The following is a 112,275-nucleotide window of genomic DNA, read 5'->3' on the forward strand; positions in this document are numbered from 1 at the left end:
GCTCTAATCTGCTATGTAAAAGACCCCGTTATCCAAGACTGAATTTGGCTTTATTTTCTGCACTTTTTCTTTTGAGCTGGTGGAAATCATGCGTTGACATTAGCCTCAGTTTTTCATCATATCCTATATAGCTGCCACTGTCTCGTTACATTCTGGTTGCGCATGTAGAGTATGTAAATATACATAAGTATATAAGTGTTCTCACCAGTCCAACTAAGGAGGAGAGGACCATACCCACACGGACCCTGATCCTCTCTTCAGGGCTGGATGCCGGCCGCACCTTAAGGTTGTAGTTGATAAAGAGCTGCTTCATCAGAGCCTTCTCCGGATCAGACGCACCTGTATGACAGACAGATTGTATGATTATGAGGAATCTATTGCTTATGTCATTTTCATTAAAAGTCAGGAGAGACATAAACCAAATCAGGCTGCCATTGCATCCTTCATTTATTAGTAGCTGTTCATAACCATCAGCAGACAATAATAGTAATATTGTACCTGTCTCTCTCACAGCTTAAAATTCACAAAATGAACCCTTTTAAGTTTCTGCTGGGTGCTTTGTGTGCAAAACCCATCACGCTGGTGACAAGTGAGGGCGAAGCTAACTGATTGGCAGGCGAGGTGTGTTGTGCATTCAAATATGAGAACGCCTCTAGCTCAGTGGCTCAGTCGATGCAGTGAGCGGATGCTTCCCAGAATTAGTTAATACGTCAGGATGTGTCGCCCAGCAGGAGATCGCCAGACTAGTTGTAGCCACTCGAAGTCAATGAAATCAATGGAGCATCCTGCCGATCCTTCCTAACTAGACAGATCTTCTGCCTCACCACCCACTTACATTGACTGTAAAGACAAAGCTACAGGGACACAATTCAAATGAGTGTTGGGAGAGAGAGAGAGAGCGAGAGAGAGAGAGTGGAGCGCCGGCTTATAGAGAGATTTCAGTGACTTGGTTACAGAGTAAAGTTGGGCAGTTTGACTTTTTGTAACAGAGCAATGGTGTGCTAAAGCGATCAATGGTCAAATACAACAATACAATACAAATGTGTTTTCTTAGACTACATCCACACTAATACGTTTTTGTTTTAAAACACATGACTTTGCTATGTTTATGCCTAGCGTCCACACTACTCCGGCGTTTATTGAGTCCCTTAAATGGAGACGTTTGAAAACACTGTTTTAGTTTTAAAACTCCGGGGGTTGCGTTTTAGTCTGGACGGACAGAAACGGAGACCTTCGAAAACGATGACGCAGACAACCACGTTCGCTTCTAGATTGGGTCTTATCAGTCATGACGTGTCCCTCCCTGATTCGTCACGCCCCCATCACGTGAACCTTTTCCAGAAGAAAACAAACAACATCAGCCCCGACCACCAGTGCAGTAGCAGCTGTTGTGCAGTTCAATTTTGCATTTTATAATGCTACTGCTGCCTACATGCGCAGAAGGGAAGCTATTATTCGAGCGATTTGCATCAATTCCTGTGTCCAGTGCCGCTTCCTGTTTACACCGGCACATTTATGCCCAGTGAACATGAATGGTCATGTGATTTGCGTTTTCAGGCGTGGTAATATGGACTGAGATTACTTTCGTTTTAAATGGCGTTTTAAAACAAAAACGTAGTAGTGTGGATGTAGCCTTTATGTTCTTTATCAATCAAAAAATGGAAGAATCTTTGATTATAGCCATAGATATTTTCCTTGGGGGATATGTGCCAATATCTATTTGCAGAAACATCAGTAAAAAAGTAAATATGGTAAGTTTTATTATAAAAAAAATGCAGATTCAGGATGAATATACATTAAAAAATGAAGAAATGTATCTTTTATTGACAATTAATACACCTTCCGCAAATGCATATTAACATTTTATATTTATGTATGTTAATATTTAAGCTCTATATTTTAACTTGCACTATTTTATTCTTATTTAGCTTTTACTTGTGTGATTGTTCCCTTTTTATATATACATCTTTAATGAGCATTGTTGAAGTGTACCTGAGACCCAAGGTTTTCATTGCCCACGACTGTTTGCTGTAATTGTTATGCATATGACGAATAAAGAAACTTCCTGCAACACATATGCCACATGGATGCTACATAGAAACTGTCAAAATCCATATAGTAAATACCCCTTGGACCATAATCCCTGTGTTATAGAAGTAGCAGTTATAGAAGTGTCTCACAACAGGCCTGTAAAGCTGTAAACGTATCCAAACGATTACACTACACGGCGGTTTCATACATAACTCCGGCTTCATTTCCACCCATTTCCTCCTCAGTGTTTGAAGGTTAGACACATTTATAATCAGCAGCTCTGGCGATGCAGCATTCATCACGTTTGGCATTGCTGTGGGCCCAGCAGGATCTGACCTGACAGGAATAAATGACAGCGATCACCGAGCAAGGCGTCCCCATTAGCTAGGCACGGGGAAGCGTGGCTGCTGATGGGCGAGGCTGGGAGGGAGGCGGATGTAGAAGGCTAGAATTTAGCATTTTCTTGGTCTGGACTTGGTAAATAAGCCAGATTAAAATACAACGAGATCAGATGAGGTAAAACCACGCTGAAGGCTGGTGTTCGGGCATGTGAAGGATGCTTGCAATAGGGAATGGGAATCGCAGGGCATTCTGGGGCGTACCAACACCAGTGTACGGAGTTACGGTAGACTATCATCATCTGTCACCAGAAATGTATAAAGTATGTGCAAAAGACAAACACCCATATGAAGAGAAGCTGACAGAGACAAAGGGGCGATATATTACAAAACTGAAGTTAGTTTATTATATCTATCTTTATGAATTAGGAGGATCTTGACAGCTTGTCGCCCATTACAGTCACTGATGTGTTTTGGCGTTTGTGAACATCTGTCAGCAGTTCAAAATATGTAAATCTTTGGCGGCCGATGTCCAATTTGCAAACGGGTAAGATCTACAAGCCAAATGCCAACTACACAATCATCCGGACATTGTTAAGCTGATTCTGCTGTTTTCCTACACAATGACTTCACCTAACACAAGTGAGTGCACAAGTGTCCATGGTTCTTGTAGTAATTTACTTGACGTAGATCAGGGGACAGCAACCTTTACTATCAAAAGAGCCATTTTAGGAGTATTAGGGCCACATTGAGGGAAAAAACATTTAAGATTTACAGAATAAAGTCATAACTTTACGAGAAAAAAAAGTCGTAAAAAATTACGAGAATAAAATCATAACTTAATAAGAAAAAAAGAAAATAACACGTAAAATGAATACTTTATAATATTATGACTTTATTCTCAAAAGCTCAGATTAAACTCAGATAAGTATGTATTTAAAATTGATTAAAGTAAAATTGAAGGCTTTTATGAGAACACCTATGTTGTGTTTTCAACGGCTGACGTCACAATGAGTCACCAATTAACACGGTCACTTGTTAAACCGAAACACAACCTCAGCAACATTAGCATGTCACACTGAGCATGCTGGCATTAGTTTATGACTGAACACTTTTAATCTTGTTATAATGTGTTTAATATTCTCATAGTGTGTCTGTGGTGTGTAAACTAGTGTTTACTGGAGGCTTCTAGTCAACTTAAGGTTATTTTTAAGGTTATTCAACATGTGATATTAGTGTAGTAGTGTTGACCATGTTAAGAAGTAATAGGCTAATACTAAAGTTACAGCTCAGTTAGTGTGTGTGTTAACTTACCTCCCAGTGTGTTCAGGCTGCAGAAGCAACATGCCAGCAGGAACAAGTCCATGCTTCTCATGGTGACCTCCCAACACCAACAAAAAAGCACCTCAGATTAATCCAAACTTCTTTCTTCTTCTTCTTTTCCAACTCACTGGAGCTCCTCGGTGTAAAGTTTTGGTTTGGACTGTTGTTGTCTGTCAGTCAGGCCAGCCTGAGCCTGGCCAACTGCTGCCAACTCTGCTCCAATTACACCCTTGAGGGGAGGGTTAGGGGAGGGAGAGGAGGGAGAGGAGGGTGTGTTGTATCACTGTGAGTCTTCAGATGAAGACCACGCCCTGTTCTCACCCAGTTAAACAAGTGACAGGTGTCCCCTTTAAACCCAAGTCACCCTTTTCTGCTTCCTCCTCACCGTCTTCTCTCTTAAAGGCCGTGTAAAGGAAATTCAGAGTTTTGTTTTTTAAAACACATGATAAAGAATGTGAACATTTAGACCGTTTAAAGGGACTGTTTGTAAGAATCAGAAATGCTTGTTAACAGCAACACCTGTGGCCGTTAAGTCAACGAAAGTCAGCATCAGGCTCGCGCTTGTGCTCGCTCTAAATAGACATGAACGAGCATCACTCAAAATAGTGAGCTAGACCCTCCATATTGGTTTCCCCACCCAGATTTAGGCTTCATTCCGAAATCGCACACTATGCACTTCCCAATATGTGTACTATCGTTCAACATACGTACTTTTGTGTAGTATGTATCTTTTAGGAGACACTGAGCAGTAATTTACATCGTCACTTCCCGAGAGCCTCCTTGCCAGGTAACCATGGTAACCCGTGCCAACCTCATGACGAAAACAACGGTTTGTGAGAATCAAAGTCTGAATTAATTAAAATATATATTATTGATATATTATCATTAACGTTATTGATGTTACAGAGCTGTCCATCTACGTCTGTTATGAACGTTGTTGTCAATACATTGTGGGATATTTGTGTCCAGCGTTGCATACTTTAATTTTTCACCAGAAATAGTATACAATTTGCGTACTATTGGTTTCATACTAAGGTTTCAGACATACTAAAATATCTCACATACTGTTTTAGCATACTAAATTGCATGTTAGTATTGTATTTCGGATGCAACCATTAGGCTTCATTCCGAAATCACATACTATGCACTACCCAATATGTGTACTATCATTCAACATACGTACTTTTGTGTAGTATGTATCTTTTCGGAGGCACTGAACAGTAATTTACGTCGTCACTTCCTGAGAGCCTCCTTGTCAGGTAACCATGGTACTAAATAGCATGTTAGTTTGAAATTTTTGTGTCGCAACCAGTATATCAAATGCAGTACGCCAAAAATACCAGGATGTCCTACTACATCCGGTTGCATTTTTGCAGTATGCAAGCCAGCATGCTTTTCTGACTATTCTGACCCACAATCCTCTGTGCAGCAGATATATGAGCAAGAGGGTCAAACTTCAAAGTGCAATGTTATGTTGAAGTAGTGTGTCCCAATTGTAACAGTGCAGACTTTGTAAAGGCAGCTGCAGTATGTACTAAAAGTAAAAAAGAAAAAGTATGCGATTTGGAACGCAGCCTTATGTCCAGTGCCAACGCTCTGTGCCAATACAGGAAGTACTGTAGTGCATCCTTTATGTACAAAAGTGAAAAGTGAAAAGTGAGGAGGCATTGTGCCCTCATTTATCATGTTTTACATAAATAAAACAACACAATTAGAGAGTACATATAGCAGCCTTAACAGTATATAAACTGGAATATTGCTCTTTTGGAAGTGTCATTCATTCACATTGGATAGTTTCTTAGCTTTCCATAGATATCAAGCTGATTTGTGAATATAAAGTACGTAAGGAGAGGGAGCAAGCACTCATTTTTTTTTCACATTGAGTGATAAATTGCCTGGAGCTTTCTAACAATGCTATGAAAAGCGTAACCAAGAAACTAATCCTATAGTGGCCTTGCTGCTGATGCCACGTTAATAGAGACATGTTACATATTGTCTAGTCTCTGTTCTTGTCTGTTGCCGTTGTGACATAAAATGTGTACAGTCACCCACTGTAATAATAAGTGGACGTATAGAGGTGATACATCAGCCATTATCTTCACAGTAAAACGCCAAGTTGATCAAACTGCTTTACTGTATGTCCCCGAAGGCCCTATGCAGTAAAACATCTCCATCCTCCTCTCCATGTCCCTTTACTCGTCTCTCTTCATGCCACGTCTGCTCTCACTCACATTCCACGGCCATCCACGCCACCGTAATTTATGATCCACCGTCGCTGCCATTTGGCCTGCCGCCAATTTAATTACCATAGAAGCTAACTATTAACAGCTAGCAGCTAGTGTCAAGTCGCACATCAAATCTGTGGTCATGAGGGAGTGTATATATTAAAGCCTCCGTTGGCAGTGACTCAAATTCAGGGATCTCTCTTGAGGGCAACCCTAATAGATCACTGTTTAATTCAGAAGTTAAATCAGATTGATTGCTTACCTACAGTTATTTTCACGAGTAAAAGTAGCAAATAACAAGTAACAGGATTATAGGAATCAGATTACATACGAAGTCGCTGTGAAAACAATTTAATAAGATTATACAGCTCGATGTCGGAGATGATCGTTATATTTCATTCCAACATGGTGTCAAAGTTGCCACTTTCTTTCTCACTTTAATTATATTGAAAACCCATCAGTGTAATCACGTTCTTTTTTTGTTTATCTACCTAATTACCCCACAGAGATGAACATGTGTCTTATCTGAGATTTCAAATTAAAAGTCTGCCAATTGAATTTTGTGTTCGGACATCAGTTGAAAGTAATCAAAGTACACTATTTGGGCAGAAGGTTTTGTGGACGCCTGAACAAAGCATGTAAACACCCTAATCTTATTCCAAAAACATGTAATCCTGCTGCTATAAAAGCCTCCCGCTCTTCTGGTTAAGGTTTTCATCAGACTTTGAAAGGCTGGCTGTGGGGATTTGCTCTCATTCAGCCACGAGAGTGTTTGTAAAGTTGGCAACTGATGTTGGGAGACAAGGTAATCCAATTAATCTCAAAGCTTTATGATGGGGTTCAGGGCTCTGTGCAGGCCAGTCAACTTATTCCACACCAAACTGGGAAAACCATTTCTTAATGGAGCTGTTTTTGTGCAAATGGAGCAGTGTCATGTTGAAACAGGAAAGGGTCAAATACAAACTGTTGGAAGCATACTAGTGGCTAAAGGTCCTGACACACCAAGCTGACAGTCAGTAGACAGTTTGGGGCCGTCGGTGAGCGTCTGTCGGCCTAGTTTTTGACTCTAGTCTGCCCGTGTTGGAGGGTTTTTTGGCCGATTCAGCATATTGAAAACAGCGGCGGAGCCCGTCGGTGATAGAAATCACTCTGATTGGCTGTTCAGCTTAAACGAATCAGTGCACGAGAAAAGAGGGAAGTGAGCACAGAAGGCTCTTCTCATTTGTCATCTTCATCTCATCTGATCATTCCAATATACGAATATTTTCACAACGACATGGCCATCTGGAGTGAAGCTAAGCGGTGAGTGAGAGTGGTGTGAAAATGGTCGGCAGACGTCGCTTTATTTCATGTACGTACTTGTATATCTGCCGTCTTAGGTTTTCTGGTATTACCTTTTTGAATGACGAATACAGACTACCGCCACCTGCTGGTGTGGACAGTTACTTCATCTCACGCAGGCGCAGCACGTACGTGCTAACTGGCCGTCGACTGTAGTCTTTGTAGTGTGTTCAAGTGCAACTTTTTGGGTAAGACAAAGGCGACGTGAGGTGACTCAATGGTCGGCCTTCGTCGACGTTAGTTCTTTGATGTCGGGTTGATGTTTCCGGGTCTTTAAATATAATTGCATACTGTAAAGGTGCTTTCAAAATCGGTACTAGAATGAGTATCTGCCAATGCACGTGACTTCATGTTTAATCCTCTTGGTTTTGTTTTTTAAAAGTCAGTGTGAACATGAAAGCAACTACAACTAAAGCCAACAATGTATCATCATTTCCCCCCTTGGTCCAGATCAGAGGTTTTTAAATGCGCCTCATGTTGATGGGGAGGCGCAGAGGGAGAGACGTGAGCCAGATGCTGCATGAGGGGAAAAGGACAAGTGTATGCCTGTATTCTGAAAACAACAGGAAGTTAGTTGACGGTTATCAACACAGTCAGCAGCAGCAGCAGTAGTGGCACACGGCTCATGGAGTCATTAAAACCCTTAGCGCCGTATTGCCACAGTTTGCGTCACACTTCTTCTAGGAGTCATAACTCATTCAAATCTGAAAACACAAACATAACACACATATTTTTAGATTCGGCGTGACTTACACTTTCTGGGATATCATATATCTGAAAAAATATTGCGAATAAACACTCATAAATTTGCTTAGAAATCACAGAAAAAAGACGTGCCTTATAACTCCAGATCTTGCCAGAGAATCTTCACGTGTTGCATTTGAACTACTGATCTACAGGTGTTAAAGTTACCAAAGGGACCAATTCCAAACCCTGACACATCATATGACCATATAGTGTCATCACATTGTGTTAACTCAGTTCAGTACTATCATATACTATATGATATGTAGGTTGTATGTCGTGGGAATGACATCAAAACACCCCCAAAAAAACTCTCAGCAGACCAGCGTTACAATCATACAAATATATTAGTTTGTTTTATTCAATTATATCCAATAATACGTCTCCCTTGACTTCGTGTAAGTTATTATAGAAATAAATACAGATCATATTGCAAATGCAGAGACAAGAGTTTGGGATAATAGAGTGTTGAGGATGGGGGCTTAAGGGGTTAAAGAGTAAATATTGGGTAAAGACTGTTTCTCTGAAGGTGTCCAGTAAATGATTGGCGCATGCATGCTTGTAGTCCTGCCTGTCTGTGATCCTCTACCTCAACCCAGGAGTTTCAAACACGGCTCTCTGTAGTCCTTTTCAGCTCAAGTGATCCATGGGTTTGGATGGTAGTTGTGTTATTCCACCTGGCCAGCAACAGGGGGAGTTACTGCACCCCAACCACATTTGCATGGATATATTTATATATAGAGATATATAGATATATTTTTTTGCCCCATTTTGTATACAAAAATAGTGTCATTGTGGCTTTGATAGCTGGAAGACTGAAGCACTCTTTTTGCATTTGGAAGACAGGAAGGAAAGTAAGATTATGGTGATTTCCTTAACATCTTTTCTGGAAGACTTTGTCACAATAACTTGGATCGTCCATGCAGTACAAAGAAGAGCAAAAAAAAAGTCAAAAAAATCCCTCAAGGATCGATCACACACAGGTAGAAGATGTGTTGGAGGGAGAGACGGACGGTGAATGAGCAGTCCACGTGCTGCCGGTGAGCCAATTAAAATCCCGTTAAGAGATATAAAGGTCAGAGGTCGGTCAGTCGGCCTTTGATTGACAGGGGGGTGCTGGAGGATTGTGGGGGATCGGGAGGTTTGAGACCCTGTACAGTCTCGGCGTACTTTGTTTTCCTCTAGATTGAGCTCAACATCCCACATTGTGTGACAGGAAGAACAGACACAGATATGCATTTTAAACAGCAAAATAAACACATCAAATCAACAAACACACATGGACAGACCTACAATGATTCATACCAATACTCCGAAATTCCTCATATATTTCATTTACAAGTTACTGAGAAACACCCAAATCACAATCCAACTAAAAAACACTTGAAAAAAAAGGGGTAAATAAAGACATTTTTTAGCATAGTATACAGTGTAAAGTCACCACTAAAACACTGTTGGTGCATTAGCTTGTGAGAGATGAAGTCCCTCCATGATCTGTTTGTAAAGGTCACCCCATTTAGCCACATCTGCGCTGGCTTGCTGCAGGGTGCTGTGTGTGTGCAATGCAGATGTGTCTGTGGATCGTGGGTGCGCTTTTTTAAAAATGTTTTTACATATATGTTTGTTATCAATACTATACAGGATGTGACATTGGGTGCTCTGATTTCCAGTATAAAAGCACATTTTGTGGAGCAGCTAAAAAAAAAAAAGAGAGAGAGAGAGAGAGGGAGAGAGAAAATCTGTCCGAGGACGGCGTCACTCTTTTGTCACGTGAGCCTCTCTCTCATCCTCCCTCTCTTTTTTGTGTTTTCTGCTGCATTGCAGATGTGGTGAAGGGACTCCACCTCAAAGTAACACACACACACACTTTAACAGCAACCCAGCTCACAAAAAAGGAAAAAAAGTGTTAGAAAAATAAAAGCTCTAATAAAACACGCTGTTGGTTTCTCTATCAATATTAATCCTTTTTTTTTTTTTTCTCACACCCTCCCAGATAATGTGGCTGCACCTTGTTAATGGAGTTTATTGCTTTCTGCCCAAGGACTCGTACTCATCGATTTGGCCTCTGATTTATCCTCTATTTTCCTCCCTCTCTCTCCGCCTATTCCCTCACACATATTGGACATACAAAGATATTCAATCACAGTTACAAAACGATTACACACAAAGACCAAAGCTGATGAGTGAGATCTAGAGCACACACACACACACACATATATACCAGCACACACACGCACACACACGCATACTGCCTCCAGGTTAAAGGGAAGTTGTGTTCGCAAAAGTGAAACTTCAAAGGGAGGCTGTGAGGCTGCGAGTTAGCTACACTACAATATGTGACATGCCTCTCTCTTTCTCTCGGAGTCCTTCACAACCCCGGATGACCCTCGCTGCAGTTGTAAATCGCTCAGTAAGCAGGGAGGGCCCTGACTCGGGAGAAAAGGGAGGGAGGGGAGTCCCCGGGGAGAGAAGTGTGTGAAGCTGAATCAGATATACATCATTTAACCCCCCCCGATATCCACAAACGCACATACCTCTCCCATCTTTTTTTCATATACTCAAGAGACTCCGAGCCCAAAGGCCAATATTTAACATTTAGAATCCAAAGACATTTATCAGCGAGTTAAAGGCAGTAAATTAAGCCGCTAATCAAACATGTGCTCAGGTAGACGGCGGCCCGAGATAAATGGCAATCTTTGCATCTTGTAATTCACACGGACCTGTTTGAAGTGAAGCCTGGAGGCCGCAGAGCAGACAGGCTGGAATAACAGCTGATTTCAGGCTTACAGCGGAGACAAATGGGCGAGTATGAACACTGCAAAACACACACACACATGAGTCCTTGATAAACACACATACACACTCATGCAATCATGCAAACTTTCCACACGCAATAAATGATTTTATGCAAAGAAAAAATCACTGCAAACAGAGTGGGATACACATTTCCACGCCTCCTCTTTTAACATCAATACCTCCCCACCTGCAAATATATTAATAATACTCCAATAACAGGTAACATCTAATAGGAATACAAAAGATAATATCTGTTACAGCTTCTAGATTACAGATGTGAATGAAAAAATAGGACAGTATTTGTCAGACGGCCCAAAAAAAGTATGGGGCACGAACATACAATTTCCTGTCACAAATAATTAATCTTGCTGAGTAGCATGAGGATGAGTATTCAAACAAAAGTGGAATAAAAAACTAATCTACAGCGGCAAAATGAGCAGACACTCATGCAACTATAAGTGTAATGGATTGCATTTAATCACTGAGTCCACACATAGCGTGGATATCTCAGTAAACTGAGATATGAATCCGCCACTCACTAGATGTCTGAGATCTGATGGCTCGGATTAATAAAATCTTGGCTCTTTAAAGTCACTTTAACACAAAGTCTGAGGCAGGAAATGAGATGTGATTGTAGCCCTACTAATATCTCAAAACAAAGAAAGTCTGAATCCTCTCTCGTGTAGAAATGCCACCTCATGTGCTATTATTATTATTTTTTGCATCTGTACAGGCATATATGTATCAACAGAAAATAAGGGTTAAAGGGGCTCTTGAGCAATATAGTATTGCACTTCCTTTACGTTGGGGTACTCACCAGAGGCAGGTTAAAACAAGAACGGTCAGAATTGAAGCAGCAGAAGCTGAGATATCCTGACTTATAGTGTCATGCTTGCTACAGAAAAACGCTGGATCCTACATTTCCCATAATGCAACTCATCTTTCATTAGACCCTCCTTGCCTCTTAAATGCTCACATATTTCAAATTATAGACTGTATATAAAGATGGACAACATGACAGCGCCCCAAGAGTGAAGCCAAAACATCTGGATCGCCCCCTGGTGGCTGGCTGCAGTATAGGTCATAAATCCCGCCCCCTCCATGTTAGCAGATGGGACATGAGCCAAACTGAAAAGTCAAAGCAAACGTCAAATAAAGTTGGTTTCTGTCATTTTAAGTAGTTTTTATCACGCTGATGTTCAAGTGTTCATTTTTCTGATAAGTTTGGTTTTAATTAGTTACTTAATGCTACGAAAGGGGGTGAGACGTCATGATTGACAGCCTCTCTGAGTGAAGTAGTCGCAGCCGGAGGTTCGGGAATTGTACGAGAGAGGAGATGTAACTTTAACTTTCTATAACCGTCACGAGTCTGTGTAATAGAACATGTGTCAATTTGATCATAAATGTAGTTATGGAGATATTATGGTTAGTTGTTGACGTCAACATCTCAAGATAGCAGCTCCCGTATGTAGGATATTTTGGCTTCACTTTTGGGAGGAAGTGGAGATACTTCGTCCATCTATATATACATTCTGTTTCAAACCTCCAGTGTGTAATGCAGGCTTGTGTACATGTTTGGCACATTGCTTATTGTCTATACCTCTAATCTAAACTTTATCTAAATTACAGCACTTTCTTTTCATTATTTCCATAGTCCACATTAATAGCCTGAACTAAAACATTAGCCCTTAACGCTCCTTTACAGCTTTTTTTCTTTTGATTTAAAGTCTGAAAACAACAAACATGACAAACACACAAGAAAATATTGCAACGTAGATTTCCCAGCCCTTAAAAACATACAGTAGAAGTAGTCAAAGAAGTCATGGCTTTGTCTGTTTGCTGAATTCCTCCTCTCCTCTCATCTCTCTATTTAGTCCCACACAGTCTTAATTCTCTTCTAGCAGGCAGGAGCCACATTTAATTAAACATTTGTGTAATTACTTGGCGAATAATACTCAAACATTATGTTCTGGATTTAGCGATCCACAGGGGGTGACTGGTCGGACACGCCGACCTGAGGGTCTATTTAACAGTTTAATTAAGGTCTTTAGTGTGTGAGTGAGGTTTTAACAGTAGCTTGTGTTCAATAAAGCAAAAAAGTCATGGGAATAATTCACGTTTTCTTTGCTCCTCACAAGTCCGTCCTTTAGTTTATTTGTTGAATCATCAGTAACTCTTTTCATTCTCCTTCCGTAAACTAATCTGTCGTCTTCCTCTCCCCGGGAAAACAGAAGTAACGTTTGCTTCACCTCTCAGGTAGCAGATTAATTTGCTCAGCAGCTCGCCTCTATTCTGCATGGGTTATCAGCTATTATTATTTACAACCACAGGTTACAGGGGAGCAGAGGATTATGCATGAAATGAGAAGTGCGTGTAAACGTGTGCGTGTTCGTTCAGGAAACGCCGTCCGCATTACCATAATTCCCTCTTAAAACTCTTTCTCGTCTGCTCGTCACCGTAAATTATTCCCCCCTAAAAATCTCTGTTTTCTTTTCTTTGGTCGGTCCCTCTCTCTGAGCCCCGATCATCAATCTAACCTCGCCGCTACCTCCTGCAAAACACAGGACTCCCTCGCTTCCCACAATACATAAACATTAGGCAGAAACAATTACCCTGCCGGGCATATTGTACCAAGAAAGTTTGATAGGAAAAAATGATTGCTTTTTGTGTTGAATGGAAAGAAACAAATGGAAACACACACGACAAGGTCTCCCGAACGAGTCTAGTGAAATATTCCAAGTAGTTAGTTTTCTTTACCAAGAGAGTCTATCAGACAGACACTGAAGAAAAATGTGATCAAAGTAAATATAACACATCTATCTTCACATCTTCTTTTTTAAAAATCACCATCCTTCTTATGTAGTGTACTACAGCTATCATTATTTATATATATGACTTTGGTTTCTTAAAACAAAACACATAGTAATCATAATATATGACTTGTGAAATGACAAGTAAAGAAGACTTGAATTCCTTTGCATCATAACCAAAGTCTCCAGTAGAGATGTACGGTAAATCATTTGAACACATTTAGAAACAAAAATCTCAGCAAGCAAGTGATTCATGTGGTCATGTCGGCTATGGTGTTGTTCACCCGATTAGACTGTTATCAGGCCATTAAATAGGCGTTATCAGTCGCTATAAGCCCCATAGATGTGGGTCAGTAGGGGCCTGCTACACCCACAAACCAACAATGTGTAGTTGTCTTTGTGTTCGTAGTTATTTTAACCCAAAACACTGTGTTTTTCCCTAAACTTAACCAAGTGTTTGTTTTTTTTAAGTTGTAGTTTTGATGCTTAAACCTAAAAGTTTGTGTTCATGTTCAAAACGTGACATTTCATACAGTTTCACAACATGTTAGAAAGTGTTACTTTTAAGTTTTACTTTCACTTTTACAACGTAGTAGGCGTAGTAGGCCCCTAATGACCCTCAACTATGGTGCTTATAGCGACTGATAACGCCTATTTAAAGGGGCAGTAGGCAGTATATTTTTGGGATCATTGGGCAAAAATTCCATAATAACCTTTCAGCATATCCTCATGGCTCTGTTTTCAGACTTTAGAAAATCTAGCCCGTGACGGGAGACTTTGACCAATCACAGGTCATTTCAATGAGAGAGCGTTCCTATTGGCTGTGCTCCGGTAATGTGACCAGATTTCACAATGGGGGCGGCGTCACAAACTTTCTCATTTTACAGCTAAACCGTGCACTACAATATGATTCTGAAAACATTTGAGGAGAGAAATAGGCATTAAAGTAACATAATATTGATTCATATTTGATCAGCGCGGCATAGACGGCAGCTGGACAGCAGACCTCAGATCAGCTCTTACTGCTTGTTTTCCTCTGGTCTGTGAAATCTTGCAGATGCTGTTTGGAGCACCGGAGGACACAGAGGAACATGATTTTTTTCAGGTTACCTGTTTCATGTTCTACTGTCACGATATACGATACACGCTTTATAAAAATAACTTTTTTTAAATCATATTTGCTCCAATCTCGCCTACTTCAGCTTTAATGGCCTGATAACAGTCGAAGCCAAGATCACCTGACTTTTACTCCTTACTATGTGCTTACATATACATGTAAAACGGGTGGAGTGCCCCTTTAAAAAATGGTTGTACATTGAATATTTGTGGCATGGGGACAGCGATGGGGGTAGCATGAAATCTGCAGATCATACGCACATTTTCTTTTTTCATTCATCATAAGGTGGTATCACAATTTGGATGTGATAATTAATTAAAAACACATTTTTAGTTTGTATTTTTAGACAAGAATCCCACATTGAGTGATAGAGGGTCCACAGATAATGAATGTGGGCCTCGGGGGGTTTGTGCGATGCATGGCCAGCCACAGTGAAAAAAGCTATTGCGGTGCAATCATAAGCTACAACAGTCAGGCTCCATCAGAACCCCATCTCACTGATGACATCCTCATCATCTCCCAGAACCCGCACACACACACACACTCACCAACCACGTCGGCATGTGCATTTGTGAGTGTGTTAATGCATGTCATTGTGTTAAGTGTGTTAAGTCGTGAGATCATTTTCTGCGGCCGTCTCTCATGGATATCAGGACGTTAAAGTGTGTGTGTGTATAAATGTCAGTGTAATAACGAGTGTGTGTGTGTGTGGTTATGTGGGGTGTGTCGAGGGAGCTCTTGGCCCCTCGTTTAAGGGTCGAAAGATTCTGATCAGCTCCAGACTCCATTAACAGAGCCGGAGAGGACGGGAGGGGTTTTCTTGTGCCGCCGAGTGGAAAATTGAGTCCATGTCACAAACTAATCAAATCGCGCCAAAGGTGAATGGAAGAAGAAGGGAACACACACACACACATACACACACTTACACACACAAACAGGGCTGACAAGTATCCAGGCCATCTCACAAAGTCGCTGACTCGCACAGAAGATGGTGGACTGAGCAGATGGCCGCAGAACAAAAAGTCTGCAAGGGTCTCTGTGACAGCCTCGCATTAGTATGGCTCCGTGTCAGGCTAACATTAGCATGGAACCCCTTTGGGGAAAAGAAAAAACACAACCCATTTGTACAGTATGTGCCCATTTGACCGTTGCACCCCGTTGCGGGTGAAACCAGGAAGACTTATTCTCGGATATTTGGTTGACTGGAAGGATGTCGCTGATGGCGGCTAGAGGGACGTGTGTGGGATTTCCCTTCCGGCAGGTTAAAACACGCTGTGGTGACATGCTATATGCTCGGCGACTGTTCGCCTCTTCATGGAGTTATTGCTTTTATATCCCAGGCTAATAAGAAGGTGGAGGGCTGGTGTGGATGGGGGGGTCTTTGAGGGTAAAAGGGGCTTCCCATTAGCCAGCTCCACTCTGCTCTTTTTTCCAAGTGCATTGTGGTACGCAGAGTTCTCGTGGGGTCAGTGTTGCAGATGGGGAAGGGGGGGGTAGCCCTAACAACCCCGTTCAGGTGTCCGCTGGTGCCCAGTGTCCTCCACCCCCCTCCTCTCCCACCCGTGTCTCTGAGCGCTAGGAGGTGGAGGTTTTGGTTTTGGATTGAGGGTCCTTCTTGCCGTTCTTGTGCACGGGTGAGTCACTGGAGGTCTTGGGCGTTTTTCTGGGCGGACTCTGCGACGCTGCGACGCAATGTAGAGAGGGCTCCCGGTACATGGCCACTGGGGAGGGACAAGGTTATATATAGTTCAGACTGGGTAGAAACAAGTGACAGTTTAAACAAAGAGGTAAATCAACTTCCCAGTAGGAACACTTAAAGAGCCCTCATTTCATCATTATGTCCTAAAAGTTGTTAAATTAACTAAAAAATGAATCCAGAGTTATTTTCCTCGGCATAATGAACGTGCATCAGACCCACGAGATTACACCGCCGTGCACGCTCATATGACATATCTGGTTCTGCTGGCTTCCTGCTAGTTGTATGCTGCTGTAATAATGGATATATTGGCTGTAATTCATCACTTTTGTTTTCATATAATACACCCATGGTCTGTATGCGGTCAGCCTGTACTGTGGTGGATGTATTAACGTTTCTGTTCCCAAACAACCGGCTATCGGCCAGTAGCTAGTAGTGCTAGTAGCATGACCGGGTCCCTTGACCTCTGAACTCAAGATATGTGAATGAAAATGGGTTCCATTGGTACCAACGAGTCTCCCCTTTTCAGACATGCCCACTTTATGATAATCACATGCAGTTTTGGGGGAACATTTGATGCTGACCTGTACGTTCTCTACGGCAGATGGCGACAAAATAAAAGCATCGTTCAGGATAACTCGCTGCCTCTGGAACAGCTTGTACAGTATATATATATATTAATCTGTTGTACCTTCAATGAGTTTGGGCAGGAAGTGAGCGGCTCCCTTTGTCTTCTTCACGCGGTTCCCCTTCATGACCTGTCCGTCCCGGTTGATGCCGATGTACCACGCCCGGCCCGACTGGGTCTGCCTGTACAGGATGGACGAGTAGGTGACGTAGTAGTTCTCAAACACACACTCCTTAAACTTACACTCCGGCGTGAAGTGTTCCTGAAACACACACAGAAACACACACACACACACACATCAGGTCAGAGGAGAGGAATAACACATTTGGGCGCGTCTGCCATTTTTTATCTGTTGTTCTATTATTTATATATTTGCTCTCCAATTCCACTGGACTCAGCTGGGAATGGGAGGAAATGGGTCCCATATTTTATCGTGACAGGGGTTATGGGAGCATCAACACACTGCACACACACACACACACACACATCCCAACATGCGCCTTATTTGCCACATGACCAAAGTGGTTTGTGAGCTGGGACGCCATAACTCAGCCGTTTCGGGTTTACCTGTAACAAACAATCAGCCGGATCCTTCACCCCCTCTATGGTTAAACTGTCGGCCTTCAGCCCTCACACACACACACACAAACACACACAGAGCTCTGCATTAGACTATACGTCAACACCGGGACACCCTCCTCCCTCTATCTCCCTCTCGTTACAGCTCTCACATATTCCCTCTCTATCTCATATTCCGCGTCTCCTTCTCCACTTCATTCCCCCCCCGTCCCTCCGTCATTTGGTAACCTTGTTGAGGAACAAACCAATTTGCAGGATTGATTTGGAGCCTTGATGTGACGGGTGAGCGGAAAAGGCCTGAATAAGGAGTTTGCTCTCTCTCTCATTCATTCCTCACTCACCCTTCCTCTCCTCTCTTCCTCCTCCTCCTGCTGCTCTCCGTCTTCTCTCTTCCCTGCCTGTCTGCCACCGCGGGCGCAGGAGCCTTTAACGTCTGCCTATACCCATTGTGCCGCACATAAACAAGCTAATTACATTGACTGTATCGCCCATTTCATAATTACACATCCATTCACTTAGGCAGCCATTCATTTCCTCACCCACCCATTAACTTAGCTCTAATAGCACCGAGCGGGATCCAAAAGGTCTGGAGTCTCTCGGAAGGTGTAATCAGATTGCTATCATTAAGCGTGTTTGCGCTGCAGTGTGTTGCATCTCATCTTCTCTGCACTCTGTGTGTGTATGCATGTATGTGTGTGGTACTTTAACCCTCTGAGACCCACAATAGACCCGTTTATGTCTATTTTAGGGAGGTACAGGGGGTCTTTAGGGGGAGATAGCAGGTCAAGAGTAGATGTCCCATAGAAGTGGTGTACATCATCTGAAAGCTGGGAACCTGAAGATTAATTTGAGATGCAGCTCAGCACTGTGTGCCAAGTTGTCCTTGTCATAAATCAGAAATAAATATGAATTAAGTATTCAAAATGAATTGTAATTGTAAGTACATGATGGTCATTCCCTTGCTCTATTATGTCTCTTAAGTTGTTGCTGCAATTTTGGGGTTGACACCATTTGTTACACAGATTTGATGCTAAATTTAAAAAAATTTTACCACTCGAGAATTGATAAAAATTATCAATAATCCCTCGAAAATACCACATTAAGACACCAAGACCTTGAGGAATACCATAGAAAAAGCCATGCTGTGATTTGGTTTCAAAAACTTTTGACATTTAGAGATTTCTGCAGGAATTGCATTTTTCGGCGAATTGATGACGAGCACTTCTGTTGTGTAAACTGCTCAGAAACCCCCTTATTGTCAATCTAGCTAGGAAAGCCATCCATCCTCTGAATGCTCTAGGTCTGTAGTTTGTGGCTGTAGAGTTTCATGAGGCTGTGATTATCCTAGAGGTCACCACAGGTCATTTTATACAGTGACATAAAATTATAAAAAATGGTCTCACTACAATGAAATGGCTACTATGGGGACTAACATCACCACACATGAATACAGTTGGGCTCATTGGATCCACAAGAGTCTGCAGTGTTGACAGCAAATAAACACAAAGACTTAACACTTCCCCCAGACAGGGGTTGAGCAGATTCTGTCTCATTAAACAACATTGAAGCAATAGAAATCAATGCAAAACAACATTACAAGACTTGTTGCTCTGGCTGACATTATTACTATACGCATCACATTTCAAACCCCATGTCTAAATCTTGCATGCTACGAGGTGGTAAAATATGACCTCCAGTCAGTAAACATGAGAAGGCAAGCGACAAACATCAACAAAAATCTGTTCTGTTTTCAGAGAATCATTCATTTATGATCTCCCCCTTTGTAAAATACACCTTTAATATTTCATGTATTTCAACTCAGTGTAATGCTTAGCATGGTGCTACACTGACTGAGGGAAACTGCAGCTTGTATGCATGATTGCACGAGCACACTCGCCTCTGCGGAGCACGCAGGGAGTTAATTTCATCCATTATTTGCCAGAATAATAGTCTAATATTTCATTATACTTTTGTAAATATTTGAATAACAACTGCTCCTTTATAGGATCTTTCATCCGTCACATATTAAAATATGTTTTAATTACAACAGTCCTTCTTCACTTTTGTCCATGGCCAGAAGCCAACCACATGTACTTAGTCACAAACACACACTCAGTGATAACACACTATTAAGCAGTCATTTACAGAGGGACATTACTCACACAGCAGACACACACAGGGGACAGACGCACATCTGTCTGATGAGCGTTTACTCCGACTAGACTTCAGGCTGATTTCACACTGATCTTTTCCTCTCTATCACAAAATGAGAGAGCAGCTCTTCCTCTAACAAGATACTGAGGTTCGCTAAATAAAGAGTGACACCTGAGTCCAATAACTCTCATCTGAAAAACCAAACCACACTATATTATCAACGCTGTAGTTCCTCTTGTGTTCAGCAGGGGCTGCTCCAAACACACAGGCAGTCCAGAAGGGCTGCTGTCACCGTCCCTGCTGCTGCTGTTGATGCTCCAAAATTAACTCGTGTCTACTTGCCACTCCGTAATGCTCAACTCCCCCCAAAGGGCCTCTTTTAGCACGCTAAAAAACACTTGAGTCACAGAGCAGCCACAAATCTCTCTCTGTGCTGCTATTTATGCACCAAACTCCACGTTTTTTTATTATTTTAAGCCGAACGTCCCATCGTGTTGCATTATACGACTTAGGATATAAACAATAACGCAGTATGATATCATTGCCTTGAACTCCAGAGCCTAAAAAGCTGTTTTTAACTGACTTCAGAACGATATTAAAGTCCTGATTTCACAACATTTCTTGACTTTCATTTGGCCATGATGCATAGCTACAGCTTTTCAGTGTAGGTGCAGACATCTCAGCAGTGTGCTGCTATTTATGCACCGAACTCCATGTTGTTTTTAAATATTTTAAGCTGAATTCGCTGAAACGTCGCATCAATCTACGATACAAAAACGGATATACACATTAGTGCAATATGATATCATTGCCTCGTACAACTCCAGGGCCTGGAAGCTGTTTTTAACTGACTTCAGAAAGATATTAAGGTCCTGATTTCACAACATTTCTTGACTTTCATTTGGCCATGATGCATAGCTACAGCTTTTCAGAGTAGGTGAAGACCTCCCAGCAGTGTTATATCAAAATATTTGCCAGAATAGATAAGAAAAAGAAGGAAAAAAAACAAGATCAAGTCAGGGTCAGTGAAAAGCTTACACTTTCTGACACTAAATTTAGTAAAATCCTCCGTTTTTAGAGCAGACAAGAGGATTGTGTGTGTTTATGTGTGTGTGAGGATGTGTACATCCACTCATGCGTGTCTGCTGTTGTGACAGAGAGACATGACGGATCCCTCTTACATCAGTGGGAGGCCACCCGGCGCCAGATGACATGCATACACACACACGCACACACACGCTCGCGACATCAACGGTGACGGATGGACTGGTTGCCTCCCTCATCGCTCACTCCCACAGACAGAAGAGAGGAAGAGAGGGATGGAGGGGAAGACGGGGGACGAGATGAAACAAGAGAAAACATTAAATGGGGGGGGGGGGGGGCAACATGAGAGGTGAGGATGGAGACGCAGAGAAAGTACAGTGGGATTATTCTCCAGTAATGACACACACACACTTGTCTCATTTCCATCCGTTGACACCTAAAGACATTATTCAGCCCCTGTTCATTCGCAGGCTGCCGTTAACCATTGAGCGTCCTGTTCGCTCAGCTGGGGAATTGATTCAATGTAAGACCTCTGCGAAAAGTCAATAGGCATTAGTCCAGAAAAAAACCCGGATTAGGCTTTGATTGGACGCGCGGCGCGGCGACACAACCGAGCGTGAAGAACTAAAAACGACTTACAAGCAGCGATCGGGCGACTACGGGTTAATCCAGCGGCTTTAAGTCGCAGATACTCATCGACCGCATCCCAGAGGACAAATGTATTTCACAAGCGTCGATAGAGCACACGTATGACGGGGCCTGTGTGTTTGCTCACATGTCACATGACAAATGCATGGTATGTGTTACATTTTTACAGCTTCCAGTAAATGATGTTTGCAGTTACATGTGTCAGCAACTCAAACTGATCAATACTGTCACAGTTGTACTGGGCTGGGAGCAAATGCACACTGAGAGGATGGATGGCCTCGGTCAAGCTTTTGTAGGACAGTGTCAATGTTTATGATGGATCGGATGGAAAGATATTTAGGCTGATAAGCGTCAAACTGAGCAGAGGTAGGACAATGTCTGTGTTATGAAGTCCTGAGTCCCAGTTTAGGACTGGAAAAGTCCACAGTCCAGACCAACAAGTCCCAAGTCAAGTCCAACCTTTGTTGTAAAAGTTGCCAAAAACATAAATGCATTACTTCTCCAGCATGCTCAACGTGACTGTCTGATGTGGGATTGACTCAAAGCATCTTAAGTCTTTAGGCTTCTGGAGGATATCAAGGCATTCAATCAAAGTAATCAGTGATTCTTATCAAGTCAAGTCTTTAAAACATTTTGAAATGCAAGTTCTGCAATGCAAGTTCTAATCCTGTGTCCTTGTGTTAATTGTTCAGTTAAATCTTGTTATAAGATACAAATATATGTTATTAAAGGGAAAGTGTGTAGGGTTTGGCAACATCTGGCGGTGTGGTTGCAGATTACAACTGAGTACCCCTCCGCTCACTCCTCCCTTTCCAAGACCGCGGTAACGTGAGCTGCCGAGTGCAAAACCGAGGTGACGCCGTAACACTACTTTAGGAGCAACAGAAGTCAGACGTTGGCTGGCGTTACCACGGTTTTGCACTCTGCGGCTCATGTTATCGCAGTTTCACAAGCGTGTGGGAGAACTTCGGTGGCCTTCAGGTAACGTAAAAACGTGAAAGGCTTTCTCTAGAGCCGGAGTTTGGTTTGTTCGTTCTGGGCTACTGTAGATACATTGCGACTCCATGAAGAGGACCCGCTCCCTAAGTAGATATGAAGGACTCATTCTAAGCTAACGAAAACACAACGATTCTTAGTTTCAGGTGATTATATACTAATGAAAACATATTATATTCCCTTTCTGCTAATAGATCTCCCAAAATGCTGCTCTAAAAAATGTGTTTTTATATCAAGTTCCCTCTCGTTTCATATTTACAGAGTTGTACAAGCAAGTTCTTTGTTGCATGGGGATGAGAATCATGTCATGATAAAAGGTCAAAAAGGTCAAGTTTGCCTCACAACACGTCAGTCAGCGGGCCGTCTGTCAGATCATATCTTCAGCCTCCCCGTCTCTGTCCCCGTCCCTTCTGTCTCTTCACTTCACAATCCAATAAAAAAGTAACTGTCATTAAAATATCCTACGGGGAAATTTTTTCTTTGTAAGGGATGGCTGGGGTTGTAAAAATATATTGGATTGATCATGAGCTGTTTTCTTTCATCCAAAAAAGCACTTGATTCAGTTGGTTTTTATGGTACTGGGGCTTAAATGGCCCCAGGAAGAAAGTTTGTGTATGATGCAATTATATGTAAAGCATTTTGAGTTTATCATTGGTTAATAAAGCTAGAAGCAGAGCATGAAGCAGTGGGGTAGTGGGGCTGAGGATAACAGTGAAATAAAGTGGGACGTTTTCGTCCCCGTACAGTGAATGATGAAATATTTACCTGCAGATGCAACTCTTGTCAGAAGGATAAGAATCAGCACTAAAAGCACACAGAGCAAGGTTAGCCTTTCAAAAGCTTGTTTACCAGCAATGCTGATTATTATCTGAGCAAATGAGCTGAAAAAAAAACTTTAATTGAGGACAAACAGCTGAGAAAGCATCACAGGAGCTTGCAAAAAATAATTGTCTAGAGATAGGAGTAATTATCATTTATTAATTTATGCACAACACGTAGCCCCGCTGGCATTCTGCGTAGTGTTATCATCAGCACCGCTCTCTTTCAGACGCTTTGTAGAAACCATCACTCAGCACTTAGGGAAGAAAACTCAGAAGACATCAAAACTTCCATTTCCGAGCCGGCATTGTATTCTCGGGTGGATAGCCCGGCCAGCTCAAGTGTTAAAAAACATCAGCATCTACAACCATTAAGTGAAAAACAACTTCTGTCGTTCAAAGCAACTCTGTTGAGTCCAATAGTAGCGCCGGCAAAAACAGTCTGCTCGCTTCGGTTTGGAAAGCAACATCTTTCTGGTTGACTTGCAGTACAACTTGTAAGCTGTGCTGTTAGGAAGTTTTCACAGACAAAAGATGCTTCGCTCTGAAAAAAGGGATGTGTCATCTTTGCTGTAGCTGTGTGTGAGTCTGCTGGAGGCTTATTACTTTTACCGTGGCAGAGCACGCTGCAAAAAGAATCACAAGGTTGTCGTTCATATGGAGTTCATTTTAAAGGCCCTATAGACTACTTTTCTGTTAGTAGACATGATGACGTATTTCTGTGGGCGAGGCGTAGGCAGAATAAATCTCAGAACACGTTAATGCTGGGTAGCAAGTTTTGTTATCTTGTTTTTTTAACAATGGCTGAAGAAAAAACTACAGTGTGCTCCAATCCACGTACTTCCAGAAGTACACTTCAATGTAGTCACTGTACTCACTTGAGTAGTGTGTAAATTTCAACGGGGTAGGATCGTCTCAAATCGAATACTCTGCGGCGCACTGACCGGAAATGACGATCGCAACATTTGACCGCGGCTCGCACCCTGCCAAAATATCTTCTGAAATAAAATGAAAGCCGAGTGGAAATTACGTTTCCAACGTCGTCGCCTACTCCTACGATGTGTCCTCTTGTCCGCTGAAAATGCAGCGGTATGTTTACGTATTGTATTGTTTTATTCTGTTATCTACGTATGTTTGAATAGTGGTCGTGGTCCCGCCCCTTCCGCTACGTAGCCAAGATGGCGACAGTTGAGTGTGGAAGGTTTCCAGCGTTCCACACTCAACGATCTGACCGTTTTGAGTACAACATCCGGGTACTTTGAGTGCACTGCATTTTGCCGTACTTCCCAGTGTGAACGCACTTATGCACTCAAAGTAGTAAGTGTAACTACAGAAGTACGCGGATTGGAAACACACTGCTAGTTTCTCTGATTAAGTACTCACTCTCAGGGACTCTCAGTGTTAATGTTAAGACAAACTTATCAAAAAGAGTCTTACAATATCGGCAAAGCGTATCATCATTTTCCATGTGTAACTTCAGCCCACTACTCTGAGTTGATTTGTACTTCGTGTCCAGTCTTTCCTTTGTTTTGCCTCCAGCTAACGCTGTAATCATGACGTCGGCACTAAAAGGGTCTATTAGTGTTTTCTGACTGTCTATATTGCAGGTATATTTACATATAACTGGGTTTGATGTAATGATCAAATGTTGAGGAGATAATGTTGCTGGATTAAAAACAAATTTTCGGGTAATTAAATTTCAAGATATTTTGTAGAGACAAGAAGAAATGCCTTTAATTACTCATCTTACTTTGAAATGCCTTTTATTGTCATTTATTCTTGATGAGATCATATTGGCAGATCACATGTATCTATTATACATTCATGAGAGCTTTTACTTGTTTTGTCAGATGCTGTTTCCAAGGTTGAGAATAAACTCAGTTTTTGAGCCAAGATGCTTTGCTCTCCGCAAAAACTCACGAGGGAAATATTTGGCTCTTTAGCTACTAATTCCTTCTCTATGTTCACTCACATTTGTCTGTCAGCTGTTTGGTGCTGAATACAGCATGTAGTGTATGGTGGGGTTTTTAGAGCGTAGAGACAAGTCTGCTATAAAGAAATAACAAGACCGCAGAACACTGTGATTAACCAATCAGAATCGAGTATTCAATAACTAATAATAACAGATAGTAACTGTAAATTGAGAAACGAAATGTTCAATAACAAGGGAAGAAAAAAAGTGATAATAATAAATAAAATAAATAAATAAGACACATAGAAAAATCCAAATAAAAAAAATAGAATAAATTAAAAATTCGAAATGAAAATATTAACAATAATAATAATAATAATAACAATAATAATATAAAGTAATATGTACATCTAATAACAGATAGTACCTGGAAATTAAAAAAAATAATTATTCAAAAACAAGGAAAGGAAAAGAAGTGATGATAATAATAAAAATAAGTAAATAAATAAGAAATATAAATTCCAAATAAATAAATATAATAAATTCCAAATTAAAATAATAATAACAATTATAATAATAATAATAATAATAATAATAATAATAATAATAATAATAATAATAATAATAATAATAATAATAAATAGATCATGTCTCAATGTTTTGTTACTTTTAAACACAGGATATAACGTTAGATAGATATTGTATCTAGGCTTGAAAAATAAGAAAAAAAGGTGTTCCAAATTCGACTCACAAAATGGCACAGTCCTCCTCAGGGTACACTGATTTCTGAATGATCTGACAGCTCTCCCAGTTCCCCATGAATCAAACAGACCTCACAACAACCTAACCGCTGCCTTTAAAGGTCTTTTCTCTGTCTCTTCACTTCCACCTCTCGGCCTCTCCGCGCTCTCGTGAACTCTCATGAGTGTCTATGAGTTGCTGACCGATAGAGTAGAGAACAAAGTTTTTAGCAGTCGGGACGGAGAGGGGCCCTCGTCTGCGCCAACATTCTGGCATTTACAGGGACGCCCTGAGGAGCGCTGGAGCTCGACCAGGGCTGGTTTTGCTCTGAGCGTCCGGCAAACACACTGAATGGCATCTCACACACATACACACACATACAGGCAAGCAGGGAAAAGAAACATCCCAAAACACATATGTTCATGACTGCACAAAAGGGCAAATAAACGAGACGTACGCATGAAGCAACCCCTTGACACGAACACACACGCAGACAAATGAGTGGAGGCGAAAAAGCAGACACACACACACACACACACACGCTGTAATGAGAACAGCTGGAGAGGGTGCAGGCGGGTGCACAGGGGGGAAGAAGCAGAGAGGGAGGGAGGGATGTCCTCTGCTTCTCACCTTGACTGCCAGACCCTCGCTGTGCGTTTGGGGATTTTCCAAAGGGAACCAGAGATAACTTGCCTTACCTCTACACTGCATTTTTCATCCCTTCCTTCTCTGCTTCCTCTCTTTTTTTCCCCTCATCCCCTCTTTCTCTCAGTCTTCCTCTATCCTTCACATTTCTCCCCATCTCCTTCCTCAAGGCCACGTGTGTCTGCACGCTTTTGCTGCCACATCAGAGGAGGAAGGTGTGCGTGTGTGTGTGTGTGTGACAACGGAGGTGTGGGAGGGTCGATCAGAGTGCAAAAAGACGGAGAGAAAGAGAAAGGAGAGGAAAGGAAACAAGAGTGCTGACTCAAAGAAAAAGAGACAAGCGGTTTCTGATTCGATGGGCGGGTTGAGGAAGGTCAGAGGAGAGGAGTCGGAGGCAAGAGGAGGTGTGTGTGTGTGTGTGTGTGTGCAGCTCAGTCCACTCAGGTCATACTGCAAGAAGATGCTGTTGAAAGCTTTGTTGAAGGAACTGACTAATTGCCAGTTTGCCACCTGTCAGGTGTGTCTGTTTGTGAGGGGACACTAATGTGTGTGTGTGTGTCTACAGTAATGACAGGGTGATAACTGATGACAGGCTACATTTTTGCATAAGAAGCTGCTCTGAAGCCAAACGATCAGTAAGTTATTCATGCAGATCAAACGTATGGTACTCTTACTCCTTTAAGTCCAATTTGAGCTTCCCACATTAGACATTTAAACTTCTAATTTTTACCCGTGTTTGAATTTGTCTTCTACAGGATGTAACAAAGCTGAACTTAAAGGTACCAAGTGTAGCTTTTGACTACTAACTAGTGGTGCTACAAAAACGTTACGAGGAAGGAAATGCATAAGCTAACATACTTGTTAGGCATCAAGAATGTAAGATGAGAAGCACTGAATACAAAAGTAACTTTGTTATGACATAACGATAATTTAATCTTAAAATATAAGTATTTTCGCAAACTACTATTTACAAGGGCGCTCTCCAAGGTGCTGATCCTGCTGCAGGAAGCAGCTAGGCAGCTCTCCAGGCTGATTTGTCTCTCCCTGAACTTTTTGGCCAATAACTTGTCATGTCATATTGTATCTTGAGGTCAGAGGTTAAGGAACACCTTTTAAAAATGGCCATGCCAGTTTTTCCTCACCAAAATTTAGCGCAAGTTTGGAGCTTTTTTAGCCTCCTTCGTGACACGGTACCAATGGATTCCTTAGGTTTTTCTAGTTTCATATGATGCCAACCTCCGAAAGATCGGTTGTGTTAATGCGTTAAAAACAGATTTGTGTTTACATGCTATTACCGTGTTGGTGGAGACCAAAACAGAGATAAAAGGAGAGTGAATATTGTATTTACGTTCATTAGGTGGTCACAAACAGACTCCTAAAGAGCGTGATTTTGGTGTGTCTATTATCACAAGTTAAAAGGGAAGTTAACTTCTCCAACTATATCTTCAGCCCTGCACGAATCCCATGACCTACTCTTCAGAGTAGCTCTGCAGGAAAACCAGTGAACTAAATATCATGAAGAGACACGCACACACTCTCACACACACACCTTCTCTCTGCCAGTCTCCACAGAGAAAGGAACAGCTCGCTGTTATAGAACACAGTGCGATGATGGATGTTGTAACTCTCTATATCACCAAAGACCATCCATCCCAAATAACTGGCTTTGTAAGACATGACAGCAATATGTCACAGCATGAAACGTATAAAGAACTCCACTCAGGGGAAATAATTAACAATAAAAAAGTGGACTTGAACCTTTTCTATGTTTGATATCCTATAAATTATCACATAAAATGTATCTATGCATACACCTGCATGTGTATCCTTGTCTTGTTGTGTGTATTTGACCCTGTGTGTGTGTTTTATGGATTGTTAGTAGTGATCAGGATGCAGAACGGGGCTCTACGCCCTCAGCTCACCGGGACGGCCGTAACTCTCGTCAAACTGCAGCAAGGCTACTGTGTCGGCTCTGGATGTAGCCGGCTGCAGCATTTTAAGGCGGCTACGTAATCCAGGCTGCGGTTGAAAAGTCAAAAAATGTCTTTTCATACCTATCTTTTTCCTTGACCTCGATGGGAAACGTCGTTAACGTTACTTTTGTACGGCCCTTATTAGGCGGATGTGTCCACTTCTTTCTCAACATTTTTTCTTCTTGTAAATTTCAACTAGTAGCAGGACGTGACATAATCGCAAAAGGAATACAGTTGTAGTCTTAGTGACCCTGCAAGATTCCCGGAAAACTCTGTGATTTAAAGCTGAAGTCGGCGAGATTGGGGCAAATGTGATTAAAAAAAGTTATTTTTATAAAAGGCTCACAATATCCTGACAGTAGTACATGAAACAATCATGTGCCTCTGTGTCCTCCGGTGCTCTTAACGGCATCTGCAAGATTTCACAGACTGGAGGAAAACAAGCAGTAAGAGCTGATCTGAGGTTCTGCCGTCCAGCTTCCGTCCATGAGAGCCGGCTGTCAATCACTCGTGAACTCCGAACAAACGGTCAAACTAGGCAGCGCTGATCAAATATGAATCAATATTATGTTACGTTATTGCCTATTTCTCTCCTCAAATGTTTTCAGAATCATCTTGTAGTGTACGGTTTAGCTGTAAAATGAGAATTTGTGACGCCGCTGCCATTGTGAAATCTGGTGAAGGAACTTGACCTGACCGGAGCACAGCCAATAGGAACGCTCTCTCTCTGAATGACATGTGATTGGTCAAAGTCTCCCGTCACGGGCTAGATTTTTTAAAACCTGAAAACAGAGCCATGGGGAGGTGCAGAAGTCTAGTTAGCTCTCAGAATACTTGAATTACAATATGCTGAAAGGTTATTATGGAATTTTTACCCAATGATGCCAAAAATATACTGCCTACTGCCACTTTAAGACACATTGTCACATAAAGATTTTAGTCTTTATAAAGTCTTTTCAAAGTCTCCTAGTGTACAGTAGGTATAACTTCATCACAGAAACTTCATTTTTGAACTCCTGTGTTTTACTTGCATGTAATGTTGATGATCTAGCAGGCTAATGAAAGCTCATTCTGTCTCCTTTTTAAACCTCTCTGGACAACAGTGTGCATTAAATATGGATTTTTGTTCCATATTATACATTAAAAATGTCTCCTCAGGCATCCCAACAAGCTACGGATACTGTGTTTGTCTCTCCCCTGAAATTAAATGAGAAAAAAAAAAATGCAGAAAATGGGTTTTTATCTCTGCCTCCCCTCCCTTCCACCCCACCAATGATTCTCAGTATTGGGTCGCAAGTGGAGACGTGTTTGTTTATCCTCTGAGCGCTCATCCACAATGTCATCCGGCAGAGTAAAGTTTTTACTTTGCCCAACTTTCCCCTGTTAACTGCGTCGAGTCTGGCCAGAGCTGGTCCCGCGTATCGGAGTCCGGCCCAATTATGTCTGCCTGCCTCTGTCAGATTGTTTATACCTGGCTGCACATATGTGTTTGTGGGGATGTGGAGGGTGGCTAAATTGCACTGGGGAGTGTATGTGTGTGTGTGTGTACAGGGTTTTTGCTGTGTGTGTGTGCCTTTTGGCATCATCTCAACAACCCCCACTGTCCACACATCACTCCTCCCTCCCTCTCCGCTGCCATCTCTCTACCCAGGAGGCTTTTCCAGAGCGCACGGCTAATAAAGTGGGCCAGGTCCGCGGCTGAGCACTATTTTTATCAGAAAGCAATTTTCGGGAGGTGCCCACAGGTAAGCGGGTCCCAGCGCTTCAGACAATGGAGCCGTGACAAGGAGTTTCCCCCCGCCATTAACCTCTGCTGAGCTACTCCCGAGTGCCCCGGTGCTCCAGGAGCATTGCGCAGACCCGGGTCCTTATCACCTGTATTGATATCAAGACCTCCATTCATTGTGCATGACTTCCTGGACACAAAATGGATACACGACTAGTTACCACAAATGATTATTTGCTCTTTAGTGATTTGTAGGGCGTTAGACATGATGGAAAGAGATGCAGAGGGCGGGGAATGAAAAGAATGTACGGTGACTAGATGAGTAAAGGTAATGCAGAGGTGAAGTGAGGAGATGATGAAGAGGTGTGTATTGTTAGGGAGGTGTAAAGACAGATGGGTACACACACAGCCCATCTGGCCTCTTACAGCTGGACTATCCAGCTCCGCAATGAAAAAGTTTCTGTTATCGCCTCAGAGCCAGGCTTCAGTTATTACTGATTAGGGGTGAAATGTTTGATGAATTGTGAAAAGTGAAATGAAAGATGTAGGTCACTCAGAAGGGCCGTATGTCTTTCCTGTCTCGAACTATAGCTGTCCCAGGTCAGGTCAACTTTAAAGGGATAGTTCGGGTGTTTTGAAGTGGGGTTGTATGATGGTACTTATCCATAGTCAGTGTGTTACCTACAGCAGATGGCGGTCGGTTGAAGAAACAGACGGGGGTACCATCACGGGAGTAAAGTAATGTACTGCCGTGGACGGGGGCAGCAGTACACCGTATTTTACCCACCTAAAAAAATCAATATCAGTTTAGGTGTACGCTATATTTAGAATATTTTCACCACTTTACCTCGCCGTCAGACAGCCCTTTCCGACGGGGAACTGAAGCTTTTATCTATGCTCTCTTCAAAGCCACCAGACTCCATTGACAAAAACAGTAATTTTACCTCACAGAAAAAGGGAGGTGCTGGTCTACTGCTGCCTCGATTGGTTAGTTTGTTTGTGTTTTTGTTTGACTTTGGTGTTTTAAAGGTCACACAATAACACAAACAAATTAACCGATCGAGGCAGCGATGGACCAGCAACTTAACTGTATTCTGCGAGGTAAAATTACTGTTTTTGTCAATGGAGTCTGGTGGCTTTGAAGAGAGCATAGATGGATATAACGGTTCCCTTTAAAGGTGCAGTGTGTAGGATCTGGCTGCAACCAGCTGAAACTTCTCCCGTGTGCTTAGCGTGTAGGAGAACTACGGTGGTCGACGTGAAAACTTGAAAACGCAAATGGTCCTCTCTAGAGCCAGTGTTTGGTTTGTCCGTTCTGGGCTACTGTAGAAATATGGCGGCCGGCTCCGTGAAGGGTGATTATACACTAAAGAAAACATACTTAATTGTATATTCATTTCTGCCAATAGATCCCCCTTAATGCTACACACTGTTCCTTGAAGTTAACTTTTAATATTTTAATACAGGACATTTCAAGGTAATGGAGTATTTTTACATCGTGGTATGTTTTTAATTTTACTTAAAAGATCATATCCCCATGTCTCCCTTCCATCTACCATTTCTATTCAGCGTGTGAGACATGTTTTTGGAGCCGTGCCACAGAGTGTTATCCCAAAAGCATGTCACATACATGTACAGTACTTGCTACATTACGCCCTTACAATTAACATTCACCTCGGACAGCTGCCGCTATTTTGACAAAATGACAGTTTTGCTGAGCCAGCGTTTAAAACGGGAAGACATCAGACTAGCAAGACCTGATTGGTGTCTGGGGAGATGCTTCGTCTCTGTCAAAATATGAAGGAGCATGCTGTCACAGAAATGTATTTGAAACAATCAGAAATGTTTCAGCACCTCTCCGCGTCTTTTCTACATCGGTGTCAGCTCATATTAGCTTAAGAAATTGTCCTAGAATAGATGCAGACATATAAATAAAATCAACATATATTGTGTGTATGGAGAGGAATGGTGAAATAAAGAGTGGGAAAGGGAGGCGGAGGACAAAAGGGAGAGAGGGGAACAGAGAGGACAGAGCTAGGACAAGGACAGCAGATAAGGGACACATCAAGACAGGGATATATATTCTGAATAAAAGAGGTTCGCGGGGTGACAAAAAGCAAGGGAGGAGGAGAGTTGTGACGGTGAAGAGGAGAGGAAAAGACAAACCACAAGAGAGGCCGACAGACACAAATGGCCGGACGGGGGAGAAAGACGGACTGACAGGCGAGTAAATGCTGTACAAGTGAGACAGGGTGGGGGAGAAAGATGAGCATGGCAGCGGCTGTAGCTCCCAGCGGAGACGTTATGTTCGCTATGAGTCTGGGCCTGTCAGGCCATCCTTCTCCTCTTCCTCTCTCCCCTCCCAGCATCCTCTCTCCTTCTCTCTTTCCATCTTCCTTCCTCTCAAGACAGCGACTACAATCAGCAGCCCTGTTTGTTATTACTAGTGGTAAGATCCAGCCCGTCCTGTCAATCACACCGTCCCTGCCACCATCCTTATCGTCGAGGAGTTTGAGGAGCCCCGACCTTGAATACAGATTCACATACGTGTGTTGCATGGATGCGCAGAAGGAAAGCTTTACATTGAGAAGGTCAAAAATGTCGCATTGGATGTCTCATTTTAAATTAGGGCTGTCAAAGTTAACGCAAATTTGTTTTAACGCGACTAATTTCTTTAACGCATTAATGCAATCGATCTTTCGGAGGTTGTAGCATATGAGGGGTGGAACTAACAAAAATGTATTGAAGTAAAGGGAAGTGAAAATGTATGTGAATTAAAAAAAATAGAGTGATAAAATGTCAATTTGTTTTGATTTTTCTTCAATTATTTTTTGTTACCCTCACCCTTGATGCCACTTTCCTTACATGATAAACGGCAATTTAGTGTTGGGTATGGTGAATGATGAATGTAGGATGGGTAAAATGAGGAAACGTGGCTCTGTTTTTGTGACATCACGATTATTTTAGTCAAATCACTTGATAATTCATCACACCGGATTTCATTTCACATCCAATTTTACAACCACGTTTTTCATGCATTTTCACCACTTCCATTTTTATCCATTAATTTAGTTTCTTCCACCCCTCATAGTAGTGGGCTCAGTTTTAAAGCTAGAGTGGTACTGGTATCATACAAAACTAGAAAACCTACCGAATCCATTGGTACCATGTCATACTAGCTCGTTGTGAAGGAGACTAAATAACGCTCCGAATGAAACTATCGCATTCGCTAACTAATGAAAATTAATATTTTTTATGCTAAATGCAGTACCTGTGAGGGTTTCTGGACAATATCTGTCATTGTTTTGTGTTGTTAATTGATTTCCAATAATAAATATATACATATATTTGCATAAAACAAGTATATTTGTCCACTCCCTTGTTGATAAGAGTGTTAAATACTTGACAAATCTCTCTTTAAGGTTGATTTTGAACAGATAAAAAATGTGCGATTAATCACGATTAAATATTTTAATCGATTGAAAGCTCTATTTCAAACAAAATTTAATTTCCATCCTGCACATTTTAACGTAAATGCAGAAAAAGTGAAGCCTTGCAGTGACTCACTCCTCTGTTCTCCGCCTCGCCTCTATCATCATCTCGTTTTATCCTCCCGAAAACAAGAGGCTCATGTAAGGACAAAAGGACATTCGCGCCATCATTTACCTCTCACTCCCTTTTTATTTACCAACTCACAAATCCACAAAGAGATTACAGCGTTAGAAGTGTGTTATTTCTTTTCTTTACAGTAGATTACTTTGTTGTTTTCCATCTCCAGCTCTCCTGAGTGCTAAAAGCGTTACTTGGGGGATCTCTCTCTGGGCTAAACGGGGATGTTTGGTTGCTTACGTCTCCACTGAGGTAAGGTGAATCAACACTCAAGAGAGAAAAAGGTTCATCCCTCTTCAGTAAAGTAATTCCTGTTTATTCTTCCCCTCTTATCCCGGCAGGCGCTGCTTTCACCGCTGCTGTGTTAAATGTGTCGTCTGGATAAACGTAGCCGAAGAGGGGAGTTGGGGATTTACCGTGCTTGCATGTGATCAATAATTCATGCTGTGTGTTTGCAGGGGAAACACCACTGTGCAAACTCAAGCAATCAGACGTCATGTACGTACAGTAGATATTTGTTGTGTGTTAAAAGTCTGACTGGAATTTGAATTCTCATTTTTTTTTTGTGCGAGGAAATGTAAATTAGGATGATACCGCAGCATATTTTGGTACACGCTACACGAAAATCAACAAAGGTCAGCAAAGCCCCGATTTTTTGATGCCTCTAAAGATTATCTTTCTAGATATTCTTGTGGTGTGAGGTATGTTAATATGCTCGAAAGTCCATCCTGGACGTACCGATTTCAAATCACGTTTGTGGCAACAACATGAGTGTTTATTTAAAACGTCTCCATGACTTCATCCATATTTATTTCCTCTTCAATTTTCATTAAAAAAGTAAACTTCTTCACGTCTTACTGTGACGGTTCAGCCAACAAATGGCGATACAAGACTTCTTTACAAGTCCACATGGCATTAGCTATCAACTGTTTTACCATTCAAGCCATCTGTCCCTTACACCATTCAGCATTCGGTAGGCCCCTCACATGCTGTTATGTTTTATTCTACTCGGAAAGTGGAAAACGAGTCACCTCAGCTTGCTAACGGTTGCGCCGATTCCCACTAGACATTATTTTTTCTTAGCGGCCTAAAAACTACACTTCTACTAATGGACCCTGGTTAAAAAACACATGTTCTGTAGCTCCCACTGACCTTTGACCTCCCTGTGGGAAAAGAGCATCAGTGACCTTGACCACTTATTGCTTATGGGACTTATTTTCTTCCTTGAGGCCATGTTTACAGACTAATTCTTCATATATCATACAAGGTTAAACAACAAAATACTGTTTATATGTATATATACACAGAAAGAAAATAACACAAGAGTTTTAAATGAGAATGATGCAACTGATAAATAAAGATAAATGATGGGGCTTAAGAGGGCCAAGCTGGAAAACTACTTTCCTCTGAGCCATTACTGGCAAATGTACAGCTGGGAGAGGGTACTTCATTTTCAAATCCTTTAAATAAGTGTTGTAATTATCTGCTCTGTGTGTGTGCGAGTGTGAGTGTGGATGCAGAAGGGAACACGTCGGCTACAGAGGCTCATGAAAGATTAATGCTGAGTAGCCACTGGAACACTGCCGCAGCCGAGGTGAGCCTTTGTTATTGCTACAGAAAGGTAAGAGGAAACACCTCGGCTACATGGTTTTTTTCTGATGTTGCTAAGGGAATACTCCTTGATTTGAGCCTGAGAGAGCAAATGAGGTTGTAACGGTCAGACTTGTCTCCTATAATTACTTTTATACTACTGCTTTGCAACATAATGCCACCTGTATTGTGTCTTGAATCAACGTAAATCAGGAAAACATTATAAATTGATTGCAAATCATTCACTTGCAATATATTTAATTTGCGATAAAACAACTTCACGTTTAGGCAACACAACTCCTTTGTTATATAAGTTATGTAAGAAGGTACGGTAAAATAAGTCAACGTTGACTTTTGGTCTCACACGGGACACAAACAGCAGTCTCCCGGTTGAAAGTCCTTTGCTTGATGGACCCGTCCGTCCACCGACCTCCTCCCTACACGGACTTTGTCCCTCTTTATACTACGTCACCTGACTTCCTCCTTTGCTTCCAACACAACTACTACTGCCACTAGAGGGCGTACATCTTCTTGTATTTGTATCTGTGATCAGACATGTGAATAGATGGTAACAGAACTTCTGAACCTACTAGTAGGTGTAGAAGGCCCCTTCTAATCCATATCTAAGAGGCTGATGACCACTGATAATGCCCATTCAGTCGGCTGATAACAGAACAGACCCCTATTTTGTCATGTTTGCTCTCACTTTGCTTTCAGCCATTATCTCCCTCATTATAAATCCTTAAAGGTCCCATATCCTGCTCATTTTCAGGTTCATACTTGTATTTTGACTTGTTTTCGGATTGTTTCAAACGCACAATTTCTGAATACGGGCTGTGTGTATTTCTCAGTATATTGAGCTTTTTCATAGTTTACCAGTATTTATAAAGCACTTAAACCTACTTTATAATATAGAAGACATGAAAATCTCACTTTTTACATTATGGGACCTTTAAAGAAAGCTTTAAAGAAATTAAACAACAGAGTTTCCCCTTCTCCCACAGGGCAGTTTCCACGACAGAAAGCAAAAGGAATTTTGGTACCCGAGACCTAATATAGCACCAAAATATTTTCTGAAATGTCTACATGTTTTAAGATTTAACATTGAGGTTATTTTCTTTGACTGCTTGCTAAAAATCCCCCTTACCCTCCAGGGGCTGACGCAGGGCCCTTGTTCCCTGCACATGCTAACGGTTGCATAACAGGGCGTTAAGGCTCTGCACCGCCTCTCTCCGGACCCGGAGGGCAACGAGCGCGAAACATGCCTTCCTCCTCTATTTCTGTTCTTCCTCTGTATCTCTCTGGTGTTCACATTAGCACAGAACAATAGCAGAGCAGGTAGTTTCAGGTGAGAAGGGGGGAAACGATCCTCCTCCTCTCCTTTGTCCTCCCTCCCTTCTCATCTCAGAGGGATTTTCTCCAACATGTTTCTCCTTCCCCCTCTCACTTTCCCCGTGGTTATTTCCCTTAGTGAAAATGGGTCACCTTTCTTCTGTCAGGAGAATGCCTGGGTAAGTATAACCTCTATTCTCTGTGTGTGTGAGTGTGCATGCAAGGTTTTTACTGTCTAGGGGGGATCCGAGCCCCGGAAAAGTCATGTGCAAGGACCATTTTCTGGGGCTCATTAGGGGGAAAAGTTTCGGGTTTTGTGGGTTGGGGTTACAGTAGAGTTAAAGATAGGTTAATATATGGATTGGGGCTACTTCTGACTTCACTACTCATGATAAAAAGACAAGAGAATAAACTTTTTCTCTTACATTATAGGCTATATCGGGGCAAGCAGGCTTTCCTAAAGCCTTCCAAATAAAATAAAATGTTACATGAATGATTTCCAGGCTACCTTTTCCATTGTTTCACCTGATAGAAACCCTGTATCTCCTCGTCTCTGGCAGCATACAGGCAGGGTTAGATGGACTTTGAAGTGAGCGCACCGATGCACTTCAAACGAGATCTCACACACTTTGCCTGTGTGCCGAGAGGAGGAAAAAAAAAGAGCTTTTCTCTGCATCCTGATAGAGTGCCCTCTGATCCACCCTCTGTCTCTTCGCCTCTTCTGCCATCTACCTCTCAAATCTGTGCCGCTTCTCTCTGCACATCAATGCCAAACAGCTCTCTGGAAGCACCGTACGAGCTGTTTCACAAGTCGTAGCGTACAAGTGCCGCTGTGACCGAGAGCGGGGAAACTGTTTCATGCACAGATGCGTGCAGACATTACCCACAGTTTTCAGATGTCACCACCTCAGCCTGTCACTGTGGGAGTGAAAGGGAACCAGGGTTGGGGTGAAAAGACTTTGTCTCAGATAGTCTCAGATGACAGCATTGTGTCGTGTGATGCTGTGTGTGTAGTTAGCATCGTATAATTAGGAGTGTGGACTGCTCATCAGGCTATTTAACTGCTAATATTACACTACAGTAATAGGACATATCCTTAAATGAAAATGACATGGTACGATTAACCCGCTGAGACCCACAATAGAGCCATTTTTGTCTTTTTTAGGGGGGTACAGGAGGTCTTTAGGGGGAGATAGCAGGTCAACAGTAGATGTCACATAGAAGTGGTGTACATCATCTGAAAGCTGGGAACCTGGAGATTAATTTGAGATGCAGATCAGCACTGTTGGTCAAGTTCTTCTTGTCATAATTCAGAAATAAACATGAATTAATTAATTAATTAATTAAAATTAATTGTAAAAGTGTATAAGGGTTTAGAACATTATGATATAATTATTATAATTATAATTATTTGCTGCAATTTTTGGGTTGATACCATTTGTTACATAGATTTGGTGCTAAATTTATCAATTTTTTGCCACTCGAGAATTGATAAAAATGATCAATAATCCCTCCAAAATACCACATTAAGACATAAAAGACCTTGAGGAACACCATAGAAAAAGCCATGCTGTGATATGGTATCGAAAACTTTTAAAAACTCAAATACAATGCATGCTGGAAAGTATATACTAATAGACTAATAGTGTTTTTAAACGCCTTAATTTGAATAGAAATAGACTGATCAGCTGGACATTTAGTCAACTCATCCTTTCACGTTACGAGACTGAACCCATGACAAGTGTTAACTTGACAGTTTAATTTGACAGAGACACACAAAAAGAAGAGTTGACTTACGATAATTAATTGCAAGATTTTACAGTGAAGTTGGGTATAAAGTACACAAAGAAAAACGTTTTTCTTCCATCATTTTTAGGACTGTCCTCGACCAAAGAAATTATTGTTATTGTTGATTAGTTTATTTAAATTAACAGATCTGTAAAACTGAGTTTCTCCACAAAGAATCAAACAAAATCACCACTTTAAATCTTGTGTTTAACAGAGATTTGACTGATCGACTAAAGAAATCTTAGTCAACTAAGACCAAAACGACCGATTAGTCGACTAATCGACTAAGAGGGTGCAGCCCTAATAAATTTTTCAGGACTCGATCACTTGTGGCAGAGAGCTTGGCTTGTTAAATGCTGATAATTAATATATTTTAAGTCATAACAACTTGTAATCCTCATTTATAAAATATAAGTTGCCTTTTGTTCAGTGCACAAACTAAAACTTGTATCTGCAAAGCTTCTTAGCTAACCTATAATTAATACACCCATCTGTACGGTGAATTATCATAACACACTCTGCACATTTATTGTGAATGAAGACTGAGGGGACAATTTACTATTTATAAACGCTGATCTGGTTTGTATTGTATTGCTTGACAATGGCTATAAAGTATATGCAAAGTGGAGCCTGGGCAAAACAGATGAGACGCAAATGTTTATATACATCTAAATCAAGCAGCGGTATCACACTTTGCAAGACGGAGAATATCGGAGCAACTGTATCATCGTTTTTTTTGTGAGTTATAGCATCTTTTTTTCACTGCAGAGATCAACAGTGTGTGGTAAGTTACAGTACAGGTCTGAGCTCCAATATGAGAATAAATAATAAATATAGAAGCCTTTTTTGTTCTTCTGTGACTCTAAAGGCAATTTAAGAAGCTGTCACACACATTCGTCTACTGTAAGTGATGCTGCCACACTTTCATGTAACTCCAGACATATTTCTGTATCACTTCCATTTCAACAAACTCTACAGCAACATTTAAAATGCACGTGTTGCTGTCACACACCGCCTGAACACAAGCAAATACAAAGCCAGCGGCGGGGTGGCAGTTTATCAACCAGGACTGGTGTAATAGAAATCACAATTTAAAGGGGACATATCATGCTCATTTCCAGGTTCATACTTGTATTTTGGGTTTCTACAATAACATGTTTACATACTTTAATGTTCAAAAAACACTTTATTTTTCTCATCCTGTCTGTCTGAATATACCTGTATTCACCCTCTGTCTGAAACGCTCCGTTTTAGCGCCTGTCTCTTTAAGAACCCCTCCCGAAAAAGCCCAGTCTGCTCTGATTGGCTTGCAAGAAAAATATAGTGCATCCAAAGAACGTACATTGATAAGAAGTGAAAGTCAATTATTCTTTCCATTGCAAAATCAGCGCCAGCAGCAGAGCTACACTACTGCCATTTTGGACTGAAAGCGACTACCGGACGCTTGTAAGTGCCGTACAAAAGTAAAACTAAATTATTTCTATCCTATTGTCATAATTTGAATGTCTCTACCGAATTGGCTGTGTTTAACAATAAAAATATTATAAATATGCATACTATATATCATATTATCACTATTTACTGATCTATTTATGAAACTTTTTTTCCCGGCTACTTCCCAGAGGAGCATAAAGTGAGCGATGGACATAAATGAAAGTGTCAAGGATCTCCAAAATCAATTTACAATAGACCACAGACCATGGATGTATAAGAGGTTGTGCCCTGCATGTTAGTAAATAGCCTACAACTACATTAAATTCTGTTTATGTCATGCTACACTACTAGCTACTGGCCGATAGCCGGTTGTTTGGCAACAGAGACGTTAATACATCCACCACGGTACAGGCTTACAGCATACAGCCCATGGGTGTATTAGAAGATAATAAAAGTGATGATGGTCTGATGCACGTTCATTATGGCGAGGAAAAAAAGTCTGGATCCAGCTATTAGTTCATTTTACAACTTTTATGTCATAACGATTTATATGAGTGTTATTTAAGTGTTCGTTTTGGGAAGTTGATTTATCTAAAGAAAAGATTATCCTCTGATTTACAGGCGTCTCTTTATACATTCATGGCAATGGACTCATTGGCGTTTTCAGTCCAAAATGGCGGCCATCTAGTGGCTATTGTCAAAAAAAGCACTTGAGTTTCACCCCTTTGCTTCTATACTCTTTGGTGCACCTTTGCAAAGGTAGTTCTTCCACAGTTTGTGGGTTGGGAGGCTCTCCAGATACCCAAATGTATGAACACAAGCACTGAAGGGTGAGTTCTTCATGACATGTCCCCTTTAAATCTTTACTGTACTGTATGTTCTGACGTACCGAAGTGTAGAGGTAGCCCTCGCTGTTCATGGCAACGTACAGCCCTGTCTTGGTGCTCTGGATGGCCACTATCCTGAGCCCCACAGGAATCAAGTTGAACTGCACTGCAAAATAAAAAAAAAATAAAAAAACAGAGAGGAAGGAGTGGTGTTAGAGCAATCATTCTCTCTCTTAAACGCTCACAGTGCTTCCTCGTGGCATAAAAAGACAATTGCTTTCCATCTGTCTCCTATTTCATCCTCCCCTGTTGTACAGTATATCTGTCAGAGGCGGGAAATGTGTGAAAGAGAGAGAGGGAGAGGCAGGGAGGGATTAGGAGAGGGAGATTTAGGAGGAATAAAGTGTGGTTGCTGGTACCCCGGAGGTCAGACAAAGCCGGGAGTGACTGTACGGAGAACTCCCCTGCTGGAGAGAGAGAGAGAGATAGAGAGAGCATAGCTTAGCGGAGAGCTTTAAGAATTCAGTACATTAGAAAGTGACATCGCCTGAGCCTGCTTTGAATTCATTTCCTCTGTCCCGACACAGTAAACAGCACTTTGTAATGCAGTTTGCTGAATCCCCTTCCTATGGAGCCTTGGATTTCTTATGTGCATAGCTCTCCATATAAACTAACTTCAGCAGAGCCACTGGAGCAGCACACACACACACACACACACACACACACACACGCACACACACACACACTGTGTGTTTGAATCTGTCAGAAGTGAGGGTTGTCTGCATGTCATTTATTTATTAGGTGCTTTTCTGTCCATGCATGCAAGTAGAAATACATTCCCCGTGTGTGTGTGCACGTGTGTGTGTGCACGTGTGTGTTTCTCCCTTTCGGACCTCTCGAGTGTGTGCCGTCTAAAAGTGCCTCATAAGATATGACATGGTGAGTTGAGCGATACTGACAAAACGGCCTCTGCCTGCCAGCTGCTCTGTGGTCACACTGTCATGATGACCAAAGGCTACCGTGACGCTTAAAGTCCCTGAAGCGTTTGGATCGGATCTGGGAATCAGAAAGACAATCGAAACAGACAAGCTGAACACATAACAGCTATACGTAATTACGTTATTTAAAAGAATGCTTCAACATTTTTGGGAAATATGCTTTATTTGCCAAGAATTTGTAAAAAAAAAAAAATCAATACCACTCTTATGTCTGCGTATTCGGACTAATGTGCTGTAACTATTTATGTCTGGTGACTTCCTGGAAGCTTGTCGTTAGCGTGACGTTGGGAGGCAACCAGCAGAGACTCCAGGAAGTCAAGATATTGGCTGTATCTGAAACCGCATACTATACTAGTGGAACGTACTAATTTGGCCAAAATGTAGCATGTAGTGTGCGAACAAAAGCAAAATCTACAGTTTGCCAAAAATACCCGGATGTCGTACTGATTTGGAAAAAAATCTCCAGTTGCATTGGACCAAACTACTTCACCTACTGTATCCCACAATGCAAAGCGCTGGAACGGTACAGGCTATGGTCACAACAACAGCAGCCAATGACGAGGTCGCTACCTCGCCAGCAGGGCAGTCCCTCTAACAGACCGCTATGAGCTGTGGAGCTTTTCAACTCGGCGACGTGCTCAACCAATTGCCAATATATTCGTATATAACCCTACAATGAAAAGCGTGAAGTGCGTTTGAAAGCTCCGTATACATGTTTGCACAACTCCAACATAATCAAATCTTAAATAACTGGCTACCAGTACAGTCACTAGCAGATAAAACTGTCCTGGCATCAGCTTTTGTTTAAATTCTGGTCAGAATTACCAAAAAAACAGCATCATTGTGATGCATTTTGCAGCATATGAGAGTTTTTTTTTTTCTTTGATAAATTACACAAATGCATAAAAAAGTGACAGCGTGGTTGTCAGAATGACGGATCTCTCATACAGATGACAAATTAAGTCTCGGGAGTCCGTTTGAGATTCATGGAGCCATTAGCTGCCATTAAACAAATCAATTTCAAATCAAAAGTTCTGCCAACATAATGGATGGAAGTTAAGTTATCAGATGGAGATAGAAAGTCAATGCTGGCCATGACGACAAATACAAACTGAACTAAACTCAAACCTTGTCAGAACTATTGAGCTTTGAAGTGAATTATTTAAACTTTATTTGTCCTCTTTTTCAAGCAACGTTCATTCCACTTGAGGAAAACTTAAAAGCTGTGATTCTATTTAGGCAATGTGTTGGCTAAAAGGGCAGAAAGTACTACAATTTAATGTTTACTGTGATGTGAACGTAGTCAGATTTGATTGTAATCTGTCCACCTTGGCACAAAACACAGCACAGATGGTGATGTATGTCCCGTTTAAAAGGTGCAAATGTATGTATGTAATGAAAACAGCACCTGCTTCTCTCTCTCCCTCTCTCTCTCTCTCTCTATCTTCGGGGCCCTGCTTCTATTTGCTCGATCGATCGCTGCATCTCAAACAGTCGCTTTCGCAAATGAACAAGGTGTCACCAAAGACTGCGGCCGGGATGACAAATAGAGCGGGGCACGCACACATCGGCTCCCTCCCCTCTTTCCCTTCACTCTTGTTCCCCCCCACTCTCTTACAGCAGCCTTGCTGTGGTGTTTGTGACCTCATATAACCTGCTGCACACTGAGACACACACAGGGTTCTTGTTTTAATACTAGTCAGTAGGGCTGTCAGAGTTAACGCGATAATAATGCGTAGACGCAAATTCATTTTAACGCCACTAATTTCTTTAACGCATTAACAAAACTTGCGATTTTAAGGTTGTAGCGGGCTCAGTTTTAAAGCTAGAAACTATAAAACCTAAGGAATCCATTAGTACCAATCATGTCACACTAACTTGTCGTGAAGGAGTTTAAATAACGCTCCGAACTTATGCTAAATTTTGGCGAGGGAAAACTGTCAAGGCCGTTTTCAAAGGGGTCCCTTGACCTCTGACCTCAAGATATGTGATTGAAAATGGGTTCCATGGGTACCCACGAGTCTCCCCTTTACAGACATGCCCACTTTATGATAATCACATGCAGTTTGGGGCAAGTCATAGTCAAGTCAGCACACTGACACACTGACAGCTGTTGTTGCCTGTTGGGTTTGAGTCTGCCATGTTATGATTTGAGCATATTTGTTATGCTAAATGCAGTACCTGTGAGGGTTTCTAGACAATACTTGTCATTGTTTTGTGTTGCTAATTGATTTCTAATAATAAATATATACATACAGTTACATAAAGCAGCATATTTGTCCACTCCCATGTTGATAAGAGTATTAAATACTTGACAAATCTCCCTTTAAGGTACATTTTGAACAGATAAAAGGTGTGATGAACTATGGACAATCATGCCATTAATCAACTGACAGCATCGACTGACAGCCGTACTAGTCAGCCATGGGAACACTGAAAACTCAGCTGGAGAAAACGCTTTCAACCAAGCCAAATTAGCTAGTTAGCCATAGATTTCTCTGCCCCCCCCGTTATTGTAAACTATGTACTGTGCAAGAATGGAAAGCTTGGCATGCGTAGCAACAGTAACAGGGCTTAGCGAACGGTCAATTACTTCTCACCCTCTCTCCACTCTCATTTGTTTCCTTCATCTCTCTCTCTCTCTCTCTGCATCCCTCCCAAAAAAGAGTTTGCGTCTCTTATCAAATGGATCACATAACTTTCTGCCGGGATAATAGAGGCATCCCATCTCTCTTTTGTTTTTTTTTTCCATTTTCCCTCCTCCGTCCTTACAGTTTGACTCGCTTTTCTCCCCGCAACTCGCAGAGGAGGTCGCTGGATTAATCAAAAGTCTTTTGAGGTAGAGACGGAGGGAGAGGGAGAGGGAATAGAGGGGAGGGGAAATGAAGGGGAGGAGGGAGGCGGGTGTTGCCAAATCAATCCCACAAGTCAATTTGAGGCTTGAGATCATCAACACAATAAATAAACAAGGAGAAAGTGGAGATGGGAGGAGGGGGGTGGGAGGGAGGCCGTAGCAGGACACGGAGTTAAGCTGTGCAGAGGGCATCTGCAGGCCTGCACACTGGGCTGCCGCTCTGCAGGCTTCTATTGTGTAGCCCAGTTGGTCTCTACTGGAATGAGAAGAGGATTACAGTCATCTGTGAGAAGTCACACAGAGTTTAACTTGTGGACAGGCACCGGCTGCTCTTTCTTCTTTTTTTTTTTCCGGTTGGAATGAAGCTGACGGGATGAAAGCGTCGCGGTGCGATATGAACTTCAACTTCTGTAGGGTTGAAAATAATCAGTTTCCCAGTATGAACAGCACTTACAAGTGGGAAACTGGTAATTATGTGACATGAATGAGCCATTACTATGCAGTATGGAATGGGGATATAGGATCAGTAGAACAACACTTGAATTGACAAAAACAAGTTGATTTGCATCGGCAACAAATGAAACAGCCTCTTTCCATTCACACACTGTCATTTGTGTTGTAAAAAATGAGCGCGAGACTCAATAGTTGGATTAAATGACTTGTAGAGGAGCTTCACGCCTGATTTCCCTCGTGGTCGATGACTCTGATGACAAGACAACTACCTTCACTCTCCTGTTATTTAACTTCTACCTCTTCCCCCAGGCTTTCCCTCTCCATAACCAATTCCTCTGGGGCCTTTATCTGTCTTCCCTTCCAGTCCATCTGTCTTCTCTTCTCTGTCCCTGGTGCTTTCTGTCTTTTCACCCTGCCTTGTCATGAATTAACAACCTTTTTCTTATCTCACTCTGTGTTTTTTTTTCCACGTCTCTCCATTTTTCTTCCTTATTTGTTCCCTTTCAATTCCCTCGTCGCCCGCCGTCGTTCTCCCCGTCCTGTGAAACCAATACTTTTCCATCGGCGTCCATTCATCTTTGTCCTATTTTACCCCGAAGCCTTCTCCGCCTGTCTCTTCATCGCTCGTCTCTGCCTTATGTGTCCTCACTTCTCCTCGTTTGGTATTCTTCATGCTCTCTTTCTCATCCTCACCAGCCCCGCTCTGGTACTCTTTTACCTTTTCCTCCTCGTCGCGCTGAGAGAGCATTTGCTTTCGATGTTCACATTTCTTCCTCCTTGAACGCCACGGCTCTCGCACACAGCGAAGTTTCCCCTCATCTTGCCTTTTCAAGTCTTTGAATTTTTTTTCTCTCTCTCTGCCCTCTGTGAAGGAGCGTTATCGAGCAGCGGGGGAAAGTTAGACAGAGACAGAAAGAGCATAGAGATAAGTCAAATTTCCTTCCAACAGTGGGAGATGGTAATTACAGTGGATAAAAGTCAAGGAATGAAGCTTTTCCTTATGGCTTTCCGATGTACACACCAAGAGTCAATAGCTTTCATCTCTCGCTGTCGCCTCTTTTCTCTTTTTTATTCTCCTCTCCCCTCGTCTGTCAAACTGTCTCATTCTCTTTTTTCCTCTCCGACAAAACAGAATTCAGAAATCCAGTGACAATCACACCAGCAGCTCCGTCCCTCATCGCTCGCTCGGTGCATTTATTCTCTCCGTGCTCTCTTTTGTGTATTTCTTTAATCTTCTTTCAGCTCCTCTGATATCCGTTTCCTTCCCTGTATGTTATTTAATCTATCTGTTTAATGACAGAACCCTCCAAAGCCCTGCTCTGACCTTGTCTCACCTCTGCCGCTGCTGTTGTCACCATATCTGTAGTCTGTTTGATTAACCCCGTAATCGGCACTATCACACACATCTTATGTTGACATCTACACATTCACCAACCAGACGCTTATGTGGTTGCTTTCTTATATTACAAGCACTGTCAATCTAAATAAATAATAACTAAGGATGTTTTTTTTCCAAACTTTGATTATTTAGTCATTCATATTTAATGTTGGAGAGCTAGATTTGAAACCATGTTTTCAGGGACTTCAAAACTGTGATTCTCAACCAAGGGGTTGGACTCCAAGAGGCGCCACGGAAACTATGACAGGCCATAAGCAGAAAAGAAAATGTAGGCTATACAAAATTATATTTATTATTACTGTGTGTTTATTGTATTTACATTTTTTTAAGATGTTCATCTTTATATTCCTTTGAAATATTGAATAAAAATTACTGTAAAAATTGCTCAAATCGGAGTCGACACCGTTACCCGCTCCCGTCACCGCCGCTCTCTCTTTCTCTTGCTTCACCACTCACTTCCCACGTACACACACACACATTCTACGCACTGGCTCTAGAGAGGGTCATTAGCGTTTTTGCGTCAGCCACCGTAGCTCTCCAACACGCTCGGCACACGAGAGACGCTTCAGTTGGTTGGAAACCTATGGCAGCTTAGAAGTCTACATAGTAATGAGGAAAATGGTGTGATTTATACAGTAAAGTGGCTAAAAGGTGCAAAGAAACCAGTATAGTCCTTAAATTACACTTTCTTCTTTAATAAATAGATATAAATCTCAACTCCCTGTTCATATACTAGTCTCTGCTGCCTTCATTCCTCTTCCAGCTTTATTACATAACAGCTTGGAAGAGCCTAGAACAGAGAAGGAGAGAGGAGCAGGGCGGGAGGAGGGGGTGGCAGCTCCTCTGACCTCCCACCAGAGGAGGGAGACACAGTGATTGAAGAGCCATCAGCTGTGTGCCAGCTGCTCCTCCTGCTCCCCATCTCTCTCTCTCTCCCTCTCTCCCTTTTCTCTCTGTCATCCTCACGTTTTCTCCCCTCCCTCTCACTTCCTCTCTCTTCCTCTGCCAGCCTTGTCTTGTCTCTCTGGCTCAGTTTTCTCTGGCGTATTCCAACGTGCCCTCTTTCCCTCTTCTCTGATCCTCTCATTCCTCTGTTTCCTTCCTTTTGTCGCTTTTTGCTTTAATATACAATCACTTCACAGCTTTGTGACAACTTCCTCTATCGCCTAGTTATGGAGGCCCTGAGGGAACACGGCAAAAAAGAAGTGATAAAAGTATTGCAAGGCCATACAAAAGCCACACTCGTCACTTTTTGTTCTGCTACATCCCCTCAGGGCTTCCATATCTCCTTCCAACTTTTGTCCCTACACCAACCTTTCCCTTCTGCGTTTCGCCTTCCCGACACATTTCTGTCCAGGAGAACCGGGAGGTGAAAGGCAGCTGCTGTAAAAGCCAGAGGGGAAGAGAGGTGACGAAAGGGGGGGTCAGAGAGGTATGCAGTCCTCCTGTGTGTCCGTGCTCCCTCCTGATCCCTGCAGGTCATTGGTTCTGTGTCATTACAGCGGGTCACAGGCGTAGGCACCGGAATAGGGGGGACAACGTGACTTTTTGTCCCCCCCACTTTCAGGCGTTATGGTAATAAAGTGGTAACGTCTAAGCCAAGTATTAAGGTCATAGAACGCTGGAGATAATGTGTATATGGCGTAACATGTTGGAGCTTTATCCGATCATAATCGACCATGACGAGTGAGCTGACATCCAGCCCGCCACAGTTTCAATATGAACCGAAAATATTTTTCTCAACGGTTGGGGTCCGCGCAGTCAACGTGGTGGGTCTAGACATCTCCCCAGCGCTGGCTGGCCATCGCATCGAATTTCCTCCGTTGAACCAGCTCTAACGGCTTGGAAATGCGCCACGGAGTGAAGGTGCGTCGTGGCTACAACCATGAGTTCCTTCAAACGGACCTCGCCGTTTCCCTGGGCCGTGGAGTGCCCGTTGCGCAGTGCGCCCTCTTCCCTACTGTCCTCAGTGCGAAGGGTCTGCGGCGATGTCGGCACCCCACCCGTCTTGAAACACGGACTCGTTTACCATGCTTTGTGGGTGGGACTTTTTTGCCGCGTCATCACTATTCATATCTATACAACCAATGTGCTTATGATTAAATTGATACTTGAGCACAAAGTTCTTCATAGATCTAGTCTCTTCATTTTGCTCTCAAAGTGCACCAGAACAGAATTTTCTTCCAAGTCCTCGGACCCTCTAGGGGGGGTCCACCCACTACAAATTCCTGTGGGAAACACTATACAGTATAACGTCATCCGAAACTGGATTCCCCCCCCACTTCTCACCAAATCTCATTCCGACGCCACTGATCACAGGAGCATTCAGGGTCACAAAGGGTGGTGAAAAACGGTTATGGAGAAAGGGAGGGAGGAGAGGTGGTGATTCTGGGAGAGGTGCTTTAAAGGTCAACTGTACTTTGGAGGATTGTTATTGTTGCAGCTCGAGTTAGAAAAGTATTATTCACCATCAGTCTTTCACCACCAGTTTTTGTGCAGATTAGTCAGTACTACAGTTAGCCAAGAACTCAGTCAGGGCGAAGGCCTCAGATATGAATCACACTGTTAATTATTTATCCCTTTTGCTGCTGATTTGGCCTTTTTTTTGGTCTTCTCGGCGTACACCGCAGTGGGGTGCATACCGATAATTACTACATCCATGCACACATTTTGGAGAGGAGATGAAGGGGAGTGGAAGGTTACACGTTGAATTAAGGTAAGGTGCATGCTTCAGGATTTCATTTTGTCTCAGAGGTTATTGAGATACATCGGCCCAGTTACAGTGCCTTTCAATGTCTGGCATTTTATTTTGCTAATTTAATGGTCTGCCTCTGAAGAAACAGAGACGCTCAGCGAGCACAGAGAGAGAGAGTAGGGGGAAACAACTTGCAAAGCCGGCACATTTTCACATCTAACTTGTTGAAATAAGAGTTTATTTAGACTAGTTAGTGATTGTTTGAAAGAGTAAAAGACGGTTTTGATGGAGCGGGAACAGCTGATCTGCCAGCTAAAACTATGGCGGCTGGGGAGCAGACATTTTGGCTCATTCAACTTTACCTCCAAATGAAGTGGTTTAAATAATAAACTAGTTTCGGCCCCTTTATCTCATCTTACGATGTTATCGTAATTTAGAGAAATGATGGGTGAAACTGTGAAAAACTGGTTGTAATAAACTTAAAAAATCACGAGACAAAAATATGTGTTGACAACCAAAGTGCAAGATTACCAACAGGAGTGGGCCCCAGACCTCCAGGGGCTCGGAAAGCCTCAAGTTCACTATCTGGTGATTTATGGTTTATGGTAATAGGGTTATAACTTTATATGGAAATACCATAAAAGCACCACTAAAGCGAGATATTAACTGACATGACATAAGGGCCTTTTTTATTACCTCTTGACAAAGGGCCCTGTGTCACGATCTAGTTTTCAGACCTACATTTAAGCTGATATCTTGCACACAAGGTGCATATTCCTTAATCAGTTTGTATTTAATCAATGGATTGAAAAGATGGGAAAGTGGAACTCATCCAGTTTTGGACGTGACATGATTTCTATTGGCTGTAAAAAAGCAAGAAAAAAAGAGGGTAAATTGAAATGGACTGAAATTGAAAGCCGTCTGGTTCCCCGGCCCGTTTGCATTATACTGAAAAGTCTCAGCTCCCAGGGAGACTACTGAAGATAAGCCTGACAGTCAGTGTGTTACGGTACATGCCCACACAGCTGTTTCTACCCTTTCAATATTCTACACGGTCAGGTAGATGATTGTGCTGCTGATTGATACTCAGTTACAATGATGTCAATCACTCGACGATTCCTGCATGAATGAATAAATAACCGAACTTTCCTGCCCCCCTCTGAGTATGCAAAGAGCCCAGTATAGCATTAAACCAGGATTGATGGAATTATAGTTGTTATAAGTCAAACCCACGCAAACTCTTTGCAGTGTGACCTCCACTGACTGGTGTTAAATATCCCGCCACACCAGGAGCGGCTGTTACACAACAGCAGTCTTTACATCCGTCCGGAATTGAGCCTCGTTCGCCTTTGGATGTGCCCTCCGGTATTATGTGATGAATATTTCAGGTTGGACATGAGAATGTTTAAAGTTCACAGCGCCGTAATGTTTGCCTCAGCGTAGGTGTGCGGTTACATAAGAAGTGGGAGGTGAGAGCAGGTCTAATCAGTAACTGTGCAGCTGTCTGGAGGTGTCGTGGGTCTAATTTAACCAAACAGCTGTTGGAGGAACTCTCTCGCAAGTTTTCCCAATACTTTCTCTCGAGGGACTATTACTCAAAAACCCCTGTCTTTTAGAGAGGAAATGTTTTACTCGTCCAAATCTAAATGAAACACTTTGCGCAAACACAACTGCAGGTTTCCAATCAGCAATCCTGGCAATGTCTAAGTCACATAAAACACGTCGTTACATTTTCTCTTTCCGGGACAAACGCCAGGGGAAAACCTCCCGATAAATGCCTCAAGGTTAAATCCAGGTTATTCACATCTGGTAACACTGCTGCTGCCACCAGTATCCTGACATCTCAGTGAAATGCTGAAATACTAACTTTACAGAGGGAACCACAACTGAGAGTCAAAATGTGATTTTTTTTTTCTCCTCCTCTCTGAAGATTGTAAATCCAAAATTGTGCAAGCTTCATGTTTTCCTTCCAAACTGGTGTTTTGACAGAAAAAAAATGCTGTGTTGCCACATCAGGGATATCCTATAATACAGTATTGATCTCTTTGGGAGGATTGGAGGGAGTCCAGAGGATGTGATGTTTTTGGTCAGTAATCACCCAGGTGATGACCGCTCGCAGAGTGAGGTGTGTGTTTATATGGTGGTGGTGTTGGTGTGTGTGTGTGTGTGTGTGTGTACATCTGGAGACTCAGAAACAGAGGACCACAGCAGCTTTTTGTACTAATGGGCTAAAACTTAAAGTCTTGATTCAGATCCTCAGAGGATTCTCTGCTAACATTAAGTGACTTTAAAATAGCTAGTCACCCCAAAATAGTGTTCTATGAATGTGCAACGTATCCTCTTACAACGGTTTGTATGATATCTTATGAAAAGTTATTATTCATTTCTCGTGTTTTGCTATAAATGTCCAGCAACACATTTCAATTTCTGGTCGTTACATGCATAAAGTCTTTTCAAAATAAACTTCTGCCTTCACATGAAACTACTTGGTTTAGGCAACAAAACTACTTAGGTTTCGCAAAAGATTGACTTTGTTAGGTTTAGGCAACAAAACTACTTACCTACGTTTAGGCATCAAAACTACTTAGGTTCAGGAAAAGATCAACTTGGTTAGGTTTAAGGAAAGATCGTGAGTTGTGTTAAAATAACTATGCTTGACATCCAGTACTTTGCTAGGTTTAGGCAACAAAACTACTGAGTTAGGTTTAGGAAAAGATAGTGGAAGTGGCGTTACGTTAGTACAGAATTTACGTGACAAACAAGTCAATGTTTGTGTTAGATTAGAGAGGTGATGTAACCGAAGTACAGAAGTTACGTGACAAATAAATCAACATTGCCTTCTGGTTTCACACGGGGTACAACCACTGGTCTCCTGGGCGAAATTCCCGTGTATTTTGACCCCACCATCCACCCCGACCTCCTCTCTACGTGGCATTTGTCGCTCTCTATACTTTCTGGTTCACGATTACATGGATTACATATGAATTGATTTCGTGCGATATACTGTATACGAATTACAGTGCATTACTCTTCATAGGTATAGCTATGAACGATGTATGAGACCAGCCTGGAATGCGAGACAGAGAATATGGAAACTATGACAACAGATTCAGGGAGCAGTTATGTATGCCATCATGATCAAACCAGAAAGCATGGCAGTGTTATCCTGCATTCATGTGCTGTCCAGATGTTGAGATATACAATAGTCCCACCAGGAAGTCCCTTTGTAAATGTCCTTTGGCATGGAAGCAGAGGAAACACCCAGTGGAATATATATATATATATACTGCAAATATGACTATGAGCTATGAAATACACACCGTCATCAATCTAACAGTCTGATCTGTGTGTGTGTCTGATTGTTCACTTACAGAAGGAGCTGCTTTCGTCCTTTGTGCCTTCCATGGTGCCATCCGGCAGCATCTGGAGGTAGAAGCCGTGTCTGCAGTAAAGCCGCGTGACGATGCCCTTCAGCTGGGGCTCTGCAGAGCAAACACAGGGTTAAACACACGTTAGCATCCGGCACCACACACACACACGTCAGTGAACGTTACATTAATGCACACGCCTACCTATGAGCATGCACTTCGACTAAACAAGTAGCAGGTCTTGATATTTGCACTGCGGGGTAGTCAAACAGCGAAGTGTGTGTGCTTGTGTGACTGTGGCCTTCAGCAGGATTGATGGGATTCTGCTTAAAAAGAAGCATCTCTCACGGGTTCAAGTGAGGCAAGCAAGACGTTTTTAACACTTTGTGTGAACGTACAGAGTGTGTGTTTACACTCATGCACCTGTGTGTGGATGCTTGTACAGTAGCAGCTGCCCACCACTCTACAATGGGGCGAGCACTTCAAACATGCTAGCCCCCCTCATCAGAACTAGAGGACTGAGACGACGCCAAAATGAGTTTAAACCTTGAGATTTCTGTTAATTAGGCAGGACGTTAGCGCTAAGATGGCAAGGACATATGAAGCTTTTTTATTTGATTTTATAGGGATAATTTGGTTGTTTCGAATTTGTATTTGTGAGGTATAAAGGTGTTTTTTGTTTTATTTTGCTAATCAATAAAGTGTATTTCTAGTTTTAGTTATTGTTAAATGTATTTAAGGGGTGTTTGTTTTGTTTAAGGAGTCAAATTTTCTTCATTTTATTGCTTAAAGGTGCAGTGTGTAGGATCTGGCGACATCTAGCGGTGAGGTTGCAGATTGCAACCAACTGTGGGAAGCATGTCGGAGAACTATGGTGGCCAACGCAAAAGCATGAATGGCTCTCTCTAGAGCCACTGTTTAGTTTGTCCGTTCTGGGCTACTGTAGAAACATGGCGGCCGGCTCCGTAGAGAGGACCCGCTCCATATGTAGATATAAACTACTCATTCTAAGCTAACAAAAACACAACGATTCTTAGTTTCAGGTGATTATACACTAAAGAAAACATACTTTAACAAACATAGATCCCCCTAAATGTTACACACTTCTCCTTAAAAATATTAAAATTCAAATTATTAATTGTAATTCACTTGACTTCCCCATTATTATCTTCTAGGGTATCAGTTTCAGGCCTCAGTTTAAGTTGTGTGGTTATTTCTGTTAGCAGGTTAAAGGGGTAAACCTTCCTGGTAGCTACCTGGAAATACGAACTCACAAGCACCCTGTCGTCTAACCCCTGTGTGTGACACAAAAAAACAGGGCGTCGGGGTGGATGCTGAGCAGAAAGCTCAATTTCCTGCATGTAAGATGGCAAAAACTCAAGAAAACAAACCAGAACAAGTTAACCGTCACACTGAAAGTTTAATGAACCATCTCCCGTCGTCTGTTTACCCTGCTCCTCAAATACCAACTGTCGTCATTTACTCAGTGCACTTGGAGGCATCAGACTACTATTTGTTTTTCGGTGAACAAATCAGGCATTTTCATCCTCCGCCCCCGCCACCGCCTCCGCCGCTGTAGAAATAAGTTGGCGTGTCTTCCTCAAACCTCGTGTTTGTGTTGAGTTTTCTTTTTCTCAGGGCCGCACATGCATGACTGACGGGGGCTCTCTCACTGCGAAGTGCTGAGGGAGACTAAACAGTGGATCAGAAGGAATGTCAGAATGCTGAAGTGTTTCCACAATCAAGTTTTAATGAGATGCATCAAATATGGATGAGGACAGAGAAGTACGGGGGCAGCTGGCAGTTGGCCCTCGGTTGACAGCGCGGGTGTGAGACAGAGAGAGGGAGAGAGAGAGAGAGAGAGAGAGAGAGAGAGACATGCACTTACAGAACATAAGTATATTTTCATATTTGAGTATATGTTGTTTAGTCTTTTTAATTACATGTGCTATAGAGAGCCTAAGTCACGGCCCCTTTCCTTCGTAGAGGCTGTAGTCTTTGCGGTGTGTTCAAGTGCAACTTTTTGTCTGAGACACGACGTGAAAAGACAAAACGGTCGGCCTTCGTCGCCACTTCATCGTCGGTTTAGTGTGTCCAAGGTGTTTATAGCTGTTCTGAACTGCCGCGCTCAAAGGCCATACCATGACAGTGTGGCAACATGCAGTGAATTGTCCAAAAAGGGGATAATGGTGGACGCTTTTGAACAGTCGTGGCATACCGTCTCACCTGCACACACCTGGTTGATCACTGTGTGAAGTGGGTGTTCTTGTCAGATTGTCAGTTTTGAAACAATCTGACAAGAAAGTCTGAAAAGTGTGTGTGGGGGGAGGGGGTTTCAGAAGCTGTGAGACATTTCAACAAAAGCTTTGTTTGAGGCACGCTGACACCTTAGTGTCAGACAGATTGATGGGTAAATGCCCATCAATCTGATGCTCAGAAGTTCCCTCCAGAGGACATTATACCACTGTTTTCACAGGCTGAGTAGTACTTTCCATGAAGAGTAAGTTGACCTCGATGTGTAAAACCAGTTAAAGTGTCCCTTTAAATTAAATATATTTTACTAAATCAATGCAACATAGTTCTGAAATTCTTGTTCTGTATCCCGTTTTTCTCAGCAATCATTACAGTCATACTCATCAATCTCATCAATTTGACAGGATTCTTTTAAATTTTACGAGAAGGTGTCAGAACGCCAGATTAAAACTAAGTAAATGTTCTTCTTTTTGTCGTTGCAAAGCTAACGAATCTTTCTGCAAAACCTCCGGAAGTTGTTGAATAGAAGCTCATTAGCGTTCGAGTCAAGCCTTGATGTCTGTGAATTAGTCAAAGAAACGCTGGAGTGTAATCCTCCCTTTCACTCTGACAGTGTGACACAACATGTTTGGAAGCTTTTCATTGGTGGTTTCCGGCCTCGGCAGCGAGATTGAGTCGCTGTACTGTAACTACTGAAAAGATAAAAGCTCATCCATCCACCGCTGGCTGCCTAGACACAGAAGGTCAAATGTGGAGTGTAGTAATCTGTAATATCCTGAGTGTTAATCCCAAATTAAGCCTCAGACCGCACACCAGGCCATGTGCTGCTTAACACATCTGCCACGGTGCAGAGCAGAGCAGAGCAACAGAGGAGGCTGACGTTGACCTTTAGAGTGACTCCGCCTCCGTGCATCCCTGTTCGGTAACGCCGCTGTGATCCAGAACACGCTGCTCGGACATGCAAGACTACTGGTGCATGTAAAGAGCCTTCACAAAGCTAACACACACACACACAGCATCTCTTCATCAACCCATGTAGAAGCAAAGGCTAAAAGCAGGGGAAACTGCCTTGAGTCATACCTGAGGCGGTATGTTAGTTAAACCGAGGGTTTAAATGCACACAAACACACACACACAGTGCCTGAGTTAATGTGAGTGGACTGTAGGTGGCGAGTGAAAATGCAAGAAAAGCAGAAAATCATTGTCTATAATATGAAACAGTTAGTTAAACTCTTTCTATCACAATTGACTGAAGTCAATAGACTATATTTCTATGGGTTGTAGCTTCACAGCAGCTCACCTTATTCCATGACAGCTTGTTAAACAAGACTTTCAAAGTGACGGATGCTTTGTCCTCACAATGTCAACACAGCATGAAACCTGTCTGAAACCTGATGTCACCACGCCAACATTTTGGCCAAATCGTTGCACTGGAGGAAAGCTCAGTGTTCATCAGAGACACTGGGATTGAGCCACAGGGGGCCGCGGAGATGTAAATCAATCAACGGAGAATTTTGTTTTGACTGCGATGCCAAACAAAAGGTCAGGTGGGGTCATTGGAATAATCAGGAAACATCCTTTGGGGACTAGGAAAGTTCATATCAAAGTCCATCTAGCCCGAAGATGTAGCAATATGTCAGAGAGTTGGACGGATGAACTGACATTCTCACTAGCCGGGCACAAGTTATAAGCAAGGAGATGTGATATTGTATGTTACCCTGATCTTTTCCCCCCAGTGGGATGACCTTTGCAACTGCCTCAGCAGTCTCTATGTCTCTTTGGGAAACTTTAGATGGTATATCTGTTTGCAGAAGTCAAACTTGATTTGGGCAGGATGTAAAAACTTGTATCCGACATGCATACTGGAGTTATGTTTGAATCAGAGACACTTGCATTAAGGAATTAACCATTTCTAGCAAATGCAACTCAAATTACAATATAAAAGTGTAAATGTAAAGTATCAACATATTGTTTTATATGTATTAATGTCTATATTTATGTAGCTACATGGACCTTTTAAAGAGGACCTATTGTGCTTTTTTTTCAGGTGCATACTTGTGTTATGGGTTTCTACAAGAACATGTTTACATGCTTTAATGTTCAAAAAACGCTTTACTTTTCTCATACCGGCTGTGCTGCAGCACCTCGTTTCACCCTCTGTCTCAAACGCTCTGTTTGAGCTCCTAAAAATGTATTTATCCTGATGGAAATTGTTGAAAAGTCCTCCTCATGACAAGTAAGAGTGCCCCTTTAAACAGCAGCTCTGACACAATAAGTATCTACAATCCTGGACACCCTATACAGCTGTGGGCCTGAATCATTAAGACATTTCCCATTTAGACAGCGCCTCTGTTCAGAGGAGAGAAATAAGTGAAGCTGAAACACTGGGCCAGTTAAAGCCTGCATCCAGCCTGAGGTTTAACTGAAGGAGGCTTCCAAAATTGGTACTGACATTTTGGGATTAGAGCTGCTCATTTTTCGCTTACAATTTTTGGTCCAAAATTACAACAATGCAGAGTTTCCCCTACAGTTTCATTCTTGGCAGGGTGAAATGGCATTAAGACCGTGGGACTAAAATAAATTCATGCTCGTATTGATTGCAGTCACATTAGAACATAATCCTGGGACTATCATAGCATTAGTCAACAAACAAGAGATTTGTTATCAGAGAGCATCATATCCTGCAACACCAGATCACGTGTGTGTATTTATGCATGAGGAGGATTTGTGCTCATCCCACAGACATTCAATGCCAATTAAAGATCGGCCTCAATAAAGAGCAGGATTAATTTGACTTATTAAGAATTTCAACCATTAAAGTCACCGTGATCCCTCCGGCTGCCCGGTGCCTCGAGACAGACGACAACTGGGCAGCAGCTAGTGTTATTTTCACCTCCATGACACACTCCAGTTCTTAATGTGTGTGTGTGTGTGTGTTGGACACCTCCGACAGAATTGGCTGAAGAAGCAGAGATGGTCTGCCAAGGACTTTGTCTGTCTGTCATCACACTCACATTATTGGACATATTTCGGTGTCCTTCCCTCCGTCCATCCATCTCTTTCTTACTTTCCCTCTCAAGTGTGCTCTCACTATTTATGGTCCAATATCACTAGAATTACTTCCACATTGGACGGTTCGGCACGGCACGATTTATGAGCGGTGCCAACGTTCAGTGCCAGTCAAGGAAGTGGTGTGCCTGATAAGTAGCGAGGCGGAAAGTGAGAGTGTAGAGGTGGGGGTGGTGGATGGGTCCCTTTCTTCTTAGTTTAATATTGTATTCACATGGTACATATTCCTAAAGATAGCTGAGTTACTACTAGGGCTGTCAAAGTTAACGCGATAATAACACCTTAATGCAAATTCGTTTTAACGCCTCTAATTTCTTAAACGCATTAACACAATCGATCTTTCGAAGGTTGTAGCTCAGTTTTAAAGCTAGATGAGGATACTGTTATCATATGAAACTAGAAAAAAACATAATGAATCCATTGGTACCTACTGTGTCATACTAGCTTGTCGGGAAGGAGGTTAAACAACGCTCCAAACTTGTGCTAAAGTTTGGAGAGGAAACACTGTCATGAGCATTTTCAAAGGGGTCCCTTGACCTCTGACCTCCAGATTTGTGAATGTAAATGGGTTCTATGGGTACCCACGAGTCTCCCCTTCCTTTACAGACATGCCCACTTTATGATAATCACATGCAGTTTGGGGCAAGTCATAGTCAAGTTAGCACACTGACACACTGACAGCTGTTGTTGCCTGTTGGGCTGCAGTTTGCCATGTTATGATTTGTTATGGTTTTGTTAATTGAATTCCAATAATAAATATATACATACATTTGCATAAAGCAAGCATATTTATCCACTCCCATGTTGTTAAGAGTATTAAATACTTGGCAAATCTCCCTTGAACGTACATTTTGAACAGATAAAAAATGTGTGCAATTAATCAAGGACAACCATGAAATTCATCGCGATTAAATATTTTAACCAATTGACAGCCCTAGTTACCACAAACTAACACAAATGTTATAAACATGTTATTCCCACATAAGAGTAGGGATGTCACAAGAACAGATACTTTGGTACCAAGTCGATGGCAAAATTCTGAAAACGTGAAGGAACTATTTTTCTACAGTACCGTAGGTACCATCAGACTCGAGACTAACAACGTCCCGCTGACAGAAAATGTGTTTTGGATGCAGTGAACTCACTATCGACACGTCCAGGGGACGATAGTGCAGCAGCTAATGTTAACGTTAGGTGCCATTATGAGGCATTCGGGCTCTATTCAGTAGAAATGAGAGGGTGAAGGTAAATTCTAACGTTATCATGATGTGTTCAAATGCAAACTTGTAAAACGTCGTTTTTGGCAAGAAACTTCTATAAGCCCAGTTGTTTGAGGGAGATTATCACAGCAATATAAAATAGATAATAGAGAGGGAATTATGACCTGTTTAACATCTTAACAAAAACCAGTATGCAAACAGTAATAAAGGAGTGGATGTTAAAGTACAGTATATGGGATTTAGTGTTTTCTTTTTCTTTTTGTTGTTGAATCGGTATTAAGAATTGTGGAGTTTCACTGGTATTGGTATCGACTACTAAATTTCTGGTATCTTGACATCCCAATATTAGAGAACTGGTTGCACTGGAATTAATGGGAGCATGGTGGCCACAGGGTACACATTGTACAGACGAGAGGGCCAGTTGGAGCCCAACAGCAAAATTGTCGCTGATTCCTCCCTAAAAGGTTTATTTGGCTATGCAGCACCTCTTATTTCTCCCCCTCCCTCTGCCTTCTCTCTCTCTCTCTCTCTCCCCTTCTGTCCCCTTCCCTCCCTCTCTTCTTCCCTATCTCATCCCAAAGATGCATATCCAATCAGCACAGAAGTCCTTACTTTTGCTCTTTTCAAAAGAGTGAAAGAGGGTGAAAGAGTGATGCAGTGGAAAGAGGAGGGTGACGAGGAAGAATAGTGGTGTCAATGAAACGTCACTTAACAGCGTCAGAGACTCTGCTGAACGACTGGCATGTCATTCAGAGGAGGAAAATGAGATATTGAGGACAAGATAAAGGAAAGAAAAGTGGGAGTAAATCTCTCTGCCATTATGTTTCCCACAGGTAGTCAGCTCACTTCAGCAGCACTGGGATACACTGACGACTTGTTATTGATGTTTCATTTAGCGAGCGCTGTAATTCATATTTTTTTTTCCCAGGCACTGAAGTCTGTCAAAGCACTTGAAGCTGATGGCACTGCGACAATAGCTGATTATTATACTTCCATCTGTTTGTCGAGACGTCATCTTAAACGCTCTCCTTTGGGTCTGTGTCAGCACCGACGCAGTCAGACTCCGAGGAGAACAGATGTGCTACATCACTGACGCATCGCTGATGAATTATGGCCATTGTAGTTCACTAACTGGCAGCGTTAGAGCTTGAAAACTTCATTGGAGAGAATCAGCAGCTTCATGCATCACCGCACCGCAAATGAATCACAACAAACAGAGGAGACGGGCTGCTGGTAGAGTTGAGGAGGCAACACTGTGTAGGAAGAAGTGATACTTTAAGAGTTTTATACTGGACTTTACAAAGAAGAAAGATGGAAAGAATAACAACTGAGATGTGTAACTCTAACACACTAGTGGTGCTGTTACAGGCAGTGTTTCTCACAACTCTCAGACTCAATTCTTTTCATTAGCTGTGCACCAGTTCCATACTAGTTTATAATTTTCCCCACATTTTGAGTGTGTAGCGTGTGTATGAGCGTGTACTCAAAACGAACTAAGTATAATAGCAGCTGCTCATAGCTGTAAAGATTTAAACTAACTTCAGGTAGTGGTATAACTTTAGTATATCAGTATAACCTTTCATTGTGCTGCAGTTTCTATTATTGCAACACGTTCTCACTCCCAACTCATCAAATACCGACACTTCAAGCTATGGCGCGCTAGGTACCCCTTTAGATTCAGTGTCAGGGATGGCGTGTCAGTTTTTGGCTTGTTACATGCATAGTATCCTTTCAAAATAAACTTCTGTGTTCGCAGGAAGTTTCAGCTTGTTACATGGATACAGTCTCTTTTCAAAATAAAGTTCCAATGTAGATTTACTTAGTTTTTAGGTTTACTTACGCAACGAAACTACTTGGTTAGGTTTAGAAAAAGATTGTGGTTTGGGTTAAAATAGGTATGTTTGTTACAAAAATAAGTATATTTGTATTATAACATAATGCGTAAATAAGGTACACAAGATACGTAACAAAACTAAGGTAAAAAAAAGTCAACGTTGACTTTATCTATGTTTTTCCTTATTATTATCATTTATTTTATTATTTTCTGTTTCATTATCTTATACTCTTGCCTATGAGACTTCATCAATGTCAATCCATAAACTTGCTATGAACAGATGAGACTGAGACATTTTAATTTTCCCAGGCGGGTGTGTGGTACGAGCGGAATAACTTAGTATCAAGTAGTATTGAAACTTCTCCGGTCAAACGACACTTGCGGTCGATCCTTTTTGTAACCAGATTTGGGAAAAAAAGATTATTTGTATGCTTTTGCTCGCAGCTAATCACCACAAGCAGTCTTAGATTTAATGTGACGTGTGCTTGGCTCCACTACCGCAGCAGCTACAACCAATACAGTCTGTGATGTTATAAAGTAGAGCGGGATGTATTTCATGGAGCTGGCAGTTCAGTGTGCCGAGATGACACCGAAACATTTGAAAGTATCAAATGAAATACTCTATTGGTATCTGTAGCACTTTAAGAGCACTGGTATTGGTACTGGTACATTATTTTAAACGATACCCAGCCTTCGAAGTTATACAAATTTAAAATGCATGACAAAACTTTTCACTGACAAGAAACTGGACTAAAACTAACAAGACAAACAACTTCAGGTGCCAAAATGAACACAGCTGCAGAGGCTGTTTCCTTCCATTCTTAAGCCATCAAGCACAATTGAATAGGCATATTGTAACACAATACTCTCAGTCAACTGGCTGACAGATTGTCCTTTGTGCCGCCTGACAGGTGGAAACAAAGCACAGTTGAATTTTTCAAGTAATTACTCCTCGAGGCCGAGCAACGGAGCGGCAGCAATTTACAGTTGCATGCTGTTCGTGCAGTAAAAAGAGTGTTAGTCTGTGCCTGCACCGTTGCGACTGTATAACATGCATGCATCTTCATGCACAAACTCACAGCGTATTGTGCACTTGTGTTTTTTTCTGCATGTATTGCCAACTTCAAGCTCCCATCATGTCTGCTCCTTCCTGAGCCAGTGCACAAAGGTCATTTCAGTATAATTCTCTCTTATCGAATATAGCACTGTGGGCAAATTCCTGCCTGGTTGCTGCTACTTAACATGCCATGCCTCTGCACACTGGTCCCAGAAACACTTCTCAGCTTTCTCCGGAGTTAATAAGCTTGTTACTCCCCACTGACTCTAATATTGTCTTTCTCACCACTAGCATGAGAGCCTGAAGCTATTAATCCATGGACATATGGATTTTACAACTGCTAGTATTTCATCTCCCAGCATTTATTGCATCCACCGGTACGGTAAACGCTCGGCGGCGGCCACAAAAGCAATAACACATTCTGTATTGAAATGAGAACATAGTGGAGGCATGGTATGTAGATTTTTTTCATATCACAGTGAAGTTATTTTTTTTCTCTAATGCTCAAAAAAACATCTGGATTCAGGATCACGCATTGTGTCCTCATATTTTCATATTTCACCATTCACGTTAAGTGCACAGCTAACTTGCATAAAATTAGGGGCTCACAGTGGCCTCAGTTGACAATGAATTATGGGTATAAAGGCGGGGAGAGCCTATATGGTAATGGCCATATTTACAAGGACCATCAATCATCTCCAAACCGCCAGCAGCCTCATCCCTCATAGGACGGAGAGAGAGAAAGGGGCGGGACGCCTTCAAAACAAACTGCTTCTCCCTCTTTCCTGGTCAATCACTTCTCTCTCTCGCTCACTGCAGTCCAACTTTAACTTATAAGTAGCTAATTATAGGTAACTTTGGCTTATAGTAGGGATGTTAATTATTAACCGTTAACCGATATTAGGAATTTTAACCGATTAATGCAAACTTCTTTAAGTATATAACAAGAAAAATGTTAAGTTACAAGCTTATATGGATGCAAAAATGAAATGAAATGCATGCAATCCAAAATAAATTCATACAAATGAAGCGATCAAGTGGCCTTGTCTCTCTCTCATATTGTGGTAGGTAGGAAAGGTCGCTTGTTCTGGGCTCTTTGGAGGGGAGAGTTGCCTCATTTGGGCTTGGTAATTACAGTGATGACGCTGGAAAAGTAACCCCACCTTGACAAGCACACATAGGTCCATGAGTAGACAATGGGAAAGATGTTCATCGGGAAGCACTCGAACAAGAGGTGACACAACACACACACACACACACACACACACACTCACAGGTCAGGGAGAGTGAGTCGTTCTGGATTAATTAGAAAAGCAACGGGTGAACTTTTCAGTCTGTGCTCTAAAGCTTAATGATTTAAAGCTTAAATGAATGGCCTAATGATTAAGTCAGAGAGAGAGAGAGAAACAAAAGCAGCTGTCTCAGAAGTGAGAGAGAGAGAGTATACGGAGAGGAAGATAAGGAAAGGGGATAAAGAACAAGATTGAAAATGGGATGAGAAGGAGAAAGAGTGAGACAAAGACGGTGGGCATAAATCAAGAAAGGAGACGACACTTTAGAAAAGCTAAAAGAGATATACCCTCGGGGGTGGCTGTGTTTGTAATAGTCAAACAGACAGGAGACGGAGAGAGAGAAGAAGCAAAGCGAAGGCTGAGAGAGAAGGAGATGTGCCCGGTGAGACAGGCCTAACCTGGATCAGAGAAGGGAAAAGTGGGTACGAGAACAAAAAAAACAGCTACAGATCAGAGACAGAGAGACAGAAAACAAGGACGAGAGAGAGCGCAAATGTCAGAAAGAAAATGTAAAAGAGACAGAAGGAGGACAGGAATTGTACAAAGCACCAAAGTGAAATCTGAACTTTCGGATGTTGTTCCAGAAGCACAAAAAGATCCAGCCCTACAGCGCACTGTAACCTCACCAACAAGTCGTCCAAACTAAAAACAAAACAGGTTGTTTGTTAGGGCCTTCCGAAATCCTGTTGGCAAGATGGGATCGTTGGTCAGTGTCTTCCAAAAAAAACTTAAAAATGTTCTCTGATCTGCCACAGTCGTTAAGGCACAAAAACAACTTGGTCAAGGTTAGGAAGCCTTTGTGGTCACGGTTGAAAGAAACCATTATTGGAGGCGTGCTGGCCTGTGATTTAAGACACTGGACATTTGTTGCATGTCTTTTTTTTCACCTTTCACCTCATTTCCTGTCTAGCTCATAGATGTTTTTTCTTTTATTGATTGAACAACCTTATAATGATTGATATTTCGTGGGTCGCGGAGGCAGCAGGCTGAGCAAACGTCCCTCTGCCCAGCAACATTTACCAGCTTCTTCCTGGAGGACCCCGAGGCGTTCCCAGGCCAGACGAGATATATAATCTCTCCAGCGTGTTCTGGTTCTACCCCGGGGCCTCTTCCTAGTTGGACGTGCCCGAAAAACCTCCAAACGGAGGCGTCCAGGAGGCATCCTGATCAGATGCGCAAACTTCAGCTGGCCCCAGCTCTACTCCGAGCTCCATCCGGATGTCTGAGCTCCTCGCCCTATCTCTAAGGCTGAGCCCAGCCACCCTACGAAAGAAGCTCATTTTGGCCGCTTGTATCCACGATCTCATTCTTTCGGTCACTACCCAAAGCTCATGACCATAGGTGATGGTTGGAACGTAGATGGACTGGTAAATCGAGAGCTTTTCCGTGTTCACCTTTAAATTCATGTGTTTAATCAAATTAACAAACAGCAAGTCATGAGGGCAGGTAGTATTTTAGCAGAGAAAAAGTGTACACAAAGCACAGAGAGTGCCCTCCAGCAGGTTAGTTTGGACCAGTGTAACCAGAAATGATGTCCATATTGGACAAACTTGCACCACAAAATTGACGTCCAGTACCAATATTCAGTGCCAACGCAGTAAGTATTGTATAGCTACAGAAGCTGGTGGCGAGTGCTGATGAGATGCAGGACTCTCTATATGTAAACCAGCTGACAGTTTTCTGGCCATGAAGGCAAACAAACAGTGTACCAGCGTTATATCTTTACTTTAAAAAGCTTGTGTTGTAACAGAACACTGCAGAGGCCTGATGGAGGGAGGAAAAGATAGAGATAGAGATAGAGAGCTGAGCGAGTCAGGGGGTTTCCAGTATCCCAGGACCCTTCTTTACTGATGTTAATTACAGTAACGATCAGCTGGGAGACCCCGCCCACCCAGTGTGGATCCAGGCTAGGACCCGATATCACCTGAGGGGGAGGGAGGAAGGACAAAGAGACATGGAGGGAGAGAAAGAAAAACAAGGATGAACAAGGGGGGAACAAGAGAGAGGGAAAGAGAGAGACAGGTGGAAAGGATGGAGGAGAGGACATGGGACATACAGTAGATTTGCCGTGGTAGTCAGTGTAATACCACAATATCGAAGGACAGACCGGTGACCCAAATTACCCAAATGTAGACGTTATAGTTCTTTTTATCAAGAACAACGGCAGCTCTCCCGTTCCCTTGTATTTGTTTACAGGCCAGCCTTGCCTGGTCCAATATGGTGCCCACGTTGACGTACAATCCAGAAGTCAATGCGGCGTCTAGGTATATTTGTCTATGGTGTCTGGGCCTTAAAGGAGATGGGAAAAGAAGATGGGGAAATAAGAAAGTTAAAGTGGAAGAGAAGGTGAGAAAGGAAGGAGACAGGGACAATGGAGGAAGGAAGGATCAGGAAGTAAAGAGACGAAGATGGAAGGAGACGGAGGGAAAACTAGAATTAACACCAGAGAGTGGAGGAGGAGGAAGAGTATGGGTAAAGAAGAAGGAAGGGAGGACGAAGGATAGAGATAAACTGTGTGAAAACATTTGCAAAGGGACGGGATGAAAGCGAGCGAGTGAATCAGCAAGAGACGAAGGAGCGGAGGCCGATCACCGAGGGAGAGAGGAGGGTGGGAGGCGAGCGGAGAGATCAATCACCAATGGCCCTGGTGTTGTAACATTGAAAAGAGTCAATGGCCAGGAACCAAACTTTCCACCCACACACTTCTTCTCCTTTCATCACCAACATCTCTCTCTTTCTCTTCCTTTTCCTCTCCTGCACGCCCTCTCGGTTTAATCGCTCTCTTCTTCGCCCTCTCTTAACGACACCTTACATCTTTCAGCTTTTTAACACCGGACTATATTTCTCCTCTTCCTGGTAAGTGCTGACCTATACAGAGATAAATAGGAATATTCCCTTAAGAGCCATTAGAGGCAAATACAAGCCAATTTCCTGCCTATAGACGCTCTCCAGATGACACTTACAGCATATTATGCCATAACTCACAGCGACGCACAAGTGGAGGAAATAAATATCGGACATGAAAATGTGAAGGAAATACACAAAAAGACACAAATTGCCACAAAGTTTACAACTCTGATGTTATTAATTGGTTGAATGTGGAGTTGAATTTGCCAAAAATGTTGAGCTTTTAGTCCTGAAACTTTAGTGACTCGCTGACATTTTGAAGTTCAGGTATCAAAGACAGATGAAATCCTTTAGCTGAAGACTGAGGTAGCATTTTGCCCACTGGCAACTTTGGTGAACTATTTTCATTGTAACCATAAGGAACATTTCAAACACTTCTGTATTTCACTGACTGAACACTGAACACTTTCCCAAAGGGTAATATGTCACAGGTAGAAGTTACTGCTTTTATTGTTGTAGTCTGAGTAACGTGACGTCATATCTGTTCCATATCCGTCAACCAAAACAAACTGCAGCCGTCCGCCGCAAGCCGAAACGAAAAAGTAGATAACGGCGGAGAGTCGGCGTGGATACCATCTGCACCCTCACACGTTAAATCCAGAGTGGTTAACTCTACACATCCAGTTAAGTATGGAAACACTTTGGGTTTCACACATTACCAGGAAAAGCAGAGCTAGACATCACGGCTAAAGCTGCATGCTAACTCTGTCACGGAAACGTTATTGTAATGCGGTAACGTGCGGTCAAGCCGGCCGTCATTCGCATCTCTGTGGTCAAATGGGCCGACGCTACGACTGTAGAGCACCCATATACTGACATTTATGTTGAATGCATTCAAACGGCCACAACGGAGCTGACCATGGATGTATAAAGAGAACGGAGCTGGCGGGAGAGCTAGAGACGGACTTGGCAGAGTTAGAGGAACTAAACACGTGTGACTACGTATGTTTTTCAAAATAAGGTGTTAACAAAGGGATATTAAAAAGAAAATAACACTAATTTGTGAGGGAAATGTCTTTATAATTTGATTTTCGGGTTGCTGGAAAAAAAATGTAATCAATAATGCCTGACAATGACTGATATATCTGACTTCAGGACATCTCTGACTACATACATGCTGAAAATCAAACATTTTTACTGTATTAATTTAGATATTTTCCAAAGTAAAAGTCCCTAGAAGTGTATTATTCAACTTTTTGTCATGATCCAGTGTTAAAAAACTTTTCAAAAATCACATTAAATCGCAATATGGAATCGCAATACTTAAAAATCGCAATACATATCGTGATAGTACTGAATTGGGAGATAGGTGAATCGTCCCAGCCCTAGTTTTCAGGTATGTTTTATGGATGTTTATCTTGTGTGTGTTGATGTGTGTGTGTGTGCAGCTGACGGTCCTGTTACTCCTCAGATGTTTACAAGAAAGATGAGAAACAGGTCGTCAAAAATAGGTCACGACACTTGCTGCTGTCATTCTCTTTCAATCGTCTCCCACGAGAGTGCAAACAAAACTCATGTGAAAGTGTCACCAGATGCTTTGTGGTTGCTCCATCTGTGTGTGTGTGTGGGTGTGTGTAATCATAGGCAAAGCATGTCTGTGTGTGTATGTTTGTGTGCACGTATCCACCTGACAACACCTACACGTGTCTCTGTGCATTCATGCTTGTGTGTGTGTTGTTGGCTGAGACTCTGACAGAGATGGATGAGGCCGAGTCGGCCCTGCAGGGGACTTGTGTGCTTTTGCGTCGGTGACCTCTGACCTCGGCGAGGCCGGCAGCGGCGGACACGCTCTCCCACCATGCATTAGTTAATGACCAATTGCTGTCTCTCCCTGCAACACACACACACACACACACACACACACACACACACACAGGTGGGTTTGTCATCCTCAAGAGGAGACGGTGTGTGAGAGCGTGTGTTGGAGCAGATGGGTAATGGGCTGGAGGGAAGGGTGAATCGACAATGACTTGACGAATTTAAACAACCCAGGAGGACTCTGCTCAATTCTTCACTTGGATCCCATCCAGAGTCGCTGATAGAAAGAGGACGAATCAATTTGCTTTCACATTATTATCAGAAACACTTCACGGCTCTACGTGTGGTGGTTTTAAACATCGGGATATCATTGGGAAATTAATTGTGATATCTTGGAGTGAGGCTCAGACTTGACAGTATTTCAGTGGCTTTTAAATCAGATATTGTGTCAAGTTTTATTATCACATTGTAGCGCTGGCCCGAATGATTCAAAGCTTCGGATTGTTACCATGGTAATCGTAATACACCAAATCAGTATATTAATGTTTAGGTTTCTTGTGTTGTTTTTTTTATTATGTAAGTATGTAATAATAATGTATAAATACCAAAATATCCCATGAAATAAGGAATAATCCCAGAATATTATTCATTATTCACATTCAACATTAATTATTATTAGTTTTTCTCAGACGTATATCACTGCTTGTTATGTGTAGAGATGTGTGTCATGCCCTATTACACTGAAATGTAATATACAATATGAAGGTTTATGATGTGTGTTTTTCACTTATTTCCAATCTTTTGTTTTTCTTTTATAATATACTACAGTGATTTCCACACATAGACTTTACTTGGGCTGGCCACCCAGGTATATGAACGGCCGCCAAAGTATATTTGGCGACCCATTTTAGCATATACGCCATCCATGATCGATTAACCAGTGGACAATCTCCCCTCCCGTACCTGTTTGTTCTGCTTTTATGAAAAGGGTCTACTGACAATCGCACAAGCTCTGCAGCGAAACCTGAAAAACCTCTGCACAAATCCATCCATCCATTTTCTTCCGCTTATCAGGGGCCGGGTCGAAGGGGCAGAACTAATGTATTCACGTTAACTCTGATAAGTTAGTCTATCCATGTTCTTAACACAATGCTGTCAATCTCGGAGACCCAACTCTTCGAATAAGTTATAAGCAAGCACGTAAGGAGCCTAGATAGTAAGGATAAGTTAAAGAGGACATATTATATTCATTTTTCAGGTGCATACTTGTATTTTGGGTTTCTACTAGAACATGTTTACATGCTTTAAGGTTCAAAAAACATTATTTTTCTCATCCCGGCTGTGCTGCAGCACCTGTTTTCACCCTCTGTCTGAAACCCTCTGTTTGATGGGATTTGGTGGCAATAAGAAAATTATAGAAAATCAACAAAAAAGAGAGACTCAAGGAGCGGTATTCTGTGTGTGATGGGTCTAATAAAATCTTGATTGCAATCTGTTCTGATTAATTCTGAAGCATGTCAGTTTGTGAGATGAATGCCTGGTCAATCGTAGCCCTAAAAAGTAAATATGATCCCTGAATCTTGACGATCTTTGGTCGCCAAAACTCTGTTGTTTCTCTCACGACTTTCATCTGTGACGGTGTAAAATCACAACGTGTGCATGGGCCTTTAGACAATACTGTTCTCTCCTCTCATTCATCTCTAAACATATGGAGTGAGCACCTCTCACCTTCTATCCTCCTCTCTTCTTCTTCTCCTTCTTCCTTTGGCACATTGCTGAGCCAGCACTTCTGCCTCCTTCATCCCTCTCTCTCTCTCTCTCTCTGTCGTTCCCTCTCTCTTCAAGCCACAGCAGTGGAACATGGAGCACAATGCTAATCAGGCTCTCGCGCTGTATGTACGCCTCTCTCTCTCATTCGCTCGCACACACACAGACGAGACAGAAAACCCCGTCTAACGAGTGTCAGGAGTCGTAAAAAGGAACAAACTTTGCCTCGCCTTTTATCCGCTCCTCCTCTCTATCATCCCCTTCCTCTGTCTCTCTTTTATTCGTTTATGTCAGCATCCGTTCCCAAATGAGGAAATCAACAGCCACTAGAGTAGTACAGTACTTTTCCTTCAGGTCACATCCCAAATACCGCCGTGAGTGTAGACTGTGATATTTCCATCTGCAAGTTGAACAACAAAGGTGTCGTTTAAGTGATGGAGTGTGATCATCTTTCTCTCGCAGCAGCAGTGTTTGAGATTAAATTACATTAGAGTTAACAGCGCTCTCCCCGGTTTTGTTTTACGAGGTAGGTAATGCATTCAACAGCTTCGTAAAGCCTTAAAGGAATAGTTTGACATCTTGGGCTTTCTTGAGCTAGATGGGACGATCCATACCACTCTCATGTCTGTACGATGAATATGCAGCTACAGTCAGCAGCTGGTTATTTAAGATTAGCGTAAAGACTGGATTAACCCTGGATTGTATGGATTAACCAAACAAGATATAACAGGTTCCGTAGTGAGCTTTGCTGGTACATTTTGTTCCTTTGGACCGAGTCAGGCCAGCTGCTTCCAGTCTTTATGCTAAGCTAACTGGCTGCTGGCCTCATACTTACTGTAGAGCAAAGGTTTTTAAACTGTGAGGCGTGCCTCTTATGTGTAGTTCACACTGCACAATTTAAGCCCTGATTTTCCGCTCCCCGGCAAAAGCTCCAGATCAGAGGCAAATCGGCGTTGGCTTGTATTCCTTGTGTGTGTTTTCGTGACAAAACGTAGTTTGGAGCGCTCATCGGGGAATCCTTCTGGTCAAATATCTTGTAGTGTGTGACCCCCTGTCTCCGGTCAGTCATGTAATGTGAAATCCACAACGACTGCAACGATAAATCGATGCACAAACAGGTTAAATCCATCATTTATCGCCAGCTGCAGAGTATGCACAAAACAGAAAAGTGAGTCCCAGTTCACCCATTACTGTAGCAGCCACAATGTATTGTCATGGACACATGCAGCCACTTTCCCAGTAAAAGTCTCCACCGCATCATTTAGTTTAGCAGGTTGTCAGCTGTGTGTCTGCCCGGCGTAACGTTAGCAAGTGTCCGGCAGACTGTGTGTGTGTGGCGGCGGTGAGCGTGAGGTTGTCGGTGGCGTTATAGCTGTGAACGTAGCCGTAGCAGTGTGTGTACGGTTTATTTATGAATAAATGCTACAACTCCTCAAGACCCGAACCAAGCTCCTGTATCTTTTTTATTTGGATTAACTGTTAAACGGTTAATTATTAAAATCCCTATTTAAGGTACATGCATATTTGTGAGAAATGTTGAAAGTAAAACTAATATTTTAAACATTTTGAGTACAGGTAAAGTCTTTCTTTCTTAGCAGGGTGGACTGACAGGGGTTTTTCAAGAATCAAAATGTTAAGCAAACAAACCTCACTACAAGTCAAATAAATATATCTTACTGTTACTCACAGCTTGCTTGACACTGATCTGAACTGGCTGCTGGTAAACTTCAGTCTGACACCACTCGGGTTAATGCAAGACAGCAGTAATTGTAAACCCAATTTCAGAGACTGTTAGAAACACTGTAGCCGAAACATGATTGGCTCTAAATGACTTGAATGTAAACTGGCCATGCAGCAAATGCTTTTTATTTCATGACATTAAAAGGGGAGCCTGGGGTCTGAGAATTTTTGTCCTTAGAGAGTGCAGCATGGGATTCAATATCCTCATGAAGGACATAGGACATACAGTAGAGATTGTGTGTGTGTGTGTGTGTGTGTGTGTGTCCTGCAGCAGATTCTGTATGACACTACTAATTAGGCTCTCAGCGACAGACAGGCCCCACAGCCAGAGATGTTTCACCCACACACAAACAAACGCACGCACGACGCCTGACTCAGGGGGTACCACGTCGTCAAGACAGGAAACACCCTGGGTGCCTTGGCAACCTGAGAAGCGCCATGGGACCGGCATGCTGTGCATCACCGTGGGCAACAACTACCTCAGGAGTCTGCGGCGACGTGGTTGTGTTTTCTCCCAAATCTCTTGCCATCATTCACTTTCTCTCTCTCTCTCTCTCTCTGTATCTCCAATCTGTGTCTCCCTCACTGTGTAATCATATCCTTTACACCATAGGCTCCCAATCTAATCTCATGCATCGGTACTCTTTAATTAAACTGATTTGCAGAGACTCTCTCTTCCAGTCTTGTCCTCAATTCATTCATGAGCCACCCCACCCCCCCCATACCAAAACACACACACACACTTCATCCTCATCCCACTATGTTCTCGTTGGCAGCTCCGCAATCAACCGAAATGCCACGCGGTTCACGAAATGTTACTCCTAATTATTTCCTGATCTCATTGAAGCAGCTGTTCCCCATCCAGTACAATCGCTCCTTTGATCGGTGACACCAAACGGCGGCGACTCGACAATAAACAGCCAACCAGAATGTCCCCAAGTCAAATTGTCACTGGCCGCCGCTCGTGCAGTTCATTTGTCAGCTGAAATTGAACCGAGCGAGATGGGGTTATCCTCGCAGAGCAGCGGGTTTCTATTTTTTTTGCAGCTAATCACAAGCAAACAAGAGGAAACACACACACACACACACACACACACACACACACACACACACACTGGGTTTGTACAGTTAGCTCCTGTGCCTGTGAGTCTAATTTGCTGCACAGAGATAATAGAAAAAGTGGAGCTACAGTACGCTCTCTTCCCTGCTCTTCCTCTTTTTATAATTTCCTCTTTGTTCACCTGCTTATCTACCTCCTTCTTTTTTCTCTCACCGTTCTCGCCCTGGTTCTGAGGGATTCAATTTCCCTCCAGCTAGTAAACTGCACTGTAATTATACAAGTCGCTTTATTGAACTGGACGGGGATAATTCCCTTTATGCGTACGGAGACGGGCCTCCTATTAAAACCCATCCGGGCAACCCCATCATCTCCAGCCGGCCCGGTGATCTCCTCCCACATCAGCCCATCTGTTCATCTTGTCGTTTTTTCCTCCTCCCAGTCGTCCCTTTAGTACCTCTCTTCTTCCTTTTCTGTCGGCGGGTCAGCTCGTCTGGCTCGGTGCTAGTGATTCTATTTATTGCCGTTGTGTATCTCCATTACGCCGCAGCAGAGCAGGGCTGCCTGCGAGGGTACAAAACCCTGTGATAAAACTCCAATTGGGTTTAGGGGGGAGGCTGTTATTATCCAAGAAGATGAAAGTATGTTTACTGAAGAAGTGAAGTGTATTTGTATGAGTGATTTACTGAGATGTTCAGGTGCAGAACGAGATTTAGTCACGCACCGCTTCAGGTCTCCTACGATACAAGTGAATCCCACACACACACATATAAGTAAAAAAAAACATTCAAGCATGCACACACTTCATTGCTTCTGTGATAAAAGTGAAGTCTGACAATCAACTAGACTCACCATCAAAGTTGCTCTACATAATGTCTGAGCCCGCTGGCTGAGACAGTTAGACACAGATCAACGCACACATCTGACAGGTTGAAAAAATAAAAATCCAAAATTATTTTTGTGACATTTTACTGTAGAACTTTCTCAGTCAATCTAAATTTATGAAAGTATTTTCAATATATAGAAAATACTGCTGTCAAATAGGGGAAAGGTGATTTTATATTCAAGGACTAGACATGTGTAACACTGGCTTCTACAGAAAGCATCAGTTATGGGTTGTTTGTAGCCTTAACGTTGCTGCGCTAGCAAGTTTCTTCTTATAACGAGTCTTTTAAAGTTAGTCAGCCCTAAAAGTGTTCTGTTAGCCCGGTTTAACCTACAGGTACAGAGGAGTATTAAGGCCAGGCATAAGGGGAAAAATAATGAGAGTTTTCTTGCATTTCGATAATAAAGTCATTGTTGAGAATAATAAAGTTGAAATTTCAGTATATGCACCAAAACACTAGTAGTTTGACCTATTCTAAAAAGGTTGATGTTTATTCTCAACATTTCGTCCTTATTCTCAAAATGGTATTTTGACTTTATTCTCAACATTTAAACTTTATTCATAAAGATTTTGACTTTATTATAAAAATTTCGACTTTATTCTCGAAATTTCAATTTTATTCTCAAAATTTCGACTTTATTCTCGAAATTTCAACTTTATTCTCAACATTTCAACTTTATTCTCGAAATTTCAACTTTATTCTCAAAATTTTGACTTTATTCTCGAAATTTCAACTTTATTCTCAACATTTCGACTTTATTCTTGAAATGGTATTATTTTTGACTTTATTCTCAACATTCAGACTTTATTCTTCACATGTCGACTTTATTCATAAAGATTTTGACTTTATTCTCAACATTTAAAATTTATTCTCAACATTTCGACTTTATTCTTGAAATGGTATTTTGACTTAAGTCTCAACTTTTCGACTTTATTCTTAACATTTTGACTTCATTCTCAACATTTAGACTCTATTCTCGAAATGGTATTATTTTTGACTTTATTCTCAACATTCAGACTTTATTCTTCACATGTCGACTTTATTCTTAACAGGTATTTCTACTTTAATCTCAACATTTAAATTTTATTCTCAACATTTTGACTTTATTCTCAACCTTTGTACTTTATTTTTGACATTTTGACTTTATTCTCAACATTTCAACTTTATTCACAAAAAGCAAAATTTTAATTCCTCCTCTCGTTTTTTTCTAATGCCTGACCCTAACACTCCTCCGTATCCAGGTCTTTCAGACAGCTAGTGTAATGTGTTTTGCTGCCACGGTGGAAATAATCATCTGTCAAAAGGCGATAAATTACTGGAGTCATGTCACCCAACGTTACAACGAGGAGCTTAAAAAGAAAACCGCTTCAACTATTCTGACAGGTGACTTTCTGAGTGTGTGACTGATATGTGGGAATGTGGGATTCATGGAAGTGTTTCATGTTTCACTTTTACAAGAGAAAGAACTTCAAGGATGAGGACTATCTTGACGAACAGTGTTCATGGGAACTTCTTCTCATCTTTAAAACATTTCCAAAAGAGTGGGGTTGTCTCATAATTTTATATTCAGGCCATTATGGTGCTACAGACACACGTCTCAAATTACAATATAACAACACTTTACCATTAATGAATAAACAACTAAAACCCCTTTTAACAGTAATAAAAAACTACTATTACTAAACTACTACTACTTCATTGAGCGACCTGTAAAGTTCTCCTTCCCCTCACCCCTCTCTCTACGGGGAAGTCAGAGGTTAAGGTCACATACAGAGAGCATCTTTGGAGTGGTAGCAGGTTTCTGCCTTTCTGAAAGACACTCAAGGACACTTGAGAAGAGCAGCTGGGTGGATTAGCTGCAGCTTACTTAAGATCATCTTCCAAAATCCTCAAGAGCCAGAGATGCTTTAGTGGCCGACTCAACTGCTGTTTAAGGAGGAGTATGCAAAGGATCTGGCAACCAACACCAACATGTAAAGCCATAATGACTATCGTCAGGCCGATCATTACTGTCATGCAACAGGGAGGCAAAACAGGACTAATTGCTTCCTTCGAAGGTCCTGGGAGATTTGCTGTGTACATAAATGATGGCTTCTAAAGGAGTAGAGAGGAGAGGGGTGAGGAGAGGAGAAGGGGGGAGGCAGGTTTTCAATAAGGTGATCAGCTTTCCCATGTTGCTTAGCTCTCTCTCTCATTTCCTCTCTCTTTGGTTTAATGGGAAGGTGAGGTGGCGGTGGTGGTGGTGGTGGTGGAGGGGAATCCTCAGCCATTTTGTCTATCTAATTGCTGCGGGTGTGGGAGTAGGGTTTTTGTAATTACAGCTAAGTCAAAGCCCCTTTAGGCTGCAGGAGGATTGAGAGCAGAGAGGCTGAGAAATGTGGAAATGGAACGGATATTAAACGATTACATTTAAAGGTGAATGAAAGCTCAAAATCCACCTCGCAAACATCTGGTGTGAAGACCCTAATAAACACAAGATGGCTTGTTAAATAATCATAATACTGTTGCTTGAGTAAACGTGATGAATCCGTTAGTCCCCAGTTTCCACCCCAAGACACTATTGCAGCAGAAACAGGTACATTAAGCTGAACACAGCAGTCATCTGGCTACCTCAAGCCACTAGGTCGTCAATCTGGACTTTCGTAGTGGTCAAAAAGTGGTACTGCAACTTCCGTGTCCATCATGTGATGCATTGGGCCCAAAAATAATTTTTCCCATAGACTTACATTGGGAAAGAGACGTCTGTAACTCAGCGGATAATTTTTTTTTTAGGTGAATCAACTTCCCAGTACAAACACCTAAATAGCCCTTATTTAAAAAATATGTTTGTAAAGTTGTACAACTCACTAATAGCTGAATCCAGAGTTATTTCCCTTCCTCCGTTCATGTGAGTGAGACCCAGACCGAGGCTGGAGCGCAAGCCGTGACGACGGCGTGACCTTGGGACCCCGTGACCAAGTCATGTGACCGAAACGGATGCTACTCCGCCAATCATCTCGGACTCTACTCCGACAAGATCCGGGTACTTTTCCAGACGGAAGTCGAGCCATTTAGGCTTCCTGCACCAAGACCTAAAGGGGGCGGGACTTAACGAGGGTCAAATTTACCAGTAATGTGTACCTCGGTGGATTATATGGATTACATATGTTATCAGTTAGGTAAGTGAAGAATCACCAGCATGCACACAGAACAAGCCTATTCTCTTTATTATATGTTATAAAGACAAATAAATAGGTGAACGTATATTCTATAGATTCTCGACTTTTAGGGTCGGTTGCCAAGATACATTTAGTATTATCAATGTATATATTTATTCATTCGTCTCTGTCTGACGCTGAGCAGGAGGACTCTGGCAGTGTCCTGGGAAAAGTACTTCTGCTTTTGGACCGATTACAAAACCACAGCGAAAAAAGCCTGTCTGGATGTATAAATTCAGACAAACATTGTGTGAGTCCACAAAGTCATTGTCAGTGGATAACCTCCAGGCTGTACATCAAGTTGACATTACAAATTACAGTATGGGCGCCGTAGCTTCAGGCTTCCACAGAGTAGTCGCTCGAGTGTCCAAAGCTATAAGTTAAACCTGTGAGTATTCTTAAATTGAATGCCAATCCATTTTAAGAGGGGATCCCACTGAACAAAACATAACGTCAGTATGAAAATCCATTTCGACAACAGGCTTTTAGTCTGACATGTCTGCTTCTGAGCAACTTCCCAGGCATTTTAGTCCACAAAAAGCTGTAGGTTATTTTCATTTTAAAAGTATATAGCAGCACAGGTAGGATCAATCTCTCTCCATGGAGGGAGAATAAATTCACAGCAGTAAACTCTCCTCTTCTTTACCGCCCAGTCAGTGTTTCCCCCCGAGTGACTCACTGCACGCAACCCCGCGGTCCCAGTGCTTCTCTAACTGAACTTCACACGTGCTCAAATGTAAACTGTGAGGCTTCAACTTCTTATGTCACGTCCTTCTCTGACATAAGCACTCCCCAGCTCCCTGACTGACATTAATCTAACATTTATACTTCCGCTGAAAGCCTCACATAACACAACACGACCCTCAGGGTGTGTGTGTGTGTGTGTGCCAGCTGGTTAATATTTGAAACTGCTGTGTCTAAGACTTTGAGTGTTCACTTTACCTTGACATGTAGTAGGCGGAGGAGTACTCTCTCTCTCTCTATATATATATATATAAGTTATGCCCAGCTTATACTGCTGTGTAATAGGTATACTTTAAGTCGGCTTCATTTTATGTGACACAGCTTATTAAGCTCCAGCTTGCGGGCACTGGTCTTCAATTTTTGTAAGAACAGCGATCTGTAATATATAAACATTTGTACTCCCTAGTTCATATGCAATCTATGAGCTTATTAGTCATGCTAATTCTAGCTGGGGGACAACCACATGGAAATGAAGAGAGTAAGGTTGGTTTTTAACTTTAAGAAATGACACATTTAATTTAATATATTCATGTTTTTTTTTGCTCCCATTCCCGATCCGAGTTATTTAATATCGGTTATCTGCCTATACCCAGTCCAATCTCATACTTTTATTTCCCTAAATGTTAATTAAATACGGATCTGACACATTGAAATGGCAGCTGTAGCCTTATAAATCAGACACAACTTGTGTTTCACAAGCTACTTGATCCAAATAGTGGAGGTCCTGGTTCAAAAATATTAAATTCATCAGCCTAAATTATTGATATATGACGTATAACTCTGTTGGAGTTGTGGGGAAACGACAAAAACAGTCGACTCGCAACAATTTAACTCCGAAATTTGTATTTGTAACTACTGTCTCACACTCAACATGTGGATTTAAGCACGTTCACGCATGAGTGTATGTATGATCTATGTTTTATGCGTGTATTAACGTTGTGATTTGTTTGGTATGTGATGCAGTGGCTTGGAGAACCAAGACAAATTTCCCTGCGGGACAATAAAGTATATCTTATCTTATCTGAAATGGAGCATAATGTTCACACTGTAGAGTTCGGTTTTCATAAAGGAGAGCAGGCTGAGGTGGACAAACTACCTATGCCGACATTTACGTTCTCTTATGCAACCTTTTGCATTAGTTTCATTTCCTGGATACCTTTAAAGTTCTGTCCGGTGTCCAACTTTCCATCCAAATCTGTTAGGATAATAACTGAGAACGGGGCGGTTATAGCGGTGAGGCTGTAGCTCTGTGGGTAGAGCGGTTTGATCCCCGGCTCCTACTCGAAGTGTCCTAAATGCTTAGGATGGGTTAAACGCAGAGGTTGAATATCATGCATGTACCTGTATGTATATGACAAATATAACAAAGTTTAAAGAACTTTGGTTTCCAAATGTGTATGTGCCTGTAGAACCCAGCAATAAGACCATTCACTGCTTGTTAAAAAAAATGTCTTTGAAATTTTTAAATAATAGATTCAACTCAATGCCTCTCTTTGACCTAAAACACCAATTATTACTTTGAAATTTTGAAACTTTTGAAATGAGCTAGAAATCATTGCGATGCAAGTGAAATAAAGCAGACTAATGATGAGGTAGGAAGTCTGTAAAGATCTTTAACTAAGGTTTGGGGGATAATTCAAACAGAAGAAGAACAAAATGAAACAGAAATCCAGCAGTGATGATGATCATGTTTTCATTTTACAAATGTCAAAATTAATAATTCTGAGCAAACTTTAATCAGGGTTCATTTACTAGTTTTTTTCTGGAGCATTGAACGGTATCATTAAGTATTAATAACTCATTACAAGCGATCACTTCTGATCACCTGCTTTTGAATTAGCTTCTCTGGAACACAGTAATATATATCTCTATTGTTGTATATACTATATTGCGATGATTTCTTGTCTAATGTTTTATTGCACTACGTTCTAATGTCTTGTATTAACTTGGCGTCTGTTGCTGCCTCTTGGCCAGGTCGTCATCGTAAATGAGAATTGGTTCTCAATTGACTTATCTGGTTAAAATACAGGTTAATTAAATAAATAAAATTCCACAGTGTAGGAACTCTCCACCATATGTGACCACTTGTTATCACGTGATGTAAGTTTTGCTCTTAGGTCACGTGATGACACCCGACTGAGCTCCATTTGATGAAGAAGATGTGGTGGAAAGCTCAGGAAAGAGCTAATAAATGAACCTTGAGTTCAGACTGTTTTATCACAGATAAACAGGCCTTTGTGTTGGAATATTATTTACGCTTCATTTAGCATTTTCTTGTAATAAAGTTAATCCTTTTTATTAAAACAACTATACGTTAAGCTATTAATACATAATGCATGTGAGTGTGTGCCTGTGTGCAGAAGTGTGTGTGTGTGTGCATTGACTAATGCAGAGATACTGTCATTGAGGGTACAAGGGCATCGCTAAAAGCCCTCTTTATGCAAATGGAGCGGAGATGACAGTGAGTATGTGTCACAGGCAGGACATATCTCATAATGATAACTTATCTCAGCCAGCAGATACGCCTGATATGGAATATGAGAGACACACACACACACACACACACAGTGAGTGTCTCTTTGCTTCACACACACATGCGCACACACACAATTACACATGATCTCCCTCGCTCTCCGCCTCTCTCTGTTACATGAAGTGCTCATTAACAAATTTATTAATGGCCTCTTAATTATGTCTGCTTATCTTCTTCTAAAGCACCGGCGCTGCCCCCAGACTCCAATTTCAGTTTAGCTACACACACACAGTATGTACATATTTACATAAAACCCTTCTCACACACTCTATAGACAGAACTTATGTGTGTGTGTGTCTCCCACCCAGCGCTCAAATCTTCATTACAAACACACACACGTTGAATTACCGGCATTTTTCAGACTAAATTATCAGATGAAGGCCCCTGTGAGAGTCATGAATTGACTTCTTTCTTTCTCCTCCGCCTCATCCCCCCCTTCTTGATATAATTGAGCACTGCTGGTTGCTTCATCTTTCCCAGGCCTATCTCTTCCCTCCTTCCCTATCTTCCTCCCTCCATCTTCCTCTATCAGTCCATCTCTCTCCGCCGCTCCTGACCCTCTTACCTCCCTCCTTGCTTCCACCTGCCTATACCTCCTCCTCCTCCTCTCCTCTTTATCCTTCCATCTCTCTATCACACCATCTCTTCCTCGCCATTTTAGAGCTGCTTTTAGTTCTTGCTTCCTCTTTCCCTATCTGTCCATCTCTCTCTGGCTCTCCAAGATATATCTGTGTGCTTTCCCTCCTTCCTTACCTCCTTTTCTTCTCTATCCACCTGACTCATCAGCTCCTGCAGAGCTGTACCAGTACTTATAGCCTTTTTAAAAGAAAAATGTTTGTGTAAGGCAAAGCAGTTAAAAACATTTTCTGAATAACTCTCCCATGAATATCGGTCTTAAAATGTGATCAGTTATTTTTCCCAGCCAATTAACCAACTATTGATCTATACTAGATTGTATATAAGAAGTGGACGTAATCACCGTGACATCACCCGTTGGTTTGTAGACTGCGGTTTTGAAGCCTCGAGTTCGGCATTTTGGCCGTCTCCTACTTGTTTTTTTGCAACCAGCAGTGACACTAGAGGGTGCAGCTAAGTACGATGCTGAATAAGACATTTTTAGGTGACCAAAATGTTCCTATTAACTTTCATGAACTGAACACACACTGTGAAAGGGTTAAAGTTTTAAGACGACAACACGGACAACTCTCAGACTGGACAACGCCGTGGTAGCGACCTGTCAATCACAAGGTAGCCCCCTCCCTAAAGCATCCCCTGCTTTATGGTCTATTTGACTCTAAATGGGACCATAATTTACTAAATGAACATCATGCTGTATTGAAGAAGACTTGAAACTAGCGACTGAGACCATAAACTCACGTTTACAATGTTTACTGAGGTAATAAATCAAGTGAGAAGTAGGCTCATTTCCTCATAGACTTCTATACAATCAGACTTCTTTTAGCAACCAGAGGAGTCGCCCCCTGCTGGCTGTTAGAAAGAATGCAAGTTTAAGGCACTGCCTTCGTTGGCTGCTGTATACCCATGCAAAAATATTCACGCATACAGTACAACTATATGCACAAACACACTTTTCACACACTGAATAGTGGCAACAGCCTTTCAGCAGTGAAATGTACCCATAATGCCATGCTGCAGCCTGACACAGATGGGTAATGGCTTTCATTTCCAGTGACATAATGCAAACAGCACATCCCTTTTGACAACGTGTAAGTGTTTATGTGAGGTACAATACGGTATGTAGCCTACAAATAGGCATTTGGGACCAAACATTCTCAGCACAGTTCTGATGAGAACACACAGTCTGTTGCTCTGGATGTTTCTTTTAAGTCTCCCAAACCCACATTGAGATGTCCTGATATCACAGCTGTTTAAAGTTAAAAAGCCTGCAAAACTCTGTGGTTGAACAAGAGCTGACAAAAAGTCAATACCCTCCACGCTCACACTGTGAAAAAGAGACACCTGCAAAATTCAGACACGGCAAACTGCAACCCAAATAGACTTTGATCGGACCGCTGAAATACTCCAAACTGTCCCATTCATGCTCAGAGGAGTGATCCTCAAAAGTGTAAATATGTAATATAAGATGATTAAAACACTATGCAGAATGGATATGATATCATTAATAGATCCTCATGTCTGTCTCTTCCCTAGACCTCCTGACTTGTGGCATCCCACTGGTATCTCTCTTCATCTCTCCATCCTCCTCCTCCTCCTCCTTCCTCTTGGTTACCTCGAGCTAGAGGTCAGACTTCAGTCTGTCCTTGTCTGCTCTAATCACACCATCTCCCAATTCACTTTTAGTCCCAGAGAGAGAGAGAGAGAGGGGGGAGTGGATGTTTCACTTCACTACACACATTTCTTTAAAAAAAAAAGAAGTCCTATCTGAATTATTAATATGGACAAACTTCTTTTAATAAAACCAGTGATTTATTTTTCTTGTGGAAAGAAAGAAAAATCGGTCTCATCCACGCTATTGCCTCTTAGTAGTATAGTAGTGTTCGCTCGTCTTCCATACATGTATGCAACCCTTTATTCTGACGTTGTTGTTGTGGGATTTAATATCATGTATGCATTCAAGTTTGATTAATCCCAGAAGTTTGGTTTAAGAAAAGTACTTTGTCAAGGTTTGGGTACCTTGGTTGTCATGGTTACAGTAATAAATAGGACTAGGACGATACGCCTATCTCACGATTCGATACTATCACGATACTTGGGTGCCGATTCGATATGTTTTGCGTTTTTTAAGTATTGCGAGTATTCGATACTACGATTTATTGTGATTTTTGTTAACTTTTTTAACACTAGACCATGGGAAAAAGTTAAATCTTACACTTCTAGGGACTTTTAGGTTGGAAAATATCTAAATTAATTTAGTAAAAATGTTTGACCCTCAGCATGTATGTAGTCAGAGATGTCTTGAATAAAATATATCAGGAATTGTCAGGAATTATCTAATTTTTTCCAGCAACCCAAAAATCAAAGAATAAAGACATTTCCCTCACAAACTAGAGGTATTTTATTTTTAATTTATAAGGGACATGTAATGTTTTGTCAGCTGGGATAAGCTCATTACGGCTTTTTGGTTTTTGAAACGGATATGACGTCACGTTATTGAGACTACAACAATAAAAGCAGTAACTTCCTTCTACCTCCGCAAAGACTCAAATCAAGCAATTAAAAAAAAAATCAATTTCAAAATTGTAAAATAACAAATTGCGATACAAAGGTGAATCAATTTCTTTCCCACCCCTAGTAATAAACAGGTGGTTATGGTTATGGTTTGAAGAAGAAATAGATTTTTTGTAAAAAAAAAATCCATAAATGGTTAAATAGATACACAATATGACTGGGGAGGTGAGCTTAAAGGGTTAAAAAGGCCTTTTTTTATTTCATCTCGACTGAATAGAGCTGTTTCAGTTTGCTTCTTTAATGAAAACTGATGGCAGACTTACAAAATAAAGAATAGGATGAAGATGATATTAGATGCAGGTGCAAATAATGAAAGCCATTTAAATGGATGGACTGAAGCAATAGATTAAATAGATCTCTCTCTCTCTCGTGGACTTGGCAGAGTCCATCCCGAGTTTAGTCCATCCTGTGGCAGGCAGGCAGCTCACAGGAGGATCACAAATCCAAGTTTCGAGTACAAGAATCACACAAATCAAACGCTTTACAGTATGAATCTGTGATGGACATGTCTAATTGTGATTAGGCTCTCTGAATCCAGCTTGTTCTCTGTCACATCCAATTTCAGCTGCTGAGCAGCTCTACGTCACTGTCATCATTATCTGCCCGTTTCCATCTTCTAGCAAGGATCCGTGAGCCATATATATTTTCAACTAATCCTGAGATGCTTCTATATAATCTGGGCTTCACTCAAATATGCTGCGCTGTTCAGTATGAGCGTTAAAGCCTGATGTTAACCGTCTTAAAGGGGACACATCATGCTCGTTTCCAGGTTCATACTTGTATTCTGGGTTTCTACAAGAACATATTTACATGTTTTAATGTTCAAAAAACACATTACTGTTCTCATCCTGTCCATCTGAATATACCTGTAATCACCCTCGGTCTGAAACGCTCCGTTTTAGCGCCTGTCTCTTTAAGGCTCTGATTGGCGTGCCAGAAAAATATGGTGCACCTTGGGAATAAAAGTGAGTTTATTCCTGACATATCCCCTTTAAGATTAGATTGAGATCTTCCGTAATAAGACGTGTTGAAATGAGGAGCCTTGATTTAAGAGTGTGACATGAATTTGTGATGAGTTGAATAAGTCATATCGTCTGGTTTCATTAAAAGGATTGAATGCTTCTGCGCTCCATCCCAGCATGTCCTTATATGGATTACGCCAAACTCACTGAACATGACTACATATGTTAATATATCCATTTATGCATGGGACATGAATTAAAGCATGAGAGCGATAGATGTTCTGAAGACATGAGTCATCATAGTAGACAGCATCATGGGTTTGAATCTGTCTTGTGACCTTTGTGAATGTCAGCGCCCGACCGCCGCTCTGTCCCGTCACTTACCACTTCAAAACGTCTAATAAAGCCGAAATGGTTTAAAAATAATGATGATAAATATCTGTGAATGGCTGTCCTTCATGGCCCGATGGCCTTAAGGAGCTTGCGACGTCTAAACTTGCACAGATTTCAAGCAGTGCTCCGCCGCCTCTGTCTTCTCTGCTGCCCTTTTAGCTGCCTGCGGCTGGTGCGATTCACATATCCAGCGTGAAAACTGTGAGCTTCGGAATTTGACATAAATGGATAAAAATTATTTTAACTGACTTCCCCGCCAACTTACAGGACTTTCATCTTGAGGATAAAGAGTTGAGATAACATCTGTCAAGTGCTGTGCTGCAAGAGGAACTACCAATTTGAATTCATGAAAAAACTTAAATATATATCTACAAGCCGCAGATTCCTTTCGGCAATAAACATTTAAAGTTAAAATCCTTAGGTTCATTTTCATTATAGCAAAACCCCATATTACCCCATTACTATAGAGTATATGGTAATATTTATTGATACTGGCAGGATTCACTCCCAACCCAGAGATTCACAGAAAACGATGCATGCATGTAATACGAAGAGACACAAAAATGAACGTCCAAAAACTGCATCCATCATCACTTCTGCAACTTTGCCAGTTCATTACAAGAGGATTTTTCAGCCTAAACACAGCGTGTCTATCTGGTTTTTCTTAAAGGGATTAAACCTCCTAAAAGGGTAAATTCAGCAAATGTTCTTTCTCCACAAAAAGAAGGCATGGAGGTAGGCAGTATCTTAAAGGTGTTAAATGCGAGATTGGGACCATTTTTATTGCCGACACCCTCAGTCGGGACGGCATTACCCGACAGCCGTGTTGAGATCAAGCTGAGGAAATACCAAAGCACCGCCCACCAGCCAATAGGAACGCTCTCTCTCTGAAATGACCTGTGATTGGCCAAAGTCTCCCGTCACAGGCTAGCTTTTGTTAAGCCTGAAAACAGAGCCATGAGGAGGTGCAGAAGTCTAGTTTTCTCTCAGAACACTTGAATTACAATAAGCTGAAAGGTTATTATGGCATTTTTGCCCAATGATGCCAAAACATTGTTGTCTACTGAAGCTTTAATTGGACATTATAAACTGAAAAAAATGTGTTTCAAGGCTCTACATTCAAATGAATGTTCATTAACTAACTAACTTACTACTTTGACAAAACTAAAGAGATGAAAGAATAAAGCAATGTGGCAGGTTGATTTGTGGTCCGTTTGTACTGTGTTCCGCTGTAGAGAGTTTTTTACCGATAGTTTATTTAACCAAGACTTAATGAATGGCTAAGAGTGCTTTCTATCTCTGTCTGTGTCTATCGTTTTCTCCCTCCCTCTCTGTAGAGTCTAATTGCATGATGGATAATTTAATGGCAGAGGTAAAGAGCCCCAGTCTTAGAGAGAAGTTCTCCTCTCATCTGCATGCAAAATCTCTTGTGAGAGTACAGCAAACTTTTCCAGAGTACATGTACTGTACAAATGTGTGTGTGTGTGTGTGTGTGTGCGGGGGCTGGGGAGGTTGCGCTCTGGCTTGTCTCCAGCTTCACAGATTGATGGCACATTAAAGTGAAGGACGCGTCACGCACCTGTGCTTGTGTACCACAGGGGAACAACACACAGGTAGGCAGGGTGCTCAGCAAGGTGCCCCACACACACACACACACACACACATACACACACACACACAGAAACGCGTACACACACTTGGGAATTCACAGTGTATCTGACTTGTGTATTGTATATTTTCAAAGGGAGCAAACAGACGCCAAATCCTTACACAAAGAACAGATGTATCTGCTGTAGGTCCACATCCACACATGTGCTTTTGAAAGCCCTGCCTAGAGGGGGTTGATGCAGTATAGATCACAGCTCTGTGTGCGCCGTGTCCCCTTTTATCATCTGTGTTTGTGCGTGTGTGTGTACAGTCAGTGTGACCAAGTGAGCAACTGCAAATGTAAAGTACATGCTTGTCTGTGTGATTCGTCACATTTCACTTCAAAACAATACAGCAGCGTTTGCATTTGTATACACGGATTGCGTGCGTGTACATTATGCGAATGCCTGAAACGTTATATCCATCTATACAGAAACATAATGAGTTATCTCTATAGGGTCGACTCATTCGCCTCCGCTGTCTGTCTATAGACGCAGGCAAGTTCCATTATTCAGTGTTATTCATGTACCGACGCCGTAACAGCACTTTAAGTACATTAAATGCAACATGCATGTTTAAGTGCTCCATGTGCATGTAAAAGAAAGAGGAGGATAAGAGGAGGAAAGACAGGAAGTGGAGGAACGGTAGAGAATGTGATGACAAAGACAAGACAAAGACTGATAAAGAAAGCAGGTTTAATAAAAAGTATATCAAGATTAGGTCTGTAACGGTACTAGGCTTATCGCAGGGGTCGGTGTTACCGCTGTTACACAGTGGTCGGGCACACATTAAAACCCATTTAGATCATTTTGGCATGACGGACGCAACACACTGAAAGTGAATGCATCTGCTCCATACGGAGTTTCTCTCCGAGAGAGAGAGAGAGTTGACAGACCGAGAGATGGCGGATGATTTGGTGTCGAAGCAAAAAGCAAAAGCGCCTATTTGGCAATGTTTCAGATTTAGCGAAAGCTCTACCGGAGAGGCTGGACACACAGCCACCTGACGTTAAAGATCAAAGTAAGTGCGCTACACATATTTACCACATATTGTTGTCGCAAGTTTATCAACCGGTGGGAAAATTTTGCTGTGTTCAGGACATTTCTGGGCATCAACCTCTATAAAAACTTAGTGACCAGGTGCCAGATCGTAATCACGCATCCAAGAGGAAGCTTCGAAAATGGCTGACACAACGCCGGGAAAAAACCCCCGCAAATACAGCGTGGTGAAACGCCAAGCGCACAAAGCTCGTTCCAAAACAAGAGCGAATGTGGGGTTGGCTTTCACCCAGTAGCGGGCATCTTAACCATCGTTGAGGCGGGGAAAAGGGGCAAACCAACAAATCCTACTCATCGTGCCTTTAAGCAACAACAAGAAACAATCTCGCTGTTACTCTGGATAATCCACAGACTTCACAGGGAAAGGTTCATAGAAACTATCAATGCTTTACATATAAACTTGGGAAGAAAACAGTCCTTGAAAACCTGTTTTGCAATTTGGAAAAAATCTTTTTAATTGGGGTGAAACGGCCTTTTAAATTATTAGTTATTACTCTGATAGTCGTAGATTTTTAACTTTTGAAACACAATTAGCTCAAAAACTACAACTGACAAGCCAGTCATGCTCAATTCCTCTGTAAATAAAATGCATAAAGTTTATTTCAGTGATCCCCTAAACAAGTGTGGCAGGTTGAGACTCATTAAAACTAACAAACCGTCCACTTTTACAGCTGCCAGAAGCTAATGATCTTCAATTACTTCACATCCTGTCGGCTAAAGAATTAGCCGGAGACTCCGAATTCCAGTCCCTTTATCTTCTCCATCACCTCTAAATTTGAATATTAATTTAATGACAATTCAGAGTTCAGGCTCGGCTGTGCTGCCGTGCTGCTGATCTGTTGGTCCGCGGCACCTGTCAGTAAATCCTACACCACCCTTGGGTGCACACAGTCTTTGTGATCAAAGTAAATTAACACGTAATCAGATACAGACACAAGCATGCACACGCGGGCTTTTCCCGTAAGGCCGCTTTATTCACGGCTTTGAGGTGAAGTGTGTGTGGGAGTGAGAGGTAAACACACACACACACACAGATAAAGACAGAGATGTGGATATATATATGAGGTATGATTTATTGAGCTTTCTTTGAGACAATGTCACGTCGGTCAGGGACACAGTGGTTGAGCTGAGAGAGAGATCAGACTCGCCACGCATGACCAGGACGTGTGTGTGTATGTGTGTGTGTTCAGTGCCTTTGCGTGCCTCTGTGTCTTGTTCTGGATCTAGCCAGAAGGCTTTCATGCTGTTTCCCCCACAGTTGTGTGTCTGTTTATGTGTGTGTGTGTCCTGTATCCTTAAACCGCCGTTCTCCACGTGACACACGTCGGCTCTGCACACAAACCATGCGGCAAATTGATTGCATACAAAAATGCTAATGCTGGCTTTACTGTCCTCAGCATGTTAATATTGCGATTTAACCACAGGCATTGATTAAAGGGACAGTGCGCTGTTTCTGTGGGGTTTTTTGACATTGAGGAAAGCAAGGTGGTGTTGGTGGTGGTGGGGGGGCACGAGATGCTGACTCGACGCTCGCCGGTCATTTGTTACTCGGGCTCTCGAGACGGCGAATCCCGGCGGAGTGGAAATTGTCTGATGCAAAATAAGATGTTGAAGCGCTGCTGTAGATAAATGCGAGCATATTTGCATGCATGAAGACATGCTTCGCTGTGTGTGTGTGTGTGCATCTCAGCCAGAGGTCATTTGAAGAGCAAAGCATCCAGATCTTAAACCCCTTCGGCATCGCTGCCCTGCTCTCGTTACACTTTGGTGTTCTCGGTGCCGTGCTGTGCCGCGCCAAGAAATGTGCGAGTCCAAGCAGCTCACCTCATTCCTGCCAGGGCACATTGCAGCCTTCAGACACTTCAGCAAACTTTGAGCCCCACAACAGCAAACACACACTCAGGAATCGGAAATATTCCATTTTGTGTGATAATGATGATTGATGCCCGTCCAAAAAACCCCCAAAAAAACGCTCTGCATCAAAACAAATGGTGGTCCGCTCCATAAATCAATTGGTTGGGAGGGGCGGCTCTGAAAGCCAACATTGATCATCACACGGGGCCAAATGTTAGCATCTCCAAATCATTTATTCCGGGCACCGTTTCATACACAACATCTGCCACACTGGCAGAGACGGAGGGAGGAACCTGTTACAAAACAACAGAGGCCGACGGCTGCACGCTTTAAAGCACGTGGCGATGTGTCTTTACGGTGATCGATGGGGGACGGCTGGGTGTCTGTGAGCAAAAGATGTAAGAGCACTGCACTAGTCAAAACATTAAGGTAGTTCCTGGGACTACAAGATGATTTCCACTGGGAAATTAGCCAATATTGTCTCCTCAAGGGAGTTATGTGATCAGATCCACGCCCGCTGTTTGTTATCTGTGGTAGAGCAACATGATAAAAATGTGAGACATCTTTATGTGTCGCCTGGTGGACCTCCTCAGTGAGAATATTGTGAAAAGCCTTTCATGAGCATCCTTTCGGAAACAACGATGTAATGAAGCAATTTTAAATGCCCACTGGCTTGTAGCAGGTTAATTTACTGTGTTTTACTGTACAGCTGTTCATTCCTGCATCTCCACTGCGCCGTTTCAAAGGATCCTTTAACTCTTTGAACTGATTCTGCTTGGTTTTCACTCCTTTTGTCTCGAAGCTTATGGTACGGTTACATTATTCCTTAGTAAGCAGTTGGTATGCACGTTCATGGACAGTTAGTATATGAATGGATAGAGGAGAGTGTCAGCGTTAAAGGATATGAAAGCCGTATTGATGAGGCATTACGAGCCTTAGTTCTGTCAAAAAATGATTTGATACAACAAAATGTTACTTTTAATGGATTTTTTTTCACTCAATTACTCAATTGTATTTAGGATGAATGTGTTTTTAAATTCTTAACCAAGGCTTTAAGTGATGTAAGTAGAAGCTGTAATGTACCATGGAGTCAGTGTCTGACATTTCAGCCCTGTTTTTTGGTCTGAAGTTTTAAAAAAAGATTCATTTTGGCAGAAATCTGCACCATGGAGAGGCAGGCTGTCTTATGCTGTGCAGACACTGTACATTTTTATTAATCTTGTTCTATACTGAATGTAAACACCAGATCAGTTTTGTCCATTGACAACAACAAGACTGCTGCACACTTAAAGCTGGGGTAGGCAGTTTTTCTGGCCTCATTGGGCAACAAATCCATAATAACCTTTCAGCATGTTGTAATTCAAGTGTTCTGAGAGATAACTAGACTTCTGCACCTCCTCATGGCTCTGTTTTTAGGCTTTTAAAAAATCGACTTAGACTTTGACCAATCACAGGTCATTTCAGAGAGAGAGAGCATTCCTATTGGCTGTTCTACGAATGCAGATGTGTATGCATGTCCCTTCAGATGGTGAAAGCCTGATTCAGTGGTGGAAAATCCTGCAGAAAAAGTTGCTATTCCAGCCAAATATCGTCATTGTATCGTATCGTATCGTTTCGTATCGTATCGTATCGTCATTGTATCGTATCGTATCGTATCGTATCATATCGTATCGTATCGTATCGTTTCGTATCGTATCGTATCGTCATTGTATCGTATCGTATTGTATCTTATCGTCATTGTATCGTATCGTATCGTCATTATATCGTATCGTATCGTATCGTATCATATCGTATCGTATCATATCGTATTGTATCGTCATTATATTGTATCGTATCGTATCGTATCGTATCGTCATTATATCGTATCGTATCATATCGTCATTGTATCGTATCGTATCGTATCGTATTGTATCGTATCGGATCATATCGTCATTGTATCGTATTGTATCGTATCATATCGTATCGTATCGCTCTAGATGAGCCAAACATCGTCCTTGATTTGTATCGGTACCATGGAAAGTCATACGTATCGTGTCGTTGTAAAAATCGTTACACTCCTATGTAGTAATAAAACAGCAATGTGTCAGACTATTAAGAAAGACATAATAACCAATTTCATCATAATGTGTTATTTGTTGGATTGATTAAATTGTGTCTCCCTAACCAAACCTCCACCCTTCATACCTCCATAGCAACATGAAGCTCCATCACATATAGGGAAGGAGAACAACAGCAAACAAACAAGTCTATATGATTAGAGTCCCATACATCAGACGTGCATCACGCTCCCTCCAGATCCATTAACAATAGAACCAGGGTTACGTAACGCGGCAGCACAATACCGCCAGTATATCTGCCATTGTAGCATCCAGTGACTAACTGACTGGCCCAAAGACAACATGATTAGACACAGTGGGGAAATACGGCGAGTGAAGAGAGACAGGCGCGCACCGAGGGGGGGGAGACGGTTATAAGAAAGCCAGATGTCCTTGAGAAGATAAGTGAGTGGTGTGGATGTGGGGGGGGGAACAGAGGGAGGCTGTGGGAGAAAGGGAGGAGAAGAAAGCTGGATGGATTGAGAGGAAGGAGGAGAGAGGGGAGAAAGCTGATAAAGAGAGAGGGAGAAATATAGTCCTCCCCGGTGTAGCCTGTCCGGAGTGTCCGGTCTACGAGGCAGTAAATCGCCCCAGTTCAATGTGTGCTCTCCAAACGCTGCCGCACATTATTGATAAATCAGTGTGTGTTAATGAGAGGAGCTGATGTGGCCTGATGAATCACGGCACAACAATGAGCCTCACACACACACACACAGTCTGGCTGAAGCGTGTGTGTGTGCCGACTACTGTCATTTGTCTCCGACACAAACGTGCACATATTTTCACACTCACACACACACAAACCAATTTGCAGTGGCTGGATGAACACTTGGCCCCCGTGCTGCAGTAACAACTCCGAGTGTTATTCTATCCTGTTAACAGAAGAGAGGAGGGCCTCCACAGTCAGCTCCGGCAGGCAGTCAGAGGACAACACAAGCTATTTTGGTTTTTCGCTTTGATATCCAATAGGCGGCTTAACATCCTCATTAGATCATATCAGCCCCGAACACACACACACACACACACACACCCATCACACACACACAAAGCCAAATTATCTCTCTCCCACACTCGCTGCTTAAATGATCATGAAATCTCATCATTTGTTTGTGTTGATTTATTAGTTTGACTGTGCGTAGGTGTGGGTTTTTTTATGTTTATGCGAGTGTGTGTAATTATAGACACTTGAAAGTGTGTGAAGGCTATCTTGCTTTTGAGTGTGTGTGTGTGTGTGTATGTGTGTGTGTGTGTGTGTGTGTGTGTGTGTGTTTGTGCATGGCGAGCTGACCTTGTTATAAGCTGAGTGGGCTGTAGTGCCGGGGCATCATTAGTATGGGTTAGGTGAGGGTTAGAGGGTGTGTGTGTGTGCGTAGAGGTGAGGGGGTGACAGAGTGGGGAGAGATGGGGGATGACAGTGGAAGAGAGGAGGTAAGGTGTGTGTGTGTGTGTGGGAGGGCGGTACGTGGGTCAAGCCAGGACACACAAACACACATCACTCCTCGCCATCCGTCTCTTAGAAGCAGGTAGCGAATGTTGGCGGACACACACACACACACACACCTTGATTCAATCTTAAGTACGACTCCTCCTCTCCTTCAATAGCCTCAAATGGCCTTCCACAGTACAAAGGGAAGGGAACCTGAACTACCCTGCCACGATCCAGTGACGCACAAGAAGACGGCGTAAGGTGCACGATACCATCGACGCACGTACACACAGAAACACTGCGTATTTCAGGTGCCATTAGTTAAAGTGTCACAACACACTGGGCTTCAAATAGGGGGACCAAATAGAGACTAAAAGGAGGTGAAATAAGTGGGGAAGTCTGGAAAGAATAGAAATAAAGAAAACAGACAAAAAGAAACAAACTTCAGTACTTCATCTTACAGTTACAGTAATATTGATTCCAATAAAATGTGAAGATTTAAGCAGATTTATAAAATAAAAGCAAATTGAAATGTGACTATGCATGTTTTTTTCCCATCAAATACCTTTAAGATAATATATAACACAAAAGTTAGTACTTTTACGACACTAGAAGAAGCAAAAGCAGGCCCGACAAAGTCCAACATGTGTCAACTTTTCCACCAAAAAACGATATTTGCGATGTTTCTGAATATTATTTTTCTTTTCCTTTTTACGGAAAAATGTACAGCTGGATGGAAACTTCCACTCTTTGAGCGCGCCGACATTTACCAGTGAAATCCAATAGTATTCAGTCAAAACAAGCAGAAGCTACCACTGATATTAAAAACGTATACGAGTAGATTTACTCCAAACACGCACAGAGGCGTTGGCAGCATCGGTTGCTGACAATGTAGGCAAGTGACATCATCAGCCTAGTGAGTAATCAGCTGGCACACCAGCTATTCATTCCCTCTACCTGCTCCTGATTATGATTTTAAAGTAAAACCGAACACTTCAAAATACTCTGATATGTGGAGGCTAGTTTAACATATGGTAAATATTGTAAGTGAACAAAACAACAAAGCCACAGGACAGGTTATATTACAACCGGTACATGTCTGATGTTACACCACTGACCCAGAGAGTTGTCTATCCGCCGTTGGTTTCCTTTCCACAACACTGCAACCTGAAGGTGATCGTATTGCTTTAATGTTTCTCCGCCTGCCTGGGAAACAATTACTGACTTGGGGCGTGACTGCGCGTGTTGTCGTCGATTGTCATTTGACATTCAAGCCAGATGCAAACATAATTATGATCGTTAATCGCTGCATCCATAATACTGTCTCTTTGTTTCTGTGTATTACAGTAAAAATGTGTTCATCTTGCATTATAAATTATAAGCCTGTACAAGCACTGATGCTGTAATATGTCATGCTGTTATCAGTCGTCTGTAGTGAAATCTAGGTGGAATTCTTATTTATAAGTGAGGTTCTTACTAAAATTTTAACATCCTTGTTTTTTTATTTTCACATGTGTGCATATAAGAAGTGAAAATAAATTGAGATTCGGTGCCATAAACTGTATATAAAGACAGACGACAAGACAGCTCCCCAAAAGTGAAGCGAAAACATCTGGATCGCCCCCTGGTGGCTGGCTGCAGTATAGGTCATAAATCCCGCCCCGTCCATGTTAGCAGATGGGACATGAGCCACACTAAAAAGTACATGTCAAATACATCTTTCCCAAAGATGGTTTCTGACATTTTAGGTAGTTCTTATCACGCTGATGTTTCTGACAAGTTTGGTTTTAATTCATTATGAGATGCTATAAAACACAGCTGAGCCATCATGATTTACCGCTGTAATTCTCACTCGCTGACAAGCTGTTGTCGTGCTTGGCTCGCGATTGGTTCGGCAGGTGACCTTGATGCCGCTGCTCCACTGTCCAATCACTACTGCGCAGACTTTGCCTCCAAATGACGTCAAAATCTCAAGCTGGCAGCTCCCGTATCCGGGATATTTTGGCTTCATTTCGGTAAAGTGGGAGGAAGTGGAAACGCGGTCGTCCATCTTTATATACAGTCTATGTTCTGTGCTTGATAACAGAACACCAGAAGCCATGAGAAGGTAACCAGAGTCAAGAGGAAGCCAACGTGACAATGGAAACCATCAGAAAACAATGGGAACCAACCAAAATGCAAGACAATGCGAGAGACAATAAGCCACGGGATGCACAATAAACCAACAGCAGCTAAATGATGCCAGTAGAAACAATGGAAGCCGGTTGGAGGCAAATGCAAGCTGTAAGCAGGCTGTTCTGATGTGCTGCCAGGGTGAGAAAGAGGAGGAAGAGGAGGAAGAGGAGGAGGTGGAAGCTACAGCTCAGGAATATTCTAGTCGTTTATTCCTAGCCAGAGGTCAACTGTGGCCTCGGGCTGAAGCTCGGAGAAGGAGGGAGAAATGATGAGAATACACACATGGCTACACACACACACACACACACGGCCAGGGGTCAGTAGTGTCCTCCCTATGCTGACCACACACATACACACATGTAGAGAATGATGAAGACACACACACGGTACTTAACACAGACCCCTGTAAATCACAACCTGTAATGGTGACGCCGGTAATGCGTCCCTAACCACAGCCTCCGCACCTCTTCCCAACGATTACCATAATAAATCCATCAGAGAGTGAGAAGCCATTGGGATGAAAATGGTTTCAAACAATGGACATGGCGCACGCGTGGCCTTTTTCCCAAAGTGCTGGCACCGCCACGACCTGTCCAACATACTTTACTACCGTAATTACAATATAGAGAGCAGCCGCCTCAATGGCAGATGCTGCTTCCCACGTTAGAGGTTCCCCGCGTAATTACCATGATGAACTTGGCACAGCGAGGTAATAAATATCGCCGAACACACACACAAGCGCACTTGCACGGGGCGGAAAAGGACACACACGCGTAATGTGCATGGAAGTGCAGGGAGGTAGATGTGGGGAGAGGAACACACAGACTGCTGAGGTGAGGGGAAGCTCATTCAGGGAACACACACATGGAGATACACGAGATCTATGGAAAGTGCTTACCTTCAAAAATAGAAAGTAGACAGAGGAATAGACTGATATAGTTTTCAATAGGGGTGAGAGGGAAAAAAAATCGATTCACCTATGTGTCGCGATTCATTTTTTGTATTGTTGTAGTCTGAGTAACGTGACGTCACATCCGTTCTGTATACGTCAACCAAAATAATCCGCTGCGAGCTGAAACGAGAAAGTACAAGACGGCGGAGGGTCTGCGTGGATACGACCCACATCCTCACATTTTAAATCCAAAGTAAGTAGTAAACACTACACATCCAGTAAAGTATGGAAACACTTTGGGTTTCACACATTGCAGGAAAAGCAGAGCTAGACATCACGGCTAAAGCTGCATGCTCACTCTGTCATGGACAGGAAACGTTATCGTGTTGCGGTTGAGCCAGCTGTGATTCTCATCTCCGGGTCAAATCGGCCGACGCTACAACTGTAGAGCACCCATATACTGACATTTATGTGAGATGCATTCAAACAGCCCCAATGGAGTTGACCATGGATGTATAAAGGGAATGGAGCGGACGAGGAGAGCTAGAGACGACCATGGCAAAGTTACAGGAAGTATTCACGTGTGACTACGTCCGGTTTTCAAAATAAAGTGTTAACAAAGGGAACTGTATATACAAAATACATATATAGAAATAAGATTGATTGGATTATATTCACCAGAAGTATAAAACATTACATGTCCCTTATAAATTAGAAAGAAAATACCACTAATTTGTGAGGGAAATATCTTTATTCTTAGATTTTTGGGTTGCTGGAAAAATATTTATATAAATATATTTGACTTCAGGACCTCTCTGACTACATACATGCTGTAAAATTAAACATTTTTATTATATTAATTTAGATATTTTCCATAGTAAAAGTCCCTAGAAGTGTATGATTCAACTTTTTCCCATGGTCTAGTGTTAAAAAAGTTAAAATCGCAATACTTGTATAATCGCAATACTTAAAAATCCCAATACATATTGAATTGGCACCCAAGTATCGTGATAGTATCAAATCGGGAGATAGGTGAATCGTCCCAGCCCTAGTTTTCAATCAAAAAATAATACATAAGACTTTCTAAAATCTACGCCTTTAAAAAAAAAAAAAAAATCTTGAAAGAAGAATCTTGAAAATATGACTTCCAAAAAAGAAAAAATGACATGAGTCTTCAAAGATAAACTATATCCAAAGGACAATAAAACAACTATTCATTATTTACAATTCAATCACTTTCTCTATAGAGCTTTTGGTAGAAGACAAATGATGAACCTATTAATACTATTAATATAAAATCAAACCTTGGCACCGAAGTGGTCTGACCTACAAAAGTACATTGTGTTCATAGACAAACGGCCGGCTCCACTGGTGTGAGTGTGTTTTACTGTTACGTCCTGCCTCTCCTTGTCTAAATTTAGAAATGTACTTCCAAATACATCCAAAAGGTTTCACCAAGACCACAGAGCCTCTGAAAAGGGATCGGAAAATTTTGCCATCATTATTCTCCAATTTATCTTTGGCTCGTAACGTCAAAAAAACATCGTCTTATGTAGCACAGACGCACTCGTCGGACAAATAAAGTCCCATTTAGCTTCAGTGAATAATTTTGCAATTACATTTAACATGCAAACACACAAGACAAATTAGGCCGCACTGTGTTTCACTTGCCTTGAGGGAGAAACGAGGAGAGTAATGGCCCCCCAGAATTGCAAATGAGGCGCCTCTTGACATTTTTATATCACAGTAAATCAGCGTATGTATGAGCCAAGTTCCTTGTGTGCTTGCAGATTACCAGCGTGTGATGGCATGTGTTGACATGCTCCTCAACAGAGTCATCACAGCAGTCACAACACGGGCCTAGGTTGTGCCTCTGGTCAGTGGTACAAATCTGTGTGCATTAAGCTGGATTCGACTCTGTCCATTTCCTGTGCAGTTATAAATACAGGACATGCTGTGAGCAGCTACCAGGAAGATGTGCTGGGATGCTTCCCAGATTCTGATTAAGTCCTGCACTAGAAATTACAGGCTGGGGATGTTCTCTATTGAGGCTTTACAGTTGAGGATTAATCTGTAGTCTGGCAAGTCAACCATCAAAATCCAGTTATCCAGTACAAGCAGAAAACGGAGCAAAGAAGAAGAGAAGATGAGGGTGAAGGTGTAGGAAAGAGGAAGGAACTGGAGAGTTTGAGAGGAAGGCCTGAGGGGAACTCACCTGGTCTCTTTTCCATTTTTCTCCCTCGACTGCCACATAGTCGAACCTTCGATATTAATATGAGGATTTGCTTCTGGCAGAGCGACTTGTTGCTCTTTGGGCAGGGCTTGCGCTTGCTGGCGATCTGCCGGTTCGCCTGGGGGTCCTTGACCTCCCTGCGCTGGCGAATGAGGGAGCTGGCGAGAGCGGCCATCTTGACCCTGCCGCCGCCTCACCAGCCTCAGGCGGCTCGGTGGCGCCCAGGTGTCGGGGGGTACCGTGGGCCACCCCCCTGCCCGCTCACCCAGGGCGACGGAGCACCGCTGAGGGAGGGGTGCAGAGCGGAGGAGGGTGCTTCTGAGGATGGACCGAAGCAGCTGGGAAAAAAGGCAGAGAAAGAGGTGGAGGATATTTCGGGTGGATCCCTCCAAGGCCCACCCAAAACGGAAAATTGGTGCTCGTTGAGGTTTGGATCGACGAGCCTTTAAATGTCCTTGTTTTCTGGTTGCGAGTGAGGTTCAGGTGAAGATTTTATACGTCACTGTTCCTCTGTTGGAACACGTCATGTTATCCACCCAAAAACCAGTAGCCCAGCGATGTGCCCTGGTGCCTCTGTCCCAGTCCGAGTGCACCCTTAGATTCCTCCTGGAGCTCCAATGAAGTTTGACTCAACCACGTCCGAAAGGATTCAACCACAGAACCGTCCGCTGCATGATGACACCAAAAAAAAAAAAAAAATCACATTTAGTCCTCGTAACCCGCTCAGTCCTGCAGATCAGACGTCTGGACGAAAAACGCCTGAATGTCAACTCTCCAAAAATAACAGAGGAGTGACACTGCTCCTTTGTCTTTCTGTCCCTCACCTGTAAAATGTCCCCATCCGAAACAATGTCAGAGAAGTAGAAATAAAAGTGTCCGACCTGAGGTATCAGCTCTGCAAGCTGGGACGAGGACGAAGGGGGGTGCGGATGGACGCTGCTGGACGGAGTGCGGCTTGTTCCCTCACTGTCTCTCAAGCTCTCCTGGCATCACCCCTTTGCGTTCACCCGCACCCTGAGAGAAGAAGGGGGAAAAAGACAGAGGGGGCTTGATGAATCCAGTATTTCCCAGAGATAGAGGTGACATTCATGAACGAGAGAGCGCGGGGATGGAGAGACAGACGGGGACACAGAGAGAACGAGAGGGAGGGGAGGGAGTGCAGTGAGTCTATCTATCCCCTCTATCGGATCGGGCTCTCCAACTCTCTCGACAGCGCGCTACACCACAGCAGAGCGCAGCGCTGTGTCCTTCAGCCACGCACGCCGCCTTCACAGCTGGGAGAACGAGGGATGAATGAATGAATGGAGGGAGACAGAGAGGGAGAGGAGAACGGGGGGGCTGCCAGGTAGCCGTGCCTTACGGTAGACGCTGTGGTGCCGCCGCTCATGCGAGAGTCTCCACCGGTGGGTGACAGTAGTCCGGTCTGGTTCTGTTGAGTCCAGCTGCACAGTGTGTGTCCATGAGTGTGTGTGAGGAGAAAGTGTGTCTCCCGAGCAAGGCACCTCTCTGCCTCAGCGCACACGTGTGAGGGAGTGTGTATATGTGACACAGTGTGAAGGTGTGAGGGTGTGTGACAGAGGCAGCATGTGCGTATGTGAATGTGTGTGTGTGTGTGTGTGTGTGACTCGCTCTCTTGCTTGTCCCTGTTCACAGTGCATTAGCGAGCGAGCGCTGGCAGCGTGCTCCACATGCTCTCTCTGTCTCTCCCTCACTCTCTCTCTCTCTCAAAATCTATTTCCCTAAACCCTCCCCTTTGCTCTTCTTTCTCCCTCCCTTTTCTCCTCCCCCTCACTGTCAGTCTGATCCTCCTCCTTCGATGTCTGCGACTCAAAGTCGATTCCTCTCCCCGTCTCCCCTATTCTTTTCATCACTTCTCTTGTTCCCGACCGGGCCAGGCTGAGCTGGGCCGGGTCAGAGCCGGGCGCCCCCCCTAACCCCTCCAACTCTTCCATCCCACCCCACCTTCTCTGATGTGATGTTGGCTTAAAGAGACAAACTAAGCGAGGTTGTCGGTGCTGTGCTTGCTGCTATGACAAGGACGTATAGATGCCGTGACACCGTCTGAGTCAGGCGGGACCTTGCGTCACTGCCGTCACATACATCAGTCAGTCACACAAACACATTCTCATCACATACACTGCATGTACAGTATGCAATCAAGTCCAACAGAGCAAAGAACTAGAAGTCAGATCAGACAGGTTGTAAACAAGCTTGGTCAGATTATCTGAGACACCTCATTTGGAGGTTAAACCAAAAGTGTTTGCACCCAAAATTTTTATGATAGTTTCCAATTTCATAGCAAAACTGTGTGCAGGCACAGCAAGGTCAAAGTTGAACCAAGACGTCTATGATGGATGTTTACAAGTGACAGTTTTGGTAATAATTTTAGAATTCATCTTCATTTTTTCTTCCAAATAGGCTTGTCGTGGTAGTCGGTGTTACCGGTGTTACACGGTGGTCGGGCACATAAGCAGAAGATAGATGGATGGAAGGATGGATGCGAACATGCTAAACCATGATGGAGAACATTGTAAACATTACATCAACTTAACGTCAGCATGGTAGTGTTGTCATTGTGAGCATGTTGACATTAGCATTTGCTCACAGCACCGTCGTGCCGAAGCCTCACAGAGCAGCAAGGCTGTAGAATCTTAGTCCTTTTTTACATATATAAAAGATGGCCAAAACTACTATAAAAATAAGATCCAGGTCATAGTAACTGCTTATAGTGATCAGGGATATAGTGATCAAAATGTATCCTTTACGCAGAATTATATCCAGCAATGAGTTCACACTTCGGTCAAATAATGGCAACTGAGCAAACTCCATCTGATGATGAAAACTACGAGATGTGGTTGATAACCAGTAGCCTTGAGTGAGATGGACCACGAAAGAGATGTTTCAAACTTAATTTGTGTAAATCTTCATTACAAATCAGCTACACAGCTAAAACCTCAGCTTCAAGAGAAAACGTCATTTTTAATAATGCAAAAAGTAAAGCCTGAAATTTTGACCGTGATGAAAAGTAAAACACAACAGGGGGGGGGCTTGAGCCAGCAACTGCATGAGGCAATACCAGCATCACATTTAGCCTGCAGTTTAATCTTCTGAGAGTGCTGGTATTTCCTTTTGATGACTTCATTTGACATCTCTATACCTTCTCTGTTGGCCTCTGTTAAAATCTGGCAGAATAACACCGGGGATAAGCTGGCAGCGTGGCAAGATTCCCATCAGCCTTTGGCCAAAGATGTAGAGACACGGTGAAACTACATCACTGAATCACAACAAGCCAAAAGCCTTAAAGCTCCCTTCCATCCATCACTAGTCAGACAGAGTTAGGGCTGAATGATTTTTTTTAAAAATACCTAATTGCGATTATTTTTGACTGATTTCGATATGATTTGCGATATTAGAGGGAAGGGTCATTTTTAAATCATTATTCTCATTTTCATTGAAAAACATTAATATGAGTATGGTGTGATGTTTCTGGGGATCCGTTCCAAACAAAGATGTTTTGTTAAGTCTGTAGAATATAATGTGTAAGCCATCTCTACAGCACCACAATATTTCATTCAAAATGGTATTTTGATACACATTTCACCGTTAACAAATATTGCGTCTCATGCAATTTGACGCAATATTGCAATTTCAATATTAATTGTGCAGCTCTAAACTGCTGCACATTACAATAATATTTTCATTTTTCCCCAATAATGAGTTTACATAAGTCGCAACGATATTATTACAGTGTCAACACACACACAAATTTTGATGATGGGGTATTTTTTAAACTAAGACATTTTTCTTTTAATTATTACATATTTGACTTTCAGCATGCTAATCACACAACTCATTTATTATGAACTATGTAGCCATAATGATCAACAAGTTTTAGCACTGTGGTCTAAACATTGATTTCTCCTCAATCAATGAAATATATGTAAGCTAAGTACATTTAGAGAGATGCATAAAACCAGAGTCAAACTCCTTGAATGTATGTGCTCGGCAAATAAAGCTGATTCTGATTCTAAAAACATCTGATTCTCTCCCCTTTACTTTTGGTCTACTTGTGCTCATTGACAACAGTTTCCACTGTTGGAAAAACAACCAATCCAATTAAAGCTTTGCTGGCAGGATAAAGTATGGGGACGTCATCTTCCTGTGCCAGTGCCAGACAAAAAATGGCAAGAAAAATGATGAGGAAAACGGTTAGCATTAACCCTCTGAGACCTGAGGGATCGAGGGTGAGGATCGTGACTTTATTGTCTTTCAGAGGCTCTAGTGGGTTCAGTTTGAGGGCTAGAGTGAAGCTACAGATATCATATGAAACTAGAAAAAACTAAATCATTGGTACCAACTTGTCATGCGTCTTGAATTACATAAATTTGGTATCACTGTAAAGCTGAGACTCTTGTGGATCCAATGAGCCCAACTGTATTCATGTGTGATGATGTTAGTCCCCATAGGAGCCATTTCATTGTAGTGAGACCATTTCTTTTAAATTTGACCTCACTGTATAAAATGACCTGTGGTGACCTCTAGGATAATCACAGCCTCATGAAACTTTACAGCCACAAACTAGAGACCTAGATCATTCAGAGGATGGATGGCTTTCCTAGCTAGATTGACAATAAGGGCGTTTCTGAGCAGTTTACACAACAGAAGTGCTCGCCATCCAATTGCAAATGTCAAAAGGTTTTGATACCAAATCACAGCATGGCTTTTTCTATGGTGTGCCTCAAGATCTTGGTGTCTTAATGTGGTATTTTGGAGGGATTATTGATCATTTTTAACAATTCTCAATTGGTAAAAAATGATTAAACTTAGCACCAAATCTGTGCTGTCTCAGCTTTCAGATGATGTACACCACTTCTATGTGACATCTACTGTTGACCTGCTATCTCCCCCTAAAAAAGACAAAAATGGGTCTATTGTGGGTCTCAGAGGGTTAACACAATGTTAGAAAAATTAAATGGAAGTCTGATTATCAGGTTAAAACATCAGAAACGAAATCACAATGTGCCATTAGTACCCAGCTGGTTATATTCTATTAGCAACAGTGGTGAAAAATCAGTTCCAGTGATAAACTGCCCACACGGCTGTAAAAAACGAAAGAATAATTCCCCTTCTGTTTGTGATACAAGGTTTGAATTAAACTGTGATGACAGCAGAGCAACAGTGCCTCAGCCCCCGGAGCAGCCAGCGTTCCCCTGAGAAGGCAAATGTAAAATGATATTCTGTGATTGTAGGCAGACCTGCGACTGGTCTCTCCCTCCTCGTTTCTGCTGGCCTAGCAGGCAGGCAACGAGAAGAGAAAACCCTGCAGGATTTCCCCTTCGCACACACAATCACACACACACACATACACATGCACTCAATCACCTATCACTACCGTATTGCAGTTTCCTGAGCTGTTAAATAACGTAATTATCTCCCTCACCTTCCTTGTCCTGTCCTCTTACTGCACCATTGCTATCTTTCCAAACTCCCCAACCCAAGGGCATCCCTCGCCCTCTCCCTCACTACAAAAAAACACCCAGTCTGGAAGTTGCCCAACAATCTCCGCCTCTTAAATCACACATTGGGCCGGCGCTGAGGCAGACAGTCCACTAGACGGTGGGAAAAAAGCCTGGCAGCTTAAAAAGGACACAGTTTCAACAAGCAAGCGGGAGGATGGAAACTGGTACGGAGGCGAGATTTGGTTTAGGGGGGTGTAGAGAAACAGACGCTGGTCGATTGCGATGAAGACATCACTCGGGCACAGGCGAGCCAAGATGTGGTACAGAGCGTGCCAGGAGGGAGAACAGAGCCGCCAAGGAGACGGACAACACTGGCCAAGACAGAGAGAGACAGACAGAGAGACAAACAGAGAAGGAAAGATATGCACTGAGTCAGCTTGAGTGCTTGTGTGTCCGTGCACATGTGCGCCAATGCCATCCACGGGTGGCTGGACATGAAATCTGTTTTCTGAACGTGTCAGTTTCCATCGGCAAATGCCTCCGAGGGTGACACCATGATCGGGCCTCGCCGGACACGGGGGCAGCCACAGCATTGTTTTCCACCCCGCCCTCCGCTTCCTCCACTCCACCCCTCCATCCATCCATCCACCCTCCATCCATCTCCTCACCCACACTGACTGGCCCAGTTCTGTCTGCACGTCTCACCGAGTTCAATTCAATTCACAAGGGTTCTGTAGGGGGACCTTTAACACTACACTAACTATAAAAACACATGCAGCATTAACAAAGAAAGATTATGCATAACTTATATTGAACTTGAGTTAATGATATATGCATATATAATGATATTAACAATTAACATGGTAACATTTTAGCATGCTCGTGTTTGCTTTGTGCATGTTAGCGTCTTCAGGTTTTATTCCTATGGAGACCATGAATGGCTGCATTAAATTTAATGTGATCGTGATCATGGGCGCCTAGTTGTAGTTGAAAGTCTGGGTTGCAAGATTAGTGACAGACGAGGGGAGGTATGGCAGGAAATGTTTCATTTAATTAACACCTGAAGGTGCCATTTCCTGCCACGTAGAGCCTTCAATCGTGACCAATAAAGCTGCTCTTTCACTATAAAACTCAGTTTATATTGCATCAATCTGGTGCACTTTGAGAGCACAACTAAGAGGCTAGATCTGTGAAGAACTTTGTGCTCTAGTAAACAATTTAATCAGAATCATATTGGTTGTATAGATGTGAATGGTGATGACACAGCAAACAAAGTCACACCCACAAAGCATGGTAAGGTCCGGGCGAGGTGTGTCTGGAGTTCATGAGAAAACGCCTTTAGGACAGGAAATGCAATTTCTAATGTCATTCTTTTTTCAACATTCATTCTTTCTCTCATATAGACGACTACGTATGAAACGGACAGATATCACTATTTTTGAACTAGCTCAAATGTTGACAAATAGCAAAGTGGTATAATCAAAAAGTGAGGATGCAAAAACACACGTTTGCTCTCCCCAAGTCTGATAATGAAGGTGCAGCTGCTCTACTTGCTCCATTACTCAGGCGCTTATGATCGTGATGATGATGATGACTACCAGACAGACAGATCAAACAAACAACCAGCATTGCTATTGGTAATCATTAGGTTGTCTAAAAATGAATTAATGAAAACCAAATGGAGCTTACAGTATTTGCTTTGAAATGTGTACTTTACCACATTCCTATAATAACTAAAAAATATTCATCAATCATCATCCTTCTCTTTGTGTCTTCATCTTCCTCCTCTCCACACGTAACCCATCCTAACCTCTCTCCTCCTCTTCATATTACTCATCTCCTGGTCGTCCACCTTCCCATCGTCACTCCTCACGTAACCCTCTTTATTTCTCTCTCTGACACTCCAGAGGTGACTGGTCCTGTTTTGTCTCTCAGTCTAATCTAGGGCTCATTATGTAAAGGCGTGTTGGCTCATTTGTTATTTCTGGCTCCAATAACCCTGATTAAGGCTGTTTTTTCCCCACTTCTTTCTCTCTCCGCCTCCTTCCTCCACCCCGTTTAGAGCTCTATGAAATCTGTTTAGACTATTATTCTATTATTCAAACATTTAATTAGAGTTCTGTTATTGGAAAGTCAAAATGGAAAACAGTACTTCGAAAAAATGCATGCATCAACGCTTGGTTATCGGTTATCCTTCCTGTTTCATATCTGTTCCTACTGTGGAGCAAAGCAGGCTGGAGGAGGGGTAGATGAGTGTCGATAGAAGGATAGAAGAAGAGATGAGGGCAGCAGGACGTGTGGGAGACTGCAGCCTCACATGATATACAAAGTGAAGATAGGAATTAGGGGATGATGTCTGATGGACACGCACAAAAATCAAGGAGTGCGTCTTTATCATATACATTCAAGCCTTCACGCTGTATAGAGAAAAATTGCACAGCGGAGGCAGAGCTATATGACATATAGCTCAGGATTTGTCATCTCGACATCAGCAATTGCGAGCCGAGGGCGCTAATACATTATGGCTTTCTATGTCGGCCTACGTCCCGCCAGAGATAAATACACCCAATAAAGATAGAAAACACACGCGGTGCATCTATAAAACCACAAATGGAGCCATGTCAAAGCTGATACCAGAGGTTGGAAAGTGCATGTTTGTCATTTGCCTGTTTTATGAACTGTGTTGAACTGAGTTTGTGTCTGTCTCGTGTGTGTGTGTGTTTGTAGGTGTTGCTCCATCTGTGTGTTACCCCCCGCTCACCTCTAAATCCCTCGATACAGCTGTGGATTAGACGCTGGTAAACTATGCCTCAGCTGCGCTGTGCTGCCTCAAATAATGCAATAATGCAGCATCCCTCTGTGTCAGTCAGCGCCTGTTGACCGGCACCAGACTGAGACAAATGGGCTCCAAATTAGGATTGATATAGAGGGCTTTTCTGTGGGAGACTTTCATGAACACATAATGCAGGTATCCACTGCTTTGTTCTCCCTAGATGCTGCAAATTAAACCGGTGACAGCAACTGAGACTGGAGCAGAATGCTTATGTGTGCTTAGCATGTTTTACCACTATTCTACAGAGTTGATTATGTTGACAATTTCTCATGAATTTAACGGACATGATATTGTACAATACTGATCCTCCACCTGCAGGTTGTGTGATAATTTGGGGGGATTCATTTCTAATACATTCCCAAATAATATTTCCTAGTGAAACTGTGAATATTTGCAGGCAGTTGCCCCTGAGTAGTTTTGTTGAATCTTCTACAAACCAAATATGCAATCAGAATAATTTGATAAAATTCAAAACCGCATAGGCCTACATTTATACACAAAGCTACTTTACAGTTTCATGAGAATAAAGTCACAAGTTTATGTGAAAAAAGTTGTAATATTATGAGAATAAAGTAAATATTATAAAGTAGTCATTTTACGAGTTATTTTCTTTTTTTTCCCGTAGAGTTATGACTTTATTCTCGTAATATTATGACTTTTTTTCTCATAAAGTTATGGCTTTATTCTCGTAAAGTTATGACCTATTTATTCTTGTAATATTATGACTTTTTCTCGTAAAGTTATGACTTTATTCTGGAAATCTCAGATGTTTTTTCCCTCAATGTGGCCCTAATACTCCGTCAAACATTTGCACTTTGGCCCTCACTGCATTAGACTTATATACTATATATTTAGACTATAAACTGTGTTACCTTCATCACAATGCTCAAATGTTTTGCATCTCCAGACAGATTTTTATATTTTTATTTTGACTAAAATGTCTCTTTTGATAGTAAAGGTTGCTGACCCCTGAGTTAGGCTCACAACATTAATACCATCATTAATTATATGTGCTATAAAAAATGTTATATAAGTTGCAGCCAGCACATAAGAACCACTTTCACAAGACAAGCATCACAACACCTGGTCAAACTGCACTAGTAACCACAGGACTTATAAGATAAGATAAGATAAGATAAGATATTCCTTCAATAGTCCTGCAGTGGGGAAATTTGCAGCAGCAAAGGGGATAGTGCAGAAAACAAGATGCATCAGCTAACACAGTAAAACAAGAGCTAAACAAAGTGTAACAAAATATGAACCATTTAAATAGAAGGAAGTATAAAAATAGGAGCAGTATATACAGTATTGACAATAAACAGACTATTAACAAAATTGCACAAGTGGAAAATGATATTGCACAGTGAGAATGAAATGAAATTCCACCTGAAAATATCAGGTTATTGTCAGTTTTTTACACATTAACAATGACACAACACAGAAATAGTCCAAACAGTAACATTAGGGTCCTTAATTGACAGCTAATGTTAACAGGTATTAGTATAATTTAAAGAAACATGTCATCACCTGTCTCAGAAGAGCCACAGCCTCAATGTCCACTTCTTTAGTTGCCATAGTTGCCAGCAGAGCCAGGTGATGCTAGCTAACTAACTAGCTGATTCTCATCACCACACCTGCCTCTCAGGTGTGTCTTTAGTCACTGTTGCAGCTAATTCATCCAAACAAACGTCTGTCTGTGACGTAGGAGCTTTGAGCAACCAATCAGAAGATGGGATAAACTGGGCGTCGGCTTTGCATGAAAGTACTACAATTATCATATTTATGGTTAAATATTATTTAATCTTGCTCTAAATCCAATTTGGTGCTTGTATCACTATTTGATTTTTTTTTTTTAAATCAAACATTTACATGAAATTGAATACAATAAGATTAAATAATACATTAGCATGTTAGTTAAATATTATTTATTCTTGTTGTATTCACTTTCATATAAACGTTTGATTTAAAAAAAAATAAAAAAAACGTTTTTTATTAATTTATTTTCAATGAAAGGGCATTTTCAGGGGATGCTTAGGCCTTTTTATGGGAAGCTCGAGCGCCCCCTTTGGCCCCTTGCCGTATATATATACAGACATTTGCTCAGGACATATACATTATCGAAGGGGTAGTCTCGGTCCGCCTGTCAAGTGGAACTCTGGAGCGGTTCATCTCCGGTATGAACACCATTCGAACCAATCACAGGAAGTGTACCATTTACTGCATCGTTTTATGGGTTAAAAGAACGCTTCCTTTTTCTGCTTTGGTTTCTGTTAAGGTCAGTAGCTACTGGGCGTTCCTGTTCTACGTAAACCAATGATCTACGAGGGCGTTCCTGTCATGCTCGACAGGAACCCGCCCCCACGGCTGCAATCAGACTCTACAGCACCTGGCTGCATCCCTACACATACACACTGAGTTATTCAGCAAACGGTAATTCCTCACAGCAGCAGACACAAAGGCCAAGAGATGAGAGTTTACAATTTTTTTTTATTTTTTTGCACAGGTATGAGGTAAACCGAGAGGAGTTATTCTGTCATTGAACTTCAGCTACACCACTGAAAACGATGAAAAGTCATTTATTATCCTTATTGGACACCTGGTCCTCTGAAAAGTATAGGGTCAAAGAATAATGCCAAGAGCTGAACCTCTGTAGGATTACCTCCAGCTACAGCTAATCATACAACCATCCAAGCAGTCAGTCCAAACACCATCCAGCCATCCAGCATGCAGCAGTGAAATGGCCTGCCATCCAAAAGCCCCCCAGCCAGCCAGGTGGAGCCAGATGCAGCTGGGTTTGTGGAGCCCAGCTGTAGTCTTACCCAGGACAAAACTTGCCAGCCTCACAGTGCCACTAGCACAAATAACACCACATTACTCCAAGGTACAGAATAAACTCCACACAAGAGGTGGAGAGGCCTCTGGGTGGAGGTTTATTGCTTATTATAAAAATGAAAAAATCCAGTTAACAATGTACTATGTTGACTTTTCAGTATCGTTCATCCAGTCCCATCAAATTGTCTCTCTAATTTGCAGCTGTGCAAGGACAAGACACCCTGTTTTCACGCACACAAAGTGATTATGTGAGTGCAGTAAGGCATTCCTCCACTCATTTCTGTCTGCAATACAAGACAAGTAACAAGACAGAGGCCCACAGAAACACATTAAAGATTCAATGAACAAAGTCGCACTGTGCTGTACACAGCTCAGGGCTGCAGACTGGAACCAAAATGACAATTAATGTGAGTATAGGTGCTGTAAGCTTCAGTTAAAGAGAGAGGTGCAAGGCGTGACATGCTATTTTTGCCATTAGTCTTCCCAACTAAATAAAGTGACATCGAACTTGTTGCTAGAAGCTGTTATGAATAATCAGCTTGTTTAAAAATGCAGTTTTAAAAATTTATGAACTCTTCTATTTAATTAAAAAAATTCAAAACAGTTTCAATAACAACACACTTATTTGTACTTGCAGACAAACACAGCACAGCTCTTTTGCATCGAATCAACATTGTGTGCTACTAAAGGTACAGTGTGCAGGATTTGGCGACATCTAGTGGTGCAGTTGCAGATTGCAACCAACTGAGTACCCCTCGGCTCACTCCTCCCGTTCCAAGATTGCAGTAACGTGAGCCGCCGATTGCAAAACCATGGTAAAGCCATTCGATTTGCACTTTGCGGCTCACGTTACCACAGTTTCACGAGCGTGTCGGAGAACTACAATGGCATTCAGGTAACGTAAAAACACGAAAAAAGCATCGGTGAGGTTGCAGATTGCAACCAACTGAAACTTGCCAAGCATGTCGGAGAACTGGCCAACGTAAAAAACGTTAAAGGCTCTATCTAGAGAAAGAGTTTGGTTTGTCCGTTCTGGGCTACTGTAGAGAACATGGCGGAGCAACATGGTGGACTGATGTTGGACTGAATGATTCTTAGTTTCAGGTGATTATTCACTAATGAAAACATACTATTATATTCAATTTCTGCGAAATAGATCCCCCAAAATGTTACACACTATTCCTTTAAGAGCTTCTTTAGGTTTGGCAGGACTCATTCGTCATTTTCCTGTCATAAATATTCCACTCCCCTCTGTCACCATTCATTTTAGCAAAGCCTGTGTCTGTGACATTACATATTTACTGCGAGGTGAAGGTGTAATGGTGCCTGGTCAAGGTTGTTTTTCCTGCCTGTGGCAACTTAGAGAGACAATCAGCTATCAGGATTGTGAAAAAGAAACATATGATGAAGTACCGAATGCTTGCATTGAATGTTTACCAATGTGATTTGGCCATTCAGACAGCTGAGACAAACGAATGACAAAGGACAAAAAGGATGCAGGACAGAGGAGCTATTTAATGAAAGAGGACCTTCATTACAAAAGGACAAGACACTGAATTAAACAGGAAAGGACTCAACATGAGTCCCACAAAGAAGTTCCAATCAAATCCTTTTACTCATGTTTGAGAAATGATTGTGTGAGACAGAGCTGAATCCATACAGAGCAGCTGCTGTGACTGTGTATCAGACAGTCTCAGGTGTTGGCAGCCATGTCAACGTTCTGCCGCTTTAATAAGGCCAACTCATGATTCATTACTTTCGGTTTAAAAAATTAGAAAAATCGAATTTTTCAAAGTGTCCTTCCACTGTCTGCAGTGTTGTTAGATTTTCACAAATCACACAAGGAAATAGTAGTTATAATTACGTTCACCCACTTCAGTTGACAGCTTGCTGGCCCTCTTTTAGAGCCCCAAAATGTATTGGTCTATTACGTCGTTAAAAGCCTTGTTGTGGATGAGAGCGTGTTCTTACTCATCTTGTCTCATTAAGGAAACGTTGAGAAATCCCTTAAACAGAGCTTCTGGCCAACATTTGAGTGCATGCTGGTCTACAAAGCAGCAACAAAACACAGTAATTACAGAATGGATTACATTTTACCACGTTAAATATATTCCACAGAGATGTGTAATTTCGGAGAAAAGTGTGTAAAGTTTGGGGTAACAAATGGAGCTAAAGCCAAACTGCTGTAATTGCACTCTAGCTGTGCAGTTAGCATTTCATCTGAGACAACCTATTTATAGGCAGCTAACCAAAGAGAGCAAGTTTAAGTATGGTAAAGTACGCTCATGTCATGACTGAGGGTAGTGATGGAAAGATTGTGAAAGACTTGCAAGCGTTCATATGATTGGACACCTTAAGATGGTTGACAGCCAAGAGTAGCCTGAGCTACAGCTTAACTAAAGCTACATTTACCTAGAATAGGTTGTGTATGGTTAAAAAATACTGGTGCATGGTTGATATAGGACTATAATCAATACATTTGCTATTAATTACCTTGAACATTGGCTGATGTGAGGCATCAATGTTTGATTGCTTTCTCAGAAACTTAGTCAGATGTAGTCAGTGGTGTAGTGGTCGTTGATGAGATGGGCGTACTACTAGGTAGATGGGTAGGTTGCCGAGATAGGGAAGTGGATATACTCTACTATATATTCGAATGGCTTTTTGGCTAATAGGTGGGTATACTTTAAACCGCCAGAAAAAGAGGTGGTTATACCCCGTATACCTGTGTATACCCTCCACTACACCACTGGATGTAGTGGAACTTTCGAGAAAAATCAAACAGTTTACCAGTTTAAAGGTGCATTGTGTGCGATTTGGCGCCATCTAGCGGTGAGGTTGCAGATTGCAACCAACTGAATCTTCTCCCGTGTGCCAAGCGTGTAGAAGAACTACGGTGAAAACTTGAATGACTATATCTAGAGCCAGTGTTTGGTTTGTCCGTTCTGGATTACTGTAGAAACATGGCGGCCGGCTCCGTGAAGGATCGCGTCTAGAGGGTAACACGCAAATTGCGAAACTCTCACAAGATGGTAAAGGTTATGCATTGACCTTGAATGGTTAAGGTCAGGATGGGTCGTTGGGCAGCGAGTCTCGCGGGAGTTTTTGCAAGTTTTTGCAACGACCTCCGAGTAAAGGACCCTCTCCGTATGTAGATATAAACGGCTCATTCTAAGAAAACAAAAACACAACAATTCATATTTTCAGATGATTATATGCTAAAGAAAACATACTTATTAATGTTATATTCCATTTCTG

The 112,275-nt window shown here is 42.1% G+C and overlaps 2 protein-coding genes across 4 annotated transcripts in view; both read right to left on the minus strand.

The window, feature by feature from the left end:
- The window catches only part of chrnb1 (cholinergic receptor, nicotinic, beta 1 (muscle)), a 22,841-nt gene extending 18,936 nt beyond the window's left edge, over nt 1–3,905 (minus strand). The window contains exons 1-2 of the mRNA XM_037759694.1: nt 3,684–3,905; nt 206–339 (exon numbers count right to left, since the gene is read on the minus strand). Of these exons, the coding sequence (XP_037615622.1) occupies nt 206–339; nt 3,684–3,744 (195 nt within the window). The 5' untranslated portion in view covers nt 3,745–3,905. The remainder of the gene's footprint in view (nt 1–205; nt 340–3,683) is intronic.
- Nucleotides 3,906–14,716: 10,811 nt separating this feature from the next.
- On the minus strand, nt 14,717–107,835 carry fgf11a (fibroblast growth factor 11a). Of its 3 annotated transcripts, XM_037757708.1 has the most exons (7): nt 107,713–107,835; nt 98,775–98,907; nt 97,876–98,561; nt 52,636–52,746; nt 40,928–41,031; nt 17,113–17,311; nt 14,717–16,446 (listed from the first exon to the last, which is right to left on the minus strand). In XM_037757708.1, exons 3-7 carry the CDS (start codon nt 98,066–98,068, stop codon nt 16,301–16,303), a joined length of 753 nt encoding a protein of 250 aa, XP_037613636.1. In that variant the 5' UTR covers nt 98,069–98,561; nt 98,775–98,907; nt 107,713–107,835; the 3' UTR covers nt 14,717–16,300. The 3 variants fall into 3 exon arrangements, with proteins under 3 accessions (XP_037613636.1, XP_037613634.1, XP_037613635.1); XM_037757706.1 differs by having other exon boundaries at nt 97,876–98,907; XM_037757707.1 differs by lacking the exon at nt 107,713–107,835 and adding an exon at nt 99,254–99,556 and having other exon boundaries at nt 97,876–98,907.
- Between the last annotated feature and the right edge of the window lie 4,440 nt (nt 107,836–112,275).

Source organism: Sebastes umbrosus, chromosome 22, assembly GCF_015220745.1.
Source record: "Sebastes umbrosus isolate fSebUmb1 chromosome 22, fSebUmb1.pri, whole genome shotgun sequence".
Classification (NCBI taxonomy): Eukaryota; Metazoa; Chordata; class Actinopteri; order Perciformes; family Sebastidae; genus Sebastes; species Sebastes umbrosus.

Excerpts from the sequence above, each read along its gene's own strand:
- fgf11a (XM_037757708.1), bottom strand. The coding sequence starts at position 98,068 with ATGGCCGCTCTCGCCAGCTCCCTCATTCGCCAGCGCAGGGAGGTCAAG. Across the intron at positions 52,747-97,875 it reads AAAAATGGAAAAGAGACCAG|AGCCCCAGCTGAAGGGCATC; the intron begins GTGAGTTCCCCT and ends TTTGCTCTGCAG. Across the intron at positions 17,312-40,927 it reads AGGGCTACCTCTACACTTCG|GAACACTTCACGCCGGAGTG; the intron begins GTACGTCAGAAC and ends TGTGTGTTTCAG.